At 44.2% G+C, this 144,179-nt stretch overlaps 1 protein-coding gene across 1 annotated transcript; it reads right to left on the bottom strand.

The window, feature by feature from the left end:
- Window positions 1-29,864: 29,864 nt before the first annotated feature.
- ddx46 (DEAD (Asp-Glu-Ala-Asp) box polypeptide 46) lies at window positions 29,865-101,336 on the bottom strand. The gene is made up of 24 exons (XM_085995663.1): window positions 101,195-101,336; window positions 85,908-86,099; window positions 83,820-83,858; window positions 82,758-82,886; window positions 80,355-80,442; window positions 78,545-78,710; window positions 76,299-76,447; window positions 75,101-75,214; window positions 74,779-74,944; window positions 68,566-68,686; window positions 68,293-68,468; window positions 66,738-66,859; window positions 63,586-63,664; window positions 59,105-59,187; window positions 55,815-55,979; window positions 53,611-53,773; window positions 49,758-49,951; window positions 49,511-49,648; window positions 49,183-49,332; window positions 48,804-48,977; window positions 35,202-35,420; window positions 33,584-33,728; window positions 33,200-33,273; window positions 29,865-30,260 (listed from the first exon to the last, which is right to left on the bottom strand). Exons 1-24 carry the CDS (start codon window positions 101,209-101,211, stop codon window positions 30,213-30,215), a joined length of 3,111 nt encoding a protein of 1,036 aa, XP_085851789.1. The 5' UTR covers window positions 101,212-101,336; the 3' UTR covers window positions 29,865-30,212.
- Window positions 101,337-144,179: the final 42,843 nt, after the last annotated feature.

Below are 144,179 nucleotides of genomic sequence, written 5' to 3' on the forward strand. Positions count from 1 at the left end.
GGACATCTGGGTGGAGTGAAGATGAAGAACCTAGCAAGAGCGTTTGTGTGGTGGCCAGGCATTGATGGAGACATCGAAGAGATCACTAAGAACTGCCTAGGATGTCAGAGGGTTCAGAACGCGCCACCACAGGCTCCTCTGCATCCATGGGAGTGGCCCTCATCTCCTTGGCAAAGAGTACACATCGACTTTGCTGGTCCATTTATGGACTCGATGTTTCTAATAGCGGTGGATGCCCACTCCAAGTGGCCGGAAGTAATTAAGATGACCACCACCACCACGGAAAAAACCATCACAGTGTTAAGGACTATGTTTGTTAGGAATGGCCTGCCGGAACAGATCTGTTCTGATAATGGACCGCAATTTGTGTCCGAAGAATTCAAGAAATTCTTAAAGAGCAATGGGGTTAAGCACTACACGTCAGCCCCATACCACCCCGCCTCCAATGGATTGGCTGAAAGGTTTGTCCAGACCTTCAAGAAGGCCATAAAGGCCATGGGTAATGAAGACATAAATCTACAACATAAGGTGGATAGCTTTTTGTTGGCCTACCGGAATGCAACACATGCGGTCACAAATCAAACTCCCGCCATGATGTTTTTTAATAGACGCCTAAGATGCCGGCTGGATTTACTCAAACCAAACGTCAGAAGGGACGTAGAGAACCAGCAATTCCAAGGCATGAATGAAAGGGCCACTAGATCTTTCCAGATCGGTCAACGAGTTTTGGCCCGGGACTACCGTACCGAGAAATGGCAGCCTGGAACTATTGGAAAAAGGCTAGGGCCGTTGATGTATACGGTGGACATTGGGGACAATATAATAAGGCGCCATGTGGACCAGATCATAGGGTCCGCCACAAATGGGCAACCGACTTCACCACCTTACCCGGGTAATGTTGAAACTGGAATCAGATGAACCTGACACTGTTTTTCAAGCCGAATCGACTTTGCCAGAAGCACATACTAGCCCGCCGGGAATGACGACACCACTGCGGCGTTATCCGGACAGAATCCGGAAACCTCCAGAAAGACTGAATCTATGAACTGTCTTACATAAGCTGTATATATGTTATAATGTATGTTTACTAAGGAATCAGTATGTTGTAAGCTAAAAAGGGAGGATTGTAGTGTATGTACCCGTCTACCTTTAAGGAAACTATTGTATGTAACCGTTCACCTTTAAGAGAACTACTTTAGGTGTGGCACTACTTGTTTGGCTTCTGTATACTGTAATACTGACAGTGACCACACCAGTATATAAGTGTTGTGGTAGGATTCCTTGGGCAGATTCGCCCTGACCTTCGAATAGTAAAGTCCTGTTTGTTTGTTACTCCTGAAGTCTGTGTCGTTATTAACTGCACAACCCACAGACTTTACAGGAACGAACCCATCCCGCCCCCAACCGGCCTCCATGCCAGTTTCAAAGGAGGCAGATACCCGACCTGTGCTGGGACCCACCTCCCCGAGGTGGGAAGGGGATTAGTGCTAATTAACTGCCTGTTAACAGTTAGTTAACAGGCAGTTTTTAGCCTAATCCCTATTTTTATTGCTGAAGTGTGGGATTCCCGACGGCTCCAGACCACGCCAAGTTAGCGAGGTAGGCCGTCGGGCTGAAGGACTTGGAGGGTTCGAGATGTCCGGTGTTCAGGTGAGTGATTGGTGCATGTGTGCAAAGGTAAGTGTGTTTGGTGTGTGTAAAGTGTTTAAAGAAGTTTTACTTACATTTACTTACCTTTACAGCCTTCCTTCCTTCAGGCCTCTGGAGTCCCTCATCTCACTGGCACAGAAAGCAGAATGGCCGCGAGCTGTCAAAAGTTGCAGCATTCAGCTTTCTGTTCCGGAGAGATCTCTAAATCAGCCCGAGAGGAAGGAATTAACTTGGAGTACAGATTGTCAGTGTTTAACAGCTTTTGACAGATGAAATGTCAATCTGTGACGTCACCTGTTGCCAGGTGGCCCTTAATTGGCCTGCTGAGCCCACTGGGCGGGTTCAACAAGGTCAATCAAGCGAAAATCGCTTGGGTTGGCCACAACTTGATGAAGGTGGGACTACAACCCCTCCTCAATGAAAATCCAGCCCATAGAGTCATGACGGCACAGAAGGAGGCCATTCGGCCCATCGAGTCCGTGCCGGCTCCCTGTAGAGCAATCCAGTCAGTCCCATTCCCCCGCTCTATCTCCGTAGCCCTGCAAGTTTATTTCCCTCAAGTGCCTATCCAGTCTTGCCCAAAACCTTAAATCTGTGTCCCCTAGTCCTTGTACCATCAACTAGTGGGAACAGCTTTTCCCTGTCTAGCCTATCCAAACCCGTCATAATCTTGTACACCTCTATCAAATCACCCCTCAAGCTCCTTTGCTCTAATGAAAACAAATCCAGCTTCTCCAACCAGTCCTTGTAGCTAAGATCCCCCATCCCCGGAACCATTCTGGTAAATCTCCTCTGCACCCTCTCAAGGGCCTTCACATTCTTCCCAAAGTGTGGTGACCAGAACTGGATGCAATACTCCAGGTGTGGCCTAACCAGCACTTTATAAAGGTTCAGTATAACTTCTCTACTTTTGTACTCAATACCACAATTTATGAAGCCCAAGATCCCATATGCTTTGCTAACCACTCTCTCAATATGTCCTGCCACCTTCAGGGACCTATGCACATTAACTCCCAGGTCCCTCTGTACCTGCACACTCTTTAAAACTGCGCCATTAAGTGTATATTGCCTCTCCCTGTTCCTTCTGCCAAAATGCATCATCTCACACTTCTCTGTATTAAATTCCAACTGCCACTTGTCTGCCCATTCTGCTAGCCTTTCTATGTCCTGTTGCAGTCGATTGGTATCATCCTCACTGTGTGCCACACCCCCAAGTTTGGTGTCATCGGCAAATTTAGAAATTCTATTCTGTATTCCAATATCCAGGCCATTTATATATATTTCAAAAAAAGCAGTGGCCCCAGCACTGACCCTTGGGGAACACCACTGTCTACCATCCTCCAGTCTGAAAAACAGCCATTTTTTTCCCTGTAGAGCAATCCAGTCAGTCCCATTCCCCCGCTCTATCTCCGTAGCCCTGCAACTCACTGTTTTCTGTTCTTAAGCCAATTCCTTATCCAAGCTGCCACTGCCCACCTATCCCATGAACCTCAATTTTGTTAACCAGCCTTCTATGTGGTACTTTGTCCAATGCCTTCTGAAAATCCATGTAGACAACATCCATTTCATTCCCTTCTTCAATCCTCCCTGTTACTTCATCAAAAAGTTCAATTGGATTAGTCAAAACACAATCTGCCTTTTACAAATCTGTGTTGGCTCTCCTTAATTAGCTTAAACCTTAAAGTGCCTGTTAATTTTTTCATTGATTATTGTTTCTAAAACTTTACCCACCACTGATGTTAAACTGACCGGCCTGTAGTTACTAGGATTGTCCTTACACCCTTTCTTGAACAATGGTGTCACGTTTGCCACTTTCCAATCCTCAGGCACCTCCCCCGCATCTAGGGAAGATTGGAAAATTATAGCAAGCCCTTCCGCTATCTCCTCCCCCAATTCCCTTCGCAACCTGGGATGCAAGCCATCTGGACCAGGCGACTTGTCCGCTCTAAGCATACCCAGCCTTTTTCGTACATCCTGTATATCAATTTTCACCCCTTCCATTGCTTCTACCTTTTCCACTTTTACCAATATTTTGTCAGCATCCACCTCCTTAGTAAACACCGATACAAAGTACTCATTGAGTGCCCTGCGCCTCTAAGCATATAACACCTTCTTTGTCTCTAATAGGTCCCACCCCGCCTCTTACTACCTGCTTACTGTTTACATGCCGGTAGAGAATTTTTGGGTTCCCTTTTATGTTAACCGCCATTCTACTCTCATATTCTCTCTTTGCCAATCTTATTTTCATCTTTACATCCCCTCTCAACTTATTGTATTTGGTCTGGTTCTCCCTTGAAGAATTCACCTGACATGCATCATACACCCTCTTTTTTGGTTTTATCATATTCTCTTAGAGATAAATAGTGCACAGGCAGACAGCAAATGGGTGACCACCAGACAGAGTAAAAGAACTAGGAAGGTAGTGCAAGAGTCCGCAGGGTCCATCTCCCTCTCCGACAGATTTTCCATTTTGGATACTGCTGGGGGAGATGGTTTCTCAGGGGAATGCAGCAAGAGCCAAGTCCATGGCACTACGAGTGGTTCAGCTGCACAGGAGGGGAGGAAAAAGAGTGGGAGCGCAATAGTGATAGGGGATTCTATTGTAAGTGGAACAGATAGACGTTTCTGTGGCCACAGATGTGACTCCAGGATGGTATGTTGCCTCCCTGGTGCCAGGATCCAGGATGTCACTGAACGGCTGCAGGGCATTCTGAAGGGGGAGGGCGAACAGTCAGAGGTTGTGGTTCACATTGGTACCAACGACATGGGTAGAAAGAGGGATGAGGTCCTGCAACAAGAATTTAGGGAGCTAGGTAGCAGATTAAAAAGCAGGACCTCAAAGGTTGTAATCTCTGGATTACTCCCGGTGCTACGTGCTAGTGAGTATAGGAATAGGAGGATAGAGCAGATGAATGCATTGCTAAAGAGTTGGTGCAGGAGGGAAGGCTTTAGTTTCCTGGATCACTGGGTCTGCTTCTGGGGAAGGTGTGACCTGTACAAGTCGGATGGGTTGCACCTGAACCGGAATGGGACCAACATCCTTGCGGGGAGGTTTGCTAGTACTGTTGGGGGGGGGGGAGGGGGGGTTTAAACTAACTTGGTAGCGGGATGGGATACGGAGTGGAGCTATAGTAGGGGGTGATGCACAGCCAAATATAGAGGAAAAAAACAAGTCAGCCTGGAAGGCAGAGCAAACAATAACGGCACAAGGGAGTATGGCAAGGCTGGATGGCATTTATTTTAATGCAAGGAGTCTTGCGAGTAAGGCAGATGAATTGAAGGTGTTGATGAACACATGGGAATATGATATTGTTGCTATCACAGAGACATGGTTGGGGGGGGCAGGACTGGCAGCTCAATATTCCGGGGTATAGAATCTTCAGGCGAGACAGAGGGGGGGGGGGCGGTAAAAGAGGAGGGAGCTTTTTGAGCCAGCATGTAGAAAGTCCTACAAGAGAGGGGGCGGTACTGGGCCTAATTCTAGGGAATGTAGCCGGGCAAGTGGTAGAAGTGTCAGTAGGAGAGCATTTTGGTGACAGTAATCATAATTCAGTGAGATTTAAGGTAGTCATGGAAAAATACAAAGATGGACCGGAAATAAAGGTTCTAAATTGGGGGAAGGCCGATTTTAATATGATAAGGCAGGATCTGGCAAAAGTGGACTGGGATCAGCTAATTGTAAGAATATCCACATCAGAACAGTGGGAATCTTTCAGAAAGGAAATAGAGAGAGTACAACGCCAACATGTTCCTGTAAAGGTCAAGGGTGGGACCAACAAGCCCAGGGAACCCTGGATTTCAAGGGATATACAAGAATGGATTAGGAAAAAAAGGGAGGCTTTTGGCAGATACAAAGGGCTAAAAACAGTGGAAGCCCTAGAGGACTACAGAAAGTGCAGGGGGGTACTTAAAAAAGAAATTAGGAGAGCGAAGGGGGGCATGAAAAAACACCGGCGGGCAAAATAAAGGAAAATCCCAAGGTGTATTATAAGTATAATTAAGGGCAAGAGGATAACCAGGGAAAGAGTAGGGCCCATTAGGGACCAAAGTGGCAATCTGTGTGTAGAGCCAGAAGATGTAGGTGAGGTTTTAAATGAATATTTTGCATCAGTGTTCACTATGGAGAAGGACGATGTAGGCATAGATATTCAGGCAGGGGGATTGTGATATACTTGAGCAAATTGTTATTGAAAGGGAGGAGGTACTAGCAGTTTTAGCGGGCTTAAAAGTGGATAAATTCCCAGGCCCAGACGAGATGTATCCCAGGCTGCTGTGTGAGGCAAGGGAAGAGATTGCAGGGGCTCTGACATAAATTTTCAGAACCTCTCTGGCCACAGGGGAGGTGCCAGAGGACTGGATGACAGCTAACGTAGTACCATTATTCAAGAAGGGTAGTAGGGATAAACCAGGGAATTACAGGCCAGTGAGCCTAACATCAGCAGTCGGGAAATTATTGGAAAAAATTCTAAGGGACAGAATTAGTCTCCATTTGGAGAGGCAAGGGTTAACCAAGGATAGTCAGCATGGCTTTGTCAGGGGGAGATCATGTCTAACATATTTGATTGAATTTTTCGAGGGGGTGACTAGGTGTGTGAATGAGGGTAGTGCAGTTGATGTAGTCTACATGGACTTCAGTAAGGCTTTTGACAAAGTCCCACATGGGAGACTGGTCAAGAAGGTAAGAGCCCATGGGATCTAGGGCAATTTGGCACATTGGATCCAAAATTGGCTTAGTGGCAGGAGGCAGAGGGTGATGATCGAAGGTTGCTTTTGTGACTGAAGCCTGTGTCCAGTGGTGTACCGCAGGGATCGGTGCTGGGTCCTTTGCTGTTTGTAGTGTACATTAATGATTTAGATATGAATGTAGGAGGTATGATCAGTAAGTTCGCAGATGACACAAAAATTGATGGGGTGGTAAATAGCGAGGAGGGAAGCCTCAGGCTACAGGACGATATAGATGGGTTGGTCAGGTGGGCAGAACAGTGGCAAATGGAATTTAACCCTGAAAATTGTGAGGTGATGCATTTTGGGAGGATTAACAAGGCAAGGAAATACACAATAAATGGTAGGACCCTAGGAAGGACAGAGGATCAGAGGGACCTTGGTGTGCATGTACATAGATCCCTGAAGGCAGCAGGACAGGTAGATAAGGTGGTTAAAAGGCATGTGGCAGATTATTATCTGAATGGCAATAGATTGGGAAAAGGGGAAGTGCAACAAGACCTGGGTGTCCTTGTGCACCAGTCGCTGAAGGTAAGCATGCAGGTGCAGCAGGCGGTTAAGAAGGCAAATGGTATGCTGGCCTTCATAGCGAGAGGATTCGAGTACAGGAGCAAGGATGGCTTGCTGCAGTTGTACAGGGCCTTGGTGAGACCACACCTTGAGTATTGTGTGCAGTTTTGGTCGCCTTATCTGAGGAAGGATGTTCTTGCCATGGAGGGAGTGCAGCGAAGATTCACCAGACTGATACCTGGGATGGCAGGAATGACGTATGAAGAGAGATTGGGTCGATTAGGCTTATATTCGCTAGAGTTTAGAAGAATGAGAAGGGATCTCATTGAAACTTATAAAATTCTAACAGGACTAGACAGACGAGATGCAGGAAGGCTGTTCCCGATGGTGGGGGAGTCCAGAACCAGGGGTCACAGTCTAAGGATAAGGGGTAAGCCATTTAGGACAGAGATGAGGAGGAATTTCTTCACCCAGAGAGTGATGAACCTGTGGAATTCTCTACCACAGAAGACAGTTGAGGCCAATTCATTAAATATATTCAAGAAGGAGTTAGATATATTTCTTAAGGCTAAGGGGATCAAGGGATATGGGGAGAAAACAGGGACAGGGTAGTGAATTGGGATGATCAGCCATGATTGGATTGAATGGCGGAGCAAGCTCGAGGGGCCGAATGGCCTACTCCTGCTCCTATCTTCTATGTTTCTATGTTTCTGCATGGGATACTTGCCTTCATTAGCTGAGGCATAAAATATAAGAGCAGGGAGGCTATGATGGAGCTGTACAAAACGCTAGTTAGGCCACAGCTGGAATACTGTGTGCAGTTCTGGTCGCCACACTATAGGAAGGATGTGATTGCATTGGAGAGGGTGCAGAGGAGATTCACCAGGATGTTACCTGGGCTGGAGTGCTTCAGCTATGAAGAGAGACTGGACAGGCTGGGGTTGTTTTCCTTAGAGCAGAGAAGGCTGAAGGGGGACCCGATTGAGGTGTACAAATAATGAGGGTCATAGATAGGGTAGATAGAAAGGAACTTTTCCCCTTAGTAGAGGGGTCAATAACCAGGAGGTTTAGAGGGGATTTGAGGAAAATCTTTTTCACCCAGAGGGTGGTTGGAATCTGGAATGCACTGCCTGAAAGGGTGGTAGAGGCAGGAATCCTCACAACATTTAAGAAACATTTTGATGTGCACTTGAAACGCCATAGCATACAAGGCTATGGACCAAGTGCTGGAAAATGGGATTAGAATAGACAGGGCTTGATGGCTGGCGTGGACACGATGGGCCGAAGGGCCTCTTTCTGTGCTGTATAACTCTATGACTCTATGGGCAGGATTTTCATTGGGCCGTGGAGTCGGGATTGGATGCGTGTGGGGGTTTAAAATCCCGAAATCGGGGGTCCTGAACCCAAGCTGACCCCAACCCGCCTCCATGCCAGTTTCAAAGGAGGCGGGTACCTGCCCCACACTGGGACCTGCCTCCCCGAGGCGGGAAGGGGATTAGTGCCAATTAACTGCCTGTGAGACTAGAACTAGGGGGCATAATCTAAGAATAAGGGGCTGCCCTTTCAAAACTGAGATGAGGAGAAACTTCTTCACTCAGAGGGTAGTAAATCTATGGAATTTGCTACCCCAGAGAGCTGCGGAAGTTGCAACATTAAATAAATTTAAAATGGAGATAGACAGTTTCCTAGCAGATAAGGGAATTAGGGGTTACGGGGAGAGGGCAGGGAAGTGGACGTGAGTCTAGATTCGGATCAGCCATGATCCTATTGAATGGCGGAGCAGGCCCGAGGGGCCGTATGGCCTACTCCTGCTCCTACTTCTTATGTTCTTATTATGTTCTTATGTTAACAGGTAGTTAACAGACAGTTTTTAGCCTAATCCCTATTTTCATTGTTGAAATGTGGGATTCCCGACGGCTCCAAACCACACCAAGTTAGCGAGGCGGGCCGTCGGGATGAAGGGCTTGGAGGGGTCGAGATGTCTGGTGTTCAGGTGAGTGATGGGTGCATGAGTGCAGAGGTAAGTGTGTTTCGTCTGTATAAAGTGTTTACAGAAGTTCTACTAACCTTTACTTACCTTTACAGCCTTCCTTCCTTCAGGTCTCGGGAGTCCCTCATCTCGCCGGCACAGAAAGCAGAATGGCCGCCAGCTGTCAAAATCTGCAGCCTCTGCTTTCTGTTCTGGGGAGATCTCTAAATCATCCTGAGAGGAAGGAATTAACCTGGAGTACAGATTGTCAGTGTTTGACAGCTTCAAACAGCTGTGAAACGCTGATATTTCATCTGTCAAAAGGTCTTGACAGATGAAATTTCAATCTGTGACATCACCTGTTGCCGGGTGGCCCTTAATTGGCCTGCTGAGCCCGCTGGGCGTGCTCAACAATGTCAATCAAGTCAAAATCGCGTGGGTTGGCTAGAACTTGATGGAGGCGGAACTACAACCCCAAAAGTTGTAGTCCCGTCTCCTACCCAACTCCGCAATGAAAATCCAGCCCCATGACTCTATTTCCCTCGTCATCCAAAGATTCCTTGCTTTTGTTCCCTCACCCTTCCCTTTTGTAGGAATGTACCTAGCCTGTACTTGGAACATCTCCTCCTTAAATATCCCCCATTGTTCCGTTACAGTTTTTCCTGTCAGTCTTTGGTTCCATTTTACCCTGGCTAGATCCTTTCACATCCCATATGTGTATAATTTTGACGAGTTGATAATTTATCTTTATATGTATTACAATTGAGAGCTTGTATATTTATTCTTCCAGCTCTCAAGCACAGATTTATATATTTCCTGGATTGGCTATTTATTCAGTTAAGCAAGGAAATTAATTAATTATTTCGGGTGCAATATTTATTTGATTTATCAGGGAAATTATTTATTTTGGCCAATCAAATATATTTATTTAATGTGTCAGTTATGCTAATTATTTATTCAAGACTTTTTAAATATTCTGTGCATGTCCCAGAGTCTTTTAAATGTTTATTCATTTATTCATTCAAGCTTGCTAGTTAGAAGTTAAACCTAAGTAAAATCTAGTCAATGCTTGTTTGTTTAATTAATAATGTATTTATTGCATCTGTTCTGTGATGCAATTATTTATTAACAATACTTGAAATGTAGCTAATTTGGAGAGGCAATTTAGCAAAAATACTCAGGAGCTCCATTTGTTTGCTGATGATTCCACTCTCCATTCATGAACTTCCATCCATTGCATACTGTCATTGAATACAACCTCAAGAAGTCTTACAATCCAGTAGCGAATCACTACAACTTGACTGATATCCATGTCTTTGGGTAGGGCACAAGTTTTCCTTCTTTCCATTCTACAAAAAAAAAGTTTTGTCAAGTCTTTTGCAATTCTAAACAATTGCTACACCTCTTAAATGGTACACCCACATATTTTCTATTGCTACGGGTACCTCTAAGAAACTTGTGTCCCAAAAATCCATGTACTTACCAGATGATTGGGAGCTGCATCCAGGACAGTCGGTGCGTTTAGGAGGCAGATATTGGGGCGAGACTCAATTATGCCGGGTCTCCACCCACTGCAAGTTGTCCTGGGATTTTGTGTGAGGAGGGGGATGAACAGCTGTTGCAGGAGCTCCCTTGTAGCCTGATGTCATTAATGGAGGTGGGACCATGGGGATGGCACCATCTGGAATAATTCCCATTAGTCCTGCTTCCAGTGCCCCCCTTCCTTGAGCAAAAGTGGGCCCTACAAGAGTGGTCCAGTCTTTTTTCATGGCCCCATTTCTTTGCCTCCCAGGATGGACCAAACCTGTTATCTACACCCAAACCCATCTCCCCCACATGTGTCCTCAGCAGATCCATATCAATCAGCCTTGTCACTGGGACATCTGATTTCCCAGTTTTGGTCTATGGCATCCTATGCTTTCTACTTACTTCTTTGAAACAGCAGCCAAAAGAGTCTCTGAAGCACAGGAAGGTGCCTTAGACAACTGCCAATGTCAAAGCAGAGACCCAGGCTCCCACAGTCTTGAAAAGAGAGGCATTAGAATCTTAGCACAATTGGTTTTATTAATAAATATTTACTAATAATAATAAAATGTAGCTGCAGTAGAGAGCTAGCTTAGTGCTACGTCTCCCATGTTTGTTTATTTAGTTTCTGCCAAAGTCAGTAGAAACCCGAGATCTAATGAACAAGTTTAATAACTGTACCAGTTATTTTTGTAATAATTCCATTTGTTTCTGCTGTTCCTCTTTTGTAATCATATTTGTCCATTATAAGAAAAATTGCTAAAAATGTTGCATGACCTCAAAATAAAGAGTTAATTCAGTCAGCCCACCAGACCTGTTTCCTGATAATTAAATAAATAATTGGTTCTGAGAGAGCTGGAAATAATTTTATCTGCTTCTACTCTTTCTTCTTCTTTATTAAATTCACCTGCTTAAAGAAAAATAAATAAAAGTTCTGCACAACTTGAAAACAAATGCTCAATCTAGTCAGGCTACCATAACTCTGTCTTGCTAATTAAATAAATAATAATTTCTTTGAAATGAATACATTTCCAAAGCTTTAATTTATAATTACTGGCTTGCTGGTTCTAGTCAAAGGCTGTGCTAGATGTATTATTTCTATATCTTATTAAAAATCTTACATTTGTACACTGTTCCAGTCTGCACCACTTGACTTCCTGTTGTCATGTTTTTTCTCAATTTTTTGTGTTAACTTTTGCCCATTCTGAATTCCTATGTCAACAGTTATTAGCAATGTTGCCGATAAGAACATAAGAAATAGGAGCTGGAGTAGGCCATACAGCCCATCGAGCCTGCTCTGATATTCAGTAAGGTCATGGCTGAACTTCTATGTCAATTCCACTTTCTCGCCCGATCCCCATATCCCTTGATTCCCTTAGTGCCCAAAAATCTATCGATCTCAGTCTTGAATATACCCATCGATTGAGCAGCCACAGGCTTCTGGGGTAGAAAATTCCAAAGTTTCACAACCCTCTGAGTGAGGAAATTTCTCCTCATCTCAGTCCTAAATGGCCAGTCCCTTATCCTGAGACTATGACCCCTAGTTCTAAACTCTCCAGCCAGGGGAAACAGCCTCTCAGCATCTATCCTGTCAAGCCCTGTAAGAATTTTATATGTTTCAATGAGATCACCTCTCATTATTCTAAACTCCAGAGAATATAGGCCCACTCTACTCAATCTCTCCTCAAAGGACAGCCCTCTCATCCCAGGAATCAATCTAGTGAACCTTTGTTGCACCACCTCTAAGACAAGTATATTCTTCCTTAGGTAAGGAGACCAAAACAATACTCCAGGTGTGGTCTCACCAAAGCCCTATATAATTGCAGCAAAACGTCCTTATTCTTATACTCCAACCCCTTTGCAATAAAGGCTAACATACCATTTGCCTTCCCAGTTGCTTGCTGTACCTGCATGTTAACTTTCTGTGATTCATGTACAAGGACACCCACATCCCTTGGAATCCCAATATTTACTAGTCTCTCATCTTTTAAAAAATATTCTGCTTTTCCATTCTTCCTACCAAAGTGGATAATTTCACACTTCATCTGCCACCTTCTTGCCCAATCACTTAACCTGTCTCTATTCCTTTATGGCCTCTTTGCGTCCTCCTCACGGCTTACTTTCCCATCTAGTTTTGTATTGTCAGCAAACTTGGATATATTACACTCAGTCCCCTCATCTAAGTCATTGATATAGATTGTAATTAGCTGAGGCCTAAGCACTGATCCTTGCGGCACTCCACTAATTACACCCCACCATCCTGTTTATTCCTACTCTGTTTTCTGTCCGTTAACCAATCCTCAATCCTATGAGCCCTAATCTTGTGTAACAACCTCTTGAGTAGCACCTTATCAAATGCCTTCTGAAAATCCAAATATACTACATCCACTGTTCCCCCTTATCTACCCTGCTAGTTACACCCTCAAAAAACTCTAATAGATTTGTTAAACACAATTTCCCTTCCAGAAAACCATGTCGACTCTGCCTAATCATATTGTGATTTTCTAAGTGCCCTGTTACCACATACTTAATCATAAATTCTAGCATTTTCCCTACTACTGATGTACATAGTAACATAAGAATATAAGAAATAGGAGCAGGAATAGACCACTTGGCCCATCGAGCCTGCTCCACCATCTCATGGCTGATCTAGGGCTCAAAGCCACTTCCCAGCCCGCTCCCCATAACCCTTCACTCCCTTATCTTGCAAAAAATTTGCCTATCTCCACTTTAAATGTATTTAATGACCCAGCCTCCACAGCTCTCTGGGGCAGAGAATTCCACAAATTTACGACCCTCTGAGAGAAGAAGTTCCTCCTCATCTCAGTTCTAAATGGGCGACCATTTATTCTGAGACTGTGCCCCCGAGTTCTAGATTTCCCCATGAGGGGAAACATCCTCTCTGCACCTACCCTGTCGAGCCCCCTCAGTATCTTATATGTTTCGATAAGATCACCTCTCGTTCTTCTAAATTCCAATGAGTATAGGCCCAGCCTGCTCAACCTTTCCTCATAAGTCAAGCACCTCATCTCTGTGGAATTTACCTAGTGAATCGTCTCTGAACTGCCTCCAATGCAAGTATATCCTTCCTTAAATAAGGAGACCAAAACTGTACATAGTACTCAAGGTGTGGTCTCACCAATACCCTGTACAGTTGTAGCAGGACTTCTCTGCTTTTATACTCCAACCCCCTTGAAATAAAGGCCAACATTCCATTTGCCTTTTTGATTGCTTGCTGTACCTGCATGCTAACCTTTTGTGTTTCATGCACAAGGACCCCCAGGTCCCGCTGAACTGTAGCATTTTGAAATCTCTCTCCATTTAAATAATAGTTTGCTTTTTTATTTTTCCTGCCAAAGTGGATAACCTCGCACTTTCCCACATTATACTCCATCTGCCAAATGTTTGCCCACTCACCTAGCCTGTCTATATCCCTTTGCAGATTCTTTGAGTCCTCTGCACAACTTGCTTTCCCATCCATCTTTGTATCATCTGCAAATTTGGCTACATTACACTCGATCCCTTCATCCAAGTCATTAATGTAGATTGTAAATAGTGGCACCCCACTAGTTACCATTCGCCAACCAGAAAATGACCCATTTATCCTGACTCTCTGCTTTCTGTTAGTTAGCCAATTCTCTATCCATGCTAATATATTACCCCCAACTCCGTGAGCTCTTATCTTATGCAGTAACCTTTTATGTGACACCTTATCAAATGCCTTCTACAAATCCAAATACACCACATCCACTGGCTCACCCTTGTCCACCCTGCTTGTTACATCCTCAAAGAACTCCAGCAAATTTGTTAAACATGATTTCCCTTTCCTAAAACCATGCTGACTCTGTTTGATTGCAGTATGTTTTTCTAAATGCCCTGCTACTGCTTCCTTAATGAAGGACTCCAGCATTTTCCCAACGACAGATGTTAGGCTAACTGGTCTATAGTTTCCTGCTTTCTGTCTCCCTCCTTTCTTAAATAGGAGTGTTACATCAGCGGTTTTCCAATCTGCTGGGATTCTCCAGAGCCCAGCGAATTTTGGTATATTGCAACCAAGGCATCCACTATCTCTGCAGCCACTCTTTTAAGACCCTGGGATGCAGGCCATCTGGTCCAGGGGACTTGTCGTCATTTAGTCCCATTATTTTACAGAGTACTATTTCCTTCAGACTAACTGGCCTATAATTCCCTGATTTCTCTCTCCCTCCTTTCTTGAACAGCGGGGTCACATTTGCTACCTTCCAATTCACGGGGACCGTTTTAGAATCCAGGGAATTTTGGAAGATCAACACCAATGCATCCACTATCTCTGTAGCCACCTCTTTTAAAATCCTAGAGTGTAGGCCATCAGGTCCAGGGGATTTTGTTGAATTTCTCCAGTACTTTTTCTTTACTAATATTAATTACTTTATGTTCCTCACTCTTATTAGACCCTTGGTTCCCCACAATTTCTGGTATGTTCTTTGTGTCTTCTGTGAAGACAAACACCAAATAATTGTTTAACGCTTCTGCCATTTCCTTATTCCCCATCATAATTTCTCCTGTCTGTGCCTTTAAGGGACCCACATTTACTTTCGCTAATTTCTTCCTTGTTATATAATTGTAAAAGCTCTTACAATCTGATTTTATATTTTTTGCATGTTAGTTTACTCTCATATTCTATTTTCTCCCTTTTTATCAATTTCTTGGTCACCTTTCGCTGATTTTTAAATCCTCAGACTTACTACTCTTTTTGGCAACATTGTAAGCCTCTTCTTTTAATCTAATATTATCATTAACTTCTTTAGTTAGCCATAGCTGTACCACTTTTCCAGTGGAGTTTTTAATTCCTCAAGGGAATGTATATTCATTGAGAATTATGAATTATTCCTTTAAATGCTTGCCATTGCTTATCTACCGTCATTATCTTTTAATCTAATTTCCCAATGTACCTCAGCCAATTTGCCCCTCATTCTTCTGTAATTGGCTTTGCTTAAATTTAAGACCCTATTTCGGACTTAACCACATCACTCTCAAACATAATATGATCCCCATATCTTTACTATAAGATTATTAATTAACCCTGTCTCATTACACAGTACTGTACTAGATCTAAAATAGCCTGTTCCCTAGTTGGTTCCTTGATATATTGTCCTAGAAAATTGTCTCGAATGCATTGCATGAACTTATTCTCCAAGCTCCTTTTGCCAATTTGGTTTGTCCAGTCTATATGAAGATTAAAGTCCCCCACGATTATTGCATTACCCTTGTTACATGCTCCTCTAATTTCCTGATTTATACTCTGTCCAACACTATGAGCTGGATTTTCATGGTGAAGGCGGGTTGGGGGCGGGGGTCTCCAAGGCGGTTGGGAAACCCGAGAGGCCGGGATTCCCGCAGGCCCTGCCGAATTTAACGTCAGGGCCTGATTTGCATGCAAGGCCTCGGTTTCCTGCCCACAGCCAGCCAGATTAAGAGGCTGGCTGGCTCTGAGCGGGTAGGCCTGTGGCACTAGACCGCACAGAGGAGGGAGGGATCACAGGGGGCCAGGGTTGGCTGGAGGTGCGGGGGGTGCTTGCTGAGGATCAAGGGGGGGTGCGAGGAACATCAGGGCCGGGTGGCAGCAACATTGGTGGCAGCAAGATTGGGGGACATGAGGAACATCGGGGGGTGGGGGAATGCGAGGAGTATTGGGGCCGGGTGTGAGTAACATTGGGGGCCGGTACGAGGAACAGTGTGGGGGTGCGAGTAACATCGGGGGGGGGGAGGGGGGCTGCGAGGATCATCCTGGGCCGGTGCGAGGAACATCGGCGGGGGGTGGCGGTTGGAGGAGCGGGGTGGAAGGGTGTAGGGGGGGTTGTGCAGAGGATCACGGGGCGATGGACCACAGGGCAGCCTGAGGAGCAAGGGGGGTCTGCAGAAGATCAGGGCTGTTAGGAGCATGAGGAAGGCAGGGGAAGGGGGGAGGCCTCGTGGATTGTTCGGGAGCCTGGGGGGTGATCGAAGGCCTTGTGGCGGGGGAAGGCCTGGGGGAGTCATCGAAGGTCTCATTGTGGGGGGGGGGGCTGGGTTAGGCAGGGACCCTGGATCCAGGAGGTAAGTGTAAAGGCACTTACCTCCTGGATGCAGTAGTCCTCGCCTTGCTGTAATTGCCGGGCTTTACTAAGTGTGTAAAACCCAACCAGCTACAGTTAAAAACAAAATGGAGGTTAAAGAGGCATTTAGCCTCATTATAATATTTAAATTGACATCCCGCCTCCTGGGAGCGGGTTGGCTGCCTGCCCTCGTCCCACCTCCATTAAAACCAGAAGTGGGCGGATTGGAGGCAGGTTTGCACATTCTCCCCGTGTTTGCGTGGGTTTCCTCCGGGTGCTCCGGTTTCCTCCCACAGTCCAAAGATGTGCGGGTTAGGTTGATTGGCCATGATAAAAATTGGCCCTCAGTGTTAGGGGGGATTAAATATGTGGGGTTATGGGGATAGGGCTTGGGTGGGATGGCTGTCGGTGTAGGGACCGGGTGCTAGGGTTTGGATGATCAGCCATGATCTTGTTGAATGGCGGAGCAGGCTCGAAGGGCCGAATGGCCTACTCCTGTTCCTATCTTCTATGTTTCTATGTTCAGGTCGGGATTCCAATTTTTAACAATTTAACTACCCCTATGCTCCAAACCTACCCATTTTTTTTAGGTTACAATTCCCCACTATGATTCTTGTTAGGGGGCCTATAAACTACTCCCACCAAAGTTTTCTGCCCTTTGTTATTTCTTAGCTCCACCCATACTGATTCTACATTCTGGGCTAAGATCCTTTCCCCCGACTGCCGTTATCTCATCCTTTATTATCAGCGCTGCCCCACCCGCTTCTCCATTTTGCCTATCTGTTTTAAAAGTCAAGTACCCTGGAATATTTAGTTCCCAACCTTGGGCACCCTGCAACCACGTCTCAGTAATGGCTGCTAGGTCAAACCCATTTTTTTCTATTTGTGTTATTAATTCATCAATTTTGTTATGAATACTTCGTGCATTCAGATATAGCATCTTTAATTTTAACTTTTTACTATCTCTTCCTGATGTGGCCTTAGTCGCTAATGCCCTATTACCATTATTAAACTCTCTGGGCAAGAAATGTATATACTTACTGTTAGCCCCCTGTTAGTGGCAGCGATTTTGGAAAAAATGGTGGCCGCGACTCTTGCACCAGCTGGAGGCGGTCCCCACGGCGACCACCATATTTGTGTGCCCCTTTGTGCTGCTGGTAATGGTAACCGGCAGCGCCCTGTAAAAAAATTGGTGGTGTGGTTAACCTGGCGTGCAAGCAGGCTGACAGGGGATAGCTGCAACTGTTAAAGGGACACACACATCAATCAGGAAAGTTTGAATGGAAGGGTTTGGCCTTGGTTTTTTGGATTTTATTGTAGTGGTGGCTTGCTGCAATATATGTGGTAAGTTTTTTAAGTGTTTTGGGAGTGCTGCTGGATGCTTGCAAGGGCTCAGATGGTAAGTGAACACCTTTGAGAAGACAGAACCTGCTGCAAATACTCAGCAGGTCACGCAGCATCCGTGGAGTTCCCGTCTCAGGTCGACATGCTGCCTGACCCACTGAGTATTGGCAGCATTTTATGCTGTCATTTCACATTTACAGTGTCTGCTTGTAGAGGGAAGAGGAAGACGCAGAAGAGGAGGAAGCCGAAGAGGAGCAATCAGACGGAAGGATGTATCCCAGACAGCCCTTTTGTGGCCGGGATATTTGACCTCGTCCTCACCAATCTACCTGTCGCAGATGCATCTGCCCATGAGAGTACTGGTAGTAGTGGCCACCTCACAGTCGTTGTGGAGACGAAGTCCCGTCTTCACACTGAGAACACCCTCCATCGTGTTGTGTGGCACTACTACCATGCTAAAGGGATAGATTCAGATAAGATCTAGCAGCTCAAAACTGGGCATTCATGAGGTGCTGTGGGCCATCAGCAGCAGCAGAATTGTATTCCACCATAATCTGTAACCTCATGGCCCTGCTCACTGATGCCCAGTTTGGGTTCCGCCAAGACCACTCAGCTCCCGACCTCAGTACAGCCTTGGTCCAAACATGGACAAAGGAGCTGAATTCCAGAGGTGAGGTGAGAGTGACAGCCCTTGACATCAAGGCAGTATTTGACTGAGTGTGGCATCAAGGAGCCCTAGTAAAACTGAAGTCAATGGGAATCAGGGGGAAAACGCTCCACTGGCTGGAGTCATACCTAGCACAAAGGAAGATGGTTCTGGTGGTTGAAGGTCAATCATCACAGCCCCAGGACATCGCTGTAGGAGTTCCTCAGGGCAGTGTCCTAGGCCCAACCATCTTCAGCTGCTTCATCAATGACCTTCCCTCCAACATAAGGTCAAAAATGGGGATGTTCGCTGATGACTGCACAGTGTTCAGCGCCATTCACAACTCCTCAGATAATGAAGCAGTCCATGCCTGCATGCAACAAGACCTGGATGAAGTTCAGGCTTGGGCTGATAAGTGGCAGGTAACATTCGCACCACAAAAGTGCCAGGCAATGACTATCTCCAACAAGCGAGAGTCTAACCACCTCCCCTTGACATTCAACGGCATTACCATCGCCGAATCTCCCACCATCAACATCCTGGGGGTCACCATTAACCAGAAACTTAACTGGACCAGCCACATAAATACTGTGGCAACAAGAGCAGGTCAGAAGCTAGGTATTCTGTGGCGAGTGTCTCACCTCCTGACTCCCCAAAGCCTTTCCACCATCTACAAGTAAGGAGTGTGATGGAATACTCTCCATTTGCCTGGATGAGTGCAGCTCCAACAACACTCAAGAAGCTCGACACCATCCAGGACAAAGCAGCCCGCTTGATTGGCACACCATCCACCGCCTTAAACATTCACTCCCTCCACCACTGGCGTACCGTGGCTGCAGTGTGTACCATCTATAAAATCCTAGAACTCTCTCCCTAACAGCATTGTGGGAGTACCTTCACTACATGGACTGCAGCGGTTCAAGAAAGTGGCTCACCACCACCTTCTCAAGGGCAATTAGGGATGGGCAATAAATGCTGGCCTTGCCAGCAAAGCCCAAATTCCATAAACAAATTTTTAAAAAAATATCCTGGATGGAATCATCCGCTTGTGGTCCAGCTGGCTGGGCAAAATGCATTTTTTGGATGAGTGAAATGAGGAAGGCACAAGGGTGGAGTTGTGCTGATGGGAGGGCAGGAAGCCTAGAGGTGCATGCCAGAAGGAGGACAACATATGAGGACACCAGTATTTTGTATCCTTTCAGCCCCGCCACTGGCCAACGGCTCAGCCATGCCCCTGCCAAGAAAGGCCTGCACCGTCTTCTTCAAGGGGGTGAGGTGATGCTCGGAATGGGAGATGTGCCTCATCATTGGTGCAGATTGTTGGTAGGTGAGTGATTGGGGGTCCTGCATTGAGCAGTGTGTGAGGCTAGTGGTTCAGTTGGTAGGTGACGTCTTTTGAAGATGCATTCACTGACCTTGACCAGTGGTCCGAGGTCATGAAGCTTCTTTGGGCACTGGAGCCAGATGGTGAGGGTGACACTGTTGGCAGTGATGGCCTTGGTAATGTACTCCCACATTGTTCTTTCTGGAGGGCCTCCTTGTCCTTGTGGGTAGAGGGCCAGTCTTGCAGTGTTAACCCCCTGCACAAAGCTGGAGTGCTGCAGGCGAGACCCTGGGTGCCCCTTCCCTGGTTGCTGAGTCATTTGTGTTAGTGCTGAGGCAGTTTTCCCATTTGTTCTGTTTAGGAAGGTAATTCAGCTTTAAGTGCTGAAGATTGACATTTGGAACTTCTTTTAAATATTGATTATTTGTTAAAAGACAGAAAGGGCTGAAAAATGTATTGAATCAGTGCTTCTCACTGCCCACAATGCATTGCGAGCTTCACAGCCTCGCACACAGACGCTCGGGGAAGCAGCAACGCCGCACCAGGACTACAAATTGGTCCCGGATCCCTCGTGTAACGCCACCAGGACGGCGTTGGACCTAAGGTTAGCGCTGCGCCACCTACCATCATGCACCCCACACCAATTTACCTCGTTTAGCACGGCGGCCATTTCGGGCGACCGTTAACGGCAGTTGGCGAGGACACTGACTGCTTTCTGGGCATCAACAAATTTTTCCCCCATGTCCCGCCCTGACACAATCTGCTTGATTTTACCCAAATCACTACTCTGCTCTACAGCCTTGACTTTTCCCTTCAGACTTATAAATTTACCCTTACATGAACCCTCCCTCCCCCTTATTAGTTTAAAGCCTATCTATTGCCCTAGTTATTCGATTAATGCTGCAATTATACAATCTGGCCAGAGGGTGGCTGAGAGCAAATTTCTGATCTTTTCCTTCCAACTTCAGCACTATCTTGATGGTAATTATATCTCCTCCAATAAAATAAGTTCTGTATAAAAAAAAAAGTATAAAAAATATGTAATATCATTTAAAGTTGGTAGATGGCTCTAGCCATTCTTGCCAAGCCTGCACCCTCCTTTTTGCCTTTGCGCTGGCTGCTTCTTAACCCAACCATAGGCTCCTCTCATGCACTCAGCAGTCTTTTGCTGCTTGCCCTGTATTCCTTCCATGGCCAGTTCCCAGGTGCCACTGATCCTTGCCTCTTCGCTGTGGCTAGCTGACAGGCACTGCCGATCCTTGTTCCCACTCTGTAGCCTGTTCATGAGTACTATTATTCCTTACTGCACCCACCCCCCCCCACCCCCTCAGAGCCTGTTCTCAGATGTTGCTGCTCCTTGACTTGCCCCCACTCTGGCTGGTTGCCACCGTCAATACATCCCCCTCCCACCAATACTACTCTGACTTGACTTTCTAGGTTTTCTATCCATCCATCACTTGGTGGCCCATTCTTTAATAAGTTTTCCAGGGCAACAGTGGACATGCTGCAAGTTTTCTATTCGGGGCCACCATGACAACTGTTCCCACTGACATTGTTCCCAACCCCTGCTTTGTGGCCTAATTCTTACCAGCATTAATCCCAACCCCCACTGAATGCCGACTCTGCTGGCCATTATCAAATATTTTTCATTGTTAGAAAATCCATATATAGTGACTTTGTAGTTTAACCAAAATTAATTAAATAAGTTTTTATTAGTGTATGTAAAGAAATAAATTAGAGAGTTAAGTTGAAGGTTTAGTGTCCTGGGAGTAATGGGGGAGGGGGGCTTATTAAAGTATTAGATGGACAGTATTTACCAGTTCTTTCTTTCTTTGTAGCATGGAATGCTTTGTCATAGGGAATGGTTGAGTAACTTCCAATTAAACATTGGGATGACGGTCCCTGTCACAAACTTCCCTTGCCATCGATTCCATCCCTTTCCTCAGCCACTGTCTCTGGCTGAGCCAGATAGTTTGCAACCTCAACGTTTTAGTTGATTCTGAGCTGTGCTTTCGACCCCATATCCTCTCCATCACAAAGACCATCTACTTCCACGTCCATAACATCGCCCGTCTCCGCTCCAGCCTCAACCTATCTGCCGCTGAAACCTTCATCCATACCTTTGTTACCTCCAGACTCAACTATTCCAATGCTCTCCTGGCAATATTCCCATCTTCCACCCTCCATAAACTTGAGCTCATCCAAAACTCTGCTGCTCTTCTCCTAACCTGTACCATGTCCCGCTCACCCATCACCTCTGTGCTCGCTGACCTACATTGGTTCCTGATCCACCAGCACTTAATTTAAAAATTCTCATCCTTGTGTTCAAATCCCTCCATGTCCTCATCCATCTCTATCTCTGTAATCTCCTCCAGTCCTACAACCCTCAAAGAGCTCTGCATTCCTCCAACTCTGGCCTTGTGCATCCCCCACTCTCTCTGCCTCACCATTGGTGGCCGTGCCTTCAGCTGTCTAGACCCCAAGCTCTAGAATTCCCTCCCTAAACCTCTCCACCTCTCGCTCCTCCTCTAAGACTCTCCTTAAAACTTACCTCTTTGGCTGAAATTTTAGTCATCCTAATATCTTCTTCTTTGGCTCAGTGTCAATTTTGACTGAATGCACTCCTGTGAAGTGCCTTGGAATGTTTTCCTATGTTGAAGGCACTATATACATGCAAATTGTTGAAATTAAGTGGGCTGATGGGGTTTCTTCATTAAAAATGACCCTGTAATCTGTTGCAGCAGCAGCATACGTGGTTATCACATTACTGTAGCCATTGGCTCAAAATAATGTCGTGAATAGAATTCAAGTTTGCTCGAGCAATGTGCTGTAGAATAATGAGAATTTTACAGGTCGCCTACATAAAATATGCAGGACTTCAGAATGGCTCCCTCAAACACAGGCCCATGAAAAGGAAATATAAGGGTTATCTGGAAGCAAATGAAATCTCCAAAAGATCGAGCAGGACTGAAAAACCATAATTTTTATAACTAGCATTGAGCCACAGGGATTTCTAGGACCCATCTCTCCTAGATTTCATAATTCCTTTTGAAGATCAGTGTCAATGTTGAGAAGCTATGCAAGGACCCAAGGATTTTGCTTGTTTTCACTCAAAGTAATTAGGCCAACTGGTGGTCATCCATATCAAAGAAACAACTCTTCTGTGAATTGTCCACTCTGAATAATTATTTATTTAGCTCTTCTTGACTCTGGAGCAATTATTTATTTAGCGTGTGGACATTTACTTGTTTATTTACTGAGCCAGATCATTTTTTACCTATTTATAAGACTACTAATTATTTATTTATTTATTAGATAAACTTATTAATGTTATTTATTATTTGTCTTTGAAACTAGGCAATGTTGTTTGATTTTACATACATCCCAATTTATGAGGAAATCTATCTCAGGTGCTTACTAATGTGTAAGGCCCATAGTGCTAAAGTAAAAGATGGGTTGTAATAGGTAACCATAATAAAAAGCTAAATCACAGCAGGGATTCCAGTCCTGAAGGAAAATGTCAGTTCAGTATCAATGTTACAGCAAGGCTCTCAGGGGGGAGGAGAGTTAAGAAACTGAGAAAGATCTGTGACTCTGGTCAAAGCAGTGCGCATCAGTGCAAAGGTTTTCAGATAGAAGCATGAGTGCAGTAAACTATAATATTCAGCTGCAGTGGAAAACATATGTAATACCCACTGGAAATGTTATGTACGCTAAGTATGGTTATCAATCTTTAACTTAGACACTGTATTATCATTGTTATAAATCCCTGGGTTAAAGTTGCCCACGTGAAGGTACGGCAAGAACTTTTAAGGACACAATGTGACTAAGAGCAGACTTTCCATAATTCTGCACCAGTATCAACTGTTGCAGACAGTGAGGCTGCGCAGTCTCCAGGCAGAAACCCCAGGAGGAAGGGGTGGAGTCGAGGTTTTCGAGCGGGAAAAAGGAGCGACTGGAAGAGAAGAGGGCAGGAGCTCTGAAGAGAGGGCTCAGGAGGCAAATGGCTGCCGCATCCCGTCCCGGGTTTCCAAACTCGGCCGCCGCCCTTCGTATTAGTAGCTCTGCATCCAGAACTCAAAGTGGGATTCAGTGATCGTGAAGAGAATTCAACGAAGGGGTTCGGAGTCGTAAGTCTTGCAGACATTATACATACCATGAGCTCCAACTTAAGCGCGCCAACGAAAGAGTGCACTCGAATTTGGACACAGGGACAGATTCTCCTTTGAATCCATGTAAATGGAGAATGTATGTTTATTATGTCTAGATTCATTCTAATGTATGCAAATATCTAATTTAGTTCATTGACCTGTAATCTTCTTATACTGTCTGACGTTAAAACTATGAAGTAAGATAATTAGAATTAAGCCATTGTAGTAGTGATCTCCTTACTGGACTATAGAATACTGTCTACAACAGAGACCACATCTCACATATATCTAGAGAACCGTGAAGGGGTTACACATATAACTTCCAATACCAGGGCCATTGGCAATTGTCTATTGTCTGGATATTGTTATCCATTTAACATCCACAGTTAACATATATATTCCAATTTACCAGTTTCTGACTTACTGAATTGTTAACTTATCTGAACACTTTTTTGCCAGTGTTCAGTTAAGAAACCTATATTTGTATGCAGTCAATAGCTAATAAGTAAATGAAGAGATGGAGTCTGAAGTAGGTTCACAGAATACAAAAGTTTCAACAGTTTGAGGAGGAAAAACGAGGTGCTAGTGAAAAGCGAGTCCGTTTAATCACCAATGATTATTTATCTCGTGCAAACCTCGCTGCTACAGTACCTTAAAGTGATCTAATGATTTTGTGCTTTGAATTTCACTACCCAAGAGAGGGGTAATGTTTACAGTAACAGCCAGCAGTGGAATAAATGTTTCCTGCTTTCCATTTGGTTGATAATATTAGCTAGACTGGCAACAGAAGCTAATGGGTAAGAGTCGCAGCGAATCCCCAAGTTCAGGCTCTCCGGCCTCGATCAGCCATTATGATCAATGCCAACTGGAACCAAACATTAGATGTTTAATTTTCTTATGCCTGGTCTTGATTCAGCTAATTGGAGCATTATATTGTTATATTTCAATAGATCTTCTGGTATCTGGCTGCAGAGTATAGTTGGACTTTCCATAAATGTTGTTCCAACAATGCTGCCTTGTGCACACACGTGATGCATGATGTGACAGGAGAACCCCACCATGCCTCAAGGTGAAATTTTAGAGTTACATCTTATGATTTCAACCAGGTGAAATATTGTACATGTAAAATTGTCTTCAGTTAGCTGCCTTCTTAAAATAGTTTATCTGCCTTTATGGGGGAGCATGGGAGCATCCAGTCTAGTTGATTTACCGAGTGTCCTTGAAAACTTTATATACACGGTTGGGAAGACAAAACTCATCTGTGGTTGCTGCAATCAAAAAAGTATTACACCAATCAAAATTCCAATATGCTTTTGATTTAGGTTCTACAGTGTCATTGACAAACAGCCAAGAAATTTGTTTATAGCCTATTTACTTGACTAGTAAAATTAATGGGGTTGCCTGCCTGGTGGGAAGGAATGTTTCTGATCTGGTGTGTCGAAGCCTGCCTTTGAAATGGTAGAAGTGCTGCTGGTATTCCTGCATCTTCAGTTCCCTAGTCGCTCTCTTGTTTTACTTTTGTGTAAACGTAATAATAAATTAAACCATTCGTCTAAATGATGCCATCTGATTTGTGTGGTATCTTCTCATTTTCAGAGTGGGCAATCCCCATGGGTCTCTGGTACTGAACACTTGTAAAAAGGTAATGGTTAGTCCTGTGTCAGGCTAAACCATCCAGTATACACAGAAGGTTGTAAATTTTAGATCATAGGAGACAGGTCTGCTTATGGAAATTGCCTTTTGCTGTGAGCATGAATAAAGTGTGTTGGGAGAACATCCAAACTATAACACAAGACTTTGTTCTCAAGAGAGAAGGGATAATGGGTTTAGGCCCAAAGTTGGAAACAAATTTGATTATTCTTGAAAGCAGGATTTCCAAGTTGATCAAGTTGTAAAAAAGGGCATCTGGGATTCTAGGTTTTAGAAATAAGGGCATTAATACAAAAAATCAAACCTATATCAATCATTGATTAGGCTGCATTTAGAATAATGTGTCTAGTTTTGGGTGCCCTACTTTTAAGAATGTCAAGGCAATGGAAGCGATTCACTATTATCAGGGATAAGATGCTTTAGTTATAAGAGACTATTGATTAGAACAGAGAAGGGTAAAAGATCTGATAGCGTTCTAAATTATGAAGGGTTTTGATAAAGTTAATTTCACATTTCCAATTGAACTTGAGGACATAAATTTAAGATCACCACCAAAAAACAAGGTGGTCAAGAGATTTTTGTCTTTATATACACATGGAATGACCAACCAAAAAGAATAGAAGCATAGCATTCCAAAGGGAAAAGTGGAAAATATTTGAAATAAAAATGTCAAAGGGTTTGGGGAAAGGACAGGATAATGGGACTAAATAGATGGCTCGTTTAGAAAGTGGGAACAAGCAGAATGGACCAAATGGCCTCCTCCTGTACATAATACTGTGTGATTTTTATCTTCAATAGTCCTTAGAATCTGAGAATCAAATAGTTTGGAGCTGGTCTGTGTTGTGCCTCGGGTATTCAGGGTATTTTGTACTGTGGCCTTTTATAAAGGTAGGCATTCTTGTTCTTTTAATTGCCTGATTTCCCCCAACTACAGAAATCTTTCTGCCTTTTGGGGAAGGCTGTAGCATATTTTCAATGAAGACCCGAGTCCATGCTGTTGTATAGCTACATGAATGAGATGTGACAGTCTGCAGCACTCAATACAATCTCCTTAGTCAAATGAAGTCTGCAATATTTAGTGGATAGTTAATGGTAAAACAATTAATTAAAAGCATTTTGCTCTACAAAATAAGTACTTCTGCTCAAGTTCCAAATCTTCTCTAACAGGTTGTTAAATCATGCTTATAGTGCAGTGCAACTGTTACCATCTGTGCTACAATATTGATGAATAAGATCATACCCAGGAATGGAGAGTATGCCAGGATTTTGAGAAGCTTCATCAGCACTAGACAGGTTAATGCAAACTTTAAGAACACTTGTACAACAAAGTAAGTTTGCATCCATATCTATAAACTGTCAAAATAAATTTGACCACAATCAAAGCTACTCAGACCATACAGTGGGTTTAGGCCAGGGCCGCTTTTACTTCAAGCGAATACAATTTAGAAACATAAAAAAATAGGAGCAGGAGTAGGCCATTCGGCCCTGCTCCGCCATTCAATATGATCATGGCTGATCCTCTATCTCAATACCATATTCCCCCTTGATGCCTTTTGTGTCTAGAAATCGATCTATCTCCTTCTTAAATATATTCAGTGACTTGGCCTCCACACCCTTCTGTGGTAGAGAATTCCACAGGTTCACCACCCTCTGGATGAAGAAATTTTTCCTCATCTCAGTCCTAAATGTCCTACCCCGTATCCTGAGACTGTGACCCCTCATTCTCGACCCCCCAGCCAGGGGAATCATCCCCCCTGCATCCAGTCTGTCTAGCCCTTTACGAGGTTGGAACCTGGGATAGATACCTACTCTCGACTCCATGAGCATCGCTATGCTGTGTGACTTTATATGAAGCATCAAGACCTGGATGAGCACTACATTTCTTCAGGTGAGCATTGGTAAGGCTGTTGCCATCTTGTTGCGATCCTGGCTGAAATTGTAAGTTTCAGATGGTAATTCCTCTCCGTTCCTGGCTGCTCACTGAGTTTGAACGAAATTGTATGCAACCTTGGTAGCATCAGCCTCACCAATGCTCACCTGATCAACCCTCATCTTAACTTCAAACCCCAAGACCACTTACTTCCACCTCCTGTGCATGCCACTATCTCACTCCCACCACTGCGGAATCCCTTATCCATGCCAAAGTTACTACAAAGCTCATCTTCTACAGTGTTCTCACCAGCCTCCCAGTTCCACCCTACTCAAGTAGCACTCCAGCCCACATCATAGAATCATACAGCACAGAAGGAGGCCCATCGAGTCTGCGCCAGCTCTTTCGAAGAGCAATCCAATTTGTCCTACTCCCCCACTCTTTCCCCATATCCTTGCAATTTTTTCTCCTTCAAGTATTTATCCAAATCCTTTTTGAAGAATACTATTGAATCTGTATCCACCACCCTATCAGGCAGTGCATTCCAAATCCTAACCATCATTGAATAAAATTTGTTTTCCTCACATCACCTCTAGTTCTTTTGCCAGTTACCTTAAATCTGTGCCCTCTCGTTATCAACCCTGGAAACAGTTTCTCTTTATTTATTCTATCTAAACCGTTCATGATTTTAAACACCTCTATCAAATCTCCTCAGCCTTCTCTGCGTATACTCATCGCACCCATCTCACTGACCCCCTCCCACTCCCGTCTCCAGCATATTGATTTAAAAATCCTCATCCTTGTTTTCAAATCCATGATCTTGCCTCTACAATCTTCCTCAGCTCTTTTTCATGGCTCTTATCTATGTGCATCCTCCTTCTGTCCATTCCACCACCCAGTGCTAGAGCCTCTGCACCCACCTGGAATTCTCTCCTTAAACTTTTTACCTTATTACCTCTCTCGTTCCTTCCAAAGTTCTCGTAAAACGTCGACCATGTTTTGGTCAACTCTCCTAACTTCTTTTCTCCTTCCTGCTCAGTGCCTACTGTGCCCTCCTGTAAAGTGCCTTGGGACACTCACATTTATCTAGCACTTTACATGTAAGTCTCCGCCTTTGCCTCAGCTCATCCACTGCCGAAACCTTCATCCATGCCTTTGTTACCTCTAGACTTGACTATTCCAACGCACTCCTGGCTGGCCTCCCACGTTCTACCCTACGTAAATTGAGGTGATCTAAAACTCAGCTGCCCGTGTCCTAACTCGCACCAAGTCCGTTCACCCAGCACCCCTGTGCTCGCTGACCTACGTTGTCTCCCGGTTAAGCAACACCTCGATTTCAAAATTCTCATCCTTGTTTTCAAATCCCTCCATGGCCTTGCCGCTCCCCATCTCTGTAATCTCCTTCAGCCCACAACCATACCCCCACCAGATATCTGCGCTCCTTTAATTCTGCCCTCTTGAGCATCCCCAATTATAATCACTCAACCATTGGTGGCCGTGCCTTCTGTTGCCTAGGTCCTAAGCTCTGGAATTCCCTGCCTAAATCTCTCCGTCTCGCTACCTCTCTTTCCTCCTTTAAGACGCTCCTTAAAAACTACCTCTTTGACCAAGCTTTTGGTTACCTGCCCTAATTTCTCTTGTGGCTTGGTGCCAAATTTTTTGTCTTTTAATACTCCTGTGTAGCGCCTTGGGACGTTTTACTACGTTAAAGGCGCTATATAAATACAAATTGCTGTTGTAAGTGGAAGTTGTAACCTTTATGTATGCTTTGCTCCCCGTTTCCCAATTCTACTACTTCCAAAAGAGGATTTTCCTTGGCTGATCAGGCCAGTCAGACTGGGGTTGTATCACCTGATAGGAGGACATGTGGCTGTGAATTTTTTTTGGAGGGGGTCTGAAATCTGTGCAATACAGAGGATGCAGCCTTTCAGATGAGTTGTTAAACCAAGGCCCAGTCTGCCTTTTCAAGTGGGCGTGAAAGATCCCATGACACCTTTTCGAAGTCGAGCTGGGAATTCTTCTGGTATCCTGGCCATCTTTCATCCTTTAATCAACACCACCAAAAAAAACAGATTAACTAGTGCTTAATTTCATTGCTATCTGTGGGGCCAGCTTCGTGTATAGAGGCTATTTTTGCCTACAGTGATTACAAAAATAATTCATTGCTATGAAACACCCAAGTACGTAAAAGGCGCTATACAAATGCAAGTTTTTTTTCTACCCAAATAAAATAAAGTAGATTTACACTCAGAAAAATTGATTCTGCATGCAGAAATGAAAATACAGAAGAAGCATTTTAATGAGTTACTTTTATAGTTATTTCAAGCCTAGTAAAACCAGAAGAAAATGCTTGATGCAGACAATGATTATCACTAGTATTTCGTCACACAAGTATTATAAGTTCGGTGATTCAATAAGGAAACCATGAAATTAAAGATAATGTTCATTTTATTTGACTTTCTAGACATTTCTGTATCCCAGCATACAAAAGGCAACTTTTTTACACTTCAAAAGCATAAGTACTTTTTGTTCACATACAGTAAGTTGGATTTAGCAAAAGTCTAACACTTCAACAGAAACTTCTCTATTACTGTAGAACACAGTTTCCAGAAATTCACAAGATGGATTCTACAGATTCTGTAGAATGGCTAAAAAATATTTTCAAATGCACTTGTAATTTTAACATTATAGAGAGAATAAAATAAATCAATTAACCCACAATAATGGACTACCATTAAAATCGACTTGTAGACACATTACATACATTTCATTGGACTCCTACAAAACCTTGTATCGTCCACGGTTGGTTGGCTGGTATGAGTTTTGCTGAAACAAAAACAAATGTTTAATAATTTAGTTACTACACAAATGCATGACCACCAATAAAACACTCTGCTAATAGTTACCTTTTAAAGCATCTTATAGCAAGGGGGTGTGTGCATTATACATAATTATCTACCCTTTCCTGTTATAAACTCTGTTGGAACACAAACATTTAAGTTGCTAACTTCTTCTTAGGCAGTCCCTTGAAACCGAGGATGACTTGCTTCCACATTAAAAATGAGTTTGCAGGTGACTGACGAGTCCAATGCGGGACCTACAGTCTCTATCACAGGTGGGGCAGAGGGTGGTTGAAGGGGTGGGTGGGTGGGGTGCTTGGGTTGACGTACGCTCCTTGCGCTCGGCTTCCGCTTGCTCCAGGTCAGCTTTTACTACTCTCCAAACCTGGTCCCCACTTCCAGACACTAATTGGCTAGCTCTCAAACTAATACAAGACGACTCAGCAAGAATTAAGGGGAATTTCCTCAGCTGTCAGATATAAGCAGTTTGATGGATGTGTGTGCATTTGCTAGAACATCCAACACAATTTTTAATATTAGAAACAGACTCCAGTCCACATCATAAGGTGCCCGAACTTCCTTGGTTGAGGAAGGGTTGAAACCGGGCATTTCTCCTGCTGGCAAAGAGAGGCAGGGAAGAGAAATGGCTAGAATTGGGGTGGAACCAATTGCCCGCCATTAAAAATCACGATCTGAGAGGTGGCCCCCCCCATGCCCCAGCAGCAGTTTGGGGTGTCTGGGGACAGTCAGAGGCTATCCCAGGAGTTCCACTCAGCTCACCCCTCTTAAGCCCAGTGGACAGAACACCTACTGAGGGGTGTGGGTTCCATTAAGAGCCTTGCAAAGGCCCCGAAAATGCAAAGGAGTAAAGGTAATTGGTCCCAGAGGGATCGACTACATTCTGACTACAACCCCTCCAATTCCCTGTGGGAAGGAATTTTTTCCAATTTACTTCCCTCCCGTCGAGCAACAGCGGGATTTTTATTTTGAAGTGCAAAGTATATTCCATTAAAAAGAAAACTACTAGTACTTTTAGGATGCCATGGATAAATAAAGAGGTTAGAAACCAATTAAAATTGAAGATGAGGGCCTATAATAATAAGAAAAATACTGAAGGAGAATATGGGAAAATAAGAAGTTAAGAGCAGGATAAGGAAAGCTAAAAGGAAAAATGAGGAAAAAGTTTCAAGAAACATTAAAAGTATTTTACAAGCATATCAGTAAAAACAGAATTGTTAAAAGTGAGGTGGGACCCCAGAGAGGGGAGAATTGTCAATTTGTAGATGATCAAAGAATGGCATTGATCTTTACTAAAGAGGTGAATCCTGAAGTGGTTAAGAGTGAAAGGAGCAATATTATGATAGAAAAAGGGAAATTTTTTAGATAAGTTAGTTAAGCTAAAGGAAGATAAAGGGCGATGGGCCCAATAGGATACACCCTAGGATCCTGAGAGAAATGAGGGAAGACATTGCAGAGGCTCTACTGAGTGCAGATGTGGGTTGGAGAGGGTCAATGTTGTACCCATTTTTTTTTTTTTTAAAGGGAGGCAGAGCTGATCTGGGTAATTACAGACCAGTTAGCCATTTTTTTGGTAAAATTTTTTTTAATTTTTTAAATTAAGGATGAAATTAACATGCATCTAGAAAAAGAGAAAATAGAAGTAGCCAGTACTGATTTCAAAAGGGACCATTGTGCTTAACAAGCCTCAGAGTTTTTTTTGAGGAGGTAACAGACATGGTGAATGTGGAAAATGCAGTGGATGTTTGTACATGGACTGTAGGAAAGCCTTTGCCAAGGTACCAAGGATATTACGAGAAAATTAAGGGATATGGAATTAGGGAGAGAAAACAAACTGGAATAAAAATTAGTTAGAAGGGAGAAAATGGAGAGTAGGAGTTAATGGCAGATTTTCCAGAGCGGTGTCCCACAGGGTTCAGCTGTGGGGCGACTTTTGTTGACTGTGCATATCAATGATTTGGATATAGGCCCGGAGGGAATGTGGTTGAAATGTGCAGATTATACCAAAAAAGGCATAGTTAATTCTTTAGAAGACCAAAAGTGGAAGGGTGGGGGGGGAAAGGAGGGGCTAAAAAGTGTCATATGGACTTCAGCGTCAGCAAGTGTGTTAAACCATTTGATTAAAGTAAAATAACAGCAGTATTATATTCTGAATGGAAGTAGACTCGGTACTGTGGAAGAGCAGCGGGATTTGGAGGTACAGGTTCACAGGACATTAAAGGCAGCACATCAGGTTGATAAAGCTGTAAAAAAAAAAGCTAATAGAATTTTAGGTTTTATTACCAGAGGTATCCAATATAAAAGCCAAGTGGTAATGATGAGCCTGTATAAAACCTTAATATAACCTCAGAGTACTAGAGTAGATAGAAATGGACCGTTAACAACAGTTGAAGGGTTAAGAACAAGAAGCCATAGATACAAGATTGAATGCAAGAGATTTAGAAGAGGTCAGAAGAAACTTTTTTTATACAGAGTTGCGAGGCTGTGGCATTTACTTCCAGGATTAGTGGTTGAGACAGCAAACTAGGCCAGCACTTAAAATTAAGTTGGATAGCTGGAAGAAGAAAAAGGGGTTTAAGGGATACGAGAACAGGATGGGGTAAGCGTGATTAGAAGTATTTGCTTATGTGGAAGATAAACACCGACACGGACTGGTTGGGCAGAACAGCCTTTTTCCATGTTGTAACTACTATGTATTTCTGCGTCCCATTGATCACAAATTGACAAAAGTTTCCCTACCAAACAGTTCCAATCAATAAAAGTGAAGCATGAAATTAATTCAGTCAATGCTTACAGTAAAAAAAAAGGCTTTAGAAAACTTTTAACTCAGATTATTTTACTGAAAGTGATTTTTGTCAAAACTGGGTGGAAGGGATGAGGTGCAGAGAATATTTCCATTAAGCTTACCAGTCTAATGAGTTCTTCTTTAATAAGTCTTGTAATCTCAGCTTTAGCTTTCTGAACAGCCAACTCACTAGCACCTGATAAACGACAGGAAAATGTGTTACAAAGAATGAATGCATATTAATACAGTAATTCATAAAAGTCAACAGTACGAAAGTCAAATTTGAAGTAGGTATTGTACTTCTTAATGGCACATTACCAGTTAATTTTAGAATGTCAAATATAAAACGCGTAAATGAGGTTTTGGTTAAGCATCAGGAGGAGGCTGTGCATGTTGCGCACAAATTCCACTTTTTAAACAAGACAGCAATTGCTGCAGTCTTTGGGCTTGATGCTTAAAACAACGTTTTTGCAAGTTACACTTCAAATACATTCATCAATGCTTACTTTCTATAGCAAGGTAGATTTTCCGCTCGCCTTCTTTGGGCTCTTTCCCTGGAGGAAAGTAAGTGCCTCTAATAGTGATGGCAGCTTCTGAATATTCACTAATCCGCTGCAGAGCTTCCTTGGAGGTGACCTTCCACCTGGCCGTCTACAAAAGATTAATTGTAAAACAAGGTGGCATGACAGATACTTAAACAATCTGCGTATGCTTATATTGTTTTCATTATGCAAAGACTTGTGGTTTTTAAATTCTACTGTACCTGGGCTTCAGGCCAATAAATCTTGTGACCATGTCTTATTAGCATACTCCCAAGGACACAGTTCAAACCATTTATTAAAGTATCAGGTGTTTACTTTCCAATTTTCTTTTGTCATTTCTTGAACACCCTGCTTAACCAACATGCATTTTTCCACTTTTCACACCAGTTATCTTTATAGTCTCTGACTGAGATAAATCTTTGCCACATTAATGATAGTGGATATAGACTATCAGCACAAATCTAAGAAGTACACTGACATTGGCACAAACTTGTTTCAAACATAACTCTTAGAACTATCAAGAGAAAAATCAATCCCATCCAGCTAGTCTGCACTGGGTGAAAGGACAGTGTGCTAACGTGAAATAACCCAGCTGGCTTAGTGAGTGGGAATAATTGGACCAGGACATGCAGATGTTACCATCCCCATACAGTTTGGTTAGGGCTGTTTTGGGAAGATGGAAACCTGAGTGGAAAGATTTTTACATGGAATGGTGGGAAAGGTGAGCTAGGATCTGGCAAGCAACAATCCATGAGCTCCATGCACTTCTTGTTAGAGGTGAAGATGACGGGGATGAGGGGGAGGGTTTAAGGAGGCTAGTGGGGGGAAAAAATAGACGCGAGTTATCTTTGCCCTCCAGGATAATCCTAAATTAGTGGGTGGTTTAGCTGGAGGAGAGGGAAGTCAAGTATATCTTGATGCGATCCAATCAGACCTGGTGATGGATTGCTAAGCCAGTTGTGCACCAAGTACATGCCTGTTTGCATCTCTTGAACTTGAGGGAGTAAGTGGCTGTACCAGCTGAAAAGATAGGGATTTGGAAACAGTGAAGCTTTTACTGGGGACAAAGGCATCAAAGGTAGAGGTGAGGGAGTGGTTGATCATATTAATAGTTGCAGACATATCATGGCAAATGGAGCACCAAAGATGAGGCAGTTGGGCATCTAAGAGCGCAGCTGTAAGTGACGTGGGGAAAGAGTTTTTCCCAGCAGTGGATGCAGAAGAAAGTGAGATTGAAAGAGCGCGGGGGATGTGGGTGATGAGCAATACAAGGAAATGGTTGGAGATGGCCATGTTGGTGATTGGGACCACAGGAGTAGAGAGGTCACAGGAGATGCCATGGTCAAGGTGGCTGTAAATATGGGTAGGAAAGTTTATATGGAGGATTTATGTGGGTTTGTGTTACTGATTGACCGTGCCATCTAATTAATCACACCAAAGCAATCATTTTCATGTTTTTAAGTGAAGATGCAGAGAACTTCCACAAAGTAGATAGACAGATGCTATTAAAGCATCAGACCTCAAGTTGTTAAGAAATCCAATTGGCGACTTTAAACTCCACCCACCCAGAAAATACATTCACCTGTGGGAAATCATTGATCTCGAGCTCTTCCTCGTATCTTTTGAATGATTCAGTTTGTGCATTTTCTGGTTTCTCATCTTCTTGCTTCTCTGCTGGCACATAGTTCAGTTTGGCATTGATCTTCTCTGCTTTCTGCTCGGCAATTGTTTTTGCAGACACAGTCGGGGCTTGGAGAGTGCGACCCCTCATAATAGCATTTGTAGCCTGCTGCATCACATCCTGAATTTAAGGGGAAGACATTAAATATATTAAACAGCAGCACAGAAAAGAAATACACAGCACATTATTAGGAATGCTGCAAGTTCACAGGTAGAATGACAGTATAAGCTCATACCCATGATCCTCCACATTACAAGTTCTCAGCCTCAGCTGTGCCACTCTGGGAAATGTTAAATAAAGTTCTTACCCCATGGAATGAGAGGGGGGAAACACCAAGAGTTGTCACTCTGAGACAGTCTTCCATACTGGTTAATAGTGTATCAGAAACAAGACCCAGAAAAGGAGACAGTACCTTAAAAAACAGAATCCTGTTGCAAGTTCTCAAGGTTTCTTTTGGGAGGGAGGGGCTGAAGGTAGAGAAGAGCACATACTTGTACAATTTAAGTAATGTGATGCCAATAGAAGAATGAAACACTTTCCTGCCCTTCTCTACACCCCATTTGAGAAGGTGAGCAGGTGACTTACACCCAGGATTCTGTCAATGCTGCTTGGGGAGCCCATTGATAGAACCTAGTATAACGCAGGATCTAATTTTCTTGCCTTTCCTGTAAGGATAAATTTGGATTCCACTCAAGTGTCTTCCTCGGCGCCAAAACACAGTGGAAACTTACCATATGGGGAATCGTTCCATTCATGCCAGTTTGTTGAAGCATCAATACAGTGTACAGCATACAGCTGAACCATTATCCACAAATGTGCAGGTTAGGTTGATTGGCTATGATAAATTGACCCCTAGTGTTAGGGGGATTAAATACATGGGGTTATGGGGATAGGGTGGGATATGTGTCGGTGCAGGCTCGATGGGCCGAAATGGCCTCTATCTGCACTGTGGGGTTTCTGTGATTCTGTGATTATATACCTGTAATCCACTAAGGGAAGGATTAGCCAGAAATTCAAACCGAGCTGTAATCTTGATCTGGAGCCTGCTCATCACCTGCACTTTAAAAAACCTTAATACATTTGTTGGAATAGAGAATAAGCACATTTCAAAGATGGCAACTTAGCAGCTAACAAATAAAGTCTTAAACTAGGAATTATAGTAGACAATTATAGTTGTCTATTAAAATTCCTAATGGACTACTAAAGAGACACGCTTCTGCCTAAGCTATTGGTCCCCATAGCACTGACCCAATGCAAAGCTTATTATAAGGTGTCACCCTTGGTTCAATGGTAGCACCCTTGCCTGAATCATAAAGTCATGGGTTCAAGCCCTACTCCAGGGAGTTGAGCACATTAATCTGGGCTGATACTTCAGCATAATACTGAAGGAGTGCTGTACTGACAGAGGTGCTGTCGTTCAATTGGATATAATAGATGTCATGGAACAATTCATGGTACTATTCAAAGAGGGCTGGGACCAGCGTCCTGGCGAATCGAATAACTAGGGCTGTAGATAGGGCTTCAAACTAAAAAAGGGGGCGGAGGGGTCAGGTGAGGGGAAATTTAGAAATCTAAAGAGAAAGGTCAAGGCAATAGAGCAGTGTAGCGATTTGGGTAAAAATAAGCAGAGTGTGACAGGAAGGGACAGAGAGTTTAATGGTAGCAGTGCAGCAGAGAATAAGGTCAAAGCAGGGAATAATGGTAAATAATTTAAATTAAAGGCTCTTTATCTGAATGCATGAAGTATTCCTAACAAGATAGACGAACTAGTGGCACAACTAGAGATAAATGGGTTTGATCTGATAGTCATTACAGAGACAGGGTTGCAAGGTGGCTAAAATTGGGAACTAAATGCTCCAGGGTACTTGACGTTTCGAAAAGACATGCAGAATGGAAAAGGAGGGGGAGTAGCCCTGATAATAAAGGATGACATAAGGACTGTAGCGAGAAAGGATCTCGGTTAGGAAGATCAGGACGTAGAATCAGTATGGATGGAGATAAGGAATAACAAGGGGCAGAAAACACTGGTAGGAGTATATAGGCCTCCTAACAGTAGCTATACCGTTGGACAAAATATTAATCAAGAAATAGTAGGAGTTTGCAACAAAGGTAATGCAATAAACTTGGGGGACTTTAATCTTTATACAGACCGGACAAATCAAATTGGCAAAGGTAGTCTGGAGGACGAGTTCATGGAACGCATTCGGGACAGTTTCCTAGAACAATGTGTCATGGAACCAACCAGGGAACAGGCTATTTTAGATCTTGTGTTGTGTAATGAGACAAGGTTAATTAGCAATCTAATAGTAAAGGATCCTCTGAGGCAGAGTGACCATAATATGATAGAATTTCACGTTAATTTTGAGAGTGACTTGTACAAGTCCGAAACTAGAGTCTTAGGGGGAAAAATTCGGTTGCTTTGTGCCTCCTGTTAGCGCCCTAATGGGGCACAAAGCAACTAGCGCTCGGGTGCGGCGATGTGTGCGCTGCTTGCGAAATTGACAAGACATTTTGCGGCGGCACTAAACACTACTGCCACGATCTCCTGCGCCCGCAGATCCCGCCAGTTGAGTGTGCAATGCCCCGGTAGCACCCCGGACCGGATATTGCGTGGCGCCCCCTGCCTTTCCGCCTGTCGCTAGCAACAACAGGTTGAGGGGAACGTTGTGCAGTCGGGAAGGGACTGGGGGAGCGCTATTTAAAGGTGGCCACTTCCTTCCTTTTTTTGTCGGTGACATTTTTGCAACACGCATTCTGAGAGAGAGACACACTTCTGGAGAGATTCAACGCTGTGTGAAGGAGTTTTGGGTACTGAGCAGCACTTTGCAGGTTCATTTTGATTTGACCTTCCTTGCATCGATTTAAGAGGAGACTGTGGGGGCTGCACTCTGAGCTCGTTCCCTGGGCCTCTCCATTGTTCTTTCCAGCAGAATTGATATACAGGTCTCTCCAGGCCGAGATTCAAGGCTGCAATGAGCAGGGTGTGGATGGAGAGCAAGATCGACCCTCCCCTTTAAGAACTGGCCGGCGCCAGTGTGCCTGTGTTCCATTGCTGACTGACTTCACGAGCTTCGCCAGCGCTCTGAGTTAGCGCCTCGCTCCTCGGCGTTAGCGCCTTAAGAGAGGTGTGTAGCGCCTGATTTAGCGCTCCAATCACCTCCAGGGCGATAGAAGCCAAGTTTGCAGTCGGAGGCAATAATTAGCGACAGGCGCTAAACTTTGCGCCTGGTCGATAATTGCGTCCCAAACAGGGCGATACTGAATGTCTCCCCCTTAAACTTAAATAAAGCCGATTACAAAGGTATGAGGGGCGAGTTGGCTAAGGTAGATTGGAAAAATAGATTAAAAGGTACGGCGGTAGATAAGCAGTGGCTAGCATTTAAAGAAATATTTCATAATTCTCAACAAAAATACATTCCATTGAGAAACAAACTCCACAGGAAAAGTGATCCAACCGTGGCTAACTAAAGAAGTTAAGGATAGCATTAGATTGAAAGAAGAAGCTTATAATGTTACGAAGAATAATAAGCCTGAGGATTGGGAGAGTTTCAGAAACCAGCAAAGGTCGACCAAAAAAAATCGATAAAAAGGGAAAAAAATAGAATGAGAGAAAACTAGCAAGAAATATAAAAGCAGATTGTAAGAGATTCTACAAGTATGTAAAAAAGAAAAGGGTAGCAAAAGTAAACATTGGTCCCTTAGAGGCTGAGACAAGAGAAATTATTATGGGGAATCAGGAAATGGCAGAAATGTTAAACAAATATTTTGTATCTGTCTTCACAGTAGAAGACACAAAAAGCATACCAAAAATGGTAGGGAACCAAGGGTCTAATGAGGGGGAGGAAATTAATGTCATTAATATAAGCAGAGAAAAAGTACTAGAGAAACTAATGGGACTAAAAGCCGACAAATCCCCTGGACCTGACGGCCTACATCCTAGGGTTCTAAAAGAGGTGGCTGAAGAGATAGTGGATGCATTGGTTTTGATCTTCCAAAATTCCCTACATTCTGGAGTGTTCCCAGTGGATTGGAAGATCGCAAATGTAACACCGCTATTCAAGAAAGGAGGGAGAGATAAAACAGGGAACTACAGGCCAGTTAGCCTGACATCAGTCATCGGGAAAATGCTGGAATCTATGGTTAAGGAAGAGGTATCAAGTCACTTAGAAAATCATAACATGATTAGTCAGAGTCCACATGGTTTTATGAAAGGGAAATCGTGTTTGACAAATTTATTACGAGTTTTTTGAGGACGTAACTAGCAGGGTAGATAACGGGGAACCAGTGGATGTAGAATATTTGGATTTCCAAAAGGCATTCGATAAGGTGCCACATAAAAGGTTATTACACAAGATTAGGGCTCATGAGGTTGGGGGTAATATAGTAGCATGGATAGAGGATTGGTTAACGGACAGAAAACAGAGAGTAGGGATAAATGGATCTTTTTCAGGTTGGCAGGCTGTAACTAGTGGGGTGCCACAAGGATCAGTGTTGGGGCCTCAGCTATTTCAATCTACATTAATGACCTAGATGAAGGGACCAAGTGTAATGTATCCAAGTTTGCTGATGATACAAAGATAGGTGGGACAGTCAGCTGTGAGGAGAACACAAAGGGGGAGAAATTGAGTATAGTCCCGTTTGGGGCGCCAGCCTCGCCAGGGCGCTAAAAGTAGCGCCCCGGAACCATTCGCGCCCCCGCACCGGAAATTGAGTGGTTGTGCCCCAAAGGGAAGCGCGGCGCTACTGGAGGCGCCCCGCATCCCTCTTGGGGCGCTGCGAGTGAATATCGTGGCGTAACATGCCGCAGCGCCACGTACCGCAGCGCCACACGCTGCGGCACGTCGCGCTGTGGTATTGCAGGCCTTCCTCCCCTTCTTAAAGGGGAGGGGCCTTGTGCAGTGCGATCTGGGGCCCAGCTGGGCCCCCGAGGATCGGGAGTGCAGGCAAAAGAGCCTGGCACCGAGGAGAAGTGCCGGGCTCTTGGAGCGCAGCCGGCACTCCGTTGGGGGGGGGGGGGGTTCAGGAGGCCAGAGACGGGAGCGCAGGCAGATGCTGGCAGGCGGCCAACAAAAATGGCCGCCCCGCACCTCGCCTTTAATTTGCGCCTCTCCAGCCGCAGGTACGCCACCCTGACCCTGTCGGACATAGCGTCCGGCGGTAAATCAGGCGGCGCTGCCGAATATCGCAGCCAGGGCGTCAGCGGGGCGCTGCGCACACCGATGACGTCATCGGCAGCGGCGCAGCGCTAACCGTTAGCGCCACCACTAACGTCCCGCGGACTTTAGTGGGAGGCGTGGCCAATGCCGCACCCAGGTGCGAGTTGGCTTGCGACCCACTTAGCACCCTCTTAAGGCGCCAACGGGTGGCGCAGCCAACTGAATTTCTCCCCCAAAGAGTCTGCAAAGGGACATAGATAGACTAAGTGAGTGGGCAGTAAGGTGGCAGATGGAGTCTAATGTAGGGAAACATGAGGTTATTCACTTTGGTAGGAAAACTAGGAAGAATAGAAAAACAGAATATTTTTTAAAAGGTGAGAAACTTTCAAATGTTGGTGTCCAGAGATTTGGGTGTCCTCGTGCAAGAAATACAGAAAGCTAGCATGCAGGTACAGCAAGCAATAAGGAAGGAAAATGGCATGTTGGCCTTTATTGCAAGGGGGTTGGAGTATAAGAGAAAGGAAGTCTTGCTACAATTGTACAGGGCCTTGATGAGACCACACCTGGAGTACTGTGCACAGCTTTGGTCTCCTTATCTAAGGAAGGATATACTTGCCTTGGCGGCGGTGCAACGAAGGTTCATTAGATTGATTCCTGGGATGAGAGATTGTGTAGAATGGGCTTATACTCTCTGGGTTTAGAAGACTGAGAGGTGATCTCATTGAAACATACAAGATTCTGAAGGGGATTGACAGGATAGATGCCGAGAGGTTGTTTTCCCTGGCTGGAGTGTCTAGAACTAGGGGCATAGTCTCAGGATAAGGGGTAGGCCATTTAAGACTGAGATGAGGAGGAATTTTTTCCACTCAGAGGGTTGTGAATCTTTGGAATTCTCTGCCCCAGAGGGCTGTGAATGCTGAGTCTTTGAGTATATTCAAGGCTGAGATAGATAGATTTCTGGACTCTAGAGGAATCAAGGGATATGGGCATGGGGTGTGAAAGTGGAATTCAGGTCGATGATCAGCCATGATCTTATTGAATGGCGGAGCAGGCTCGAGGGGCCGTATGGCCTACTCCTGCTCTTATTTCTTATGTTCTTCTCACTAGAAAAGATTATCTGGCTATTAATCTCACTGCTGTTTATGCAACGTTGCTGTGCGCAAATGGGCTGCTGTGTTTCCCTAGATTATATCAGTGGTCATTACACCAGTTGCAACATTTCAAAAGTATTTCATTGGCTGTGGAGCACTTTAGGTTGTCCTGAGGTCATGAAAGGCACTATTTAAATGCAAGTTTGACCTTCCTTTTATAAACCACAACCTCAGAAGAGCATTTAAAAATCCAGGCTTGAAAACAACAGGAACAGGCCTGATTGAGCCCGTTTGCCATGGTAACTTTCTCCTTTAGTCTCATTCCTCTAGTCTTTTTACATATTCCTTCCTTCCTAAATGAGTATCCATCAGACTTTTAAATACTTCAAATGATTCTGCATATAAAGCCTCTCCTGACAGTGCATTCCACATTTTCACAGCTCTTTGTATAAAGAATTCTTTCTGGATTCTCTTTTACTTCCTAATTAGGCCTATCAGAAGGAATCAAATTAGTGCTAGATTCAAGAGGTAGATGTGGTCTGTTAGCTACTCTCATTTATGAACTTCAAACCCAAGAGACTGAAGAAACTGTCACCCCACGTCTTGTATCCATAAAGCTACTAAGTCCTTCTCAGTCTCGCTGCTGCTCCCAAAAGTTAGCTCAACACTTTACAAGGCAACACAAAAGCGAAGAAAAACATGAACTAGCACTGCTCATGTAAAGCAGGCTTCATTTTGCACCTTTGTAGTGATACCTGAACAAGCACCATGTTTAATGCAGTTTTACTGAAGCAGAAAATTAGGTCAGTGCTCAAACATGTCTAGGAGCAAGACTCACATTCTATTCCACGCCTAAGTAGTAATCTAACGGCGCGGATCACATGCTCTTATACAAGTTGCCTGATTTATATCTATTAAAAATCAAAGGAATGAAAATCAGGTGGGTTTTATAAAAGGTGGGCTATCTGCCCTGCCAGGTTAATATTGAAGTCCGGATTTGGATGAGGGGACCAAATGTAATATATCCAAGTTTGCTGATGATACAAAGCTGGGTGGGAATGTAAGTTGTGAGGAGAATGCAAGGAGGCTTCAAGGGGATATAGACAGACTAAGTGAGTGGGCAAGAACATGGCAAATGGAATATAATATGGAGAAATGTGAAGTTATCCACTTTGATAGGAAAAATAGAAAAGCAGAGTATTTTTTAAATGGTGAGAGATTGGGAAATGTTGGTGTTCAGAGGGACCTGGGTGTCCTTGTACACGAATCACTGAAAGTTAACATGCAGGTACAGCAAGCAATTAGGAAAGCAAATGGTATGTTGGCCTGTATTACAAGAGGATTTGAGTATAAGAGTAAAGACGTCTTACTGCAATTATATAGGGCCCTGGTGAGACCACACCTGGAGTATTGTGTATACTTTTGGTCTCCTTACCTAAGGAAGAATATACTTGCTATAGAGGGAGTGCAACGAAGGTACACCAGACTGGTTCCTGGGATAGGGGGATTGTCTTATGAGGACAGATTGAGTAGACTAGGCCTATATGCTCTAGAGTTTAGAAAAACGAGAGGTGATCTCATTGAAACATACAGAATTCTTACAGGGCTTGACAGAGGTAGGTGCAGGGAGGATGTTTCCCCTGGCTGGGGAGTCTAGAACCAGGGGTCAGTCTCAGAATAAGGGGTCAGCCATTTAGGACTGAGATGAGGAGAAATGTCTTCACTCAGTGGTGAATCTTTGAAATTCTCCAACCAAGAGGGCTGTGAAGGCTCAGTTGTTGAGTATATTCAAGGTGTGGAGATGCCAGAGTTGGACTGGGGTGGACAAATGTAAGAAATCACACAACACCAGGTTATAGTCCAACAGCTTTGATGTAATGTTTCCCTGACTGACCTGTTTGGACACCATTCACACCTTTGACTGCTGTGATTATCTCTCTGCCGAGGTGTGATAAATGGCAGTTGGAAAGGTTACCTGTAAACATCTGACATGATTCTCTGACTATATAAGCTGTGTCTTTATGCATTTCACCACTTCACCTGAAGAAGGAGCAGCGCTCCGAAAGCTTGTGATTTCAAATAAAGCTGTTGGACTATAACCTGGTGTTGTGTGAGTATATTCAAGACAGAGATCGATAGATTTTTGAATATTAAGGGAATCAAGGGATATGGGGGTAGTGCAGGAAAGTGGAGAGGAGGTAGAAGATCAGCCATGATCTTATTGAATGGTGGAGCAGGCTCGAGGGGCCAAATGGCCTACTCCTGCTCCTATTTTTTATGTTCTTATTACCACCCAGACGGTGAAGATCTATCCCACCCAATCCCATAAGACAAAATTACTACTCACACAGAATTTTATTTATTGCCAATTTTCTGCTTTCATTCATCTCCTGTAGATGTTGACTCCTACTGGAGCACGGCTTCATGAGTAACCTCTGGTATCTCACCCATGTGCCCAGTCTTCACATGTGAATTGATAGTCTATTCAATTTTGGAATGCATCACAGCAGAGCCTGATAATGTCCTGCTGTGCACTTTCTAGCTAGGGTCACTGAATAATGATCATAAGCAGGAACCAAGGCTGATTTTCCTCTGCCTAGCCTAGGAGCAGTGAGGCGAAGTACGCTGCCATCTCAGCCGAGATCAGCTAACTCCGCACAAACTGGGAATTAAACCTGGGATCTTCTGTGGGCAGCTTGTTCTTTAGTAATAAGTACTTGCAGCTGCTGCTAGGTACTTTATGAAACTGTGTATGAGGTTCTGCCAGCAATCACATTTGCTAATTGATTAAAGATTCTGACCTTCTGGCTCACAGCTAGCAACTAAGTTAAATTAAATAAACCTACAGTGGAAATTCTTTTACATAACAAATCTTACTCATTATGTGTTTCACTCACATTCTAATCCCAGTAACTACCTGACATTCCAGAAGTTAGCCGCTAAGCCACAAAAAAACGGCTAGGCCTATGAAGAACCTTAAAGCTAATTTTACAATTTTTCTTTTGCATATTTTGGCTTTTTACGAAGTTCCAAACTTCAATTTTATTACAAATGCAGTAAAATTTTACGAAGTGCTAGCTAATATTCCGTACAAAAATCTACTCAACTCTGAGGTTACCATAAGGTAGATCTAGGGTGTAATTATAATATTTCTGTGATGCTATTTCTAGAGAGGGCAATATAAAGTTTAATGTCTAAAATAATCTTCAAAAACTAGCCGCTAATCTAATTGTTTATGTACATTTTTTGTTACAGTGCCAATGTAGTTCTCTTTTATTACAATATAAGAAATCACACTTGAAGGTAAAAGTAACCAAATAATATGAAATACACCCTCTTACTTGCATGATAATGCTTCCAAAAATAGCAATTTACTTAAGAGAACCATCTGACTGGTTCGATCAAATAACCAATTTGCCACATTACACAAATGAAGTGGCAAGCATGCTGCATCACGGATTAACTGGATGCAGAGAACAGATCACAGAAATTCCCACAAATGTGCAATCAGGGTACCACCTAGGCATTACCATTTACCTCCCATCACTTACTGGTCCCCAGCTCAAGGGCAACACTGCCTGGAGGGAAAAAATAAGATACCAAACTGGAAGAAAGCTTGCGGTTTATATTTTTCAGCCTATAATTACGTGATATTGGCATAAAAATAAAACAAAACAGGTGACTCAACCGTGGCTAACAAGGGAAATTAGGGATAGCATAAGATCCAAGGAGAGGACATATAATTTGGCCAGAAAAAGCAGCAAACTTGAGGATTGGGAGCAGTTTATGATTCAGCAAAGGAGGACAAAGGGATTAATTAAGAGGGGGAAAATAGATTATGAGAGTAAGCTTGCAGGGAACATAAAAACTGACTGTAAAAGCTTTTATAGATATGTGAAGAGAAAAAGATTGGTGAAGTCAAGCGTAGGTCCCTTGCAGTCAGAATCAGGGGAATTTATACTGGGGAACAAAGAAATGGCAGACCAATTAAATACATACTTTGGTTCTGTCTTCAGAAAGGAGGACACAAATAACCTCCCAGAGATATCGGGGAACAGAGGGTCTAATGAGAGGGAGGAATTGAATGAAATCAGTATTAGTAGGGAAATGGTGTTAGGGAAATTGATGGGATTGAAGGCCGATAAATCCCCAGGGCCCGATAATCTACATCCTAGGGTACTTAAGGAAGTGGCCCTAGAAATAGTAGATGCATTGCTGGTCATCTTCCAAAATTCGATAGACTCGAACAGTTCCCATGGATTGGAGGATAGCTAATGTAACCCCACTATTTAAAAAAGGTGGTAGAGAGAAAATGGGGAATTATAGACCGGTATAGACTACCTTTTATCCGAACTTCCGAAAACCGAAACCCTCTAAAAACCGAAGGTTTTTTCGTTCAGCGTAAGTCGTGCGCACATGACCAGAGTGGCGCACGACTTGACCCCCGACAAATTTCCCAGTCTTATAAAATACCTTCCGAAATCCGAAATTTTCCGAAAACCGAAACACGGCTGGTCCCGAGGTTTTCGGATAAAGGATAGTCTACCTGTAATAACAGAGCACTTGGAAAACAGTGACAGGATCGGACAAAGTCAACATGGATTTACAAAAGGTAAATCATACTTGCTAATCTACTGGAATTATTTGAGGATGTAACTGGTAGAATAGATAAGGGAGAACCAGTGGATGTGGTATATTTGGACTTTCAGAAGGCTTTTGATAAGGTCCCGCATAAGAGATTAGCGTGCAAAGTTAAAGCACATGGGATTGGGGGTAAGGTACTGTCTTGGATAGAGAATTGGTTGGCAGACAGGAAGCAAAGAGTTGGAATAAACGGGTCTTTTTCCGAGTGGCAGGCAGTGACTAGTGGGGTACCGCAAGGATCGGTGCTAGGACCCCAGCTATTCACAATATATATATAAATGATCTAGACGAGGGAACTAGATGTAATATCTCCAAGTTTGCAGACAACACAAAGCTGGGTGGGCGTGTGTGCTGTGAGGAGGATGCCGAGAAACTCCAGTATGATTTGGACAGGTTGGGTGATTGGGTAGATGCATGGCAAATGTAGTATAATGTGGATAAATGCGAGGTTATCCACTTTGGTGGCAAAAACAGGAAGACAGATTATCTGAATGACAATAGATTGGGAAAAGGGGAAGTGCAACGAGATCTGGGTGTCCTTGTGCACCAGTCGCTGAAGGTAAGCATGCAGGTGCAACAGGCGGTTAAGAATGCAAATGGTATGTTGGCCTTCATAGTGAGAGGATTCGAGTACAGGAGCAATGATGTCTTGCTGCAGTTGTACAGGGCCTTGGTGAGACCACACCTTGAGTATTGTGTGCAGTTTTGGTTGCCTTATCTGAGAAAGGATGTTCTTGCCATGGAGAGTGCAGCGAAGATTCACCAGACTGGTATGGCAAGAATGACGTATGAGGAGAGATTGGGTCGATTAGGCTTATATTCGCTAGAGTTTAGAAGAATGAGAGGGGATCTCATTGAAACTTATAAAATTCTAACAGGACTAGACAGATTAGATGCAGGAAAGATGTTCCCGATGGCCGGGGAGTCCAGAACCAGGGGTCACAGTCTAAGGATAAGGGGTAAGCCATTTAGGACAGAGATGAGGAGGAATTTATTCACCCAGAGAGTGGTGAACCTGTGGAATTCTCTACCACAGAAGGCAGTTGAGGCCAATTCATTAAATATATTCAAGAAGGAGTTAGATATATTTCTTAAGGCTAAAGGAATCAAGGGATATGGGGAGAAAGCAGGGACAGGGTACTGAATTTGGATGATCAGCCATGATCTCATTAAATGGCGGAACAGGCTCGAGGGGCTGAATGGGCTACTCCTGCTCCTATCTTCTGTGTTTCTATGTGATCATAAATAGGACACACTAAGGTGTTACCCGAATACTAAGCAATTAAAAAAGGCAGGCAACTATCTTCAGTTGCCTGCTTGGATATCCGACTAATTTATCCATATTTAATAAATAAAATGCACCGTCAAAAAACCACCTATGGGGTTAATTCCTATTCTCGCTGTAGGACTGGATGCGTTTAGACGGGTTGGTCATGTGAAGGCAGAACAGGCACCTCTTGAGCAGAACCTGCAGGGCTAGATTTTATGTGGTGTGGCAGGAACATGTGATATGAGTTGGGTTTTCCTACCCTGGAAACAATCCCACCAATGCATTTCCTTTTTCAACTGGCAAACCTAATTACAGGAAACTTTGTGCTATCCGGCACCGACAAGACCGAGCTGTTGCCGTTCCCTCAAAACTGCCGGACACTCCAGCGCTAATGTTGAAAGATACGGAAGCTTCTGAGCTCCGTATCTGTCAACAAACCCGCAACAGCTTCTAAACTGTCCAAGCGTCTCTGTAGCTTAGCAACAGCTTCAGCAGACCTTGCAGACCTTGACTGTTGAGGAAAAAAGCAACGAGAAAAAAAAACCTAACGAAAACGGCACCTGATTTTTGCCGGTGGCTCGAGCATTCCGGACAGTTAGCCTCCGGATAACACAAAGTTTCCTGTATAAGCATTTCTACCGCTGGTTGTAGTTTTTGTTATATACTTCTATAATATTTTCCCCATCCCAACTCGTTATGAATAAAATAACCGTACTTATATTAGGTAAACAAAAACAGAAAATGATGGAAATACTCAGGTCAGGCAGCATCTGTGAAGTGAGAAACAGAGTTAACATTTCAGGTAGATGACCTTTCGTCAGAACTGGAAAAAGTTAAGAGATGTAACAGGTTTTAAGCAAGTACAGAGGCAGGGAAAGAGGGGAGGGAGGAAAGAACAAAAGGGAAGGTCTGTGATAGGGTGGCAGGCAGGAGAGATTAAATGACAAAAGGGATGATGGTGCAAGGTGAAAGAAGATGGTAATGGGACAAGTAAAGAAACAAAAGATGGGTCTAGAGGTGGTGTAAATGGGAATATCAGAATCATCAGCAACAGCTGCCATCCGAAAAAATGGGGGCCGAGGTTCTGATCTGAAATTACTGCACTCAATGTTGAGTGTGGAAGGCTGTAAAATGGCCAATCGAAAGATGAGGTGCTGTTATTCGAGCTCACGCTGAGCTTCATTGGAACAGTGTAGGAGGCTGAGGGCAGAGAGGTCAGAGTGGGAGTGGTCCGAAGAAATAAAATGACAGGTTTATATTAAATAAACTCACGTGGTTGTGCTGAGTCACAGTAGTTTCAAACTAGTTAATATTCCACTGATTTGCATTAGATATCTATTACCTGCGCTTCTGCACCAAGATTCTTCTGGGCATTGATCTTCAATGCTAGCCTCTTGGCAATCTCCAGTTTCTCTGCATTACCAGCAGATGGCACTGGAACATTAGCAGCTCCTGGCATTGCCATGTCTTTTACACGCTTCTTGGAATTGAACATGCTCTCAATCTGTTCATCAATCTGAAGAAAACAACCAAATGTTACAGCAAATTGCAGCACAATAAAATCATGAAATCAACAAGCAATTTAGATGCATTAGCTACTATAAATGATCAGTAATGATAAAATTCAAATATACCAAAGTAGCTTAACAGTAGTGTGCATGACAGCCTTTGCCACAAACCCCAAACGCCTATGTTTAGTTGACACTGTCTACAGTACTTACATCAACTGCAGTATCCTCATCATCAGAATCCTGCAGACCCAGAGCAGCTTTCTGTAGCTTCTTTCTTTCATTTGCCAGAACTTGTTCAGTCTCATCAAACTTAAAGCCTTTCCCAGAGAAGCCACTAGACTTCTTAATAGTTTTTCCTTCCTTAAGAACACAAAGAAAATAAACGGTTAATGAAATCAATTTGGCTGCTGTTCATTACATCATTCTGAAATCAGGTTAATTTCAAACAGCGCTTCCATGTTGCAGAATATTAATATTCAAATGCTTACATGTTCAATCCTTGAACCCAATTATGTGACTTATCACAATTACTACTTACTGCCTTTTGCTGTTCTTTGAAGTCATTCCACAATTTTTCCAGCTCAGGTGGAACAGAATTTCCTGACAGTTCTAAGGCCTTAATTATATCACCTGCATAACGGACTTGCTCCTCAGTAATGAATGTATACGCATAACCCTACAAAAAAAAAAGACGACTGATAAACAGTTAAACTCAACTGCATTTATCAAATGTAAAACACAGCAATTCATCAATGATCAGAGATAATTTTTCTTTGCATACTCACTTTGTTACCAGCTCTTCCGGTACGTCCGACTCGATGTACATAATCTTCATAGTGATTGGGACAATTGTAGTTGACGACAAGAATCAGCTGTTTCACATCCAGTCCTCGTGCTGCAACCGACGTTGCCACAAGCAATCGGCACACTCCTGTCTTAAAATCATTGATTATACTGTCGCGATCATATTGATCAATACCTGCAACAAAATCATTCACATTAAAGTTTTCTTTTGTCATTTTTATGAGAATATCTTAGGAATGTGTTTACAAGTTCAAGGTCCTTAAACCTTCAAAAATGAGGATGCTTAAACTCTCCACCTCCTTAACAAACTAACATGTTGATTAAGGTGATTGGTTTGTGAAAAATTTCACAATCATAAAACAGACGTGACAGCCACTGAATAAAATACTGCAGAACATTATCACAGGCCGCATTGTTCATATACACAGCACTTAAATCAATACTTTTCATATTAGGTGTAACAGAATGGGCTGCACATTAAACTCTGCAATAGCTGTGTCCCTTTCATCTGTGCACTAAACTCACCTTGTACAAAGCAACCGCTACCAACAACCTTTTGTCATTAATGAACTGGAAACCCAAATTAGCCAATTAAACAGCCCCACTGCTACACTAACACCATTTCCCTGCAATTTATTCAATTGTGTCATCTTTTATATCACCGTGTCCCACAACACTAATTAGTTGCATTTGTATGTCAAATTGTGGCCCTTTCTCAACTTATTTCCAAGAGACATTAATTTCTGTTAATGATGTAAAAAGCACATGGACATATATATCCAATATGTCAGAGTTTATACATTAACTAGTTACTAAATAAATATTTAATTCAATCCACCTCGAATGAGAATACTCTATAACTGCTCTATTCATTGTAAGTTCATCTTCCTTTTTAGGTGGATTATCAAGATAATAGAATGACTATGATGAGTAATTTGAGATTTTTTTACCCTTACTATCAATCTGTATGAAGAATTCCCAAGAAGTGCATAGCACTGACTGCATTCTGTACCAAATTATTTTGCCATATCAACACTGCTAATCTCATAAAAATGTTCTCTTTAATTCTTACTTCTGTCCATATGGCAAATTACAATATCCCAGACCAATCCTTCCACTGATTCTCTGAGCGAAATTGCTAATTGGTGCAAAAATGTGACAATCTACTTCTGCACAATGGGAACTAGGTTGAGACGATCCCTAATTCAATTCTCTAAGGACACTTACCTGGCTGAGAGAATTAAGAATCTTATACCATCCATCTGGGCTAAGATAGTCTCGTGGTGATGATACCGAAGTAACAAACCATAGGTCACGAGATTGAATCCCACCATGGATTATGAAATTAAATTCAATAAATCTAGGGTAGGTCCCAGAGACAAGAGAAATTGTTCTAACACACTGCATCCACTAGTTTCCTAAAGCAAGTGTCTACATAAGAAATAAAGCAGTACTGAAATTAATTTTAAATGAGTCTTCGTTAGAACATTGGCTGAATTTTCCCAGGTCCCACCCGAACGGTGTGGGGAACCCGGGAGATGGCAGGAAACTCAGAAGCTGTGGCATTTTAACTCCTGGCAGCAGGTTGGCAGCCCGCCCCCAGTCCCGCTTGGGTCAAAGTGGGCAGGTTGAATGCAGGTTGGGGTCAGGTTTTACATTTTTACAACTTTCACTTCCCCCACGCCTCCAACCCACCCTTTCTTACCTGTGAAAATTCCCGCCAAAGTGTTCAGGTCTGGTGTAAATTAAAGCATTTCTTCAGAGGTTATTGAGATAGCAAGTTAATTTTCCACACAGGGCGGTCACCTGTTCGGTTTGGGTAAGATGTCTGGTAACAAGGCTATTTTAAAATATAACATTTACGGTCGAGTTTCAGAGCAGGGAGAAGCGCTAAAAAAACATGCAGTTGCATGGACCTGGCTTAATTTCCATACATACAAAAAAACTTTGTTGTAATGAAACAAGACAGTGGTAAAATGAGGCTTAAAATATCTTGCCAATGCCTCTTCCTGCACTCTCCCATTCCAAGTGCAGTGTGTGCCATGGCAGCAGTTTCAAGCATTTTGCATCCCATTTGGAAATAGATAAAATAGGAAGAAGTCTATTATTTGTTTGGCTGTTTTAGCTATGTTTTGTTGAAATGTTTTCAGCCTATTTAAATATCTAACAATAGCAAGAAAACATGAAAAAGTTAGGATTGTAAATGAGAAGAGATTTTTGAAAAGCAAAACTAAGAGATCCCAAAGACGATACAGTACAAACAACAATCAAGGAATAAGAAGAAATAACAACAGAAAATGCTGGAAATACTCAGCAGGCCAGGCAGCATCCGTGGAGAGAGAAACAGAGTTAACGTTTCAGGTCTGGGACCCTTCATCAGAACTGGAAAAAGCTGGAGATGTAACAGATATTAAGCAGGTGCAGAGACAGGGAGGAGGGGGGGGGGGGTGGTTAGGAGGGGAGGAAGGAATAGAAAGAACACCCTGTGCTTTTGTAAGAGGCAGGAAAGATAAAATGTTGCAAATGGGAATGGCAAAAATCATACTGCATGAAAAATGGGGGCAGGGATAATTATCTGAAATTGTTAAACTCAATGTTGAGTCCGGTAAGCTGCAAAGTGCCCAATCGAAAGATGAGGTGCTGTTCCTCGAGCTTACGTTGAGCTTCATTGCAGCAATGCAATAGCCCGAGGACAGAGAGATCAGAGTGGGAGTGAAGTGGAGAATTAAAGTGACAGGCGACCGGAAGCTCAGGGTCACCCTTACGGACTGAACGGAGGTGTTCCGCATAGCGGTCACCCAATCTGCATTTGGTCTCCCCAATGTAGAGGAGACCTCATTGTGAGCAGCGAATACAGTATATTAAATTGCAAGACGAATTTTTGCTATTACAAGGAATAAGAAGAAATGGTTTAACAGGAAATTAAAACTTGAAAGGAAAGATGATTTTGGGGGGAAAAGAACAAGTAAAATTAAGTTTTTAAAAATAAAAACAAGATGAAGTATCAGAGAGAAGTTCAGAAGTCTAGGAGGAAACTATGCGCTGCAATTGCTGTCCATCTTCCTAAATCTATATACTTTTGGATCAAGCAAAATATAGCCTCCTCTTTTCAAAGAAGGATATACAAAGAAGTGCAACTGTAAATTTTGTAAGCAAAATCAAGAGCCTAATTTATTTGCAACAAAATTAAAAAGCAGTGTTAGGAAAGTACTCTATAATTCTGAATTTCATTTGAGATGGAAATATACAGCAAGGATGTACTATTTTACAGCTAGGGTGTACAAATCTGAATATTTTGTTTCAAAATAAAAAGGAACAAGGGAGGACAGAACAGGAACAGTAAGTGACGTTCATTCTAAACTCCCATTGTAACCCAATGTAAGACCAGGTTAATTTGCTGATTTATGCTCAGTTACTTCATCTCAGCTTTGGGAAGTTACGCCAGGATTCCCACTTCTGATCGCTATCCAGTAGCCCTGCTGCAATATACATGCGGGCTCAGTGATGTCCCCATGTTCAATCTGCCAACAACACACATTGGGGGTAAAATTTAACTTTGGTGGGGCACAAAACAGGTGGTAGTGGATCGGCCGCCCATTATATGCCCTGCCTAATTTTCCTTTCCATTAACTTCAATTAACTTGTGCTACCGCTAAAATAGAACTTTACCCTCATTATTTCCGTCTAAACCTGAAGAATTGCCACTTAAACAAGGCTCAGAATGTTACCTACTGGTGCTCATACAGCCACACTCCTGAGTGTGTCACCACCTTCACAAGGAGGACAAATTAACAATGGGGATGATGTGGTAATTGAATATACTTTACACAGTACCTCCATGTAATGACATGCAGGGGTAGGCTGCCCTCATCAGGTCCTTCAGTAAACCATCAGCATGCTCTTGCTTGTCCACAAACACGATAACGGAGCCATTTTCCTGGTAATGACCCAAGATTTCCAACAACTTCAAAAACTTGCTTTCCTCCTCTATGACAATCTGTGGCAAAAAACCAAATAAATATTTGCAATTATAACTTTGGTTAAAGAATACGTTTATGATATATGGTCTTGAACTACAAATTGCAATTATTGACAAGTTTAACCATACCATCCTCCTCCATTGTCCTGCTCAGTGCGATCGCTCTCAAGGATCTGTCCTTCACCACCTCCTTGTTCTCATCCAGTTAACCATCTTTGATCACGTCAAACTCTGTAACCTCGCAGGAAATTCAACTCCGCCACCCCACCCCCCCCCAACCTCTGTCTCAGGCTGTTCACAATCTCGATGCCCCAGAGTTAAGCTCCAAATCCCTATCCCCTCCATCACAAAGAGCACGTATTTCTAGCTCCATAACATTGCCCGCCTCCGCTTCACCTCAGCCCACCTGCTGCTGAAACTCTCATCCATGCCTTTGTCACCTTCAGATTCCACTATTCCAATGCTGTACTGACCGGCTTCCCGTCCTCCACCCTCAGTAAACTCTGCTGCCCCTATCCTATCCCACACTAAGTCCCACTCACCCATCATCTCCATCTTTGCTGACCTACATTCGCTCCTAATACCCAAATACCTCAAATTTAAAATTCTTATTCATGTGTCCCTTCATGGCCTCGCCCCTCCCTATCTCAGCAATGTTTTCCGTCTTTACAACCCCCTCACGAGCACTGCTCCTCTGACTCGGACCTTTTATGAATCCCCCTTACCTTCACCCACCATTGACGGCCATACCTTCAGCCGCCTAGGCCCATTTCTCATTTCTTCCCTAAGGCCCTCCTAAACACCCATCCCTTTGACTAAACTTTTGGTCCCCCCTCCTAGTATCTTGTTCTTTGGCCTGACGAACATTTCTTTCCCATATGCTCAGTGAAGCACAGTGGGACATTTTTCTACATTAAAGGCACTTTATAAATGCAAGTTGTTATTGTTACACAGATTATAATCAACTGCATGTTCTGCAAATTATCTGTTAACTGAATTTATAATATATTGATCAACTGTTTATTTATAGTTCAATCTGCACAAGTCTGCAAATGTCTGTACATAGCATGCACTCCCTGCACACATTGATCTTACTTCCTATATCAAGCTTTTGCAATGAACCCTCATGTCAACTGATGCGCTATCAATTACTCATAAAAGACGGAGAGTTAAGAGAGTAACTAAAGGCTTTTATTAACAAAAGAATGAAGGTCTGCCTCGAGTGGTCGACCGGTCCAGAAATACAAAGGGCTGGGGAGCAGTCACCTTTATACTAGGACTTGTGGGAGGAGTCAGCCGAGGCATGTCCAGGCATGTACACAGTGGAATACAAACAGTGGTTTACCACATCAACACATCAGTGGAAAAATCTAAGTGAACATTTATAGGGAGAAAATGCTATCAACATTACATTGTTATAATTTATCGATTAACCAATCGAATCACAATGTTTTTTTCCAAAAATTCCAGCCACTACTTTTTACACAATGAATTAAATTTCTGATGTCCAACACAAGGTTTAAAACAAAAAAAAATACATATTTCACAATAACGGGATTAAATTTACCCACTGAATTATCTTGTGCTTTTTAATGTTTTCCTTAAAGTTTAGTTCAAGACCTCAAATTGTCTCAAAAACCTGGTATGCCATTGTATACTTTTACTTCAAAACAGTCGCACAGAGCCTACGTGTGCATTCTGTGCATCTGCCGTTTTCAGAATTTTGTAGTATTAAATCTGTGGATCAGCATGAATTTTGTTGGAAGTGCTTACAGTGGTTTAGCTTCACTTGAGATGCACTGATGCAATGGTGGTAGTTTTTATTTATACTCATTATATGTATAATCACTCAGAAAGAGAAAGGTTTCACTTATGCTAAGGAGCAACATTTAGAATAAGCAATAATAAATGCAATGGCCACAATAGCGCCACACATTAAAAAATGAAAATTCCTTGCCCAGCATGGTTGTGGGGCTTTAGCTTGCTATACAAAAACATTCAACTGTGGAAATAAATTGCTAGATCATAATGGACGGTTCCACTGTTATTTAGCACCTACCACATGTTGTTCAACATCAGAGCAAACGACACTTCTACTACCCACTTGCACTTCAATAGGTTTTGTTAGTATTCGTCGTGCCAGGGCCTCCATAGCTCTGGGAAATGTAGCAGAAAACATAACGGTTTGTCGGTCTGGTCGAATGTTTTCTACTATTCGCATTACCTATTAATACACAAATAGAAACTTCATTTTTACAGTTCTTTCTGGTCTTCAGTAACAAATATCAGAGGTAAATTGTGGTTCAGAATTGGATCGCTCATGAACCATCTAATGAGGGCGGTGGCAGGACCAAGACAAATTGGTCCACTGGTCTCATTAGGAAAGTTACGCTGAGCTGTGGGTGCCATTCTCGGTGCCAGAGGCAGCTTGCTGTTCATGGGGGGAGGGGGTCTCATGAGAGTCCCGGGCGGGGGGGGGGAGCGAGAGATTAGGGAGGCAATCAGGATGTGGACGAGTGGTAGCCAGCATCAGGCTGTGGTTCTAAAGAGCACTCCTGCTCCTCATAGCTCTACATTACAAGTAAAAAAACCTTTTAACTTACCTTTTGAATGGCAGCCTCCAAGTACTGGTGGTTTAGCTAGTGAGCGCCTATAGAAACGACCACAGCATGCATGGCGCATACTGCGGTCACTCGCACTGCAATTTGGCAAAAGAGCCTGGAACAGGCGTTAGGCTCCTGATTTGCATATGCAAGGAGCCCAACACCAGTTTCTGGCGCGGGCCCTGGATGCCCATTGAGCAGCCCCAACAAATATGGCGGGCAACATTGCCACTGTAAAATTATCGCGTGCACATCACCCACCAAATTAGATCGTTAGGTGTCTGTTTTATGGGTGCAGCACCAATGAATTTCTAGACCCATAAGTCTATATCCATTGAGGTAAAAATGATTAGATACGTGGACTTTTTGTAGCATCTTAATGGTCATTTTCATTGATGATAGTAACAGTAAGATATATGGCCATAGAAAATTGTAACCTGCTGCTAGGTGCAGATTGGTGCAAACTGGTAAAAAAAATACAAGACGACATTAAGAAACTTGCACAATGGGCAGGTGAATGGCAAATGAATTTCAATATAGAAGAGAAGACTGAGGGGTGACCTAATAGAGGTATTTCAAATTATGAATGGGTTTGACTGGGTAGATGTAGAGAGGATGTTTCCACTTGTGTTGGGGGGGGGGGGGGGGGCGGAGAAAAGAGTCCAAAATTAGTGGTCATCAATATAAGATAGTTACTAATAAATCCAATAAGTAATTCAAGAGAAAACTTTTTACCCAGAGAATGGTAAGAATGTGGAACTTGCTACAACAGGGAGTAGTTGAGGCGAATAGCATCGATGCATATAAGGGGAAGCTAGGTAAGTACATGAGGGAGAAAGGAATAGGAGGGTATGCTGATAGGGTGAGATGAAGTCGAGTGGGAGGAGGCTCATGTGGAGCTAAAACACAGGCATAGACCAGCTGGGCCTGTTTCAGTGCTGTAAATTCTATGTAAAGTTATGAACAAAAACACTAGATGCTTTGAGAATGCCATCAGAAACTAAAAAGCTTAAAAAATATATTCTTATGTGCCAGGAGTGTGTAAATGAGCTCATACCCACGATTCCCCAGACAGTGAGTTACTAATCTCACCTCATCGTTGTAGGGAAGGGACGAACAGGAGCCAGGTCCTTTCCAATAGCCAAGAGGGAGGGAGAAATTAGATGGAGATTTGCCCTCTCCCAATCACTCCCACACAGCTAGCCATAAAGCAGCATTAGTTGAGGCTTGGTGACCAGGAGAGCAAGAAATTAACACTGCATTACTTATGCAAAAAATTTACCAGACCTGTCTGTTTAGGGAGTTACATCCAAGGAATTTAAAGGGGGTTTGATTTTCAGAAATATACCCAACAATGTCAACACACTCAAATATATGCTCCTGCAAATACCGTGAGAGATAAATGTACAACTCCAGCACAATATGCAAAGTTAAATTCTAAAAATAATGAAATTTAAATCATTTGATTCTGTTTGGGGGAGGGGGACAAGTTGTATCCATATAAAACTCTCGAGCTAATTTTTTAGTAACTGTCATAACCACAGATGTAATGCACTGCAACACTGATGAATGACTGGGGCAGGCGATATGGCACAATGTAATATGCCATGAATTTCGATATTTACACGTGTGGAACGACTTGCAATGAAAATGTTAGTTTTTGAGCACAATCGATTAATAAACTTGCTGATTGGTGAACTACTCTGTATGCTATATAAACATTTACCAAATCACATACGTTCAAAACAAAATGTGAAATGATTTATTAAGTGAACCAATCGACCTCTTGGAATGCCCATTTGTAGAATTATTTCAATGCAATGTAATGGGGCAGTAATTCCTCCCCAAACGCGTGAGTACGGAAGGGGTACTCACGCGTCTGGCCGGAGGAAATGCCGGTTTTCAGCATGCACAGCGCATGCGCTGAAAACCGGCATTTCCTCTCCTCTAACCCAAGAGGTGAAGAGGCTAGCGCATGCGCTGTAGGGGGCAGCGCGTGCGTCTTGGATTTCCTCTGTTTTGGGGGATTTGCGCATGTCTAAAGGCCTCTGGTCTTTACGCTTGTAAAAAGCACACGTAAGTATTTACTTTTACAGGTAAGTGGTTTTAGTGTAATTTAGAATTTTTTTCCCCCCACAGGTTTATTATTTTAAAGAATCTACAATAAGGTAAGTTTAGTTTTAGACCCTTTTTATTAAAAATTTATTTTTTTCAAAAAAAAATTATCGTTTAAATTATTTTTTTAAACTTATTTATACTTAATTTAATGATTGGGATGTTTTTTAAATTTTTATTTAAAGTTTAAATAGTGTTTTGGGCCCCCGTAGTTTTCATGAGTTTGACAGTTCTTACTCTCAAACTCATGAATGAACCTTCCCCTCCCATGATTGGTTGTACAGTGCTCACCTGATCCCAGCCGGCACATCGCACTAACTACGCCGCTGGATCAGGTAAGCACTGCGCGCTGACATCTGAACCGGGCCTGTGACAGGAAATGCAAGCAGGCCCGGGCTTCCGATGTCAGCGCGCAGGGTGAGTGCAGATCGGGGGCTTGCATGCGCGGCAAGCCCCCGACACCAAGTTCTGGGCCATTACCATTTTCTGTGAATTTTGTTCATTGCAGCAGAACTTTGAAATGAATACACGATCAGCTAGCCACACATATCCAAATAAGTGAAATGTAACTATTGAATAGTCAAAGCTATCAAACAATATTTTCAGAGAAAAACTTCTTGAAAATGCTTACCTGAGGCTCAAAACCCATATCAAACATTCTATCTGCTTCGTCAAGTACAACATAGGTAACTCTGCGAAAATTTGTCACACGACCTAGGAATAGCAAGAATATAATTTTAATAAGTGCTCTGCGCAAACATTCAGCAATCCTTAAATCATTTAAACCGATTTTATATACTAAAATACAAAAACTAAACTAAAAAAAACGAATCATCTTTCCCAAATTAAGCACCAACTTGGTCCATAGTTTCATGATTATAATTCTCCTTTATACTTTGTCTTGTCTTCATACAGATATTACATTCTTAAGTACGGATTATACATTGGGTACAATACTGTATGAAAACAGTTGCCCATGTTTTCTAACTCTTCTCTTGCGTACCATCGGGGCAAGCAGAACCTGCAAAATTCACAAAACAGCCCTCTCCAAAACAAACACCCATCACACAATTTTAGACTGAGATGAAGCATGGAGCCACATCAGCCATTATCTGACAAGTCTCAGCATTCACCTAGAAAAAGAACATATTAGAGATTACGCCGCATGTGTGGAAGACAGGACCCTTGCTACTTGCGTTTAACGGCTATTAGTCGGTGTATTTTATATTAAGTAACTGCATACTTCCTCTAGAGGCTTAACCAGTGAAGTAGTGAAGAACTGCTGTATGCTGGATTTTATTCAACTTTCTAAGTATCTGAATACAAGAACATTAAACCTATATAAATGAAGTGGAAAAAACACGTGAAAATATTCCAACAGTAGAGCTTATATTCTGAAATGAATAGGACACATTCACAAGGAGCCACAAGTTTAGTAACTGGATACTGCACAACTTTATTATGGACCTACCTCCGATGGGTTAAGTCTTGCATGCCCAAATCAAATTTCTTGAGGAAACTTTCTCCATATGGGTCAAATAATGTTGACAGTTTAGTAAAGTGATATTCAATATCATACAGTATTTGTCTAATATTAAACTGTATACTTTCTCATGCATTCAAATCAGCAATCATGTCTGATATAAAATACATTAGGTGCTACAATGAAGTCATAATGAACTACCTTTAAATCTACACATACCCCCAGCAATATTTTGTTTGATATCAATGTGTGATTTAATTGATTTTTATTTTAAAGCACAATCATTTCATAAGTAGCTCCTGTGTCATAGAAAAGCTTAAATCTTCTTGCTAGATTTGCACAGTCTTACTACACAGCAAGATGGAGAAGGAAATGGATTAGAGGGCAATTCTTGACCACTTACTGAAAGTTTCTTGCCAATACAAAATTACCAACAAAGCTAATCAAATACCAGAATGTATCTCTAGAGCATTTGACTTTGTCAAAGTTATTTTATCCTTCTATAGTTCACTGGTGAAGCCACATATGAAATATTCTGCAATTTGGGGGCAGTCTTATCTTCAATGCAATGGACAGGGCTCAGAGAAAAATGACAAGGATGATTATGGCCCTTAGTATTCCAAGGCAAGACAGCAGACTCAATGAACTTGCATTTGTTGTGGAAAGGAAGATTATGTTCCAGCTCCTTAAAATACTGAGAGGCACAGATGGAGATATAAGCAATATGATAGCAAAATACTGCAGATGCTGGAAATCCGAAATAACAGAAAATGCTGGAAAAACTCAGCAGGCCAGGCAACATCCGTGGAAAGAAATTAGAGTCAACATTTCCGGTCAAAACCCTTTATCAAGACTAAAGAGGCACAGGGAATGAAATAGATTAAGAGGCCGGGCTGGGAGAGAACAAAAGAGAAGAGACATTAAGAGGTATTCAAAACGAGATGAGATGGTGATGGGACTAGTGGAGACAAAAGACAGCTCTAGATTAGGTGTGAAATGTGCTGGCAGAATGGGAGACAACTGCCATGTGGGAGAGAGAAAAAAAAGGAAAGGATGGGGGGGGGGAGGGAGAAACCAAAACAAAGGTGTGGATAAAAAATATAAGTAAAAATGTAATAGGGGCCATGGTTATGATCTGAAATTGTTGAACTCGATATTGAGTCCGGAAGGCTGTAAAGTGCCTAATCGGAAGATGAGGTGCTGTTCCTCGAGTTTACGTTGAGCTTCCGTGGAACAATGCAAGAGGCCAAGGACGGTGAGGTCCGAGTGGGAATGGGGCGGTGAATTAAAATGACAGGCCACTTGAGTTGATCGGTGAGTGTAGAACCAGATGACATTACTTTAGTAAAAGTTTTTATCTGCAAGATTATAAGATTGCTTTGCTTTTTTGATTAGTCAGTGGGTCTTTACAACTCTATGTCCCGTTCCCAATTAGGGAATCATAAGATAAGTACAGATGAGGAAGTCTGTTCACCCTTATCTGCTCATTGATCTAGGAAAACCTAGTTTCCCCCAGAACTTTCAATTGTCCAACATTTTGCCTCCATCACTCTAACCAAAGTTAGTTCAAATTGTCATTGTTTACCTGAAGAACCTCCTAACATCGGTCCTAAATTTGCTGTAATCTGATTGGCCTATAAATCTCAAATTTGATTTCTCCCATCTGATTGGTTAGCCGGCATCAGATTTGAGAAAACACACAAGACAGCCATGATAATTCCAAGTGAACAGAGAAATTTGAAAATTTAAGTTGGTAACTGAAAGCTAAAGTAAAATTAACCGGAAATATTTAAAAGTTCAAACTCTAACTGAAAGTTTAACTGTCAAGCAGTCACACGGCAGTACGAGAAACCTGGGCCATCTGTATTTATAAGCGGCTTGTGATTTTCTTTTCATTAATGGCGAGTGGATTAGTAAGAGTTGGGTATCAGCTCCTGATATCTGCACTGTTCACAAAAACATATTTTGGAATTATGTCACAACCCGTAGGCCAACATTTTCTGAGTAAGCCCAACAGTGAGAAAACATGCCTGCCGTCAGCACATACCAAAAAATCACGGATGCGTTGCTCAAACATTTCTAACATGCGCTGGTGGCGGACAAGGTTCCTTGCCATTAGTGCATACTTGGAAAATTTAAGTTATAGTGTTTAAAATCAACAAGCCTCAAGTGAGACTTGAATTTAGAAAAATGTTGCTATGGCAGGGAGAGACCATGATCAGGAAAGTGCTTCTCCCAGGTTGAGGGTGTTCCATTGCACTTCAGGTGTGCCGATTCCTGCGACGTCCCCACATGCAGGATACGCAACAGCCTCATTTGTAGTAGTGGGGGATTGTGCTTGCGCTTTTACCTGGAAATTCAATAAAGGGTAGCGGGATAAGTGGAACAGGTTCTCAACAAAACGAGCTAAGCTGCACATACATCTAGCCGGGAACAGAGCTGAAGGTCATAGGGATAGATCACAACAGATCCAGCCCACTAAGGCTGGGGGAAGAGGCAGATTGTTAACTGTGTAAGGCAGCTTTTAGGGATCAAAGAATGGCTATTTAGAGCTTTCAAGTCAGGAGATTAAATTGATGATTGGGTAGATTAATACATGAAGAAGCTGTTTGATCGACTGAATGACCCTTTCTTGTTTCACACTTTATTAAAATAATTGATTCTGTGTGGTCTGTCATAAGAACATAGTCGTTGAGTATATTCAAGACAGAGATCGATAGATTTTTGGATATTAAGGGAATCAAGGGATATGGGGATAGAGCGGGAAAGTGGAGTTGAGGTAGAAGATCAGCCATGATCTTACTGAATGGCAGAGCAGGCTCGAAGGGCCGAATGGCCTACTCCTGCTCCTATTTCTTATGTTATGTTCTTATTTTAAAGTTTAGTCCTCTACTAAATTTAACACTGCCAAAAACAAACACTGAACCTATTCAGACTCTGAAATGAAAAGCTGTCATCAATAAGTGAAGAATTCACTTGCTGTGTAGAAAGACACAAGAGAATTTTTGTTTTTTATATTGACCCAAGTTAGAATGTTTTGTCTTCTGTTTGCTGTTCAATATCTAGAATTATAGCATGCTGCTTATGTTATTTTAGATACAGAAGTGCACCAACAAAGAGAAGCTGTCTATATTGAGAGAAGTGCTCACGCTCATATGTGTTCCATTATGCTGCATTTGAAACAGGGCCTACACCTCAACAACAATCAGCAGTAAGATTCCTCTGCAGAGCCCAGGAAACCATTGTTTGAATAATGCTGATGCAAAGACTTTCTGAAGTCAGGGTAGGGGGAGGGTGTCATAAAATGTGTACCTTAGTTAGCATCAAATTCTGTATATGCATCAAACTGAGTAGCGCTGAGTAGGTGCGCTTTGTGAGGAATTAATTCCACATTGCATCAGTGGAGCTAATCACTCAAGTGACCATCTCTCCTAGGCTCTACATAGGAGTCCTTCACTGCTTAAAAAATGCAAACTATGGGAAACATATAGAGGTTGAGTACTTTCTCCTTTTAAAGTGCTTCCCCCTACATTCCGCTTTAAGTGGCTTCCATGTATACTTAACATTAGATAAGTGATCAAGTGTAAACTATAGCAAGCGCTCAACTGTTTACAACTCCCTTTACTTACCATTATTGGCTGCAAGCATGTCTATCATGCGGCCTGGTGTACAAACTATAATTTCTGCTCCTCGCTTTAGTTCTGCAATCTGGATTAAGAAATAAAATGATTTTTTGGATACACAATGATAAACAAGTCATCATAAGTTATTCATTAAGAATTAGGACTCAGTCAATCATTCAAGTTGATTTTGTTTGGAGGAGCCTCTAAAAATTTACTGTTAGAACATTCCCATGAGAGATTTAAAATTTTATGGAGCCGTATTTGTAATAATTATATAAAGTGAAGTATATTCTATTAAATGATTACACAATTCAAAATGTTATCTGTACAGTATTATATTGTACAGTTTGAGCTAAACCTAGTATTTTTGTTAAGAGGACATAAAATCTCAGAGCTAATTCAATCTCGATGTATATTTTTAAAACCAAAGCAAAGTATTGAGTATAGTTCGTGGTAATAACAGCTGTTTAGAAAAATTACCCCCTCTGCCAAGTAATGCACTTGATTACACACTCAAGACTCATTATAAAAACACCTTCTCATTGCTATCTAACTGTACGGTCTGGTGTTTTTTGGAAAGTCACAAAGGTGACTTCACCAAATTCATAACTAAACTGGGCACTACTGAGTAATCACAGGCATTAAGAGGGAAATGTTGTTTTATCCACAATCTTCTTTTCTTCCTTTGTAATTGAAATCTAATCGTGTATAAGTGGGCCAGACAAGGGCTGGTCATCTCAATGCTTGACTTGTTACTTGCAGATAAGTAGGGGAGAATGGGGAAAGAGAAGAAATCAAAGAGAAACTCTAGAGTAAGAGAGTTCTGGCATTCAACAGAACAATCTAGAGCAGAGATTGTTATTTTATCCATGATGTAGTCACGAATATGATTAAGACAAATGAATGTAACTTCTGAAGGAATTAATAATTTAATATTCATTATAATTAGCACATTATGATTGTTGCATTTAAGAACATAAGAAATAAGAGCAGGAGTAGGCCATATGGCCCCTCGAGCCTGCTCCGCCATTCAATCAGATCATGGCTGATCATTGACCTTAACTCCACTTTCCTGCCCGATCTTCATATCCCTCGATTCTCCTAAAGTCCAAAAATCTATCTATCTCAGCCTTGAATCTATACTCAAAGATTCAGCATTCACAGCCCTCTGGGGCAGAGAATTTCAAAGATTCACCACTCTCTGAGTGAAGAAATTCCTCCTCATCTCAGTCTTAAATGGCCTACCCCTTATCCTGAGACTATGCCCCCTAGTTCTAGACACTCCAGCCAGGGAAATAACCTCTCGGCCTCTATCCTGTCAGGGGAATGTATAGATAATTCATCCTGTCAGGGGAATGTATAGATAATTCATATGAAATGCAATATTAATCCATATAAGTAAACTGGAGAATGTAACTAATCATAAATTTAAAGAAACACTACATGAGGTTTGTACAAGAATAGCTAGGGAAGGAAAGGCTAAGGGAAGTACTTGCAAACTACCTTTCTCTCAAAGCAAATCTAACTATATAACTAATACTTTTAGGAATTATCAATACATTTTATAGATTTTTAGATGCCTTTTCAGATCGCCAATGCCCTCTCCTCCCAAGCCAATCTTGTAGCAGGTTACTAGAGACTTGTGTCTCCATAAACCTAAAAAAACTTGTTTTTCTCAAATCTTACTGCACAGTGGCTAATCTTCTTATCAGGGCCACCAGCTCCACAGAACTTCCCAAGCTCAGATTTAGCTTCCAGTATCCAGCACTTGTACTTCACTAACAGCAAAGGAGCAATGTTTAGCATCAAAATGTCAACTGTGAGCAATGAGAATCACAAATACCAAAAGATGGTGGCTCCAACTGGGAGGCCAGCTACTTAATGGCAAGTTTTTATAAAATGATAACTCGATTAAAAAAAAAGTAGAATTTTATGCATGAATATACTAGAATATTATTATTGTGGGGCATTAGGCTGGAGTATTTCCTTACCAGTAAAACACTGAAGTTGTAATACTACAAGACATAGCTCCTACACCTCAAATCTACATTACGTTATTACAGAACAAATTTTCTATTACTGATTGAGTAATCTGGGAAACAAAGACTGGACATTTTGCACAATTGCAGATAGAATGCTACAATGCAAGTCTCTGGTACTCAAGGAATTACAAACAAGTCATCGCACTGATGGGTAAAAAGCAAAATACTGCAGATGCTGGAAATCTGAAATAAAAACAGAAAATGCTAGGAAAACGCAGATCAGGCAGCAATTGTGGAAAGGAAGATAGGGTTAATGTTTCAGATGGATTACCTTTCATCAGAAACAGAAGGTAATCCACCTGAAATGTTACCCCTACCGTAGTATCTCCAAAGATGCTGTGTGACCTGAGTGTTTCCAGCATTTCTTGCTTTTATTATTGTACTGATAAAAAAAAACTAGTAACTGTATTCTAATGAATTGCTTGTAACCTTAATAACTTCCAACAAATTTTATAAAAGCTTTTGAATGAAATTTCAATTTGTTATGAAAACACAGAATTTCATTATACAGGAAACTTTGGTTTATCCGGAGGTTGTATGTCCGGAATACTCGATCTAATGGCAAAAATCAGGAGCCATTTTCTGTAAGTTTTTTTAGATCTCGTTCTTTTTTTCCCCCCAGTCAGCCACTGCAAGGTCTGTAGCTATAGCAACAGCTTCAGCTAGAGACGCTTGCAGCTGCCTCTTTAGAAGCTGTTGCTAAGCAACAGTGTTTGTTGTCAGATACGGAGATGAAAACCTCCGTATGCTTCAACATTAACTTTGTATGTCCAGCAGTTTTGATGGATCGGCAACACGCCGGTCCTGTCGGTGCCGGATATCACAAAGTTTCCTGTATTAGGATCAGTTCCAACAATTTGACTCCAGTGGGTAGCTGGAGTTTCTCTATCACTCAGTGGGAAGTTCAGGAAGGTCTCAGGTTCCTGGTCTGCATTGATTTAGCTGGTTTATTTTTCATAAAGCATTTGACCTCCACCCCAAAATGAATAGCCTGCCAACACTCACTGTTTAGGCTTGTAAATGAAGAAAGGCCACTTGGGCAAGGTATACAACAGTTCCCACGTGAATTAGTGCTTTGAGCATAGAAAGGGCAAAAACTGGTCGAAAATGAATTACCTGTTCACTTATTCCAGTTCCACCATAAACACACACTACCCTCAGTCCAAGAGCTTTTGAGAACTTCTTGCATTCTTTGGTAATCTGAAGGGCTAACTCACGGGTTGGAGTTGCGATGAGTGCTGAAAACAAATTTTAAAAATTGATAATTTCCAGAGTACATTAAAATGTCATTGGCTCTTTAAACAAATGGAGTGACTGTACAATTGAGGATTGTCAATTCTGAATACATATTGTGATTAGCCCATACCTTTCAAAGTTTTCACCAATGTTTTTCCTAATTATGGTGTTCAGCGATTTTCCAACTACCATTGTGAGGCTAACTAGTTTATAATTACGTGGCTTTTTCCTTTTTTTCCCCAACAGGATCTAACATTCCCCACTCTCTAGGTTTTTGGTACAACTCCTCCTCTCAAATAATTTTGGAAAATGAGCGCCTCTGGTATTTCAATCACTAACCTCACTTGGTATTCACGAAAGTAGAATCTCATCTAAGCCTTATTAACCCTTTTAATATAGTTTCCATTTTATATATCGCTTTCCACATACTTGCTCATCCACAGATAACTAGAAGTAACAACAAATACGTGGGAGTGTCTTACAGGATGTACTATTCTAACATATACCTGTAGTTTTTAAAGCAAAAAAAATAGTTTCAGTTGAAGTTGTGGCCCTTACGGGTGGGGGCCTTAAGTTTGGGCTAATCCAAATTGAAATTTATAAATCCTGGTTGCTAAGCCTAAGAAAACTCAAAAATTAGATCACAGCTGTACCATCACTCACTGTTGTTGTTTTCATCAATAGAATATTGTTATTTCACACAATCCGAAATTCTGATGAAAACATACTAAACTTGCTAAATGTATGAGGGTTTTCAATCACAAAACTCACCATGAAATTCAGTATTAGCAATTGATGAAATCTGCTTGCATATTGGGCTTTAAGGCAAGTTACTGTTATATTACAGGGCAAATTCAAATCCTAGAACAATAACTGGTACGGTGAAAGCTATGATATATGCATACCTAATTTATTACTGCCATGAGATCAGTTGGCAGTTTTGTTATATTATGTTCAACTGTTGTGTTTCTTAACAAAATTAATAGAAGAGGAACACTGGAAACTGGTGGTTTACATAAAATAAATCAACCACTGGGACACAGCATTACACTGTGGTTTATTTTCTGTAAGGCACTTGCTTTTGTAACATGCTCATTTATTTATTTCGTTTGGATAGTGTTTACACTTACTATTTATGGATGCATGGGTACACATGACAATTCATGTGTGTTTAGCATCTGTGTCACTGTCTTTAATCCTTTGGTAGCGACATGCAGTGCTAGGTGATGCTGTCTCAAAATGTTCCAGTGGCCACAATACCACTTTACAGGCCATGTATTTTTTTTTGAAAAGGGAAAATTACAGTCATACCAACACAGCAAGAACAAGAGGTACATGGAGATAATTGAATCTCAACTGAATCAGAGTTTTATAATTCTGTGATACTTGATTGCAGTGCTGTGGCATCCGTAAGCACACAAGACTAAATACTCACCAACAGGACCTTCCCCTTCTTCAAGCGGCCTCTGATCCATGATGTGTCGGAACATAGGTAAAAGAAAAGCAATGGTCTTTCCACTTCCAGTTTTGGCAATTCCAATTAAATCACGTCCACACATGACGGCAGGGATTGCCTGTGCTTGGATTGGTGTCGGCTTCTCATATCCTTGCCTAATATTAGAAAACAATATGTTTTTTGGGGAATTGGCGAGGAGCGAGTGCATTTATAAAATCATTTCAATACTGTAATGTTTTAGAAAATACTCACTTTTTCAATGAACTTAGTATCTTCATGGCGATCCCACATTGCACCCATGATTTAATTGGTTTTGGACAGCCTTTGCCACGAACTGCAATTCCCTCCAACTCCAATCTGTAGGCATTCACTTCTGTAAAAGCAACACAAAAGGCTTGAAACTACAAGAGTTCGATCACTGCATAAAATGATGTGATAGTCAAGTTAGTTGAATAGTGATCAACAGGATGCTCCTGTGCTTGTTTCAGTAACCAGCCAAAAGCAGCCACTCACTTAGTCCTCTTGGCCACAGAAGGTGCAAGACATTGAAGAAACAGGCCAAAATCTGGAGGAAGTGAGGGGGATAGACAAAGGAACAGCAAGTGCCCATCAAAGCCAAAAACACACAAGTAATTTTTACAGAATTAAAAGAATTGGGTCCTGAACAAATATCCCCCATAAATGCCTTTCTCCATTTTGTCATGCTTCTATGAAGTGTTTTGGGAACGTTCTTCTACCTTAAAGGCACTGAATACATGCAAATTGTGGTTTGTATTTCAGTATATGCCGTATTCTAAAACAATACCAGTTACTCTTTGAAGAAAAATTTAAAATTAAGAGCATCATGATAAATAGCAATTTAACTAACCATAACACAAATTACAACAGATGGGGAAAGGTCAAATTGCGACAGTCATATAGTCAGGGTACCATAGAAACAAAAGAAAGATAACCATCAGTTGCTGCTCATAGTCTGAAGTGACAATTTACTCAAGTACTAACTCCACTGTGGTGTCATGATCTGACTCAGTTAATCAGTCTGCTCATATAATAGAAATTTGGCGTAATATTCAAATTTGTGTTTTTTTCCTCAAATCAAAAAAGTTACAGATGCCTCATGAGCTGAAATCAGGACACCCCATCACATGCACAGCAGGTATCAGCCACCACCCCCAACAGCTAATCAGAAATGTAGTCACCAATCCCCACCCACTGAGCAAAAATAATCACACCAACCCACCCCCTTAATGCCTATCGACTTCTTCCCCCCACAAGAACACAGCCTTCTCTGCCCCCTAGTGAGTACAAATACAAGCTTGATCCCCCCAATTTAAGAAAAACTCAGTTTTCCCCCCTTCTACTGAAGATAAACTCATCCTCCCCACCACTGAGCATAGTCAGCCTGCCCCTCTCCTTTAATAAAAACAAATCCCGATCTGAAGCTTGTGCTCCCCCCAACTCCACAGAACAAATTGGGGCCCATGCCTGCCCGTGAGCAGTAACTCCTCCCAATGGAAAAAAAAACTTCCCCTCCACCCACTGAGAAACAACTCGTGCATCTTCCAGCTTCTCCCTCAGAAGCAACTCACCACGGCCCCCAATATGGACCAAAAACATACCCTCTATCTCCCTCCCCCAAAAGAAAAATGCTCTGTAATATTCCTCACGCCGCTCAGAGATGGAATTGGGTCCTGGCCCAGTGCAGCTCCTCCACCGAGAGAAAAATTGGTCGTGGCCAGGTGCCTACCAATCTGAATAACGGATCTGGTTTTGACTGGCTGTGTAGAACATCATGGGACATTAATTAATTAGTGATATATATAAAAAAGGTTTTGAACATGGCACATACTTCCTGCCCATATTATCCCTACTTTAGAGGCGAGAGTGCCACCATAAAGCCAAGAGTCAGATATGCCATCTTTTACATGAGATGTTAAACTGAGGCCCCATCGCCACATAAAAGATACCATGGCATTATTCGAAGAAAAGCAGGGGAGTTCTCCCTGTGCCCTGGCCAACATTTATCCCTCAACCAACACCACTAAAAAGCAGGTTATTTGGCCATTTATCGCATTGCAGTATGTAGGACCTTGCTGTGTGCGAATTGGCTGCCATGTTTGTCTACATTACTATAGTGACTACACTTCAAATGTACTTTATGGTTGTGAAGCACTTTAGGACGTCCTGAGGAACTGAAAGTTGCTATATCATGCTGTAGTAGTAGGGCACTGATTACTAAATGACACTAGACTGTAGTCAGTGGCATCTAACTACCAAGTGACTCAGGAGTGCAAATCACGCTCGTCCACTCCGGGAAAATTTTGTTTTCCCAACTAGTTTGTGGTGTTTTTTTATAACATTTTTGTTTTCCTCACGATTTCTAGGGCAGCCGAGGCAAACCCAGTTTGCAGTTACTCAATTTTCGATTGTGGTTTACCTGTTCCACACCCGCCCTGTATAGCCCAGCCTCAAACCTATTGCTTGTGCCGAGGCACCGATCCTATCTGTGGCTCCTGGTTCTTGTTAGAACCAATTTCCATTACGCTAGTTTCATATCCTTATTAGTTATGATCATGCCTTGAGCCCGCTGCCTTGGCTCTTGCATCTCCTACTTGAAACCTGCCACCGAGGAACTCTCCCTCTCTTTCTGGCCTCTTGATCCCCCACCCATCATTCACATTTACATGCCACCCCAGAAGCCTCCTTCCAAGCATCAGATCCTCATGCTGGCTGGACCAGCAATGAAGTCTTCAAAAACATAAATTAAGCACTTAAAATACTAGACAAATACATAGTACAGGTAGAAAGTCCCGAATCCGGCAACCTCGGGACCGAGGCAGTTTTCGGGTTTTTCCAGACTTCGGAACGTGTTTCTGATGTCCGAAGTGCAGAAACGCCCGAGCCCAGGTTGTGATATTTCCGGACTTCGGACATCAGAAACACATGCCGAGCCCAGAAATGCCTGGGCCCAGGTTGCGTTTTTGTTAAGCCTCCCTCAGGTTGTCCGGATTCTGGAACATTTTACAGATTCCGGACCCCTGCCACCAATCATCCCGGAGTTCGGATTCTGGAACATCGGATTTGGGACGCTCAACCTGTATTACAAACACAAAAATGACGGGCATAAAAAAGCCATCAAAATCCTACCCCATACAGTCCTAATGCCTGGAGCATCATGATTAGACACCCCTTACATCAGTAGCCATGTAATCTCCTGGGAAAATCAAAAGGCCAGATAACAACCCAGGTCCAATTAGGGAATTTTTGGGGGGAAATTTCTCTCTGGCCCTCCCCCCACCTTAGGCAATCAAAATTAGTCTAGGAGGCAATGTTGATCATGCTTATATTATCTTGAATTTCATCTACCTTTTAAAAGACATGGGGCAGGATTTTCATTGTGCCGTGGAGTCGGGATTGGAGGCGTGGGGGGGTTAAAATCCCGAAATCAGGGGTCCCGACCCCTTCCCGCAACCAAACCCGCCTCCATGCCGGTTTCAAAGGAGACAGGTAGTTAACAGGCAGTTTTTAGCCTAATCCCTATTTTTGATGTTGAAGTGTGGGATTCCCGACGGCTCCAAACCACGCCAAGTTAGAGGAGGCGGGCCGTCGGGTTGAAGGACTTGGAGGGGTCGAGATGTCGGTGTTCAGGTGAGTGATGTGTGCATGAGTGCAAAGGTAAGTGTGTTTGGTGTGTCTAAAGTGATTAAATAAGTTTTACATACCTTTTCAGACTTCCTTCCTTTAGGTTCCAGGAGTCCCTCATCTCACCGGCACAGAAAGCAGAATGGCTGCGAACTGTCAAAAGTGACAGCCTTCAGCTTACTGTGCAGGAGAGATTTCTAACTGAGTCTGTGGGGAAGGACTCAGGTTAGAAGTAAGACTGTCAGTGTTTGACAGCTTCAAACAGCTGTGAAACACTGATATTTCACCTGTCAAAAGCTCTTGACAGATGAAATGTCAGTCTGTGACGTCACCTGTTGCCGGGTGGCCCTTAATTGGCCTGCTGAGCTCGCTGGGCGGGCTCAACAAGGTCAATCAAGTTAAAATCGCGTGGATTGGCCGCATCTCGATGGAGGCGGGACTACAACCCCGAAAGTTGTAGTCCCGCCTCCAACCCGACTCCCGAGTTAAATTCCTACCCATGATCTCTACCCAGCCAAGAAATGGGCCAGCTCTCTTTTGAAGGTATGCAGAGTGTCAGCACTCACCTCACGAGCCAGTAACTTGTTCCATAGGTCTCCTACCCTCTGCAAAAGAACCGCATAACATCTAACCTAGCAGTAGCCTACATTGGCCCCTATTTGCCGATGCCTACGGGTGTGTACACAGCCGTAAGGACATCGGAAATGCCGGTTTCAGGCATGCGAAGCGCATGCGCTGAAAACCGGCATTTCCGATCTGTCAAAAATCCTCGACAGATCGGACGCCTGCCCTAGAGAAGGGCCTCTGCGGGTGGAGTGTTCCGCTTTCTACAGAACCTTCGCCTGCTGAAATCACTTAAAAATCTTATACCTGGTAAAAGCAGATGCAAGGCCTGCTTTTACCAGCATAAGTTTAAAAAAGTAAAAGAAATAATTTTTTTCCCCGCTCATTTATAATTTAAAAATACTTTAAAAGGCAAGTTTATTTTTAGCCCCGTAAAAACGTTTAATTTTTTTCAAAAAATTAAATAAAATATTTTAAACAAAAATTTAATGTAATTTTAACTCATTTTAAAAACGTGATGGTTTTTAAAAAATGTATTTAATGTTTGTGTCTTTTTTCAGTGATCCCCATTCATACTTTTGACAGTTCTATCTGTCAAAAGTATGAAGGGGGATTCCCTTCTTTCATTGGCTCACCTGGCCCACGTGATCCCAGGAACGCTTGCAAACCACAAGCACCCCTGGGATACGTGGGCCCTGTACATTTCGACTGTGGAGAGGCCCAGGATCGGAAGTTTCTGCACCTCGGGAGCCCTCAGGTAAGGGCGTAGATTTTTCTCCCCAATAGGAGGCATCCACATGCAGGAAGCCTCCTATCGGAAATTACGGGCTATTAACTCTAAATGCCTTAGAAAACGAAGAGTCTTTTTATTTAAAACTTCAGTAATTTTAAAGAGGCTTTTTTTCCCAACTTATCTTTCACGTCGCTGAAGGTAAGCATGCTGGTGCAGCAGGCGGTTAAGAAGGCAAATGGTATGTTGGCCTTTGTAGCAAGAGGGTTCGAGTACAGGAACAAGGATGTCTTGCTGCAGTTGTACAGGGCCTTGGTGAGACCACACCTTGAGTATTGTGTGCAGTTTTGGTCGCCTTATCTGAGGGAGGATGTTCTTGACATGGAGGGTGTGCAGCGAAGATTCACCAGGCTGATACCTGGGATGGCAGGAATGACGTATGAGGAGAGATTGGGTCGATTGGGCTTATACTCGCTGGAGTTTAGAAGAATGAGAGGGGATCTCATTGAAACTTATAAAATTCTAACAGGACTGGACAGACTGGCTGCAGGAAGGATGTTCCCGATGGCTGGGGAGTCCAGAACCAGGGGTCACAGTCTAAGGATAAGGGGTAAGCCATTTAGGATAGAGATGAGGAGGAATTTCTTCACCCAGAGAGTGGTGAACCTGTGGAATTCTCTACCACAGAAGGCAGTGGAGGCCAATTCATTAAATATATTCAAGAAGGAGTTGGATATATTTCTTAAGGCTAAAGGGATCAAGGGATATGGGGAGAAAGCAGGGACAGGGTACTGAATTTGGATGATCAGCCATGATCTCGTTGAATGGCGGAGCAGGCTCGAGGGGCCGAATGGCCTACTTCTGCTCCTATCTTCTATGTATCTATGTATGTACGTTGTTGCAGGTGGCCCAACAAAATCTTCTATGGGGTCTGTTTATATCATCACAGGGTCAGCAAATCAAAATATCCTTCAACTTAGTGAGCAACGCCACAGGAGATCTTCTAGTAATATATTGTACTTCCTGATGCCATTGAGGTTACTTCCTGCGTGACAATTTTTGAGCCATGTTTTTGAAACAAACCGAGGTCGCAGCCGCTCAAAGAGAAGCAGGGGAGTTCCCTAGTGTCCTGGCCAACATTTATCCCTCAACCAACACCACCAAAACAGATTGTACTGCTGTTTATGAATCTTGCTAGTCAATCTCCTGTGCAAGAACAATCGTAGTCGTCAGGTGAAGTGGAATTTAAGGGCAGAGGGTAATGGACCAGTGTATATGCAGATATAATTCAGTACCCATTTTAAAGTTATACATTGTCAAAAATGTTGATGATAAATTCCTTAGTCCACATTTGGGATGGAAACTGCCTATGTAAACTTGTATCGCAAGTATGTGGGTTTTCTGTTGTAGTTAATCCCTTGCCTCAAGGAAATGACCACTGTTCATGATTGTATTCTAAAGAATCATGAAAACATGGCACAATACTCATCTCAGCTGCAATGCCACCCGTTAGAATTGTAAACACTAACCGTCTACAGACATTTTAGCAAGTTCAGGAACTTCAACGTAAAAATTCTTTCGATAGGCTTCATATTCTATTTTCCCATGATCCACAGGTTCCAGTAGCTTCCTCTGTTTAGTCTGATACCCTGTAAGTGCAGTCTGAAGATCAACTTCTTCCTCCTCTGAGGAATACTGCTCAGTTTAAAAAAAGACAAAAAAAAACAAATTCGTAAACACAACTCAGAAGAGGAGTTTGAATTTATCTTAAAAATAGGACAATTGTGAAAAACCAACTTCAAGTTGCAAATACAATAAATCTGAAATGTTTCCAGCATTCTTCCTCATTACCTCCATTGCATCCTGGTCATTCTCCATCAGCTCTCCTTTCTTTTTCTCCATTTCAGAATATGGCTTTTTGGTAGTCACCACAGTCATAACTTTCATAACCGTTGCACCTGATTTCTGGCCCAAAAACAAAACACACTAATTACAAGTGCTGGACACAAATACAGCGAGGAAAACTGTAGCAGAGCAGCTTATTACAAAGACAGCATCATTCATTTAACTAACTAAATCTTTTTATGAGCATAAAACACGAATAACAAATTACATATCACTAGGATAATGGTATAACATTCAATGTATCACATTGGTATAACAGTGGAATGGACTGGCCATACAAGAGTTGAGAATCTTCCTCTACAAAGTCTGGCGCAATGTGTTTTTACGGTTCTGACTGGTCCATTTCCATTACCCAATTAAGTTTTTTCCATTTTAAAAATGAGATATTATTTCAAAACATCAGTCTGACTCCTGCTGGATTCCAGGACCTGAAACCACAACTCCACTAATTTCTTGACCCCATAGATAAATATCAGAGCTGCTGGATGGTAAATTCTATCAGGTGCTGGACCTCTAGATAGCTGCTTAACCACCTGGATCAAAGATCCACTCCGTACAAAATCAACTGATTGTGCTCTATTGCATTTTCAGTGGTTAATGTAAAACCAAACCCTGGCTCTTGCTGGTCTTCTGATTCGCACAAAAAATCTTGCAGATAAACAAGTGCAGATAATCAAGCTTCCACTGTAGTTTGAAAAGTATCTTATGATGGAGATTACTGCACTCAACACTATTTCTATCTTCACTGCAGTTATTACATGGAATGAAAATACCACCAACACCTAAGATTAAAAAAGTTATATTACTGGCTTTTCCCGATTTTGCCTGACAGATGCAATTATCATCTTGGAGCTTCTCATTCTGTACTCAGGAGAGTTGTGCTATCTGCACCAGACATTATTTTGGACTAGCTCCAATGTCTGCCCATATTCAACTGAAAATGGATATGTTTTAGGCTTCCCACATAACTAAACAGACATAAACTGTTACAGGCAAATTCAAGATCGATCTAAAAAGCAAGCATTTGCAGCTGATAAGAATCTGGGAAAGCATCTGTGAGTTGCTGAGTAATTAGAAACAGTGTTAATAACGCTAAGGCAAAGCATGCTCTTTCAGGAGAGACTTTCTATTAAAATAACAGTACCTTTTCACTTCCTCCTTTCACACTTCCCATGTTAAATTTCTTCACTTCCTCCTTTATATCTTCCATATAAGCATCTAACGGATCCAATTCTTCATTGTCGTCAACCCCTTCTTCTTTCCTTTCACCCTCTATGATCTCATCTTCATCATCTGTTCAAATCAAAGGTGAAATCTGACACTTAAATCACGTACACAGCCAATGCATAAATCAGTTATTGAAGTGTTACAGTTTTAAACTGCCAGGAATAAACCTCGTTATGGACGTCAGAGTGGAGTTAAAGCCATGGGAAATAGACAGTGCAGTAGGTTAATACACTGTTCACTTCTACTATCTGGATTCAAATCCAGCCCAGACCAACAGAATTAAAATTTCCTTTCACCTTTGTTTACAGGAGTCCAGAGTCAAAAACGTTTGGGGCACTCTGTGAAACTTGCTCTTCATGTTTGTTCACAGAACAATACTACCCACAATTCAACACAAATCGGCAATTTTACATAGAATTACATAGAATATACGGCATAGAAACAGGCCATTTGGCCCAACCAGTCCATGCTGGCGTTTATGCTCCACTCGAGCCTCTTCCCATCCTTCCTCATCTAACTATCTGCATAACCCTCTATTCCCTTCTCCCATATATGCTTATCTAGCTTCCCCTTAAATGCATCTACACTATTCGCCTCAACTAGCCCCCATGGTAGCGAGTTCCACATTCTCATCACTCTCTGGGTAAAGAAGTTTCTTCTGAATTCCCTATTTGATTTCTTGGTAACTATCTTATATTGATGGTCTCTGGTTTTGCTCTTCCCCACAAGTGGAAACACTCTATGTCTACGCTATATTAGATCACCCCTCAGCCTTCTCTTTTCAAGAGAAAAGAGACCCAGCCTGTTCATCCTTTCCTGGTAGGTATAACCTTGCAGGTCTGGCATGATCCTTGTAAATCTTTTTTGCACCTTCTCCAGTGCCTTTTTATAATACGGCAACCAGAACTGTATACAGTACTTGAAGTGTGATCTAGCCAAGGTTCAATACAAGTTTAGCATAACCTCTCTACTTTTCAATTCTATTCCTCTAGAAATAAACCCTAGTGCTTGGTTTGCCTTTTTTTATGGCTTTATTAACCTGCGCTGCTACTTTTAGTGATTTGTGTATTTGTACTCCCAGATTCCTCTGCTCCTCTAACCCATTCAGATTCTTATTTTCCAAGTAATATGTGATCTCCTTATTTTTCTTACCAAAATGGAATATCTCACACTTATCTATGTTGATTTCTATTTCATATGCCTAGGTAAAGTGTAGGAAGTGGAAAATTTACAGTGGTATATGATCTTTGAAGTCACAATTATACCCAGTGCATCATACCTTGTTGCAAAAATTAGAGCAGGTGAAATGCACTCTGATTCAACATTCACCAACATCAAATCAAACAGCTGCTGTGGATTAGAGTAGCACTGTGTTCATTCCAAGTACAAGTGCCCCAAAGTATATTACAATGTGGACTGAAGTAACTTTATTGTCTGGCACAACTTCAACCTTGAGCCTGACACAAACAGATTGAATGTGCATGCAACAAGATTATATATGCTGCATATGCTGGGTGTTCTAGTTTCCCTGCAAACAGTGGCATTCCCAAGTTTGAGGAAACTGTTCACCACAAGTGGACAAGAACTGCCTATGGATCACTCTCCAGGCAGTGTAAATGAGGCGGCAGTACTTAATACGTGGAAATATACAGAAGTTACAGCACGATATTCGACCCAACCAGTCCACGTTGACATTTATCCTCCATGCGAGCAAATAGTCCAAATCATGTTTACTTACCCTGTTCCCATATCCCTTCAACCTTCATCCACTTATCCAATCTAATCTTGAAGTGTTGACCTAGTTTCTGCCTCAACTAATAACCCTGCAAATGTTTTCCAGATGAGATGTTCAATCAAAGCCCTAGCTACCTACTCAGGTAGACGTAAACAATTCCCTGGCACTGGTTGAAGAGGAGAAGGGGTGTTCTCCCAATGTCCTGGCCAACATGTGTCCCTCAGCCAACATCACCAAAACAGTCAATATACTTCCTCGACCACCGCTATTAAAACCAGTTTAACTCGTTATTCAGCTCTTTACTGGTTGTGGGATCTTGCTGTGCATAAAATGGTTGCCATGTTTGCCTACATAACAATAATCACTGCAATTCAAAGTAATTCATTGTATGTGAACCTGTTTTAAGATCAAAAACTTAAGAATTTTACCATCATCATCCTCAAGGCTCCATTTCTTCCCCTGTTTCATTTCTTCAAGTTCTCTCTTTATTTCACCTATATTTTCCACGACCTTTTTGCGTTGTTCTTCCCTCCATTTTTCAACTCGTTCTTTCCGTTTTCTCATTTCCTCCTCCAATTTGCTCTGTTCAAAATTCTATTAGAAATCAAGAGGTTTTAAAAGTTAAATTTCATTAAATTCACGACGGCAGAGAAACTTGTCAAGGTAGTCATTAGCCTTTTCTCTGTTAATACAGTGCTGTCCAGTAAGTTAGCACTAGCCTCATATGGATAATTGGGAATCCAGATGCGGATAATTGCATTGCTGATTATGTAAACAAAAAATGAGTAATAGGTATCACCATTGGGCATGTGATCTCGGCACTCGCATTCGCATGGCATGTGCACTTTAACCTTTTTATGCGTTTGTTGGTAAAACGGCAAGATGAAAATCAGACTGTGCAAGTGATTTATCATTATTTGTATGCTTTATTTCCTTGGTTACTTGCTAAAATGATGTGTAACACGGGTGAAAATGCCAGACTGCAGCACCAAGGAAACACCAGCAACATTGTGTGGAGTGGAGAGGGAGCTCAACCAATAACCACTTCAGGCCAGCAGAAGAAAGCAAGTCCAATCAGTAATGAGCAGCTCCAACAATGCATGTCATGGCAAAGGGCAAGCAGCATCCAACCATATTCTGGACCGAGTGCAGGGGTGAGTCTGGCATGTCTTGTGTGAGTCAGCATTCTGAGCAATCACTCTGAAGTCAAAGTACAGGAAACTTTCTGGTATCCGGCATGGACGGGACCGACGTGGTGCCGGTTCAGCAACAATTCTGGATAACCGAACGCTATAGTGAAAGGTACGGACCTTAGAGCTCCGTATGAAGCAACAAACCCTGTTGCCAGCTTCAGAACAACGTCCACAGGTTGCAAGTGTCTCTGTAGCTTAGCAACAGCTGCAGCCAAACCCTTGCCGTCCTCAATTTGTTGCTGTGCAAGTAATAAAAGTTATAAAAGTTAGCTGAAACCGACTCCTGAGTTTTGCCGGTTAACTGACGTTTCCGGTTATTTAGGGGCCGGTTAATCGAAAGTTTCCTGTACTGCTTGCAACTGCTGGGCTAAAACCTGGAAGCTGCATTAAGATGTGCTGTGTCTGATAAATTCATGATAGAATTACAAACTTTGGTAAAGGAGAAAGACTGTAAAGTTTTGCACTGAATGGTGGTAGATGTTTGTTAAGTAAATATACACAAAGTACATTTACCTGTATTGTGCAGACGGTATTTCTAAAATTAGTGCATGTGGCCAAAACAGCGTCACTGTAGCCACACCTGTAGCTCACCAGCTATTTCTACTCAGCAACATTGAGTTAATGAGAGTTGATTTTTCTTTAACTACACTTTGCATTATCTAATCGTGGGTTTAAGCGCTGCTCCAGAAACTTGAGCACATAATCCAGGATGACCCTTCAGTGTAGTACTGAGTGGGGAGCTGTTGGGAGGTGCCATCTTTTGGAGGAGACTCTGTGTGCCCTCTCAGGTGTATGTAAAACAGCGGGGAAGCTTCCCTGGTGGCTTGGCCAACAGTAATCGCTCAACCAACACCAAAAGCTGATGATCTGGTCATTTATTTCATTGCTGTTTGTGGGGGTTTGCTGTGTGCAAATTGGCTGCCACGTTTCTCTACATTACAACAGTGACTACACTCCAAAAGTACTTCATTGGCTGTAAAGGGCTTTAGGAAGTCCTGAGGTTGTGAAAGGTGCTATATAAATGCAAGTTCTATCTTTTACTTACACTGACATCTTTGTCATCGTCTTTCTCCTCTTTTTTCTTCTCTTTGACCGCCTCATTAGCGACTTCTACACGGTCTTTAGATTTTGATCTGAAAAATGCACAAAACATAACTTCTAGACACACAGGGGATCAATCTGATGTGAACATCCTTAGGCTGAACAATTTCAACCTGAGTTAGTAACTTCAAGAGGCACTGGCAGCTCATTGACTCCTTCACCTAATGGTCATTCTATTTTCTGGGACAATTTTTGTACTCGATTTAATAAACTGCAATTTCAGGTAACAAACACCCGCATCAAGTGCTCCCAAGTTAAGCATAGCATAGTTTGATGCAGAGTAAAGCTCCCTTTATTTTTCTAGAAGCTTTTAGTCTTTGATGGATACATAGCTTACCATAGAGCACCAGGGGCACACAAAGTTTAAATTAATGCTCCTTAATTTGCACATAACTCAAACTTCTAAAAACAACAGATCTAGGATTTATTCACCAGTGAGGCGGTGGGATTAAAAACAACGCTTCTTAAACCTCCGGACCCAAGAACAGTGGCCTGGGCTATTACACTGGACAGCCATGTAGCCTTACCCAAACCATATACATCAACTAGAACCGTAGAAGCCCAAACTGCACTTCACAACATTTCTCACAACAGCCATGCTGCGAATGATTGCCAATTTAGTGTTAGCTAGGGATAGACCCAAGTCTAGCAAGAACAAGAACTGCCCAAACCCATTCTACATAACACCTGTGCAGCCAATGGAAGAGACTTTATCCCATCGGCCAAAGTCAGATTCAAACTCAGGTTCCAGGAGTGAAAGGCCAACGTCTCACCTACTGCGGCTGTTGTGCTGAAGACTTGTGCTCCAGAACTAGCGGCACCTCTAGCCAAGCTGTTCCAGTACAGCTACAACCCTGGCATCTACCCGACAATGTGGAAAACTGCCCAGGTATGTCCTGTCCACAAAAAGCAGGACAAATCCAGCCCGGCCAATTACCGCCCCATCAGTCTACTCTCAATCATCAGCAAAGTGATGGAAGGTGTCAACGAAAGTGCTATCAAGCGCCACTTACTCACTGATGCTCAGTTTGGGTTCCGCCAGGACCACTTGGCTGCAGACCTCATTACAGCCTTGGTCCAAACATGGACAAAACAGCTGAAATCCAGAGGTGAGGTGAGAGTGGCTGCCTTCGACATCAAGGCAGCATTTAACCAAGTGTGGCATCAAGGAGCCTGAGTAAAATTGAAGTCAATGGGAATCAGGGGTAAAACTCTCCACTGGCTGGAGTCATACCTAGCACAAAGAAGCATGGCTGTGGTTGTTGGAGGCCAATCATTACAACCCCAGGATATCGCTGTAGGAGTTCCTCAGGGCAGTGTCCAAGGCCCAACTATCTTCAGCTGCTTCAATGACCTTCCCTCCAACATAAGGTCAGAAATGGGGATGTTCGCTGATGAATGCACAGTGTTCAGTTCCATTTGCATCTCAGATAATGAAGCAGTCCATGCCCGCATGCAACAAGACCTGGACGACGTTCAGGCTTGGGCTTATAAGTGGCAGGTAACATTCGCGCCACAGAAGTGCCAGGCAATGACTACCTCCAACAAGCGAGAGTCTAACCACATCCCCATGACATTCAACGGTATTACCATTGCTGAATCCCCCACCATCAACATCCTTGGGGGGGGGTCACCATTGACAGAAACTTAAGTGGACCAGCCACATAAATACTGTGGCAACAAGAGCAGATCAGAGGCTAGGTATTCTGCGGCAAGTGTCTCACCTCCTGACTCCCCAAAGTCTTTCCAACATCTACAAGGCACAAGTAAGGAGTGTGGTGGAATACTCTCCACTTGCCTGGATGGGTGCAGTGCCAACAGCACTCAAGAAGCTCGACAGCATCCAGGACAAAGCAGCCCACTTGATTGGCACCCCAACCACCACCTTAAACATTCACTCCCTCCACCACCGGCGTACCGTGGCTGCAGTGTGTACCATCTACAAGATGTACTGCAGCAACTCGCCAAGGCTTCTTCGGCAGCACCTCCCAAACCCGCGACCTCTTCCACCTAGAAGGACAAGGGCAGTAGGCGCATGGGAACACCACCACCTCCAAGTTCTCCTCCAGGTCACACACCATCCTGACTTAGAAGTATATCGCCGATCCTTCATCGTTGCTGGGTCAAAATCCTGGAACTCCCTCCCTAACAGCACTGTGGGAGTACCTTCACCACACGGACTGCAGCGGTTTAAGGTGGCAGCTCACCACTACCTTCTCAAGCGCAACTGGGGATGGGCAATAAATGCTGGCCTTGCCAACGATGCCCACTTCCCCTTAAAAACTAATTTAAAAACTCAATTTGATATTCTGAACAGTTAAATAATAATTATCATGCGATCCAATACCTTCTCTCCTTGCTCTTACTGCGGCTTCGAGAGCGTGGTTGAGAGTGTGACCTACGGCTTCTACCTCTGCTTACTGATCGCCGTTTTTCTCGACTGCGCGATCTCCTCCTCTCTCGACTCCTGGATCGTCTGAAAGATGGAAGTGTTTACATTTTAATGACTGGGAATACGAGCCAAACAATCATCTTGGCAAGGTTCTTCATTTAATTAGCTCTCTGTTGAATACAGTTACAACTTAGTGGGAATCTGAAAATTCCAAACGATTTAAGCTGGTCTTGTATAGTCATATCTAAGTGTATACAGGCATACATCTTTCACAAATCCCAACTGACTTTTAATTTAGTACTGGATTAGCTATTCCTGTCATATGCAAATCTGCTTACAGGTAACTTTTTCTGTCTTCCTCAACCAACTGTATACAATAGGACCCTGCTGTAGAGACATAGTAATCAACATACATTTTCAGAATTGTATTGCATTGAAAAAGTTATTTTAAGAGCAACAAAAACCTAAATTTAAGTTAGAAACAAAATAGATCCTGGATGGGATAAAGATGTAAGAACTTGCATTTATATACAGCCATTTGCAATATTAGGACATCCCAAATCACTTCACAGCCAACGAAGTACTTTTGAAGTGTATTCACTGTTGTAAAGTAGGCAAATGCAGCAGCCAATTTGCACTTGGCAAGGTCCCACAAACAGCAATGCGATAAATTACCAGATCATCTGTTTTTGGTGGTGTTGGTTGAGGGATAAATGCTGGCCGGGAAACCGGGGCAAACTCCCCGGCTCTTCTTTGAAAATTGCCATGGGATCTTTTACGTCTATCTGGGGTGACAGACAGGGCCTTGGTTTAACGTCTCATCCGAAAGACGGCACCGCCAACAATGCAGCACTGCCTTAGTACAGTACCGAAGTTTCAGTCTACTTTATGTGCTCAAGTCTCTAGAGTGGGGATTGAACCCACAACCTTCTGCCCGAGAGGTGAGAGTGCCACCACTGAGCCAGGGCCAACACCTAAAGTTAGGTTAAAGTTAAGTTTAAATTGCTATCTACTCACTTTGATATGACCACTGACATTCTGCATCTCTGTGGTATTCTGTGTAAGATAAAATTAAATAAACAATTGGAAAGAAAGTGGAAAATAACACACAGTCAAAACTAAATTATATTCAGCTTTACATCTTGCATTGGAATATATAAAATGGGTTAAAATCAGAAGCCTGGCTTCCCCAGTGGCTCAATGCTGCTACTGCTTTTTGCTCTACAGATTAGGGACAATAACTACATATTTATATTGCACAGCTGCTTTAAGGAGTTCTGCTATATTTTCTGGGTTCTTAAAACTGTGGAATCCTCCTATTTATACAGCAACAGCACATTCCACAGCATCTGAACAACTAAAACAAACAGAGCGACAATCACCAGGCACTGCTCTGGTAGCAGCCAGCTTCAGAACAACAATGGCATTGGTTTGGTTGCCAAACAACCTCTTAATCAGGGATGCAACATCAGATATGTTGACCCAAAAAAAATTACTGCAGGAAAGAAAGAATCATGCATTAAATACCATTAAACACATACTCATGTGCATCAAATGTTATTTGAATCACCATAAATGTTACTCTGTAGTGTTCTGCAACAGATGGGAACATAGATCTGGTACATTCTATACTACTACTGTAGATAGATTTAAGGAGTCCATGTAATCCTTGACAGAGAGTGCACATTAATGCATAGTAAAAATCTATATGCATGCAAACTATGGTATTTCAATATTGTCATCAATATTTACCAAGTACAATGAATGTTCCAGGACATCTTATGCTGATAGAGGGACAGAGGAATGATCAAAGCACTCTGCGACTGCTCAAATTAATCAGCAATCTATGTCACAAACTAGCAGAACATATATTGAAAAATATTCATTGTATTCTCAATGGTGGCTGCTGTTCTCAGAGGAACTTTACTTCTAGAAATGTGAGGCACTGTTCTGGTACAAATAAAACTAATCCAAAAATTCCAGTATTAACAGCAATAGCAGAGAGGTTGCATAGATTACAATGGGTCATTGGGTAGGTAAAACCGTAATGTTCTCAATAAAACTGGTCACTTCACTAGTCATATGCAATTCTTTCTATGTATATTTTAAAATACGCCCATGCTTTAAATCATGTCTATACAATTTATTTTCTACATTTGTACCAAACATTATAATTAAAGCAAACTAAGGTACTAAAAGATATCTTTGCCTTATCAAAAATCCTACCATAGTACTAACATTCAATGCACTAAAAGATGGCAACCAACAACAAATGCAACAGCTTATAGAATCAGCAGTAACTATATTAGGCATGCATATTTATTGTTTCACTGATCATCATCTCTGATCTAAGTATCAATGAATTAAATTAAATCAGTACGACAACTCAAATTTTAACAGAATTAATCATTCTTTCACATCAGGTGGGTTTATAGAAGTGTAGAAATCAAATGCTGCTAGAAGCAAGTTGTTAGATGCTGAAAAGCCAGTCAACAATAACTTATATAGCTATTATTATCCCACGTCAAATTAGATTAAGGATATAGGGGAATTTAATATTAACTGCTCAAAACATCACTTCACAATAAATGCTTTACAACTTAATTTAACTTCTGTAACTGAGTAAAAATATACAGCCTGTAGTTTAAAATAAAGGGTACAGATGATAACATATTTAGATTAAATTCTTTACACTGAAAAAATCCAAAAGGACAACTAAAGTAGGCAATGTGAAAGGATGTGTGGCAATTTAAACGGTTAAGTGGCTATGTAAATAACACAAGTATATCCAGAGTAAGCTGCTTATTGGATTTATCTTCCGCCAACAGGATACTTCCCCTTCCATCAAATACTGTGTTATTGGCATCAAATTCATCTCAATTTTCTTACTGTTCTGGTTTCTAAAATGTCAAGAATTGATTTGATGCCTAGCTGTTCTCATTTAGTCACTATTAACTCCTTAACTCTAAAATATATTTGTGACAAGCTCCAAAACTGCCAAACAAAATTAACTTTGAGGCCTGCTACCAAGATTGTGGTGATCTTTCCCACCACAATAAATAAACAGCAACACCTACTCATTTTACAAAGCGTTAATATCCTCACCTGAGCCGTTTTCTCTCCCGTGATCTTGACCTTCTCCTATCTCGGCTACGAGAGCGATCCCTTCTCCGATCACGTTCCCTGCTGCGTGAACGACCTCTGATGTCCCCAAGTTTGGACCGCTTCTCAGCGGGTGAACGACTCCTGGAGCGACTTCCAGAACGACCTCGGGATGCAGATCGCTTCCGGTAATGCCTAGAGAAATGATAAAACTTGTATTAACCTTAGCTTTCACAAGATAGATATGCATAAGAAGGGCACTTTGGTCATCCAACAAGAAAGAATGCCACCTCCTGAAATATTTCTCAACTGAACCTCACAACGTTATGCTCTCTTCCAAACAATTCCAATTGAGTACGGTAGTGCAGTGGTTAAGAACATGACTTCAAATCCCACCATGGCAGTTTGAAAATTTGAATTCAATTTTAAAGATCTCAAAATAAAAAACTGGTGTCAGTAAAAGTCTATGTCAGATTATTATAAAATCCCAACAGTTCATTAATGTGCTTTAGTCCCACACCAATGTGACTCTTAACTGGCCTTTGAAGTGGTCTAGTAAGCCAATCCAGTTGCAGCAAACCACAACAACTGCAGCTGTTCATGAAGGCCCACCACCACCTTCTCAGTGCACCTAGGGATGGGCAATCAATACAATCATAGAATCTTACAGTACAGGAGGCCATTAACCCATCGTGCCTTTGCTGGCTCTTTGAAAGAGCTATCCAATTAGTCCCACTCCCTGCTCTTTCCCCATAGCCCTGCAAATTTTCTCCCTTCAAGTATTTATCCAATTCCCTTTTGAAAGTTATTGAATCTGCTTCCACCACCCATTCAAACAGTGCATTCCAGATCATAAGCAATCGCAGCATAAAAGAAATTCTCACTGCCCCCCACCCCCAGGTTCGGTTGCCAATTATCTTAAAATCTGTGCTCTCTGGTTATCGACCATCCTGTCAGTGGAAACAGTTTTTCCCTATCTACTCTATCAAAACTCTTCATAATTTTGAACACCTTTATTAAATTCTCCTTCATCCTTCTCTGCTCTGAGAACAGTCCCAGCTTCTCTAGTCTCTCCACATAAATGAAGTCCCTCATCCGTGGTACCATTCTACGTAAGTCTCCTCTGCACCCTCTCCAAGGCCTTCACTTCACTTCCTTCCCATAGTGTACTGTCAGTGATTTATAAATGTTTAGCATAACTTTTGTTTTTGTACTCTATACCTCGGCTTATAAACCCCAGGATCCTGTATTTTGTTTTAAAAGCCGTATCAACTTCTCCTGCCACGTTGAAAGATTTGTGTACGTGAACCCCCAGGTCTCTCTGTTCCTGCACCCCTTTTAAAATTGTACCATTTTGTTTATATTGCCTATCCTCATTTTACCTTCCAAAATGCACCACTTCACACTTCTCTGCAATAAATTTCATCTGCCATGTGTCTGTCCATTTAAGCAGTCTGTCTACATTTCCAAGTTTTGCATCATCTGCAAACTTTGAAATTTTGCCTCTTATTCCCAAGTTCAGGTCAGTTATATCAAAAAGAGCTGCAGCCCTAATAAGGACTGCTGCGGGATACCACTGTGTACTTCCCTCCAATCTGATAAACAATCGTTCACTATTACTCTTTGCGTTCTGTCTCTTAGCCAATTTTGTTTCTACGCTGCCACGGCCCCTTTAATTCCACGGGCTTCAATTTTGCTAACAAGTCTGTTATGAAGTACTTTATCAAAAGCCTTTTGAAAATCCATATACACAACATCAACTGCACTACCTTCATCAACCCTCTATATTATTTAATTGAAGAATTCAAGTTTGTCAGACACAATATGTCTTTAAAACATCCATGTTGGCTGTCATTTATTAACCCATGTTTTTCCAAGTGACAATTAGTTTTGCCCTGGATTATGGTCTCTAGAAGTTACTCCACCACCAACTTCATGCCCCAGAACTAAATCCAGCACCGCTTCCTTCCTCATTGGGCTGAAAACATACTGATCAAGAAAGTTTCTCTGGTACACAATTCAAGAATTCCCACCCCCTCCATGCCCATTACACTGGTTTTCCCCAGTTCGTATCAAGATAACTGAAGTCTTCCATTATTACTACTCTACTGTTCTTACATCTTTCTGAAATGTGTTTGCAGGTTTGAACGTCCATCTCCTTCCCACTATATGGCAGTGGTTCACAAACTTTTTTGATTGAAGGACCCCTTTTCAAATGGATTAGTAATCATGGACCCCCATCTAAATTATTATTGCCCCCTTGTATTGATACAGGAAACTTTGGTTTATCCGGAGGTTATATGTCCGGAATACTCGATCTAACGGCAAAAATCAGGAGCCGTTTTCTATAAGTTTTTTTAGGTCTCGTTGCTTTTTTTTCCCCGTCAGGCACTGCAAGATCTGTAGCTATCGCAACAGCTTCATCTAGAGACGCTTGCAACTGCAGCCGACTGTTTTGAAGCTGTTGCTACAGGGTTTGTTGATTCACACGGAACTTTTCAGTTCCGTATGTTTCAACATTAACTCTGGTATGTCCGGCACTTTTGATGGTACGGCACCAGCTCGGTCCCGTCAGTGCCGGATATCAGAAAGTTTCCTGTACTGTACCAGGATCTTCTGACAATGAATTGCAATATAGCTATGGTGTGATTTTCAAAACGGGAATCCCTGAAGAATGTATGAATAAAATGATAGTGATATTAAAGCATTGATTTCTTAAAATTACAAATGCATTGGTTATTCAGTGTATACTCAAGTGCTGCCCAGATTATGTCAGATTTGCTCCTTGGCCAGCCCTTGACCATGGACAGACAGATCTAATGTAATATATGTCCAACTTACGGGCCTTGCTCTTTTTGACCATATCTCGGCGCTGCTGTAATCGGGACCGGATCTTTGTTTACAGATGATCAGTTCCTCTCTGAACAGCTGGCCCTGCACTTTTCCGCCTCCTGTTGCTAGCGGTGGTATTGCAGCCGCTGCTGGCCCGCAGTCTTTTTCCCTCCCTCCTTCTCCTCCTCTGCGTTCTTCCGGCATCAAGAGTTTATTAAACCACAACAGTAACTTTTCACCATTTCTGCAGGTAGGGTGTCGCTGCTGATCTCATCTCGGAGTGACAAGTAGTGGCGGATTCCCGCACGAAGTCAGGTCGTCCCAGTCTCTGGTGAATGCAATGAAGTGCAATCCGCCCGGGCTTCGAAACCCTGCAGACGCTACAGGGATCCACCCTGGCCAGGTCCCCATCTCACTTGTTACACTGGGACCCACTGGACACTGGTTGCCAAGCAGCCAATGGCCCACCTGTCTCCCAAGTTTGAGGCTTCAAGAAGCTGGCATGTCTCTTACTGTGGTGAGGTGCGGGCCCTCTGCCTGGGCTCTGGGGGCAGCGTTTCCTGAGCCACAGCTATGCCTAGGTGCACATCAATCACCGCAGGCATGAACACCGTCTCTCTGTGCCAGAGCCAGCGCAGATTATTAACCCCGCAGTACTTGTAACTCCCACCCGCTCTGTGTCAGCCGAGGGGAGGGAGGCAGACAGACAGACACAGGGGGTTTGCTCTGCTCCCAAGGTGAGGTGTTCAGTCACAGTGAGCAGATGCAGCCAAGAACTGGCACAGGCTGTCCCTCACACCCCTCCACTGGGGCACACCTGGCAGAGCTGTCCCTTGCAGCCCTCCACTGGGGCACACCTGGCACAGAGCTGTCCCTCACACCCCTCCACTGGGGCACACCTGGCACAGGGCTGTCCCTCACATCCCTCCACTGGGGCACAGCTGGCACAGGGCTGTCCCTCATACCCCTCCACTGGGGCACACCTGGCACAGAGCTATCCCTCACACCCCTCCACTGGAGCACAGCTGGCACGGGGCTATCCCTCACACCCCTCCACTGGGGCACACCTGGCACAGAGCTATCCCTCACACCCCTCCACTGGGGCACAGCTGGCACAGAGCTGTCCCTCACACCCCTCCACTGGAGCACAGCTGGCACGGGGCTGTCCCTCACACCCCTCCACTGGGGCACAGCTGGCACAGGCTGTCCCTCACACCCCACCCCCAACATGGCAAAAACTACCACTTCACGCTCAAACAATTGGTGCCCAATGTTCCTGAAGGAATGACTCTGACACATGGTAATAGAAGATGCCTGCGACACACACGGGTTGCAGTTCATTAGTAACAGGGCTCTGAGAAAACCCATCGAGCTGCCCCTCCTCCGCTCATGACTGATCCAGCAGATTTTAGTTCAGAATCCCCCCCACCCCACCCGACCAGCTGACAGTGTTCGCTGACGGGATGTTCAGTGTATCAGGCTGTCTGATTGGTCCAGAGGTGAACACCGAGGACTAACTCGAGTCTCCCTTGCGATGGGCTGCAGACACAGCATCTGGTCGTGGTGTCAAATCCCCTCCCCCAAAGTACACCAATCCCTTAACCCCTCTCATCCATTAGCAGTTCCCGCTCGGGGTGTGAAATAAAGAGTAGATTGCCTTTCAAAAGCTAGGCTTTATTAACCTTAAAAAACCAGCAAGTACATGTTGAGCACCCAGTCTCAACCAAACTGTAGAAAACTGAATTTAAAATGGCCACCACAGGTCACATGGAATCAACTAACCAATAAGTTTACAGCATATATCTCAAGGCAGGAAAACAGGCAACCAATTACAATGCTTCTTATAAAACAAGAATAATCACCACATTCACCCCTCCTTTTAAAATATACTTCAACCTAGGTAGCCTTTACAGTTTACAATTAGTTATTTATGACTAGAGCAATACATGTATAATGCCTTCAACAATTTTAAAATTTTACTATTAAATTATTAATTGTTTTAAAAGTCCATTTTTAATCGGTCGACCGGATATCTTGTTCATGTTGACCTTCTTAGCCTTGGTGGAGTTCCTTGCCCTCCCACACCAGGAGACACAGAAATATCTTCTGCAGGGAGGCTATCAATATCCCGATTATCAACGGTTTCCGGATTGGAAGTCCCATTAGAAGGTAGACTGGGAGGGTCATGAACATCCATCGGGGGCAGACTAAGAGAATTGTAAGTGTCTGCAATAGGATTGGAAATGTTCGTAGTATCTGTGACGGCATCAACATTATCTGAATTATGGCTATTGTTAATGTCCTCAGGAGAGGGCTGGCCACCACAAGGAGCTAAGTCTTTAACTGAAACCGTACTTTCTTTCCCATCTTGAAATCGAATGTGAGCATATTGGGAATTTGCCTCCAATAGCTCCACCTCCTCCACTAAAGGATCATACTTTGACAGTCTAACATGGCGTCGGAGCAGCACAGGTCCCTGCATAGTAAGCCATGAAGGTACCGAATATCCCATAGTGGATCTCCGCGGATAGTTGAAGAGCCTTTCATGGGGGGTCACATTAGTAGCCGTTGAAAGCAATGATCTAATGGAATGCAGGGCATCAGGCAGTACCATTTCCCACTGTGTATTCTTAAGGTTCCGGGATGTCAAAGCCAACATAACTGCCTTCCAGATCACCCCATTGTATCGTTCGCACTGTCCATTACCCTGGGGATTATACGGGGTAGTTCTGCTAGTAGAAATTCCCCGACTCTGGAGGTATTCCTTCAACTGGGAAGACATAAAAGAACTTCCCTGATCCGAATGGATATACGCAGGCATCCCAAAGATGACAAAAAGTTGAGTCAGACATTTAATAACTGTAGCAGCTGATACATCTGCACAAGGAAAAGCAAAAGGGAACCTTGAAAACTCATCCACAACAGTAAATATATATCGATTCTGAGTCGTTGAAGGAAGAGGCCCCTTAAAATCAACGCTCAGGCGTTCAAAGGGAGAAGTAGCCTTTATAAGATGAGCTCGTTGAGGCTTAAAGAAATTCGGTTTACACCGGGCGCAGACAGAGCATGACGAAGTCATCCGCTTGGCGTCTTCAACTGAAAAGGGCAAATTCTTACTGCGTACGAAGTGTATCATCCTCGTAACACCAGGATGGCACAAAGCATTATGAAGATTAATGAGCGTATCTCCGTGAAGCACAGAACAATAAGCCCTCGACAGCGCATCAGCGGCAACATTATCCTTCCCCGGACGATAGACTATATCAAAATGGTAGCATGCCAACTCGATCCTCCACCTCATTATTTTATCATTCTTAATCTTTCCGAAATGCTTGACATCAAACATGAAGGACACGGATTTTTGGTCAGTTACTAACGTAAAATGTCGCCCAGATAAATAATGTCTCCATTTACGCAGTGCTTCTACTATTGCGTACGCCTCTTTCTCTATTGATGAATGTCTCTGCTCACTATTGCTCAGAGTACGTGAGAAAAAGGCCACAGGTCTTCCATTTTGGTTCAGGGTAGCCCCAACTGCAAAATCGGAAGCGTCCGTCTCAATCACAAAGGGAACCTGCTCATCAATAGAATGCACAACTGCTCCAAGGATATCCTTTTTAAGATTATCAAAACACGTCCTGGCCTCCCATGATAGAGGATATGTCGTAACCCGAATAAGGGGCCGGATCTTCTGCGAGAAGTTTGCAATCCAATTAGAATAATAAGAAAACAGTCCAACAACTCGTTGCAAGGCCTTAGAATTAGTAGGGCAAGGTAAATCAATCAGTGGTCGCAGCCGTTCTGGATCTGGTTTAATCTTGTTTCCCGAGATAATATACCCCAGTAAATTTACCTCGGTGGTCGAAAAGATACACTTCTCTTTATTGAAAGTTAAGCCAACTTTTTCCGCAACTTGAAGGAATCTTTCTAGATTAAAATCGTGCTCCACCCTTGATTTGCCACACACCGTGATGTCATCTAAATATGAGAAGGTGTCAGAGAGAGAGTTATCACTTATAAAAGCATCCATTGCCTGTTGAAAACAGGCGACACCGTTAGTAACACAGAATGGTACTCGGCAAAACTGATACAGCTTTCTGCCAGCTTCAAAGGCCGTATATGGTTTGTCCCTCTTAGCGATAGGAATCTGATGATAAGCACTCTTTAGGTCAATAGTGCTAAAAACCTTATATTGAGATACTTTATTGATAAGCTCATCAATCTTAGGCAGGGGGTACGCATCTGATTGAGTATACCTGTTAATAGTTTGAGAGTAGTCTATCACCATTCGCTTCTTATGTCTCTCGTTAGTGGTGACAACTACCTGTGCCCGCCAGGGCGAAAAACTAGGTTCAATGATTCCTTCCGATAAAAGACGTTGAACTTCAGAATTAATACATTCTTTATCCTGACTGCTATACCTTCTTGACTTGGTAGCAATTGGCTTACAGTCCGGCATCAAATTGGAAAAAAGTGATTATGGAGAAATGAATAAAGAAGTTAATCCACAAATAGACAAAGGTGGCTTGGTTCCTCCGAAAGAAAGACGGAGGGACTCATGTAATTGAAGCACATCATGACCAATCAAAATGTCCGCACAGAGATTAGGCAGAACGGATAGGCGTATATCAGTATACGTATTACCTAGGAGAATTAATTTCACAAGGCAACAACCAGCTACTTGTGAGGTGAGAGTCGTCTGAGCCATACACACCTGATAGGAAACAGGCGAAATTTTCAAACGCTTCTCCCTCACAAACTGAAGACTTATAAAGCTCTCAGTACTGCCCGTATCTATAAGGGCCTTCACTTCTAACCCATTAACTTGGGCCATAACTATAGCTTTGTTTAGGCCATGGGAAAAGGCGGCAGAAACTGATGCAACAAACGCCCTATCTAAAGGCTGAATGGTCGCAGAGGAGGCAACCGATTTGCAAACACGTGCGTAATGACCTCCCTTGCCGCATTTACTACACACAGCCTCCCGGGCAGGGCATTTCAGACGGGGGTGCCGGGCGTTCCCGCAAAAATAACACTTCTGAATCCTAGAGGCAACAGCTGCCGAAGTAGGAACTGTTTCGGAATCTGATAAACCACTCCTATTAAATCCACGTAACTCCCTTTCATCCGGAACTGCCGAAACCACGGTCGCAGGCCGATCAAAAAGAGCATAAGAATCCGAACTTCTCTGAGCCAAATCCAATGTAGAGGCTTGCTCAAAAGCACTCTTAAGATCCAAGATCTTATTTTCTAATAACCGCTGACGAATTGATCTAGACAGTAATCCATTAATAAATGCATCCCGTACCGACTCTTCCCTATGTTCTTCTGCAGACACGGCCTTATAATTACAGTTAGCACCAAGGCGCCGGAGTGCTTGTAAATAAGCATCCAAGGATTCTCCCGCCTGCTGCCTACGGGCAGATAAAAGGTGACGTGCAAATACCTCATTTTTGAGTTTAACTAAAATTTTTTCCAACGTAGCAATAGCCAATTCATAAGTTTCACAGTCCAAAATATACTTATACACATCCGGAGCAATGTAGTTGATTAGTATATCCAACTTATTTAGAGATTGCTGATCCAACACACCCAAAAAGTTTTTAAATGTACGATACCAATGTTTCCATTGATCATCCACTCCTGCAGAATTAGGGTCAGCATTAAATCGTTCCGGTCGAAGATATCGTTCCATTATAGCAAAAGGTTAATAAATTGAAATAAAGAGTAGATTGCCTTTCAAAAGCTAGGCTTTATTAACCTTAAAAAACCAGCAAGTACATGTTGAGCACCCAGTCTCAACCAAACTGTAGAAAACTGAATTTAAAATGGCCACCACCGGTCACATGGAATCAACTAACCAATAAGTTTACAGCATATATCTCAAGGCAGGAAAACAGGCAACCAATTACAATGCTTCTTATAAAACAAGAATAATCACCACAGGGCGTCTGATCCATTATATTTTCCCTGGAACTGGCGGTGGCAGCCAATGTTCACACTAGTTTTTTTGTGCATGGTCCCTTTAAATTTTCTGCGCGGCCACACATGCACGGTATTTCTTCCAGCTTGAGAGTGGCCTGCGCGGGACCTCTGAATCGATGCGCAGCCACTTGCCCGCGCAGCTTATGGGGAACGTTGGTGGCAGCATTCCCGGCATTCCGCCAGACCTTCCTGTGTTCGGACCCAACAGGATCTATCTCTGTTGCTGTAGTTTTAGCTGTAGTTTCTCAGTTTCAAACACCACCGGAAGGATCAGGATCACGAAGGACGTGCTCCCCACCCACGGAGCTGATCAGGTGAAACTGTAAATTTTCTTGGCCAGCGTCACTGAGCAGTCTGCGGCGAGCCTGGGGGCGTTTCGCCTGCCCTCGGGAAACATTTTGGTCAAACCCCAGTCTTTCTGTGAGGGATTCATCGAGCTCATTATCATCCTCGATCCACCGCTCCAGATTCTGCTCCTCCACCACTGCCTGCCGCGCCACCAGAATCCGAGCCAACACCTGGGTTATTTTTCGCGGACCCACTAAAGTCTCTACGGACTCCCAGGGGTCCGCAGACACCAGTTTGAGAAACACTGGTCTATCGTATACACCCAGCAGCATAACAGCTCCTCTTCAGCTCCTTAACTTTAATCAAGTAGATTATGTCTTTGACTCCTCAAGCACAAGATCCCTTTACAGGGCTGTTACAGTATCTTTGACCAATACTGCCTCGCTCTCCTTTTATCCTTTCCCTATTTCTCCTGCATACATTGTAGCCAAGAATGTTTAGTTCCCATTCCTACCCTGGTTTTAGCCAGGTCTCCATTAGTACCACTGTGTCGTCACCCCGTGTGACAACCTGTGTCTGCAGCTCACCAACCATATTTATTGTGCTCCGTGAATTTACACACACACTCCAAACCCACCTTAGTCTGCTTTTCATTTTTCCTCTCTGATCCCTCCACTTTCTGGATTACTCCTTATTCTAATGCTGTTTTTCCCTCTCAGTCCTCTATGCACCTTGTTTCTCCTCTCTGATGCTTCATCCTAGTTCCCCTCCCCTTGCCAAATTAGTTTAAACCCTCCCCCACAGTACTAGTTAACTTCCCCACAGATATTGGTCCCAGCCTGTTCAGGTGCAACCCGTCTACAGGAAGCTTTGTGCTATCCGGCACAGACGGGACCGAGCTGTTGCCGTCCCATCAAAACTGCCGGACAAACCAGCGCTAATGTTGAAACATACGGAGATTTTGAGCTCCGTATCTGGCAACAAACCCTGTTGCTTAGCAACAGCTTCTAAACAGTCGGCCGTACCTTGCAAGCGTCTCTGTAGCTTAGCAACAGCTTCAGCGAGACCTTGCAGAGCCTGACTGGTGAAAAAAAAAGCAACGAAAAGAAAAAAACCTAACAATTCAGCTCCTGATTTTTGCCAGTGGCTCGAGCATTCCGGACAGTTAACCTCTGGATAAACCAAAGTTTCCTGTACCTTGTACAGGTCATTCCTGATCCAGAACTGGTCCTAATGTCCCAGGCAAGACAACATCAAGCCTTCACTCCTGCACCATTTCTCTAGCTACTTATTAACCTGCTTTATCTTGCTTTATCCAGCCTTGCCAATGACACCCACATCCCGAGAATGATATTTACAAATGTAGTAACTTTAATAACATGGAATTCTGTATCTTCTCTTTCATAAAGTTTGGTAGCACCAGGGTAGTGGTCGTGAAATTTGGCAGAAGTGGGATAGGGTTCTGGAGTTTGCCAAAAGTGGGGGAGGCAGCTCCTGTAGTTTGAGATCCTGGGGGCTGGCAGCACCAACACATGGATCGTGGTGTTTGGGAGCACTGGGGGAGGAGTTTGGTACCAATGGTGAGTGGGTGGAAACTTGGTCCTGGGGCTTTGGAGAACAAAAGGATGAATGTCCTGAGTTTGGAGAACTGAGAGTGCAATGTGAGGTTTGACTGACCTGTGGATTCCTACGGTCTGGCAACACTGGGAGCTTTGGGGAAAGGGAGGAGAAGGAAGCGCCAGGGACCCGGGTTCGAATCTGGCCTCGGGCGACTGTCTGTGTGGAGTTTGCACATTCTCCCCGTGTTTGCGTGGGTTTCCTCCGGGTGCTCCGGTTTCCTCCCACAGTCCAAAGATGTGCGGGTTGGGTTGATTGGCTATGATAAATTGACCCTTAGTGTTAGGGGGATTAAATACGTGGGGTTACGGGGATAGGGTGGGATATGTGTTGGTGTAGGGGTTACGGGGATCGGGTGGGATATGTGTCGGTGCAGGCTCGATGGGCCGAAATGGCCTCTATCTGCACTGTGGGGTTTCTGTGATTCTGTGATATGGTTGGGGTGTGGGACGGGGGAGGGGAAAGTGGACTAGGGGGAACCTGCCCAGCCAGTGAGACTCACCTCTACCAATGCAAAAATCAGAGTACGTTGTTTTAGTATTTTTTGACTTGTAGAATAATACAGCACAGAAGGAGGCCATTTGACCCATCGAGTCTGCGCCGGCTCTTTCGAAGAGCAATCCAGTTTGTTCCACTCCCCCACATCCTTGCAATTTTTTCTCCTTCAAGTATTTATCCAATTCCTTTTTGAAGGATGCTATTGAATCTGTATCCTCCACCCTATCAGGCAGTGCATTCCAAATCCTAACCACTCATTGGGTTAAAAAAAAAAATGTCCTCATGTCGCCTCTGGTTCTTTTGCCAGTCACCTTATATCTGTGCTCTTGTGTTATCAACCCTTCAGCCATTGGAAACAGTTTCTCTTTATTTACTCTATCTAAACCAGTTAACCATCCATACTTCTGAAGTGTCTTTCTAGCTCAGACAGAAGATTGATATTAAATCACCCAGTGTTGAGTACTGTACAAATGAGGGCAGACAGCCACCCATTTTTGTATTCTCCATTTTCTATGTATATTTCTTTTAATTTGTCTCCAACTAAGCAATGCCTTTTATGTAGCATGCAGACTTAAGGGTATGCCTACATCACCTTTGCCAAAAATCATAAAGTTATCAACAGCATGGCAATCTAGAAAGGAAATGAGTAGTCAGTCTGATTACAAACTATTTCAACAAATATACAGCTGGATTGAATTGTCAGCAAGCTCCATTAATAATGCACCCGAACAGGGCTGGGACCCATGGCCCTGCGGGGAGGTTAACTAGGAACAGAAACGCTTCCAAATGTTCCTTTTGAACATGGTATAGCTCCAAAGCCCTACAGGATTAGACCCAAATGGGCATACTTTACATGTATTTAAACCCAAATTTAGCATCTAATTACTACTTTATTTTTATCCTTTTCTCAACTTTGATGCTGTCCTACACAATGGGCCACAGCCCTTCAAAGTGGTTTCACGTGTGAACCTGAACAGTGAACTACGATTGGTTTTTCAACCACGGAGGGCAAACACACCATCATCCCAATCCTGTTTACATATGATACCTACACACATGCACATTTTAAGCAGGTACCGGAGCCTTGCCTGATATTCATCCTCACTAACTCAGGAAACCAAGTTCAACTGTCATTCCCCGCTGCCCTGGCTAAGATTAGCTTGCTCAACACAAATCAAGCTCAACAAGAATCAGTAATGGATTTACTACAGGAAACTTTGGTTTATCCGGAGGTTAACTGTCCGGAATGCTCGATCCACCGGCAAAATTCAGGAGTCGGTTCAGTAAGTTTTTTTTTCTTTTTGTTGCTTTTTTTTCACCAGTCAGGCTCTGCAAGGTCTAGCTAAAGCTGTTGTTTAGCTACAGAGACGCTTGCAAGCTGCGGCCGACTGTTTAGAAGCTGTAAGGGTTTGTTGCTAGATACGGAGCTCAAAAGCTCCGTATGTTTTAACATTACCGCTGGTTTGTCCGGCAGTTTTGATGGGACGGCAACAGCTCGGTCCCTTCGGTGCCGGATATCACAAAGTTTCCTGTATGTAACTGTTGAGTTGTATAGGTACTGTTGTACTTGAATGTTAAAATTTTAAAAAAAAGGACAACAGATTATACCAAGTAAAAATGGAGAGTTACTAGATTGCCAGTAGGACTGGTATGTATTTTTCTTTTTACTATGGGTACTTGTATTGTTGACATTGTATTTGTCTGAAAAAATGTATTATTGTATTTGTACTGTTAATCTTAAAGCTGTTTTTTTTTTAAGGCTTAGCCTTATTGTGGTTAATGAATGTAATGGATTTATTATGAAGTTGATGTATTGTAACAAGTACTAACAGATTTAAATAAAAAAGGTCAACAAGAATCAGGGGAATTTATAATGGGGAACAAAGAAATGGCAGACCAATTAAATACATACTTTGGTTCTGTCTTCACAAAGGAGGACACAAATAACCTCCCAGAGATGTCAGGGAACATAGGATCTAATGAGAGGGAGGAACTGAATGAAATCAGTATTTGTAGGGAAATGGTGTTAGGGAAATTGACGGGATTGAAGGCCGATAAATCCCCAGGGCCTGATAATCTACATCCTAGGGTACTTAAGGAAGTGGCCCTAGGAATAGTAGATGCATTGCTGGTCATCTTCCAAAATTCTGTAGACTCTGGAACAGTTCCCATGGATTGGAGGATAGCTAATGTAACCCCACTATTTAAAAAGGGTGGTAGAGAGAAAGCGGGGAATTACAGACCGGTAAGCCTGACATCGGTAGTGGGGAAAATGCTAGAGTCCATTATAAAAGATGTAATAGCAGAGCACTTGGAAAACAGTGACAGGAACGGACAAAGTCAACATGGATTTACAAAAGGTAAATCATGCTTGACTAATCTACTGGAATTTTTTGAGGATGTAACTGATAGAATAGATAAAGGAGAACCAGTGGATGTGGTGTATTTGGACTTTCAGAAGGCTTTCGATAAGGTCCCGCATAAGAGGTTACCGTGTAAAGTTAAAGTGCATGAGACTGGGGGTAAAGTACTGTCTTGGATAGAGAACTGGTTGGCAGACAGGAAGCAAAGAGTTGGAATAAACGGGTCTTTTTCCGAGTGGCAGGCAGTGACTATTGGGGTACCGCAGGGATCGGTGCTAGGACCCCAACTATTCATTCATAATATATATAAATGATCTAGACAAGAGAACTAGATGTAATATCTCCAAGTTTGCAGACGACACAAAGCTGGGTGGGCGTGTGTGTTGTGAGGAGGATGCAGAGAAACTCCAGTACGATTTGGACAGGTTGAGTGATTGGGCAGATGCATGGCAAATGCAGTATAATGTGGATAAATGCGAGGTTATCCACTTCGGTGACAAAAACAGGAAGACAGATTATTATCTGAATGGCAATAGATTGGGAAAAGGGGAAGTGCAACGAGACCTGGCTGTCCTTGTGCGCCAGTCGCTGAAGGTAAGCATGCAGGTGCAGCAGGCGGTTAAGAAGGCAAATGGTATGTTGGCCTTAATAGCGAGAGGATTTGAGTACAGGAGCAAGGATGGCTTGCTGCAGTTGTACAGGGCCTTGGTGAGACCACACCTCGAGTATTGTGTGCAGTTTTGGTTGCCTTATCTGAGGAAGGATGTTCTTGCCAAGGAGAGAGTGCAGCGAAGATTCAAAAGACTGATTCCTGGGATGGCAGGAATGACGCATGAAGAGAGATTGAGTCGATTAGGCTTATATTCGCTAGAGTTTAGAAGAATGAGAGGGGATCTCATTGAACCGTATAAAATTCTAACAGGACTAGACAGACTGGATGCATGAAGGATGTTCCCGATGGCAGGGGAGTCCAGAACCAGGGGTCACAGTCTAAAGATAAGGGGTATGCCATTTAGGACTGAGATGAGGAGGAATTTCTTCACCCAGAGAGTGGTGAACCTGTGGAATTCTCTGCCAAAGGCGGCAGTAGAGGCCAATTCATTAAATATATTCAAGAAGGAGTTAGATATATTTCTTAAGGCTAAAGGGCTCAAGGGATATGGGGAGAAGGCAGGGATTGGGTACTGAATTTGGATGATCAGCTATGATCTCATTTAATGGCGGAGCAGGCTCGAGGGGCCGAATGGCCTACTCCTGCTCCTAGCTTCTATGTTTCTATGTAACACACATCAGGAATAGTATCGGGGCGCTCTCGGTCTGTACAGGTCAGGCCCACAGCGGGTGGTGCATTTACACACATCCCTCCTGGATACCAACATGTCAAGAGACATGGCAGAACAGGACTGTCGCCTCCACTCACACAAATGCACTTTGAATGCAATGCCCAAATACTGAAACAATCGGAGGGATTTTAATCTTTATTTTTTTTTACTGGGGGAGGGGAACGTTTAATAGAGTGCAAGGAGTGATGAATCACTGCAGCAAATGCTGTTGCCGGCCGGAGGACTGGCGGGTCCCGGGTTGCGCGGCCTAGTCCAACTGAACGCCTCCACCCCCGCGTATTTTACTCAACGCGGCCGTCCAACACCGCCCCGCCGCCGGCGCTCTCGGCACCAACACCGCCACCCGCAGCACATCGATCAGTACCTGGATTCTCTGCCCATTCCTGACGCGTCAAGCCGCGGTTCCCCGACAGCAAAACAACCGAATCTCCGCCTCCGCCTCGGCCCCCAGTGCCCGGGCCCACAATCCAGCAGTCCCGGGAAAGGAGCGCCCGGCGGCGGCAGGAGGGAAGCGGCAGTGACGCGCGACTCCGAACACTACCGCCCCCCGCCGGCTGGAGGACGAAACGTTCACACAGCTTTCATTGGGCTGAAAGGGGCAGCTGGCACGACCCCAACATTCAGCGGGTAGAAACAATCCCGGGCTGGCATTTTTTAAAATCTCAGCGTGACTGTGTGCCCCAGCGTAACTTGGCCGGCGAGGTAGAGGGGCTGATGAGGAACGGAGTAGGGAGGGGATAGTGGAAGGAGGGGGAGAGAGGAACTGGGGTGTGTGAAGAGGGGCAGGTGAAGAGGAACTGGGGGGTGAAGAGGGGCAGGTGAAGAGGAACTGGGGGGTGAAGAGGGGCAGGTGAAGCAGAACTGGGGGGTGAAGAGGGGCAGGTGAAGAGGAACTGGGGAGGTGAAGAGGAACTGGGGAGGTGAAGAGGGGCAGGTGAAGAGGAACTAGGGGGTGAAGAGGAACTGAGGGGTGAAGAGGGGCAGGTGAAGAACTGGGGGGTGAAGAGGAACTGGGGGGTGAAGAGGAACTGGGGGGTGAAGAGGGGCAGGTGAAGAGGAACTGGGGGGTGAAGAGGGGCAGGTGAAGAGGAACTGGGGGTGTGAAGAGGGGCAGGTGAAGAGGAACGGGGGTGAAGAGGGACAGGTGAAGAACTGGGGAGGTGAAGAGGGGCAGGTGAAGAGGAACTGGGGAGGTGAAGAGGGACAGGTGAAGAGGAACTGGGGAGGTGAAGAGGGGCAGGTGAAGAGGAACTGGGGAGGTGAAGAGGGGCAGGTGAAGAGGAACTGGGGAGGTGAAGAGGGGCAGGTGAAGAGGAACTGGGGGTGAAGAGGGGCAGTGAAGAGGAACTGGGGGGTGAAGAGGGGCAGGTGAAGAGGAACTGGGGGGTGAAGAGGGGCAGGTGAAGAGGAACTGGGGGTGAAGAGGGGCATGTGAAGAGGAACTGGGGGTGAAGAGGGGCAGGTGAAGTGGAACTGGGGTGTGAAGAGGAACTGGGGGTGAAGGGGAACTGGGGGTGTGAAGAGGGGCAGGTGAAGAGGAACTGGGGGTGAAGGGGGCAGGTGAAGAGGAACTGGGGGTGTGAAGAGGGGCAGGTGAAGAACTGGGGTGAAGAGGGGCAGGTGAAGAGGAACTGGGGGTGAAGAGGGACAGGTGAAGAGGAACTGGGGAGGTGAAGAGGGACAGGTGAAGAGGAACTGAGGAGGTGAAGAGGGGCAGGTGAAGAGGAACTGGGGAGGTGAAGAGGGGCAGGTGAAGAGGAACTGGGGGGTGAAGAGGATCTGGGGGTGTGAAGAGGGGCAGGTGAAGAGGAATGGGGGTGAAGAGGAACTGGGGGTGTGAAGAGGGGCAGGTGAAGAGGAACTGGGCTGAAGAGGGGCAGGTGAAGAGGAACTGGGGAGGTGAAGAGGGGCAGGTGAAGAGGAACTGGGGAGGTGAAGAGGGGCAGGTGAAGAGGAACTGCAGGTGAAGAGGAACTGGGGAGATGAAGAGGAACTAGGGGGTGAAGAGGGGCAGGTGAAGAGGAACTGGGGGTGAAGAGGGGCAGGTGAAGAGGAACTGGGGGTGTGAAGAGGGGCAGGTGAAGAGGAACTGGGGGTGAAGAGGGACAGGTGAAGAACTGGGGGGTGGAGGAACGGGGGTGATGAGGAACTGGGTTAAGATTAATGGGAGGAGGTGAAGATGAACGGAGAGGGTGTGAAGAGGAACAGGGAGGGAGTGGATAGCACGTTTCGGGAGGTGGTCACCCCGCAGCTTAAGACTGTGTAGGCAGAGAGGGAATGGGTGACCGCCAGACAGAAGAGGAGGACCAGGCAGGTAGTGCAGGAGTCCCCTGAGCCCATCTTGCTCACCAACCAGTATTGGGTGCTGAGTGCTGGTGAGGGCGATGGTTCCTCTGGGGAATGCAGCCAGAGCCAAGTCCACAGCACCATGGAAGGCTCAGCTGCACAGTTAGGGGGGGAAGAGGAGAGGGAGAGCAATAGTGATAGGGGATACAATAGTTAGGGAAGCAGACAGGCGTTTCTGAGGCCGCAGACGTGACTCCAGGATGGTATGTTGCCTCCCTGGTTCCAGGGTCAAGGATGTCACTGAACGGCTGCAGGGCATTCTGAGGGGGGAGGGTGAACAGCCAGAGGTCGTGGTCCATATCGGTACCAACAACATAGGTAGAAAGAGGGATGAGGTCCTGCAGGCAGAGTTTAGTGAGCTAGGAAAGAGGTTAAAAAGCAGGACCTCAAAGGTAGTAATCTCTGGATTACTACCAGTGCCACGTGCTAGTGGGAGGGTTTGCTAGTGCTGTTGGGGAGGGTTTAAACTAGCTTGGCAGGGGGATGGGAACCTAAGTGTAGAGTCAATAGGGAGGGAAGAAAAACTGTAATTGGAAAACAAAAACGTAGAAAGTAAATTGGAAGGACAGAGGAATCAAGGGCTAGATAGTAGTCAGCAGGGAGGTTTGCCTGTACTAAAGGTATATACTTCAATGCAAGGAGTATAGCGAACAAGGCAGATGAGCTGAGGGCACAGGTAGATACTTGGAACTATGATACTATAGCTATTACAGAGACGTGGCTGAAAGAGGGGCAGATATGGCAGCTCAACATTCCTGGTTACAGGATTTTCAGACGGGATAGAGAGGGAGGTAAAAAGGGAGGGGGGGTCGCAGTATTGATTAAAGAAGCTATTACAGCTGTGAGGAGGGATGATATGTTGGAGGGATCATCAAACGAGGCCATATAATCGAATTGAAAAACAAAAAAGGGGCGATCACACTGCTGGGAGTGTACTACAGCCCCCCAAGCAGTGAGAGGGAGATAGAAGAGCAAATATGTAGACAAATCTCTGAGAAGTGCAAAACCTATAAGGCAGTAATAGTAGGGGATTTCAACTACCCCAATATTAACTGGGATAAAATTAGTGTGAAGGGTATAGAAGGTGCGGAATTCCTAAAATGCATCCAGGAGAACTTTTTTAGCCAGTACAGTATGTAGCAAGCCCAACAAGGGAGGGGACGATTCTGGACTTCGTTTTAGGGAATGAAACTGGGCAGGTAGAAGGTGTATCAGTGAGGGAGCATTTTGGTGCTAGTGACCACAATTCTGTTAGATTTAAGGTCGTTATGGAAAAGGACAAGGATAGACCAAGAATAAAAATTCTAAATTGGGGAAAAGCAAATCTTCCTAAGCCCAAAGGGGATTTAGCCATAGTGGACTGGAAACAGTTACTTGATCAGCGTCAGAGCAGTGGGAGGCAGTCAAGGAGGAGATCTGGAGGGTTCAGACCAAACATGTGCCCTTAAAGAAAAAAGGTGGGATTAACAAATCTAGAGTCCCCTAGATGTCTAGAGACATACAGGGTAGGATAAAGAAAAAAAGGGAGGCGTATGACAGATACCGAGGGCTAAATACTGCAGAATCTTTAGAGGAGTACAGAAAGTGCAGGGGTGCAATTAAAAATGATATTAGGAAAGCAAAAGAGAGAGCATGAAAAATTCTTGGCAAGTAAAATCAAGGAAAACCCTATGATGTTTTATAAATATATTAAGAGTAAGAGGATAACTAAAGAAAGGGCAGGGCCTATTAGAGATCATGAGGGTAATCTCTGTGTGGAGGCGGGAGACATCAGTAGAGTGCATTTTGGTGATGAGGAACAAGGGGAGAGAAGTGAGTGGGGAGGGGGAGGGAGGGGAGAAGTGGGAGATGGTGGAGAGAGGGAAGGGTGTGAGGGTGGAGGGGAAGTGAGGAGTGGAAGGAGTGAGGAGATGGCACTTGGGAGGGTAGGTTGGATGGGGAGGAGAGAGATGGGACGGGGAGAGGGGTAGGCAGAGGAGGAGGGGAGTACTCGGAAGCGAGTAGGTAGGGGGACGGATGGGCAGGAGACGGGAGGAGTGAGCAGAGATGAGAGGAGAGAAGGGAAGGCGGTTGGATGAGGGAGGGGGGTCCGACTTTTTCTACCCCTCTTTGGGCACAAGTCCAATTTCTACCCCTTGCATTCAAACCTAGGTTCTAATCTTGATAACTATTTGGACACTTTTACTCTCTTCTGAGGTTGGTGTGAACCACCTTATTGGCAGAGGTCTGCTGCTCAGCTGGCTATACCTATAAACTGACAGGGGGGGTGCTTGATATTGACTGTGGATGCCTGAAAGGAACACAAAAAAATTACCAAAAATGAAATAAAACACAAGTGTGAGAGCAGAACAATGAAGAAATGAGGATTGAGATTCAGTGTCTGACCACGTGAAGGCATGTTGAGGGTAGGCAGGCTGCCAATTTGCATACTGGCAGGTCATCGGCTAATTAGCTTGTGTGTTAAATTTGAATCTCAAATCGTGCTCAGCCTTATAATAAGTTATTTACAATCCATTACCCAGCAGGCTGCAGTCTGTATTCCCAGCTCTCACAGTGACATGAGATTTCAGTGTCACCATTCAAATGAGCAGACAATATCTCAGTGTATAACAGTGTGGATGTAAAAAAAAACGACTTAGGTATTAAATCTATCTCTTAGAAGTTTTGTATTCCTCAGAGCCATTATATCTTAATTGTGTTTGCTAGTAAAATATTAAAAATACACTGGCGGACCAGTTACTACAGTAGAGAGAAATTTACAGGATAGAAATTGAACTAATTATCACATTCAGAGCTCAATCTGTATTCTGTAACTATCTTTTCCTTGCTTAACTAATTTCAAGTTACGTGTATAAAAGTATAAAGGATTAGTTTCCATGTCTCATTCTTCCCATCTAATTATTTATTCCAGTTCATGTTATTCTTTTTCTGGTCATGGAACAGGAGGAAGCATAAGGGGTGAACAGCAGAACGGAAAGGTTATAGTTATAGGGGATTCAATAATTAGGGGGATAAGGGGTATCCTCTGTAGTCATGATCAAGAGTCCAGGAGGGTGTGTTGCCGACCTAATGCTAGGGTAAGGGATACCTTAAGCGGCTGGAAAGGAACTTAGAAAGGGAGGGGGAAGAACCACTTGTGATCCATTTCAATACCAACGATATAGGAAAGAAAAGGGAGTATCCGGAGCTAGACGCCAAATTAAAAAGCAGGACCTCAATGGTGGTAATCTCTGAATTACTACCCGAGCCATGTGGTAATTGGCATAGGGATAAACAGATCAGGAAAGAAAATGCACGACAGCTATGGGAAGGAGGGGTTCCATTTCATGGGACACCGGTATCGCTGGGACAGGCTGCACCTGAACTTGGCTGGTACCAAGGTCCTAGCGGAAAGGACAACTAGGACTGTAGAAAGGGCTTTAAATCAATAAAGGAGGGGGAGGGTCTGAGTGGAAATAAAGCATAAGAAACAAAACAAATGAATTAGAGGCACAAATTCGGCTTAAAGGGTATGATGTACTAGCCATTACAGAGACAACAACAACAACTTGTATTTATATAGCACATTTAACGTAGTAAAACATCCCAAGGCGCTTCACAGGAGTATTATAAGACAAAAAATTTGACACCAAGCCATATAGAATAAATTAGGGCAGAGGACCAAAAGCTTGGTCAAAGAGGTAGGTTTTAAGGAGCGTCTTAAAGGAGGAGAGAGAGAGGTAGCGAGGCGAAGAGGTTTAGGCAGGGAATTCTAGAGCTTAGGGCCTAGGCAACAGAAGGCACGGCCACCAATGGTTGAGTGATTATAATCAGGGATGCTCAAGAGGGCTGAATTAGAGGAGCGCAGATATCTCGGGGGGTTGTGGGGCTGGAGGAGATTACAGAGATAGGGAGCAGCGAGGCCATGGAGGGATTTGAAAACAAGGATGAGAATTTTGAATTGCTTAACTGGGTGCCAATGTAGGTCAGCGAGCACAGGGGTGATGGGTGAACAGGAATTGCTGCAAGTTAGAACACGGGCAGCCGAGTTTTGGATGACCTCAAGTTTACGTAGGATAGAACGTGGGAGGTTAGCCAGGAGTGCATTGGAATAGTCAAGTCTAGAGGTAACGAAGGCATGGATAAGGGTTTCAGCAGCAGATGTGCTGAGGCAAGGGCGGAGACTGGCGATGTTATGGAGGTGGAAATAGGCGGTCTTAGTTACGCCGCGGATATGTGGTCGGAAGCTCATTTCAAGGTCATATATGACATAGAGGTTGCAAACAGTATGGTTCAACCTCAGACATATGTTAGGGAGAGGGATGGAGCCAGTGGCTAGGGAATGGAGTTTGTGGCGGGGACCAAAAACAATGGCTTCGGTCTTCCCAATATTTAATTGGGAAATATTTCTGCTCATCCAGAACTGGATGTCAGACAAGCAGTCTGACAATTTAGAAAACATGGAGGGGTCGAGAGAAGTGGTGGTGAGGTAGAGCTGGGTGTCATTTCCATACATGTGGAAACAGACGCTGTGTTTTCGGATGATGTCCCCAAGGGGCAGCATTTAGATGAGAAATAGGAGAACATAAGAACATAAGAAGTAGGAGCGGGAGTAGGCTATTTGGCCCTTCGAGCCTGCTCCGCCATTCAATAAGATCATGACTGATCTTCTTCCTCATCTCCACTTTCCTACACTATCCCCATAGCCCTTGATTCCCTTAATATTCAAAAATCTATTGATCTCTGTCTTGAATATACTCAACGACTGAGCCTCCACAACCCTCTGGGGTAGAGAATTCCAAAGATTTACCACCCTTTGAGTGAAGAAATTTTTCCTCATCTCAGTCCTAAATGGCCGACCCCTTATTCTGAGACTGTGACCCCTGGTTCTAGACTCTCCAGCCAGGGGAAACATCCTCCCTGCATCTACCCTGTCAAGCCCTGTAAGAATTTTGTATGTTTCAATGAGATCACCTCTCATTCATCTAAACTCTAGAGAATATAGGCCTAGTCTACTCAATCTCTCCTCATAGGACAATCCCCCCATCAAAGGAACCAGTCTGGTGAACTGAGGAGGCCAAGGATAGATCCTTGGGGGACACCAGAGGTAATGATGTGGGAGCGGGAATAGGAGCCATTGCAGGTGATTCACTGGCTACGATTAGATAGATATGAATGGAACCAGGCGAGTACAGTCCCACCCAGCTGGATGACGGTGAGAGGTGTTGGAGGAGGAACATAAGAACTAGGAGCAGGAAAAGGCCACTTGGCCCACCGAGCCTGCTCCACCATTCAATAAGGTCATGGCTGATCTTGTGTTCAAAGCCACTTCCCCGCCCGCTCCCCATAACCCTTCACTCCCTTATCTTGCAAAAATGTGTCTATCTCCATCTTAAATGTATTTAATGACCCAGCCTCCACGGCTCTCTGTGGCAGGGAATTCCACAGATTTACGACCCTCTGAGAGAAGAAATTCCTCCTCATCTCCGTTCTAAAAGGGCGACCCTTTATTCTAAAACTGCCCCCGCGCTCTAGATTTCCCCACAAGGGGAAACATCCTCTCTGCATCCACCCTGTCGAGCCCCCTCAGTATCTAATGGCCCAGAAATTCGAGTCCCAACGCGTGAGTACGCACGGGGTACTCACGCGTGGACCCGATGGAAGTGCCGGTTTCTTACATGCACTGCGCATGCGCGGGAAACCGGCACTTCCGTTCCTCTGAACGAAGGGGTTCAGAGGTCGAACGCGTGTGTGCGGGAGTGCGCTTGCGCTTTGAACTTACGTTTTTTTTTACAGGTTTTTCCGTGAGTGTAAGTTTTTAGATTTTAGAAATGTAAAAACCAGGCGTAAGGCCTGCATTTTAAAAGGTAAGTGGTCAATTAATTAAAATTAAAACATTTTTTCCACAGGTTTATTATTTTTAAATACTTTAAAGCAAGGTAAGTTTATTTTTAGACCCGTTTTTTTATTAAATTATTTTTTTCAAAAATTTAAATTATTGTTTAAAATAGTTATTTAATGTAATTTATAGTTTATTTAAAAAGTGTGATTTAAAAAAAAATTTATTTGAAGGTTTACTGTTATTTTGGGGCCCGTATATTCATAAGTTTAGACAGGTCTTCCTGTCAATCTTATGAATGGGCTTTTCCCTCCTCTGATTGGCTGCCCATGGCTCACGTGGTCCCAGGGGACGCATCGCACTAACTACGCCCCTGGGACACACAAGCACAGCATGCCGGGAGTTGGAGCAGGCCCCGGAGCGGAATTCCACGGGAGCCCAGAGCTCAAATGCCGGCGCGCAAGGTAAGTGCAGGTCGGGGGCTTGCACCCGCGGGAAGCCCCCGACCCGAATTTCTGGGCCTATATGTTTCGATAAGATCACCTCTCATTCTTCTAAATTCCAATGAGTATAGGCCCAGCCTGCTCAACCTTTCCTCATAAGTCAACCCCCTCATCTCTGGAATTAACTGAGTGAATCGTCTCTGAACTGCCTCCAATGCAAGTATATCCTTCCTTAAATAAGGAGACCAAGGAAAGTGTGGTCAACCGTGTCAAAGGCTGCAGACAAGCTAAGAAGGACATGGAGGGATAGTTTACCTTTGTCAGTCACAAAGAATGTCATTTGTGACTTTGATGACAGCTGTGTCGGTACTGTGGCAGGGGTGGAAACCTGATTGGAGGGTCAAAGCTACAAGTTAGGCATGACTGAGAGCTAAATATTCTAGGCAATAGGATTTTTTACAAAGGACAGGAAGATTGAGAAAGGAGGAAGAGTAGCAATATTAATATATAAGACACTACAGCAGCGGAAAGAAAGGACTTAAGTAAGGGTGAACAGACAATGGAAACAGTATGGGTAGAAATAAGGAACAGTAAAGGATGCAAGATTCTGGTGGGATTTGTCTACAGTCCTCTAGACAGTAGTGATGTAGTGGCACGGATATATATAAATACAGAGAACAGGTAGCAGAAACAATGCGGTTATAATGGAAGATTTTCATTTTCACATGGATTGGGAGAAGCAGAATAGCTCAAGTAGTAAAGGCAATGAATTTGTAAAATGTTATTTGGGACAGTGCAATGATCAGTAACCTGTCATTCTGGAATGGTACACTAGGTGGTGCTATATGTATATAAGAGTGGGCTACCCACGATGCACCAGGCTACCCACAAGGCAGCAGTCAAGATGGAGGCCTCTACAGATACTGTACCTCGTCCACATGTGCTCAATAAAGTGTCTAGCAAAAGCTAGCTGTTCTTAATAAAAACGACTAGTTATTAATGAACATAACAGACAGTTTCCTGGAACAATGGCCCCGATATTTGCAGGGATGGAGCGGGGGAGTGTGTTTGCAGGGGGTGCGGGAGTGCGGGGGGGCGGGGGAAGGGAATTGGAAATCCCGGGAACGTGGAGGTCCTGCCGAATTTCAAGACAGGACCTCATTATCATTTTTGTACTCTGTTTCCTGCCCATCGTGCGGGTTAAAATAGACCCCCCCCCCCCCACCCCCTGAATATGTTTTAGAACTGACAAGGGATATGACTATAATAATAGAACCAGAATTCGTGACTTTGACTGTAAGGAATCATCTTGCAAATAGTGACTATAGTATGATTGAAGTTGATATTAGGTTTGAGAAGTAGAAGCGAGAGTCGCAAGCCAGGGTTTTAAATTTAAGTGAGGTAAACTTTGAATGGGATGAAAAATAAATGAACTACAGTAAACTGGACTGAGCTGTTAAGGGGTAAACCTACAGACAAACAGTGAGAATTATTTTAAAAAGTTTTTGGTACAATACAAAACCAGTACATATCCCTAAAAGGCAAATGCACCATTTGTGCAGTTAAGCAACCATGGTCAACAAACAACATAAGAGACAGTCTTAAGCTAGAAGAAAAGGCTTACACAAATGAAAGGAAAAGTGGAAATCCAGTAGACTGGGGTAGCTGTAAAAAGTAACAAAGAAAGCATCTGAGAATTAAATATTAAACTTCAAACCAGCTTCTGAGGAGACACAATTCTTGTAGTAACGCTGCGAGTGGAATAATTTAAGTAGTTTACTAGGTTAGTAATTTATTTAACTTCATTACTATTACATTCAATTATTTCTTCCAGGCACACTGGTATTAATTTATTAAACCAATATTTATTTGGTTATTTATTATTCTCAGCTTTCAGGCAAAAAGAAATGTATTTATTCGTTTGAATACATTTATTTATTTATGTACTTGTTCAGAATTAGACATTTTTCTATCCATATAGAGAAATTATTATTGAATTATTTATTCTGCTTTCAATATTATTTAATGAAATAATTTGTGAAAGACGTTATTTATTTATGAAGGTGAATGAATATTTCTGCATTTATTCATTCAGCTTATTTAAGTTATTTTTTTTGATCCGTGAAATTAATTGTCTATTCAAATCAATCAGTTACTCATTTATTCCTATCCTAGAGTATAACATTCTATTTACTGTACTTGAGCCCATCAATAAGAATTAAAATTTGATTATCTATTTATTGTGCCTCAGTTATTTATTCAATTTTTTGGAGCCTGTCCAGCTTAGAAGGAAGGTTAGTGAGACTCTCATGTTTCTGGACTTTTTGATCATTTTTCTTTGGACAGGTTGGGTGATTGGGCAGATGTATGGCAGATGCAGTATAATTTTGGTGGCAAAAACAGGAAGGCAGGTTATTATCTGAACGGCAATAGATTGGGAGAAGGGGAAGTGCAACGAGACCTGGTTGTCCTTGTGTACCAGTCGCTGAAGGTAAGCATGCAGGTGCAGCAGGCGGTTAAGAAGGCAAATGGTATGTTGGCCTTCGTAGCGAGAGGATTCGAGTACAGGAACAAGGATGTCTTGCTGCAGTTGTACAGGGCCTTGGTGAGACCACACCTTGAGTATTGTGTGCAGTTTTGGTCGCCTTATCTGAGGAAGGATGTTCTTGCCATGGAGGGAGTGCAGCGAAGATTCACCAGACTGATTCCTGGGATGGCAAGAATGACGTATGAGGAGAGATTGGGTCGATTGGGCTTATACTCGCTGGAGTTTAGAAGAATGAGAGGGGATCTCATTGAAACTTATAAAATTCTAACAGGACTAGACAGACTAGATGCAGGAAGGATGTTCCCGATGGCGGGGGAGTCCAGAACCAGGGGTCACAGTCTAAAGATAAGGGGTAAGCCATTTAGGACAGAGATGAGGAGGAATTTCTTCACCCAGAGAGTGGTGAACCTGTGGAATTCTCTACCACAGAAGGCAGTAGAGGCCAATTCATTAAATATATTCAAGAAGGAGTTGGATATATTTCTTAAGGCTAAAGGGATCAAGGGGTATGGGGAGAAAACAGGGACAGGGTACTGAATTTGGATGATCAGCCATGATCTCATTGAATGGCGGAGCAGGCTCAAGGGGCCGAATGGCCTACTCCTGCTCCTATCTTCTATGTTTCTATGAAAGGATCTGGATAGGCGTTCTTTTTAATGTGCTTTTATATTAAAGCTTGCTGTAAAGTGGTTGAGTTCACAGGACAGCAGAGCGTGCAGGTGAGTATTGAATTTCAGATGGGACCTTTGAAACTAGCAGCCTGGAGACAATGAAAGATGAATTGACATTCCAGTGACTGTTCACACTCATTGCTGCTACAACCATCTTATTCATTTGAACTCATTAGGGTCATTGCCAAGTTAGTCTGGTGGACTCTGCTGTTGGAGGGGGTCGAATGGGGTGGTCAGTTCTGACTAAAAGCAGACTCAGCCGTTTAAAAAAAAGACACCAAAATGTCAGTCAGGCGGTGCAGTGCTGCGAAAAGATTAAAGCTAGACAGGAGTCTGCAGGGAGAAATGTTCTGTCCTGGGCCGTAGGACAGAATGCAGAGGGACTGTTCTATTTAAGTTAAGTAAGATTAGTCACCAAAGTGGAATAGCATTGCAATTCATTATTATTATATCATTGCACAGAGATTGAACTAAGTGAATCTGATTATAATCATTGCTTACTGTGGAATAAAACAACTTACAATTGGAATGAATTATTGCCTCATCTGCTGTTAATTCAGTCCACCTTTGAAGGGTTTGAAGAAATATATATGCAACAGACACAGATATATACTTTAGGTCACAAGGGGGTTCTATTGTTACTATGGTTATGTTATCATAGAAGATGTAAGGCAGTTTGAGTCAACTACCATAAAAGTAAATTGCTCAGAGTGCTGCAAGAGTGACTGACACCACTGAACCCAATAAAGTGTCTACGGCAGGCTTGAATTTGTAACAGTGGTAGTAGGACAAAAGTTGTGAAGTAACTTTTGGGTATTGGAGGTATGAGGTCCTGAGGTTAAGTGCTGGAGTGAGGGCTTAAGTGTTTTGAAAGCACCTAACTCCTCAAGTAAGAAGGCAGAATAGAGATTGTAATTGGGTAACGATTACACTCCCGAGGTGGCAAAATAAAATCCAACAGATACAATGATAGCCACAAGAGACAATTTAGAACTACAGGACAACGAGGAAGCCATGGAGTAACTTAAGTGCTGAAAATAGTGATCCCACTGAACATGTACCCAACACACACAGACAGTGTGGTTTCCAGAAAACAAGAACGCTCCATCTTAACTCGTCCTTAGCTGAGGCTGAACCAGACCGTTCGCAACCTTGGCATCCTATTTGACCCTGAGCTGAGCTTCCGACCACAAATCTTCTCCATCACCAAGAGCCCGCCTACTTCCTCCTCCGTAACATCACCTGTCTCCGCCCCACCTTCGCTCAGCTGCTGCTAAAACCCTCATCCCTTTGTTACCTCTAGACTCGACTATCCCAACGGTCTCCTGGCCGCCCTCCCACCTTGCACCCTACGTAAACTTGAGCTCATCCAAAACTCTGCTGCCCGTATCCTAATCGCACCAAGTCCGGTTCACCCATCCTTCTTCTTCTTAGGCAGTCCCTCGGAACCGAGGCTGACTTGCTTCCACATTAAATTGAGCTCGCAGATGACTGATGAGTCCAATGCGGGACCTACAATCTCTGTCACAGGTGGGGCAGACGGTGGTTGAAGGGGCGGGTGGGTGGGGTGCTTGGGTTGACGTGCGCTCCTTGCGCTACCTGCGCTTGGCTTTCGCTTGCTCCCAGCGAAGAGACTCGAGGTGTTCGGCACCTTCCCGGATGCTTCTCCTCCACTTTGAGCGGTCTTGGGCCAGGGATTCCCAGGTGTCGGTGGGGATGTTACACTTTTTCAAGGAGGCTTTGAGGGTGTCCTTGAAGCATTTCCTCTGCCCACCTGGGGCTCTCTTGCCGTGCTGGAGCTTCGAGTAGAGCGCTTGTTTTGGGAGTCTCGTATCGGGCATGCAGACAATGTGACCCGTCCATCGGAACTGATTGAGCGTGGTCAGAGCTTCGATGCTGGGGATGTTGGCCTGAGCAAGAACGCTGACGTGGTGCGCCTATCCTGCCAATGGATTTGCAGGATCTTGCGGAGGCAGCGTTGGTGGTACCTCTCCAGTGCTTTGAGGTGCCTGCTGTACATGGTCCATGTCTCTGAGGTATACAGCAGGGCAGATATCACTGCTGCCCTGTAGACCATGAGCTTAGTGCCGGGTTTGCGGTCCTGGTCTTCAAACACTCTCTTCCTCAGGTGACCGAAGGCTGCACTGGCACACTGAAGGCGGTGTTGGACTTCGTCATCGACGTCTGCCCTTGTTGACAGTAGGCTCCCGAGGTATGGAAAGTGGTCCACGTTGTCCAAGGCCTTGTCGTGGATTTTGATAATCGGGAGGCAGCACTGTGTGGCGGGACCCATCAACCCTATGCTCACTGACCTACATTGGCTCCCGGTCCAGCAACGCCTCAATTTTAAAATTCTCAATAACAACAGAAAATGCTGGAAGAACTCAGCAGGCCAGGCAACATCCGTGGAGAGAAATTAGAGTTGACGTTTCGGGTCTAATCTTTTTTCAAAACTGGAAAGGAAATAAAATAGATCGAAGGCAGGGCTGCGATAGAACAAAAGAAGTAAAGAGGTATTCAAAACCAGACGAGATGGTAATAGGACAGTGGAGACAAAAGACGGCTCAGATTAGGTGTGAAGTGTACTGGCAGGATGAGAGACAGCTGCCTTGTGGGAGAGAGAGAAAAAAGGAAAGGGGGGGAAGGGAAGACCCAAAACAAAGGGGTGGAAAAAAAATATAAGTAAAAATGTAATAGGGGCCGAGGTTATGATCTGAAATTGTTGAACTCGATATTGCGTCCGGAAGGCTGCAAAGTGACTAATCGGAAGATGAGGTGCTGTTCCTCGAGTTTACGTTGAGCTTCCGTGGAACAATGCAAGAGGCCAAGGACGGTGAGGTCCGAGTGGGAATGGAGCGGTGAATTAAAATGACAGGCGACCGGAAGCTCGGGGTCACCCTTACGGACTGAACGGAGGTGTTCCGCAAAGCGGTCACCCAATCTTCCAATTAGTCACTTTGCAGCCTTCCGGACTCAATATCGAGTTCAACAATTTCAGATCATAACCTCGGCCCCTATTACATTTTTACTTATATTTTTTTTCCACCCCTTTATTTTGGGTCTTCCCTTCCCCCACTTTCCTTTTTTTTCTCTCTCCCACATGGCAGCTGTCTCTCATCCTGCCAGTACACTTCACACCTAATCTGAGCTGTCTTTTGTCTCCACTGTCCTATTACCATCTCGTCTGGTTTTGAATACCTCTTTACTTCTTTTGTTCTATCGCAGCCCTGCCTTCGATCTATTTTATTTCCTTTCCAGTTTTGAAAAAGGGTTCACCCGAAACGTCAACTCTAATTTCTCTCCACGGATGTTGCCTGGCCTGCGGAGTTTTTCCAGCATTTTCTGTTGTTATTTCGGATTTCCAGCATCTGCAGTATTTTGCTATCATTTAAAATTCTCATCCTTGTTTTCAAATCCCTCCATGGCCTCACCCCTCCCTATCTCTGTAACCTCCAGCCCTACAACCCTATGAGATCTCTGCACTCCTCCAATTATGGTGTCTTGTACATCCCTGATTTTCCTCGCACACCATTGGTGGCCATGCCTTCAGCTGTCTCGGCCCCAAGCTCTGGAACTCCCTCCCTATACCTCTCCGCCTCTCTACCTCTCCTCCTTTAAGACGCTCCTTAAAACCTACCTCTTTGACCAAGCTTTTGGTCACTTGTCTTAATATCTCCTTATGTGGCTCAGTGTCAAATTTTGTTTGCTAATTGCTCCTGTGAAGCGCCTTGGAATGTTTTGCTACGTTAAAGGCGCTATATAAATGCAAATGGTTTTTGTTGTCCCAATTGTAGTGAGCAAAGTGAAAGACATTTTAGTGCTGGTGGGGCCCTCTTGTGGTCTAAAATGGGACACAGCATACAGCATATGATACCTGCCCTGCTGTATGCCTCAGAGACATGGACCATGTACAGAAGGCACCTCAAAGCACTGGAGAGGTACCACCAACGCTGCCTCCGCAAGATCCTGCAAATCCATTGGCAGGATAGGTGCACCAACGTCAGTGTTCTTGCTCAGGCCAACATCCCCAGCATCGAAGCTCTGACCACGCTCAATCAGCTCCGATGGACGGGTCACATTATCCGCATGCCCGATACGAGACTCCCAAAACAAGCGCTCTACTTGGAGCTCCAGCACGGCAAGAGAGCCCCAGGTGGGCAGAGGAAACGCTTCAAGGACACCCTCAAAGCCTCCTTGAAAAAGTGTAACATCCCCACTGACACCTGGGAATCCCTGGCCCAAGACCGCACAAAGTGGAGGAAAAGCATCCGGGAAGGCGCCGAACACCTCGAGTCTCTTCGCCGGGAGCAAGCAGAAGCCAAGCGCAGGCAGCGCAAGGAGCGCACGTCAACCCAAGTACCCCACCCACCCGCCCCTTCAACCATCGTCTGCCCCACCTGTGACAGAGACTGTAGGTGCCGCATTGGACTAATCAGTCACCTGCGAGCTCATTTTTAATGTGGAAGCAAGTCATCCTCGGTTCCGAGGGATTGCCTAAGAAGAAGAGGAAAATGGGACCTACACCTGTTTTCTGCAACTGGGCATATCGAACAAGATTCTTGCAGTAGCCGGGTAACACTCTCAGAAACGCTCTAAAATGTAGTTGAGATGTGGGGTGATGAGGGAGCAGGCAAAAGAAGCACTACCTCTGGGTTAGAATATGCCTGCAAATCTCTAAATTGGCAGAAACCTGGTAGAGCCAGGTTCCTCCCCAATATCCCGGTTCTTCCACCAAGCCTGCACCAGGATTCTGCCCACGAAGGACTGGAATTTCCCCCAAAGAAAAAAATGTGATTTAGCCCAACAATTTTTTTTTAATTTAAATTTTTTGGGTTGTGGGCGTCGCATGAAGCCTGGGTGATTTTAACTCCCGGGCATCATCTGCATGCCGCCGGTCATCTGCCTGTTTGAAATGGGTGGGAAGCGGTATCTGGCTTGCAGGCAGGAGCAGAAGTTTGGAGGCATGAGGCCCCCGGCTGGCCTCGAAGAAGGCATGAGAATGTACGTGATTGGGGGAGGGGTTTCAAGAGGGCCGTGTGGGAGGCATGAGGGGGACCCCAGGCCACGGAAGGCCTAAACTTTCCTTGCATTCCTGCTCCTCATGGCCCCACAAGGAAAGTAAAATAATTTACCTTAAATGGCATCTTCTGGTCCCAGAGCCTTCACCTGGCAGGAAAGCCACAACAGCTTCCCCGCTCAGGTCCGAGTTAAATTTGCGCTCAGGGCCAGATGATGTCATATTTAAAGTAGACCATCACCGGCTTCAGGCGGGTGGCCTTGCTGCCTGTTCAGATGAGCGGGTTAAAATTAAAGACGGCAGGATTTAGACGGGGCACCCTCAGGTAAGTCACTTGACATTTTAATTGCCCACCTGCTCAGTTTGCGCTGTGCAGGTGGGGTTAAAATCACCCCTTAGAGCTATTCACCTCTCAAACATTTGTTTGAATGATTTTTCCCTCGCAACCAATTTCTCAAGGCTATTACTCTTTGAGAAAGCCGGTTCTGCCTGATTTCCCTTCTTACTCTTAACACAGAATCACAGAAATCACAGAAACCCCACAGTGCAGATAGAGGCCATTTCGGCCCATCGAGCCTGCACCGACACATATCCCACCCAATCCCTGTAACCCCTACACCAACACACATCCCACCCTATCCCCGTAACCCCACGTATTTAATCCCCCTAACACTAAGGGTCAATTTATCATAGCCAATCAACCTAACCCGCACATCTTTGGACTGTGGGAGGAAACCAGAGCACCCGGAGAAAACCCACGCAAACACGGGGAGAATGTGCAAACTCCACACAGACAGTCACCCGAGGCCGGATTCGAACCCGGGTCCCTGGCGCTGTGAGGCAACAGTGCTAACCACTATGCCACTGTGCTGACACCTTGATATTTAACTTGTATCTCCTGATATTAGACCTTTTACTATAAGGAACAAATTGTCTGGATTAATTTGCCAATTTCCTTAATAATCTTGAAAACTTCAACTAAACCACCTCAAAGTCTTTTATTTTCCAAGGAGAGGAAGTCAAACTTTCTTTACCTATCTTTATAACATAGATTCCAGATACCTTCAATAATCCTGAATTTGTGTGAGCTGAATTTTTTGACCTGTTTACTCCTGGAGATTTCCCCCCACATTTTTAGCAGCAAGATTTTTCATTGGTCCAACCAAAAATTCAGGCATGAGAATTTGACTGAGGCAGGTTCAACTGTCTCTTAACCTCTCCTGCCTTTTGTTCTTTCATCCCCTCCCCCCTTTCCCAGCCCATACACTTGCCTAAAAATCTGTTCCATTTCCTGCTTTTTTCCAGTTCTGACGAAAGGTCATCGACCTGAAACGTTAACTCTGTTTCTCTCTTCACAGATGCTGCCTGACCTGCTGAGTATCTCCAGCATTTTCTGTTTTTATTTCAACTGAACCAGAGGCTGACTGCGGACACCCGCCCCTATTCGATAGACAGAGCTAAGCGATCTCACAGCCATTGGATCAAATCAAAGCTCTGCAGTCCTGCCACATCCAGTCGTGAGTGGTGGTGGACAATTAAACAGTTAACAGGAGGAGGAGGCTCCAAAAATATCCCCATCCTCAATGATGATGGAGCCCAGCATGTGAGTGCAAAAGACAAGGCTGAAACATTTGCAACTATCTTCAGCCAGAAGTGCCGAGTGGATGATCCATCTTGGCCTCCTCCTGAGGTCCCCAGCATCACAGATGCCAGTCTTCAGCTCATTCAATTCACTCCACATGATGTCAAGAAACGGCTGAAGACACTGGATACTGCAAAGGCTATGGGCCCTGACAACATTCCGGCAATAGTACTGAAGACTTGTGCTCCAGAACTAGCTGCGCCCCTAGCCAAGCTGTTCCAGTACAGCTACAACGCTGGCATCTACCCGGCAATGTGAAAAATTGCCCAAGTATGTCCTGTCTACAAAAAGCAGGACAAATCCGACCCGGCCAATTACCGTCCCATCAGTCTACTCTCAATCATCAGCAAAGTGATGGAAGGTGTCGTCGACAGTGCTATCAAGCGGCACTTACTCAGCAATAACCTGCTAACTGACGCCCAGTTTGGGTTCCGCCAGGGCCACTCAGCTCCTGACCTCATTACAGCCTTGGTCCAAACATGGACAAAAGAGCTGAACTCAAGAGGTGAGGTGAGAGTGACTGCCCTTGACATCAAGGCAGCATTTGATCGAGTGTGGCATCAAGGAGCCCTAGCAAAACTGAAGTCAATGGGAATCAAGGGGAAAACTCTCCATTGGTTGGAATCATACCTAGCACAAAGGAAGTTGGCTGTGGTTGTTGGAGGTCATTCATCTCAATCACATGACATCACTGCAGGAGTTCCTCAGGGCAGTGTCCTAGGCCCAACCATCTTCAGCTGTTTCATCAATGACCTTCCCTCCATCATAAGGTCAGAAGTGGGGATGTTCGCTGATGATTGCACACTGTTCAGTACCATTCGAGACTCGTCAGATACTGACACAGTCCGTGTCCATATGCAGCAAGACCTGGACAACATTCAGACTTGGGCTGACAAGTGGCAAGTAACATTCACACCAAACAAGTGCCAGGCAATGACCATCTCCAACAAGCGAGACTCTAACCATCTCCCCTTGACATTCAATGGCATTACCATCGCTGAATCCCCCACTATCAACATCCTGGGGGTTACCATTGATCAGAAGCTGAACTGGACCAGCCATATAAATACTGTGGCTACAAGAGCAGGCCAGAGGCTGGGAATTCTGTGGCGAGTGTCTCACCTCCTGACTCCCCAAAGCCTTTCCACCACCTACAAGGCACAAGTCAGGAGTGTGATGAAATACTCTCCACTTGCCTGGATGAGTGCAGCTCCAACAACACTCAAGAAGCTCGACACCATTCAGGATAAAGCAGCCCGCTTGATTGGCACTCCATCCACCACCTTCAACATTCACTCCCTCCACCACCGGCGCACTGTGGCTGCAGTGTGTACCATCTACAAGATGCACTGCAGCAACTCGCCAAAGCTCCTTCAACAGCACCTTCCAAACCCACGACCTCTACCACTTAGAAGGACAAGGGCCGCAGACGCATGGGAACATCACCACCTACAAGTTCCCCTCCAAGCCACACACCATCCTGACTTGGACCTGTATCGCCGTTCCTTCACTGTCGCTGGGCCAAAATCCTGGAACTCCCTTCCTAACAGCATTGTGGGTGTATCTACACCATATGGACTGCAGCGGTTCAAGAAGGCGGCTCACCACCATCTTCTCAAGGGCAATTAGGGATGGGCACTAAATGCAGACCTAGCCAGCGACGCCCACATCCCATCAACGAATAAAAAATAAAAAAATTCACACAGCCGTATCTATAGATCCAAGTATCTCACTGGGAATGTCCAAAGAAAACTGACTTCCTGAGCTCCCTTTCAGCCTGTTGTTTTGAGAGTCTGCCCTTTTGCTCCCTTGAATATGACCACCTTGAATATAGATTTGACTCTGCCTTGCGATTTGGGATGGGAGTCAACAGCTCAGCAAAGCAGCACTTCCATGCCCTTGAAAGGGTCTGCACAATTTTGGCCCTCTTTTTGAATACTACCACTCCGACTCTCGCTGCTGCCACTTTCTCCCCTTCCCCCAGACTAAGCTGTTACATGGATTTGTGATGAAAAATGGAAGCTGTTGCAAAAAGAATGAGTTCCAGGCCTCTCCAAACTGTCACAGAAAACTCTGGAGGAGAATTCAACTGCACAGCAGGCATTGTCCTTTTCCAAAGCCACTTACCAGAGGATCTGGACTAAGCAGGTGGTGACAAGTAAACCTGGTGCATGGTATTGGACTGATGTCCGTTATATATCTGATGAGGAAACTATGATACTTAGGAAGACAGCTGCTGGAAGGAGCTAGCTGGAGGCCAGATAAAAGTACATCTGCTCATATTGTTTTTTCGTTCATGAGATGTGGGTGTCGGTGGCAAGGCCAGCATTTATTGCCCATCCCTAATTGCCCTTGAGAAGGTGGTGCTGAGCCGCCTTCTTGAACCACTACAGTCCGTGTGGTGAAGGTACCCCCACAGTACTGTTAGGGAGGGAGTTCCAGGATTTTGACCTAGCGACGATGAAGGAACGGCGATATACTTCCAAGTCAGGATGGTGTGTGACTTGGAGGGGAACTTGGAGGTGGTGCTAGGTATGACTTCAGCCAGTGGAGAGTTTTCCCCCCGATTCCCATTGACTTGAGTTTTACTTCGGCTCCTTGATGCCACATTCGGTCAAATGCTACCTTGATGTCAAGGGCAGTCACTCTCACCTCACCCCTGGAATTCAGCTCCTTTGTCCATGTTTGGACCAAGGCTGTAATGAGGTCTGGAGCCGAGTGGTCCTGGCGGAACCCAAACTGGGCATTAGTGAGCAGGTACGATAGCAAAATACTGCGGATGTTGGAAATCCGAAGTAACAACAGAAAATGCTGGAAAAACTCAGCAGGTCAGGCAACATCCGTGGACAGAAATTTGAGTTGACGTTTCGGGTCGAACCCTTCTTCAAAACTGGAAAGAAAAGATAGATCGGAGGCAGGGCTGCGATCGGACAAAAGAATAAAAGAAACAAAAGAAGTAAAAAAGAGACAATAAAAGGTATTAGAAGCTAGACGAGATGGTAATAGGCTGAGATTGGGTGTAAAGTGTACTGGCAGGGCAAGAGATAGCTGCCAGGTGTGAGAGAGAAACAAAAGGAAAGGGGGGGGAAAGGAGTGGAAAAATTACAAGAAAAAATGAAATAGGGGCCGAGGTTATGATCTGAAATTGTTGAACTCGATATTGAGTCCGGAAGGCTGCAGAGTGCCTAATCGGAAGATGAGGTGCTGTTCCTCGAGTTTACGTTGAGCATCCGTGGAACAATACAAGAGGCCAAGGACGGTGAGGTCCGAGTGGGAATGGAGCATTGAATTAAAATGACAGGCGACCGGAAGCTCGGGGTCACCCTTACGGACTGAATGGAGGCGTTCTGCAAAGCGGTCACCCAATCTGCGTTTGGTCTCCCCAGTGTAGAGGAGACCGCATCGTGAGCAGCGAATACAGTATACTAGATTGCGAGAAGTATAAGTAAATCGCTGTTTCACCTGGAAGGGGTGTTTGGGGCCCTGGACAGTGGGAAGGGGGGATGTATAGGGGCAGGTGTTACATCTCCTCCGCTTGCACGGGAAGGTGCCAGGTGAAGGGGAAGGGCTGTTTGGGGTGATAGAGGAGTGGACTAGGGTGTCTCGGAGGGAGCGGTCCCTGCGGAATGCTGAAAGGGGAGGGGAGGGGAAGATACGTTTGGTGGTGGGATCACTTTGGAGGTAGCGGAAATGCCGGAGGATGATGCGTTGAATGTGGAGGCTGGTGGGGTGAAAGGTGAGGACAAGGGGAACCCTATCGTGGTTCCAGGAGGGAGGGGCAGGGGTGAGGGCAGAAGTGCGGGAGATAGAACTGACACGGTTGAGGGCAGTGTCAATCACGGTAGAGGGGAATCCTCGGTTGCGGAAAAAGGAAGACATGTCTGAAGCACTGGTGTGGAAGGTGGCATTGTCGGAGCAGATAGGGTGGAGACGGAGAAACTGGGTGTGGTGTATGTGCCTTTAAGAGCCCCTGTGTACTGTAATGCCGGTAGTGGCCACTCGGGCTATATAAGCCTGTATAGTGTCTTGTATCTTTTAGTTCACCTCCAGACTTTGTTCAGTAAACACCTGTTAAACCAACTCCTGCATTCCGTGTCTCCATTAACACACGGATACAACAGTGGCGACGAGTTGGAAACAGACTTACCTGCAATTCGGCAGCACCTCAAGGAGATCGATTCCTCAGACGAAAGTCGAAGAAGAAAAAAAACAAAAAAGAAAAAAAAACTGTGGTTTCACCAGCTAGCCGGGCTGGTGGCAGGTACTGCAATAATCCTTCCTGGGCGGCGGGCTGGCGCTCGATTGGCTGGCTCTGCAGTGGGGCCTAGCAGCGAAGGTGGAGGCAAACAGAGACGGAGGGTGGAGCACTCGGGAGATGGCCAGCGCTGCAAAGCAGGTCGGCATTCGGACCAAGCAGAGGGAGGAAAAAGTCCCAGAGAGTCCGACGGGAACGAGTCTCCAACTATTAAAAATATCTGTATAAATAAAAACTGCGGAGAACAGCGTTGTCAGCAGCGGCGGGAAAGCGCGGGAGGCGCCATTTTTTCTCGGCAGGGAAGGAAGGAAAGCGCGGGAGGCACCATTTTTTTTCAGGATGCCTAAGACTGGCAATATTACTGCTTTCAATAGTGATGTAGAGGATTGGACCACATATCTGGAAAGAGTGGAGGTATATTGCACAGCGAATGAAATAGAGGATGATAAAAAGGCATCGGTACTTCTAAATCTAATGGGCGCAAGGACATACGGGCTGTTACGAAACTTAATCACTCCAGCCAAACCGATGGACAAGAATTTTAAGGAGATTGTTGATACCCTACAGGAGCACTTAAACCCAACACCGCTGCTGATAGCGGAACGATTCAAATTCTTCAGGAGGAATCAGCACAAGAATGAAAGTAACGCTGATTACCTCACCGAATTAAGGAAGCTGTCAAAGCACTGCCAATTCGGGGCAGGACTGGCAGATTCTCTTCGAGACAAATTCGTCTGCGGTCTCCTAAGCGAAGGAACACAGAAAAGGCTACTTTCTGAGAAAGATTTAACACTGGACAAGGCTTTCAGTGTAGCTGTATCATACGAAGCAGCAGCAAGAGGAGCTGCAGAGATACAGCAAAAGCCACAGGACTTCGGCACCCATGAAATGACACAGGGTTTCGAGAGATGTTATCACTGCGGCAGATCCACCCATGACCAGAAGGACTGCTGGTTCAAGGACAAAGCATGCAGGCAATGCGGAAAGATGGGACACATTGCACGTGTATGCCGATCTGGAAACAAAAAATCCACTGACAGAAAAAAAATCAATAAGGAAAAGTACAGAAAGGTACAAATGATGACGGACAGTAGCCCCGAAGACCAGAAGAGCGATAGCGACTCCGGAAACAAGAGACTAAGCTGTCTCAAATTACATAATGTAATTGCCAAAGAAGATTACCAGACCATTTGAGTTACCCTCATGATAGCGGGGTCCCCAGTTAAAATGGAGCTAGATACAGGATCAGCTCTGACCGTCATAAGTCGACGGGATTACGAGCGGCTATTTCCGCATATACCTTTGAAAGACATCCATTATCTTCAAAACATATACGGGGCAGAAAGTATACCCCAGAGGGAAAATAAGGGTGCCTGTTGTATACAACGGCAAGGAAATACAGAAGCTGTATTTATACGTTCTGCAAGATGGTGGTCCACCGCTGTTGGGACGTGAATGGATCAGGAAGATACGTTTAGACTGGCACTCCATTCAGGCACTGACGGTGACCAGTAAGAAAAAAAATGATGATGACGTCATACCTGAACGATTAAAAGACATCTTGGCCAACGCCAAAGAAGTGTTTCAACAGGAACTAGGAAGCTTGAAAGGCGTCACCGCCTCAATAAAAGTGGAAGATGCGGCAATTCCCAAGTTTTTTAAGGCAAGGCCGGTGCCATATGCAATTCGTCCAGCAGTCGAGGCAGAGCTGGAGAATTTGGAAAAGGCAGGCATGTTATCCAAGATAGATTGGAGCGAGTGGGCAACACCCATCGCCCCGGTCATGAAGAAAACATTGAATAATGATAAATCTGAAGAACAGAGAAAAATTCGCATCTGTGGGGACTTCAAGGTGACTGTAAACCCGATCCTTCACACGGTACAGTATCCTCTTCCGAGGATAGAAGATATTTTCGCCTCACTATCCGGAGGGAAACGTTTCACCAAAATTGACTTGGCACAGGCATATCTACAGATGGAGGTTGAGGAAGCCTCTAAAAAGTATCTCACGATAAACACACACAAAGGCCTGTACCAGTACAATCGACTGGTTTTCGGAGTAGCATCAGCTCCAGCTATCTGGCAAAGAGCTATGGAGCAAGTCCTGCAAGGGATTCCGGGGACTCAATGCTACCTAGATGACATCCTTGTAACAGGAGAAAATGACAACGAGCACCTTGCCAATTTGGAGCAGGTGCTCACTAGGCTGAGAGAACGGGGCCTACGAGCAAATTGCCCCAAGTGCGAATTTTTCCAGAAACAAATATCATATTGTGGCCACATAATTAACGAAGAAGGGTTGCATAAGTCACCTGAAAAAATTGAAGCGGTCATAAAAGCCCCAGCACCTGAAAATGTCTCACAATTAAGGTCGTTCCTGGGATTGATAAATTACTATCATAAATTTTTACCGAACTTGTCAACTGTTCTGCACCCTCTTAACGAACTTCTACAAACGGGAGTAAATTGGAAATGGAGCGAAGACTGTAAACATGCCTTCCATAAATGCAAAGGCTTGATCATGTCCAAGGAAGTTTTGGCTCATTACAACCCATCACTGCCAATCAGACTGGCGTGCGATGCATCCCCTTACGGCGTAGGAGCGGTATTATCGCATAGATTCCCTGATGGCTCGGAGCGGCCGATAGCTTTTGCGTCACGCTCATTGAACTCAGCTGAGCGTAACTATGCCCAGATCGACAGGGAAGCACTCAGCCTCATATGGGGAGTGAAGAAATTCAACCATTACCTACACGGACAAAAATTTACCTTGTTGACTGACCATCAACCCCTCGTCTCCATATTCAACCCTAAAAAGGGCGTTCCCATTATGACAGCGCAAAGGCTACAGAGGTGGTCCCTTTTCCTAGGGGCACACCAATATGACATAGAATACAAAGGATCAAAACAGCATGGAAATGCTGACGGTTTATCGCGTCTACCGTTGCCAACAGTAGAAGAGGCACCTACAGTGGACCCAGTGGAGATGTTCCACTCAACCATAGTGGAATGTCTACCAGTAACAAATTCTACCATTGAAAAGGAAACGAGAAATGACCCGACTCTCTCACGAGTCTACGATTTAACGGTGAAGGGATGGCCAGCACATGGCGAACCACTGTTGCCAGCATTCTCGCAAAGAAGAGAACAGCTGTCAGTGTGTCGAGGAACCTTGATGTGTGGATCCAGAGTGGTGATTCCACCCAAACTCCAGGATAAAGTGCTAAAGGAGCTTCACGAGGGGCATCTGGGTGGAGTGAAAATGAAGAACCTAGCCAGAGCGTTTGTGTGGTGGCCAGGTAGCGATGGAGACATCGAAGAAATGACCAAGGGCTGTCCAGGATGCCAGAAGGTCCAAAACGCCCCACCACAAGCCCCTCTACATCCATGGGAGTGGCCCTCATCTCCATGGCAAAGGGTACACATCGACTTTGCTGGTCCATTTATGGACTCAATGTTCTTAATCGCGGTTGATGCACACTCCAAGTGGCTGGAGGTAATAAAGATGTCCTCCACTACCACGGAAAAAACCATCACAGTATTAAGGACCATATTTGCCAGGAATGGGCTGCCTGAACAGATCTGTTCTGATAATGGACCGCAATTTGTGTCCGAAGAATTCAGGAAGTTCTTAAAAAACAATGGGGTTAAGCACTACACGTCCGCCCCATACCATCCCGCCACCAATGGATTGGCTGAAAGGTTTGTCCAGACCTTCAAGAAGGCCATAAAGGCCATGGGTAATGAAGACATAAAAATACAGCATAAGGTAGATAACTTCTTGTTTGCATACAGGAATGCAACACATGTGGTTACAAACCAAACTCCCGCCATGATGTTTTTCAATAGAAGACTAAGATGCCGGCTGGATTTGATCAAGCCAAACATCAGAAGGGACATAGAGAACCGGCAATTTCAAGGCATGAATGAAAGGCCAACTAGAACCTTCCAGATAGGTCAACAAGTTTTGGCCCGGGACTACCGTACCGAGAAATGGCAGCCTGGAACTATTTGCACACGACTAGGACCGCTGATGTATACCGTGGACATTGGAGAAAGCATAATAAGGCGCCATACTGACCAGATCATAGAGTCATCTGAAAAGGGACAACCTACACCACAACTCTATACGCCTAATGATGAAGCAGAGATACCCATAGTATCTACCTCCGATCCGGTGATACTGGAACCAGATGAACCCGACACTGGCATTCAAGCCGAATCGACCTTGCCAAAAGAACCTACTACACCACCGAAAACTACTACACCACCGAGGCGTTATCCGGACTGAGTCAGGAAGCCTCTCGAGAGACTAACTTATAATTGATTAACTGCAGCAAATGTGTAGATTATTGTTCTTGTAAACATGTTAATTAATGATTACTTAAAAATGTTATGTACTGGTTGTCTAGAAGGGGAGGAATTGTGGTGTATGTGCCTTTAAGAGCCCCTGTGTACTGTAATGCCGGTACTGGCCACTCGGGCTATATAAGCCTGTATAGTGTCTTGTATCTTTTAGTTCACCTCCAGACTTTGTTCAGTAAACACCTGTTAAACCAACTCCTGCATTCCGTGTCTCCATTAACACACGGATACAACACTGGGAGAATGGAATTGAGTCCTTACAGGAAGCGGGGTGGGAGGAAGTGTAGTCCAGGTAGCTGTGGGAGTCAGTGGGCTTGTAGTGAATATTGGTCGATAACCTAACCCCAGAGATGGAGACGGAGAAGTCGAGGAAGGGAAGGGAAGAGTCAGAGATGGACCATGTGAAGGTGAGGGAAATGAGCAGGTTATTGGTGCTTGATAGCCAATCACTTTGCTGGTGATTGAGAGTAGACTGATGGGGCGGTAATTGGCCGGATTGGATTTATCCTGCTTTTTGTGGACAGGACATACCTGGGCAGTTTTCCACACTGTTGGATAGATGCCAGTGTTGTAGCTGCACTGGACCAGCTTGGCTAGAGGTGCGGCTAGTTCTGGAGCACAAGTCTTCAGCACGACAGTCAGGATGTTGTTGGGGCCCATAGCCTTTGCTGTATCCAGTGCACTCAGCCGTTTTTTTGATATCACATGGAGTGAATTGAATTGGCTGAAGACTGGCTTCGGAAATGGCGGGGACCTCAGGAGGAGGCCGATATGGAGCATCCACTCAGCAATTCTGGTTGAAGGTGGTTGCAAATGCTTCAGCCTTGTCTTTTGCACTCACGTGCTGGGCCCCACCATCATTGAGGATGGGGATATTAATGGAGCCTCCTCCTCCCGTTAGTTGTTTAATGGTCTACCACCATTCACGACTGGATGTGGCAGGACTGCAGAGCTTTGATCTGATCCGTTGATTGTGGGATCGCTTAGCCCTGTCTATATAGCATGCTGCTTCCACTTTTTAGCATGCATGTAGTCCTGTGTTGCAGCTTCCCCAGGTTGGCAGCTTATTTTTAGGTATACCTGGTGCTGCTTCTGGCATGCTCTTCTACACTCCTTATTGGACCAGGGTTGGTCCCCTGGCTTGATGGTAATGGTAGAGTGATGGATATGCTGGGCCATGAGGTTACAGATTGTGGTGGAATACAATTCTGCTGCTGCTGATGGCCCACACTGCCCCTTGGATGCCCAGTTTTGAGCTGCTAGATCTGTTCTGATTCTACCCCATTTAGCACGGTGGTAGTGCCAAACAACACAATGGAGGGTGTCCTCAGTGTGAAGGCAGGACTTTGTCTCCACAATGACTGTTCGGTGGTCACTGCTACCAATACTGTCATGGACAGATGCATCTGTGACAGGTAGATTGGTGAGGACGTGGTCAAGTAGGTTTTTCACTCGTGTTGGTTCTCTCACCACCTATCACAGGTCCAGACTGGCAGTTTTGTCCTTCAGGACTCGGCCAGCTCGGTCAGTAGTGGTGCCACCGAGCCACTCTTGGTGATGGACATTGAAGTCCCCCACCCAGAGTACATTCTGTGCCCTTGCTACTCAGTGCTTCTTCCAAATGGTGTTCAACATGGAGGAGTACTGATTCATCAGCTGAGGGAGGGCGGTAGGTGGTAATCAGCAGGAGGTTTCCTTGCTCATGCTTGATCTGAAGCCATGAGACTTCATAGGGTCCAGAGTCAATGTTGAGGACTCCCAGGGCCACTCCTTCCTAACTGTTTGGTGCCTACCATGCTATGGTCAGGAGGATGGAGGCAATGCACCCTCACATTTTATGGTAAGTTGTCCTGCTTGACATGTCACTCTGCCAGCTGTTCCTGGTACCTGCTGTCCACCTAGCAAGAGTTGAAATTTACATTTGTCAGCGGGTTAATAACTGTCCTCTGGGGTGGAGCAGGGGGCAGCAGTCTCTTTGAGGTAGAGGTGGCTTCAAGGTGACACAGCTGGTGATGGAAGATCAGAACCAAGTCAACCTTCTGTTGTATACTTGGTAATCCAATACCTGATCCAGGCGGGTCTGAAGTACTCCAAGTACCGTTCCTGATTGACCAGCTAATAAGAACGTAAGAAATAGGAGCAGGAGTAGGCCAATCGGCCCCTCGAGCCTGCTCCGCCATTCAATAAGATCATGGCTGATCTGATCCTAACCGCCAATCTACTATCACAGAACCATCTCCTGAATCTAACAGAATTAGACACACGAAATAGGAGCAGGATCAGGCTACACGGCCCCTGGGCCCGCTCCGCTGCCCACAGGGTCATGTCCGATCCGAACCTAGACTCATGTCCAAATTCCTGCCCGCTCCCCGTAACCCTTAATTCCCTTTACTTCTAGGAAACTGTCTATTCTGTTTTAAATTTATGTAATGATGTAGCTTCTACAGCTTTTTGGGGCAGCATATTCCATGGACCTACCACCCTCTGTGTGAAGTAGTTCCTCCTCATCTCAGTTTTGAAAGAGCAGCCCCTTATTCTAAGACTATGCCCCCTAGTTCTAGTTTCACCCATCATTGGGAACATCCTCCCCGCATCCACCCAATCCAACCCCTTCACAATCTTATATGTTTCAATAAGATCGCCTCTCATTCTTCTGAACTCCAATGAGTAGAGTCCCAATCTACTCAACCTCTCCTCATATGTCCATCCCCTCATCCCCGGGATTAACTGAGTGAACCTTCTTTGTACTGACTCGAGAGCAAGTATGTCTTTTCTTAAGTATGGACACCAAAACTGTATGCAGTATTCCAGGTGCGGTCTCACCAATACCTTGTACAACTGAAGCAATACCTCCCTATTTTTATATTCTATCCCCCTAGCAATGAAAGCCAACATTCCATTGGCCTTCTTAATCATTTGCTGCACCTGCATACTAACCTTTTGAGTTTCATGCACCAGGACCCCCAGATCCCTTTGTACTTCAGTACTTTCCAGTTTCTTGCCATTAAGATAATAACTTGCTCTACGATTTTTCCTGCCAAAGTGCATAACCTCATACTTTCCAGTATTGTATTCCATCTGCCAAATCTCTGCCCACTTACTTAGCCTGTCTATGTCCCCTTGCAGGTTATTTATATCCTCCTCACTCACTACTTTCCCTCCCATCTTAGTATCATCTGCAAACTTTGATATGTTACACTCGGTCCCCTCCTCCAAATCGTTAATATAGATTGTAAAGAGTTGGGGACCCAGCACTGACCCCTGCGGAACACCACTAGTTACTAATTGCCAGTCTGAGAATGAACCATTTATCCCAACTCTCTGCCTTCTGTTAGATAGCCAATCCTCTATCCATGCCAGAATATTACCCCCAATCCCATGATTTTTTATCTTAAGCAATAGTATTTTGTGTGGCACCTTGTCAAATGCCTTTTGGAAGTCTAAATACACTACGTCCACTGGTTCCCCTTTATCCACCCTATATGTTACTTCCTCAAAGAACTCCAGCAAATTTGTCAAACATGACTTCCCCTTCATAAAACCATGCTGACTTTGTCCTATTAAATTATGATTAATCTGGTGCCAGTTTCCACATACAAGTCTGCCAATGCCTACAGATATGTTTGATAGCATCTCAAAATATGCAGCTAAACAGGGTATGCTTACTGTTGACCAGTCTAGAATGGCTTGTTTCATGCAATACCACTTAAAACATGACATATTGTGAATGGGGCGCTTATGAAGAACCATCCAGTATAATGGTTAGTCAGACTTTCACATATTGTATCAGGTCTACTATCATGATCTCCCTTTGGAATTGAAACTTCCACACACACTAATCCTCTGACAAAGTGAGGTATATGAAATTTTTCCATAGTGTGAGGGTAGCAGTAGGTGGGCACAGAACACTGTTGGTACAGCTTGACCTACCTGGAATCTCTCCTTCCTGCATAAAGCTCAAATATAGAGGCTTTCCAATTTTGAAACCTATTAGTGGCATAATGGAGCTGTTGGAAAAAACGAAGCAGGAAAACAATTACCACTAAAGCTCCTGAAAACCCAAGTGGCAGCACAATAAACCAGAAGAAAAAAGGTGCAAGGTGCAGAAATAGCCTTAAAATTACTGACTAAATGTTCTTACTATCCTTTTTAAATGACCTTCATGATACAGCTGATCTCTTAGCAACCCTGACCGCCAGTATATGTGGGTGTGAACCACCACCTTTTCAGTCAGTGCATTCCCAATCACAGCAACTCGCTGCAGAAATAAATTTCTCCTCATCTCTCCTCTGGTTCTTTTGCCAATTAACTAAAAAACCAATACAGCACGCCTTCAGTATAACTTTGGAGTAACGATCTAGATTATATGCTCAAACCCTGGAGTAAGGTTTGAACTGCAACCTTCACTTACTGCAAGGCAAGAGTACTACCAACTGACCAAACATATACTGCTACATTATACAGCTGAACTCCATAAGGGTGACAAATGTCACACTGGTGCTGTCAGTTTACAGTTTAAAGTTGGGGCTTTGTAAGCCCCATTGCAATAGTAGAGGGAGCATTATTTGACCTGAAGTGCTTTATGCTGACATTGGGTGCCTGTACTAGGAATTGTTCCATTTCCCAGCACTAACATCCCTCAACTTGATGAACATAAACCATCAGGAAAAGAAAGCTGATAACACAATGCAGTGACACTGTGCTTCAATTGGTTAATTCATTAGCTGGCTTCCCTTGAAAGCTTTACCAGTTGGATGTACGTGTATGCCACGGATGCACTAACCTTCTTTATTAATGCCTTATCCTAAACAATAAAGAACTCTCCATATACCATGTAATAGGTAGCATCACCCACTAGATGGAGGCACTAACTTGTTTAGCTCTGCAGGGCACTGGATGTACAAGCTGCAGCTTTTGCTTGGGTTTGTTTGATCCACGTTTGAGATAATCATCCAGCCGTAAAGAAGATCATAATGTGAAGAGGTCATATCGATGTGCTATACTGCTTTTAAAATAAAACAACTGATCCATTAACTGAGCTGTTGCAGCATACTGTGGACAGCAGCCTCTGTGCTGCTATATAAAATTTCAAGGTTTTTCGAAACTATGCCTTAGCCTACAAAATTGATCACTCTGTTATCGATTGCATGGGCTTTTTGGCCATTTAATTTCTAAAATGCCCCTCTGTCATCTGTAGCAATGCTGACCTCAGTGATGAACAGGCTGCAAAGGCGTAGATGGCGCAAATTTGGTTACTCCATGTCCTAAGAACCCTCTGTGTTAAAATTAAAAATCTCCAAGCCCCTCCCTTTATTCTTTGGTAATGATCTTAAATTGGATGTAAGGTCATCGACCTGAAACGTTAACTCTGTTTCTCTCGCCATAGATGCTGCCTGACCTGCTGAGTATTTCCATCTTTTTCTGTTTTTATTTCAGATTTCCAGCATCTGCAGTATTTTGCTTTTGTATTAAGTTTATGCTCTCTAGTTATCCATTTTTTTTGTCTCTCCTCATAACTAAGGCTTGGTACCATCTTCGTGAATCTCTTCAGCACCCTCTTATGGTCTAAACACCTTTTCTAAAGTAAGGTGCCCAATAGTTTAACTGCAGCCTAACCAACGATTTCTATAGATTTTGCATTACCTATTTACTTTTGCACTCTATGTCTATGAGGGGTTTTAATAGAGTAGATAGGGAGAAACTGTTACCATTGGCAGGAGGGTCAGTAACCAGAGGACACAGACTTAAAATAATTAGCAAAAAAGCCAGAGGGGAGATGAGGACATTTTCTTTTACGTAGTGAGTTGTTATGATCTGGAATGCACTGTCTGAAATGGTTCCTGTTCGTGGTGCAGGAATCATCAAAAGGAATCCCCGCCTGGTTTCCTGGACCTCACACCCACAGTCCACACTGCAAAAACAATCCTACCAACCAGAAAATATGCCCTCCTCTCTCTATAGTCATGGTGTGGAGATGCCGGTGTTGGACTGGGGTGGACAAATGTAAGAAGTCACACAACACCAGGTTATAGTCCAACAGTTTTATTTGAAATCACAAGCTTTCGGAGCGCAGCTCGTTCGTCAGGTGAAGTGGAGAGATGCATAAAGACACAGCTTACATAGTCAGAGAATAATGCCAGATGATTACAGGTAATCTTTCTAACTGCCATTTATCGCACCTCGGCAGAGAGATAATCACAGCAATCAAAGGTGTGAATGGTATCCAAACAGGTTAGTCAGGAAAACATTACATCAAAGAACAATGAGGTGGTGTCACAAGGGGTCAAATGTTGCAGATGCTGGGGTCTGTATGAAAAACAAAAAACAGACAAAAAAACATTTTTTTTGCTGGAAACCACAGCAGGTCCGGCTGCATCTGTGTAGAGAGAACAAGCCAACGACGACTTGAGTCTGGGTGACCCTACATCAGGTGGGGTTACATGTAGTGTGACATGACCCAAGATCCCGGTTGAGGCCGTCCTCATGAGTGCGGAACTTGGCTATCAGTTTCTGCTCGACGATTTTGCATTGTCGTGTGTCTCGAAGGCCGCCTTGGAGAATGCTTATCCGAAGATCAGAGGCTGAATGTCCTTGACTGCTGAAGTGTTCCCCGACTGGGAGGGAACACTCCTGCCTGGCGATTGTTGCGCGGTGTCCGTTCATCCATTGTCGCAGTGTCTGCATGGTCTCGCCGATGTACCATGCTCCGGGGCATCCTTTCCTGCAACGTATGAGGTAGACAACGTTGGCCGAGTCACATGAGTATGTACCATGTACCTGGTGGGTGGTGTCCTCACGTGTGATGATGGTATCTGTGACACCACCCACCAGGTACATGGTACATACTCATGTGACTCGGCCAACGTTGTCTACCTCATACGTTGCAGGAAAGGATGCCCCGGAGCATGGTATATCGGCAAGACCATGCAGGCACTGCGACAACGGATGAACGGACACCGCGCAACAATCACCAGGCAGGAGTGTTCCCTCCCAGTCGGGGAACACTTCAGCAGTCAAAGACATTCAGCCTCCGATCTTCGGGTAAGCATTCTCCAAGGCGGCCTTCGAGACACACGACAATGCAAAATCGTCGAGCAGAAACTGATAGCCAAGTTCCGCACTCATGAGGACGGCCTCAACCGGGATCTTGGGTCATGTCACGCTACATGTAACCCCACCTGATGTAGGGTCACCCAGACTCAAGTTGTCGTTGGCTTGTTCTCTCCACACAGATGCGGCCGGACCTGCTGTGATTTCCAGCAAAAAAAATGTTTTATTGTCTGTTTTTTGTTTTTCATACAGACCCCAGCATCTGCAACATTTGACCCCTTGTGACACCACCTCATTGTTCTTTGATGTAATGTTTTCCTGACTAACCTGTTTGGACACCATTCACACCTTTGATTGCTGTGATTATCTCTCTGCCGAGGTGTGATAAATGGCAGTTAGAAAGATTACCTGTAATCATCTGGCATTATTCTCTGACTATATAAGCTGTGTCTTTATGCATCTCTCCACTTCACCTGATGAAGGAGCAGCGCTCTGAAAGCTTGTGATTTCAAATAAAACTGTTGGACTATAACTTGGTGTTGTGTGACTTCTTACATCTCTCTATAGTAAACATGAGGTGGGTAGATGCAACACTTTTCGAGCCTTGCCCTGAAGGCTGACAGTTGAATTAAAAGAAAAGCTCCTTCTTCTGTCTGTCTCAGGAGGGATCCTTCAATTAAACATGAGCTGAAAATCAGAGTTTGTGGTGTGTCTGACCCTCAGTAAATACTCGGCACCTCTAATAACATTCTCTCCTTTTTCTTCTTCAGCTAATTGGTCTCTTAGAAATGCTTTCTGAAATCATTTTTAGACTCATTTCTTGATAGCTTTAAAACCAGTATTGTTTAAAAGCCAATAGCACGACAGGCTGGTATTGTTCTTTTCCAGAAAGTTTTCCACAAAGAAGTAATAAATTAACTTATATTTTGTATCTGCAGGAGTGTTATTTGGTGACTAATAATCTACTTCCTGTGGTTCACTTACAAGTGATTAGTTATGATTTCGTAAGTGATAGCGTAATAGTCCACTCTGAACTTCACTGAGGCTTTCCAAAGAAGAAAAATATTTTCGTTACATGACACATAGAACAACTAGCCACAGGGCTTCCTATTTACTTCACTTTTACAAATATCAGCCATCAAGATCATGTAATATCCTTCCTAAAAATGAATGATGGCAATGATATCTCATAGGCACATTTTATATTACACTATAGTTATCAGATATTATGTCAGGAATTTTAATCTGGAGGCGGGCCAGGGGTGGGGGTGCTAGAAAGCAGTCGGGAAACCAGGAGACTTGGTTTCCGGCAGGCCCTGCTGAATTTAACGGCAGGGCCTGATTAACATTTCAAAGCTCTGTTTCCCACCTGCAGCCAGTCAGATGGAGAGGCTGGTTGGCTGCGGGCAGGTAGGCCTGTGGCACTAGGCCACAGAGAGGAGGGAGGGAGGGATCAAGGGCGTGGTCAGGGGCCGCAGGAGCATCAGGGCGGTATGGATCGAGGCTGGAGGATGATTGAGCGGGGTGATTCGGGGCCAGAGGAGCATCGGGGAGCATGAATCAGGGTCGGAGGGAGATTGGGGGTGTTATGTCTTCTAGCGCTCATAGTGCTTTGTAAAGCCGACTCTGGACTCGGTAGTTTGCAATTATAACTACTGTTTTATTTGTGTTGTAATGGCTGCCTGCCACATGGTGCGGGGTGATATTTTTGAAGCCCTGTGCGGTGCCTGCGCACTACTTTCCCAGCATCGTAGTGCTGCTACACTTGATTTGAGTGTTAGTACACTTGTACAATGTAGTCCCAACATAACTATGTAACATCCCTCTTTCCCAACAAAACTAATTACATCAATTTTCTATTTTACAATGTTTCCAGTTGAATAACGTTAACAAAATACAGAACGTGAGCTTTCTTTGCTCAATTTATATACAGATATTTGTCCATGTTGTTTTACTGTTCTGTGCAAATTATAATTGTCTTTATAATTATTCGCGATATCGCTCAGGTGGTTGTATGTTACTCCTCCATCTTGTGGACTTGGCTGTAACTATTCCTTTCTGCAGTGTTTTGGTGTGTTCTTTTCTTGTTGCCGGTGCTGTCGTGTTTGGCTCTGGAGCGTGCATGTTTGCAGTTGTTGTATTTGAGGTGTTTGTTTCTGGCATTATATTGTTTTCCGTGTCTGGTACCCTAACTGCTGTTAATGTTGTCCGCTGTTTGACAGCTTCAGGTGAGGGTCTGATATGGATCCTGTTTCGCCTGTATTGGTTTCCAGTTTCTGTCTCTACCAAGTAAGATCTTGGAGTATCAGCTTTTCCAATAACCTTGGCTGGACTCCATGTTCTCAACAACGGATCTTGTATATGCACTGATTGCCCATTTAGCAGCTCCGGTAGTGGTTTTGCATGCTTGTTATTGTGTGTGCTCCCTGTAGCTTGTGTTTCCATCAGCTTCTGCCGAATGTCCTCTTGGTCCTGGGAAGGATATACCTTTGCTGGTAGAGTTGTTTTGTATTTTCTACCGTTTAGTAGTTCTGCTGGTGATTTTGAGTCTGCTCTCAAAGGTGTCGATCTGATTGCCAAAAGGGCGAGGTCTTGGTCTTCTCCCATCTCCTTGCTTTTAATGAGAGCTCTTTTGACTGTTTGGATCTGTCTTTCAATAAATCCGTGTCCCCTTGGGTAATGTGGGGATGAGGTAATTATTTTAAATCCGTATTTTCCAGCCAGTGCTCTGAATTCGCTGGAGGTGAATTGTGTCCCATTGTCGCAGATGACCTTCTCTGGGATGCCCTGTTCTGCGAATAAGTTTTTCGCAATTTTTGTGATTGTTGTGGCTCTCATGCCGTTTATCCTTCTGACAAAAGGAAATTTTGAGTAGTAGTCTGCTACTATGATGTACCACTCCTGGTTGCACAGGAACAGATCTGTTCTGACTGTGTGCCATGGTCTCGGGGGTACTTCCATTTGAATCATCTCCTCCTTCTGCTGTGTGTTTCGGTATTTCTGGCATATGCAGCATGTGGAGACCATTTGTTCTATGCTTTTGTACATCCTTATCCAGTACACAGCTGATCTGGCTCTTAGTTTACATTTCTCCATCCCCATATGGCCTTGGTGTATTAAGCGGAGAAGTTCCGTTTGCATCGTTTTTGGTATTATGATTCTTGAGCCAGCAAGGAGAACACCGTCCTCCACCGAGATGTCGTCTCTAATTGTCCAGTACTGTTGGATTTGGTTTCGGACCTGCTGGATCTTCTCCGGCCACCCCTGTATTACCTGTTGCATGAGTAGTAGCAACTCCTCTTCTTTACCAGTCTCCTCTTGAATTTGGCTAAGCTTTGTGGGAGTAACATTTACGAGGTGGTGTATTTTTACTGTCAGGCCCTTCATCTCGTGTTTTTCGTGTGGTGACAATCGAGACAATGCATCTGCCAGTGCCATTTCTTTCCCTGGCCGGTATTTTAATTTGAAGTCGTAACTTTGGAGTCTTAACAGTAACCTTTGCAGTCTTGCTGGGGCCTTGCTTAGGTTTTTCTTGTAAATTTGTTCGAGTGGACGATGGTCACTCTCTACCTCGAATTTTCTTCCGTATAAGTAGGTGTGGAACTTTTCGCATCCGTATACTACTGCCAGTAGCTCTCTTTCGATGTTTGCATATCTTGTCTCTGCTGATATCAATGCCTTCGATGCGAAAGCTATTGGTTTTCCTTCCTGCATGAGGGCTGCCCCTAGCCCCCTGGTAGAGGCATCTACCTGTAGGGTGACAGGTTTTTTTCTATCGTAATAAGACAGGCTGGTTCCTTTACATAATAATTCCTTTAGGTGCTTGAAGTTCCTCTCATGGGATTCTGACCATTGGTATTCGGTGTCTTCTTTTAGTAATTCTCTTAGGTTCGCTGTGTAGTCTGACATGTTCGGGATGAAAGAGCTCATATACTGGACCAAGCCGAGGTAGCTTCTCAGCTCCTTCTTGTCGTTTGGAGGTTTCATCTCTGCTATCGCCTCGACCTTTTCGGGATTAGGCTTGACACCCTCCGGTGTGTAGATCATGCCAAAAAATTTGCATTTCGTACTTTTAACGATGCACTTCTCGGCGTTCAGCTTGATGCCAGCCGTTCTGGTGCGCTCCATGGCCTCGTGCAAGTGCACGTCGTGGTCTCTTTCATTTGATCCGTAAACTTGAATGTCATCAGCGATTCCGATGGCTCCTTCACAGCCTTTGTATGTTTCATTGATCTTTTGTTGGAAGATGTCTTGGCTGACTTTCAACCCGAATGGCAGCCGCAGGAATTTATAACGCCCCAATGGTGTATTAAAAGTCGTCAGGTTAGTTGATTCTTCGTCCAGTTTTACATTCCAGTAGCCGTTTCTGGCATCCAGTTTGGAGAAGACTTTGGCTCCTGCCAGTGCTGGTGTGATTTCTTCTAATGTTGGTGTGGGGTAGTGGTCCCGCTTTATTGCCTGGTTTAAGTCTTTGGGGTCCAGACAGATTCTGAGCCGCCCATTCGGCTTTTCCCGTACCATAATCGAGTTTACCCAGTCTGTGGGTTCAGTGGCCTTTGCGATTATTTCTTTCTCTTCCATTTCTTTTAGTTCGGTGTATAATTTTTCTTTTAGCTCGATGGGTATTTTTCTTGGAGCGTGGATGACGGGTTTTACCTCTGGATCTATTGTTATATGGTACTTGAACTCCCCGAAGCATCCTACAGTGTCATCAAAACATTCTGGATACATGTCCATCAAATGTTTCGTGTCCATGATTTGTGGACGATTCTCCAGTGGGGTGTTGCTGTCGACTTTCAGTGATGTTTTTGTTAGTTCGTGGTTTACCGAGATTAACCCCAGCTTCTCGCAGCTGTTTAATCCCAGGATCGCCGGTCCTTCGGAGTCGGTCACATAGAACATGCAGTTGATGTTTCTGCTTTTGCGTGTTCCTTTTATATAGGTTGTTCCGAGTTGTCTGATCTTGCTCCCCCCATACGCTGTCAGCGTGACGTTGTTTGCTTTTAAACATCCTCTTTTCGGGTATTTATCTTCGCCCAAGTTTTCGGGGAAGATCCTCTGGTATAGCCTCAGTGGAAGGATGTTGCTCTGAGCTCCTGTGTCCAACTTTACTTTTAGATTGACGGTTGTGGGCTGTCCTTCAATCCTCTTTTTAATCTGGATGATAGTGTGCCATTCTTTCTTTGGAGTGCTTTCCGCTCTGGACATTTTGTGTAGGAGAACCTTTATGGTTTCAATGTTCAGAGCTTTGTCGTACCCGCAGTCTTCGTCATCTTGCTCACCCATGGTATGGATTTTGTTTTTCTTTTGTTGGTTCTGCTGCCCACCTCTGTTTTTGGTGTGTAGCCCCTCTCTTTTAGCTCTGCACATCTTTTGCCAGTGGTTTGATTTACCACACGTGTTGCAGCTTGTTCCATACGCTGGGCATTTTCTTCTGTCTGTGTAGTCGTGTTGTCTTCCGCAGTTTCTACACGTATTCTTCCCGCTGTCATATACTTGTTTTTGTGTGCTGTGCTTTTCGCGCACTGCATCTACTCTGTGATCCGGTTCGGGAGTTGTCCGCATGTCAGCCGTATGAGTATTCAGCGTTTTCATCTGTTGTTTTGTGGCTTCGTGAGCCCTCGCTGTATCTATGGCTTCTGATATTCCGAGCTTTTCTTTTCCTATTAGTTCTTTTTGCACTTCTGTATGTGCTGATCCCCATATTAATTGGTCTACCAGCCTTTCTTCTAGTTCCGTAAACTTGCATTTGCTGGCTTCGTTTTTTAACCTCGTCAGGAAATTGTCAGCCGTTTCACCAGGTTCCTGTCTTAAGCTTTGGAATTTATACCTGTGTATGCAGTGGTTTGATTTAGGCTCGAGATGGTTACTGAACTTTTCATAAATCTCCGTAGGGTTTGTTTTATCCTCTTTGGATAAACTCCAGCTGTTATAGAGATCTAAGCCTTTTTCTTCCACCCACAGTAGAATGTAGCTGACTTTTTCCTCGTCGGAGGAACCTTTCAGGAAACTTTTAAATGTAAGCTCGCATTTTTGCTTAAATTTCCGGAAAGCTTCCACGATATCGTCGGCTTCCCAGTTCATGATGGGGAGCATATTCGCGGTCAGTGCATTGGACGCCGCCATTTTAGCTGCCCGTACGATTCGCAGTTACAACGCTGCAGAGTTTACTTTTAAATTTCTTTCCTCAATCTGATATCGTTTTTATTTGCATAAGTTTTACTCACTTATACCGCTGCCACCATGTTATGTCTTCTAGCGCTCGTAGTGCTTTGTAAAGACGACTCTGGACTCGGTAGTTTGTAATTATAACTACTGTTTTATTTGTGTTGTAATGGCTGCCTGCCGCATGATGCGGGGTGATATTTTTGAAGTCCTGTGCGGTGCCTGCGCACTACTTTCCCAGCATCGTAGTGCTGCTACACTTGATTTGAGTGTTAGTACACTTGTACAATGTAGTCCCAACATAACTATGTAACAGGGGGGTTGGTCAGGGGCTGGAGGAGCATTGGGGCCAGAGGGGGAAGGCCGGGAAGGCGATTGGAGGCCGGAGGGGGTTGGTCGGAGGCCGGAGGGAGGGTTGAAGGCCTCATGGGAGGAATTGGAGGCCTCGGGGTGGGGGGGACCGGAGGCCTCATGAGGTGGGGGGGGGATCAGAGGCTTTAGGGGGATTGGAGGCCTCGGGGGGATTGGAGGCCTTGGGAGGATTGGAGGCCTTGTGGGGGGATCTGAGGCCTTGGGGGGTGTCTGATTACGGAGGGTGGGTGAGGCTGGGTCGCTGGATCCAGCAGGTAAGTTGCGTGGCAAGTTGTAAAATTGAATTCAACAAATCCAGTAATTTGTGGGCTAGAACCAGAAGACAAAAGACCTCAAAAAGCTGTTGTTATATTCAAGACCAGAAATCAATAGATTTTGGAATATTAAGGGATTCAAGGGATGTGGGGATAGTGCGGGAAGGTGGAGTTGAGGTAGAAGATCAGTCATGATCTTATTGAGTGGCGGAGAAGGCTCGAAGGGCTGAATGGCCTACTCCTACTCCAATTTCTTATGTTCTTATGTTTCCATAATAGTTATCAACTGCTTGAGCTTTGCTTTTGTGGTTCACAATGTTAGCTCTTCATTACATGCCAAAGTTCTTCCGCTTTTCTGAATAGAAATACCTTTTTTCCAAAAAAAAATATTTTATTATTATGTTACAGGATTTAAAAGGATCATCAGCTGCAGAAGTGATCTTTTAAAGATATCGGGGAAGAAATTCAACTCATGGCCACCTGTTTAGCTCCTGAAAAACGTGTGAGCAGCAATTGAAAATTGGGGAGTGCGGGAGCAGCTCAGCTGCCCCTTTTGATGCCCAAGGTCTGCCTGATGCGATATTCTGGCGTGGCTGTAAATGGGTGAGCACCCTGTCCGTCTGAAATAGGTGTAAGGCAACTTAAACATGCAAATCGGGGTGCTATACCAGTTGTAGATCCTGAACCACACAATTAAGGTGTGATATACCTATCAATTCGTCCAATAAAAAGCGACGAGTTAGGAACGTAACTAAAGGTTTTTATTGACTAAATAACAGAGCCCACCCTCGTGGGTGATCGGGTCCAACAAGGAGGAATACCAGCCAGTCGACTACCTTTATACCTGGGCAGGTAGGTGGAGCCATGGGCGGAGCCGGAGGTGGTCAGCCCAGGTATAACAGCGCGACAAGAGGCGACCTCGTATAGTGATACAACAGTGAGAACGGTGATAACAATACAACAGTGATAACTATAGTGTAACGATAGTGAACGATAAAAGTGGTTTACCACATTCACCCCTTGTTTAGATTTGAGTCCGGCGGGGTGAAGTGTACTACCAGTTCTGGTATGTCAGTCTGTCCGGAGGCCTCGTAAGCCTCTCCGATCGTCGCAGCGGCGGTGCTGCATTATCCGGTGTTAGTGCTGGTGTCTGCGTGGTCGGCGAAGGCTCGTGGGGTTCCGGCATGCCGTCTACCTGGGCTGGAATTGGGGGGGTGGTGGGGGGGGGTAAAGGTGGTGTCTCCGGAGTGCCCGAGGGTGCGAGGTCTCGTAAGGAGACAGTGTCCTCCCACCCGTCTGGGTAAGCCACGTAGGCGTACTGGGGGTTGGCGTGCAGGAGGTTCACCCTCTCGACCAGGGGGTCTGTTTTATGGGCCCTCACGTGCTTTCGCAGCAAGACGGGCCCCGGAGAGGTCAGCCAGGTTGGTAGAGTGGTTCCCGTAGTCGACTTCCTGGGGAAAACAAACATTCGTTCATGGGGGGTGGCGTTAACGGCAGTGCAAAGTAGTGACCGGATGGAGTGCAGCGCTGTCGGGAGGACTTCCTGCCAGCGGGAGGTTGGGAGGCCCTTAGACTTTAAGGCTAAGAGGACGGCCTTCCATACCGTCGCGTTCTCTCTTTCCACCTGGCCGTTCCCTCGGGGGTTGTAGCTGGTGGTCCTACTTGCTGCAATACCTCTCGCTAGTAGGAACTGACGGAGTTCCTCACTCATGAAGGAGGAGCCCCGGTCACTATGTATATAGTTCGGGAACCCGAACAAGGCGAAGAGGTCGTTCAGGCACTTGATGACCGTGGTACTGGTCATGTCTGGGCAGGGGAAGGCAAAAGGGAAACGGGAGTACTCATCAACGATGTTGAGGAAGTACACATTGCGGTCAGATGACGGTAGAGGCCCCTTAAAGTCGATGCTCAGGCGCTCGAAGGGGCGGGTGGCCTTGATCAGGCTTGCTCTGTCCGGCCTATAGAAGTGCGGTTTGCACTCGGCGCAGGTCTGGCAGTTCCTGGTCATGGTCCTGACCTCCTCGATGGAGTAGGTCAGGTTGCGGGCCTTAATGAAATGGTAAAGTCTGGTGACCCCGGGGTGGCAGAGGTCGTTGTGGAGGGTCTGAAGTCTATCAATATGCGCGCTGGCGCATGTAATTCGTGAAAGAGCATCAGGGGGTTCGTTCAGCTTACCTGGCCGGTACAAGATATCATAATCGTAGGTGGATAGCTCGATTCTCCACCTCAAGATCTTGTCATTCTTGATTTTGCCCCTCAGCTTGTTATTAAACATGAAAGCAACTGAACGTTGGTCGGTGAGGAGGGTAAATCGTTTGCCTGCCAGGTAATGCCTCCAGCGCCGTACCGCCTCCACAATTGCCTGGGCTTCCTTCTCGACCGACGAGTGTCGGATCTCGGGGC

This window comes from Somniosus microcephalus, chromosome 8, assembly GCF_052327205.1.
Source record: "Somniosus microcephalus isolate GS21.2 chromosome 8, FLI_Smic_1.0, whole genome shotgun sequence".
Taxonomy (NCBI): domain Eukaryota; kingdom Metazoa; phylum Chordata; class Chondrichthyes; order Squaliformes; family Somniosidae; genus Somniosus; species Somniosus microcephalus.

What these genes read in the sequence shown, in the direction of transcription:
- ddx46 (XM_085995663.1), bottom strand. An exon ending in AGTAAGAGCAAGGAGAGAAG is followed by an intron (nt 80,443 to 82,757) that starts GTATTGGATCGC and finishes TGCATTTTTCAG; the next exon opens with ATCAAAATCTAAAGACCGTG. An exon ending in TGAAAGGAGGAAGTGAAAAG is followed by an intron (nt 75,215 to 76,298) that starts GTACTGTTATTT and finishes TTTTTGGGCCAG; the next exon opens with AAATCAGGTGCAACGGTTAT.